Genomic DNA, 144,179 nt, shown 5'->3' with positions numbered 1-144,179 from the left:
CTCTTGTTTTTATTTTCAATGCAAATAAAAGTAACGCTGAGTGGAAAATCAAAATGGCTGCCAATATTCCGGACACTTGAATATTTCCAGTGTTTTACAGGCTGTGGAAATAAATGTATTTTCTTGCTCTCGGAGTCTTGTCGTGACTGCGACTCCTTTGTTTTCACTGAATCCGCTACATGAATAAGCAGATTTGGATTATAAACTAACTAAATGTTTGGATAAGTTAGCCAGCTCATCATGGGGTACGTTGACTATGTCACGTGACTTTGATTGACAATTTTGCATTTTAATAGTAACGCGTTGGTTGATCCGTGGTCATTTCTGTCATTACTTGATCGATATCTCAACGTACACGCTATTTGTGATCACAATCGTAACATCACACCAAGGCTAGTATATTCATAGTCACACCTATCTATTTTTGGTACGACATAGTGGCCGAAAGTACACCCAAAAACGCAATTTACTGAAAAATTACCGGAGCTGTGTACAGCAGCAGGACGCGTAACGAACTAATCCTTATTGTTTAGGGTTCCATTTATAGTCTACATGTGGGTTTAAACATGTCCAGAACCTCATCTCAGAGATGAACTGAGATATTTCATTCAAACGTATCATTTGTCAAATTGATGGCCATTTTATCTAAAAACCTGTAATCGGAGTTTATAAATATTTCCAGAACCATTTCTCAGAGTTGGCAGGGTTCACACTTTGTATCATGTTCATGTATATTACAGGTACACATTTTATTTAGACAAATTTTCGCTGATCAATAAATCTTTCTTGATGATCCTTTGCCTGTTGACTTTTTTTTTAATATTTAATTTTTGGAGACAATTTAAAGCTGAGATCAGAATATGTATACCCTTGAAAAGAATGACATGCTCAGAGTTAAGCATGACTATGGCATTAAAAAAGTTAGATTGTACTAGTATTTCCATCTGACAATATTTATAATAATATAAAATCTTGCTATAATTGTTTTACTGTCCCTAACAAGTGGGGGAATAAGTAAATGGTAATGGACATGTGCATAATTCTCTCTGCCAGTGATGCTGAAAAGGTCATTAATTTTCAATTTTTTAGCTAATGGTTAAAACATTGCCTATTTGTTAATCTACTGCCATTGCCTTTTCTTGACGTCAATAAAAAATAAACGTAGTGCAGAATGATGTTGTGAACTGTTTTATCTGCAATGTAGGTTCCAAATGCAGCTTAAAATCATTGCAAACACAACTTGAACTGAGACTGGATACTTAGAATAATCATACTCATTTCCACAGAGACCAAAGACATGGGAATATTTTTACGATGTGATTTTAATCTTCAAAAATGACTAAGTCAGTCTGATAATGTTTCGCTTTAAAAAAGTTGTTGTTGGTTGCTGGGCTTAATCTATGAAGCGAACTGGCTGCTATCCAAGTTTAACGTTGCTGCTGGCTGTGAGCCAAAGATGCAAATAATTTGAAATACGAATTACCAGGGTAAGTGCCACAGATTGACTGTTTATTTATGCAAATCAGCCCTAAACCGGCTTGTGATTGGCTGAGGTTGCCAAGCCCACTTCAGCCTTAAACTTGATTTGCTCATGGTTACAAGAAGAACGATTAGGAAACTCTATTGTTAGATATGCGAATTACCATTGTATTCACTTTGATGCATGTCAAACCACTGACATCTTCGCTTATATTGCTATCGCCGTTCGTTTTCTATGTGAGTCAACTAAATTGAAGAAATAGAGCTCATTAAGCCGAAAGATCGACATAGAAGCGTCACCGACTTCTGTTCGAATGTTGTGTGATGTTCAGGGTTTCGTTGTTTTCAGGAGGGGGGGGGATGAAAATACTGATAGCTTGTTTTGTTGACAGATTTGCCGTCTGAGAATCGAAATTGAACATGGCATTTTGTACCCAAAAAACTTTGTCTGGGAATGTTCTAAAATGTTAGTATTCATTACTACGTTATTGTTTGGGTATTCTAATGTTGTGTTACAAATAAATACTAGGTTGATGTGTACAATTTTTATGGCCGACAAAGATTTTTACCCCAAAAATGCATCTCTGAACGTTTCATAAGTTTATTTTGCACATTAAATTATAATCTGTGAGTTTTTTATGAGAACACTATGATAGTTTAAACAATGTTAATTTTATCAAAGTTGTAGACATTTTACTCCCATATAGCAATGTCGGCCATCTTTTTTTTCCTGACCGCTGCCAGTGGCAATGTAAGTGACACAGGAAGTTATATGGTTTCATAGTGCAGTTTTAATCTGAATATATATATTTTTATTTCAGTGTTCATATTCCTACTAAATCCTGACAATGCTGTATAAATTTGTTATGAAAAAAAACATTACAGAAAACCCCAATCGTTGGAATCATCTTCCACCGAACATGTAATTTTATGCAAATTACGATCACCACAACGTCGGCAGTATGCTAATTCCCCTTTTTTTAAATGTTTACCGAGACACATATCCTAACAAAAGAAGCAAGAGAGTTTCCTAACAGTTCTTCTAGTGATTGGTTTTGGTTAATTTGATTAATTTCTCTGCATTTAAAACATGTTTATAATCAACATAGCCTTAAAAAAAGTAGTGGTTGGTTGCTGGGTTCAATCTATGAAAGACATCACTGTAAAGAATAATCACACTCACAAACAATATTTGACATTAACAATGGCGTACACAAGCACTGGGACGTACTGTATGTTAAAGTAATTAATCAGGCTTCAGAGAAATACGAGATGTTGTAAGCAGACAAAATTTAATTGTAGCATAGACCTTAAAAGGAATAGTTTTGACCCAGCTGATTGATCAGTTGAATATTCTAAAAATTATATAATTATCGGACAGGCTACTTGTGTTCACCACTGCTTAAATCAAAAATGTAACTATGAATCAGTGAATACATGTACCTCTATGGTCTGAGTGAAAATTAATTAACCATCAAAAAACAGTAGCAAGTCAGATATTGAGCAAAATAAGTCCTGTATATTTTGCAAACTAAGATTGATAACAGCCTTGTTCAGGCTTAATAAACATGGTAACTGGAACATTATTATTTGCAATGCTCATACATACTGGATATCTGTTACATTGTTTTTGAGTTTGATCTTTTCAGTCAAACTACTATATATAAAGCTTGCATTAATTATTTTTATTTGAGATTTGAATTAATTTGGTTTGAAGTGTTTTGAGATTCTGCAATGCTTCATGCCAAAGGGTCTTGATACATACATTGATTGTATGAGCAATAGTGTGACTGGAAATTTACTAGTATGTCTGGAGTTGATATTTTATTAGTAGACACAATGTATACAAGGGTGTTTGACTACTTGGGAAGGAAGGGACTATGGAATGTAATTACTTGTTTTTGTTATTAGAGTCAGATTCATGTCAGATATTGGGAATACACTTAATTTCAAAACCCAAACTTATAGAAATGGTTTAGACTTATAGGAATATCAAGGAACTTTAGGAGATTGACCCTAATGGTCTCTCAGCACCCGTGTGATTTATTTGTTTCTTTTACCATATGTCTTTGATTATATTCTGTAGAAAGAAACTATGGTATAGTTTTCATCATGTTGGGATCACCATTTTAGCTCCACTGTCGTCTTTGTCAAGCGGAGCTTATCATACACTGTATGAGTGATTGTCCGTCGGCATCTGTCATCCGTGTCAACTTTTTACTTTTTTGACTTCTTCTTGAAAACTACAAGCCTGAATGCTTTAATTCTTGTCTTGTATGTTCCTTGGGTAGACCTCGCTTAGATTTGTTCATTTCATGATATCTTCAATTCTCTAATTTTGGTGAATATTTTTGTAATTTTTGGTAAAAAAGTGATATTTTCGACTTCTTTTTGAAAACTACAAGTCAGATTGCTTTGATATTATACATGTACATACTACATGTGGACTGCTTTCAGATTGTTCATTTTGTAATGATATCTTCAATTCTCTAATTTTGATGAATATTTTTGTCATGTTTGGTAAAAAGTGATATTTTCGACTTCTTGTTAAAAACCACAAGTCTGATTGCTTTGATATTATACATATAGGTACTACAGATGGTCTTCTCTCAAATTTGTTCATTTCATGATGATATCCTAAATTTTCTAATTCTAAAGAATATTTTTGGTAAAAAGTGATATTTTAGACTTCTTATTGAAAACTACAATTCCTGCCTAAAAGAAAAAAATATCTACTCACTTCTAATTTTGCTATTCTTTCTAGGAATAATTAAAGCTGTTGATGTTATTGATCAATTGAGCTTTTATAGGCTTCACAACAAAGTCGATCAGAGCTACGTATTGTATTTTTATTGTTCATTAGTGTCTTGACATTTTCTGCTAAAAAGCTTTCTTGACTGATGGTTTGCATGTTTATGTATTGTCAAGTTTCTAATTTTGTTCAATTAATTGGACTAAATTTATCAAAAAGCTGACCCATTTTAGACTCCCGTGTGCACAAATTTTATGCAAAACTGTAATAGCTCAAGCACTGTTGAAGATGGAGACATGTAATCAGTGCTATAACAAAGGTATTCAACAAGAGATGTGATATTATTTGACCATATTTGGTATAAAAATTTCAATGTTTAGAGATCTATTACAGATGGTACAAATATAAATAGTTATTGCCACAAATGGAAATGTACACCTGTATATTGTGCATTTTTTGATGAAAATTTTCTGTTGTGTAAGTGTGGAAAATCATATATGGTCTGTATTTACATATGAACCACCAGTACTAAAATTGTTTTATCTCTGTATGCATGCATTTCAGCCCTGAAATTTGAATACAAAATTTAAAACACTCTTTACACGACGGGTAAATTCTAAACATAGTCATTGTTAATTGTTTCAATTATATCACATGCATGTATAAACGCATGTCAGCAAACCATGTACCATATCATACATGTAGGTTGACCATCAGTCATATATTGTCCGTCAACCTCTATCATTCAAACGACATTTTCTCCAAAACCACCAGCTGGATTGCTTTATATATCAATTATACATATTATGCATTACATACACAAATACAAGATATGCCCTTCCAGTGACCATTGTCACAATTACTAAATTGTCATAGATTTCACTTCTCCTATTCACCTAGTAACTGCCACTGCCCTCTGCACTTGTCAATTACAGCAGAGCTCTACCGACCACAAGGTCGCTTGTTCTGTGAGGAATGAAATTTTAGGACCATCAAACTGGTATAATAGAGCAAATAGGTAGCCATTGATAAAAAAAAAAACTACCACAGTAAAAAAAGTGATCTCCAAACAGTCATGTTTGAATTTGTAAATAGGTTGTACATATGCTAATTAGAGGAGTATATAAACAAGAACTGAATTACATGTACTGTATATTTTTGTAAAGCATTTATTTTGTTTTTCACTTCCTCTTCATCATAGACTGATTGTTGGCAAACTGTTTGCCATAAAGACAAATAAATGATCATGAAGACAAATATAAAATGATGAGACTTGCCAAATCTACTACAAATTGATGTCACTGTATAATTAGGTAAAATGTACAGGAACTATTAGTGTTGAAAAGTGAATATTATGTAGAGAGTATATTACCGGTATGAATATTGCAGTTAAATCTGGTTTGTGTTCAAAATGACCGACTCAGTGTCTCAATCCAAGTGAAAGTGACTGACTCGGTGTCTCAACCTCAGTGCAAGTCGCTATGACTTAGTGTCTCAACCCCAGTGAAAGTCGCTGATACAGTGTATCAACCACATTCAAAGTCTTTTTTTTTTTTAAAATGTTCTTGTGCCAGGCGACATTTCCGGACATTGAATGTCATTGTTGTCTCTCCTGACTTTTTTTTGTAAGTGCAAATTGCAAGTGCTAGTGCTGACACATATTGCATTTTGCCACAGAAGTCATTTCCTGTTTGGGACTACATGACAGGGCTGTGTGGCCATCTCCCTATCAAATGGCAATTTTAATGCGCTATTCTGGCTTCAACCAGGCCCGGTCGAACACAAGCACCTGCGGACCTTAACCAAGGTTCCCCCAAAGTCGCATTCATTAGTGAATGAATCTCGGCCAGTGGAAATGACCTTCCCATTGAGTCTGTGGCACACTCACCCAGGGTAGGGGTGGACCCTTTGATGTTCAGCCTAAGGTAGGATTTGAACTGGGGTCTACCGATCATGAGTCTGATGCGACAACCACTATGCTAACAGTGACTGGTATCCACATTCAAAGTCACTAACCCAGTGTCTCGACCCCGATGAAAGTCAATGACTTGGTGTCTTAACCCCAGTGAAAGTCACTGACTTGGAATCTCAATCCCAGTGAAAGTCAATGACTTGCTGTCTCAACCCCAGTGAAAGTAACTGACTCAGTGTCTCAACCCCAATGAAAGTCAATGACTCGGTGTCTCAACCCCAATGAAAGTCAATGACTCGGTGTCTCAACCCCAGTGAAAATCACTGACTCGGTGTCTCAACCCCAGTGAAAGTAACTGATTCAGTGTTTCAACCCCAGTGAAAGTAACTGACTCGGTGTCTCAACCCCAATGAAAGTCAATGACTCGGTGTCTCAACCCCAGTGAAAGTAACTGACTCGGTGTCTCAACCCCAATGAAAGTCACTGACTTGGTGTCTCAACCCCAATGAAAGTCACTGACTTGGTGTCTCAACCCCAATGAAAGTCACTGACTTGGTGTCTCAACCCCAGTGAAAGTCACTGACTCGGTATCACAACCCCAGTGAAAGTCACTGACTCGATATCACAACCCCAGTGAAAGTTACTGACTCGGTATCACACCCCCAGTGAAAGTAACTGACTTGGTGTCTTAACCCCAGTGAAAGTAACTGACTCGGTGTCTCAACCCCAGTGAAAGTAACTGACTCGGTGTCTCAACCCCAGTGAAAGTCACTGACTCAGTGTCTTAACCTCAATGAAAGTCAATGACTCGGTGTCACAACCTCAATGAAAGTCAATGACTCGGTGTCACAACCCCAGTGAAAGTAACTGACTTGGTGTCTCAACCCCAGTGAAAGTAACTGACTCGGTGTCTCAACCCCAGTGAAAGTAACTGACTTGGTGTCTTAACCCCAGTGAAAGTCACTGACTCGGTGTCACAACCCCAGTGAAAGTAACTGACTCGGTGTCTCAACCCCGGTGAAAGTAACTGACTCGGTGTCTCAACCCCAGTGAAAGTAACTGACTCGGTGTCTCAACCCCAGTGAAAGTAACTGACTCGGTGTCTCAACCCCAGTGAAAGTAACTGACTCGGTGTCTCAACCCCAGTGAAAGTAACTGACTCGGTGTCTCAACCCCGGTGAAAGTAACTGACTCGGTGTCTCAACCCCAGTGAAAGTAACTGACTCGGTGTCTCAACCCCAGTGAAAGTAACTGACTCGGTGTCTCAACCCCAGTGAAAGTAACTGATTCAGTCTCTCAACCCCAATGAAATTCAATGACTTGGTGTCTCAACCCCAATGAAAGTCAATGACTCGGTGTCTCAACCCCAGTGAAAGTAACTGACTCGGTGTCTCAACCCCGGTGAAAGTAACTGACTCGGTGTCCCAACCCCAGTGAAAGTCACTGACTCAGTGTCTCAACCTCAATGAAAGTCACTGACTTGGTGTCTCAACCCCAGTGAAAGTCACTGACCCAGTGTCTTAACCCCAGTGAAAGTCACTGACTTGGTGTCTCAACCCCAATGAAAGTCAATGACTCGGTGTCTCAACCCCAGTGAAAGTAACTGACTCAGTGTCACAATCCCAGTGAAAGTAACTGACTCGGTGTCTCAACCCCAGTGAAAGTAACTGACTCGGTGTCTCAACCCCAGTGAAAGTAACTGACTCGGTGTCTCAACCCCAGTGAAAGTAACTGACTCGGTGTCTCAACCCCAGTGAAAGTAACTGACTCGGTGTCTCAACCCCAGTGAAAGTAACTGACTCTGTGTCTCAACCCCAGTGAAAGTAACAGATTCAGTCTTTCAACCCCAATGAAATTCAATGACTCGGTGTCCCAACCCCAGTGAAAGTCACTGACTCAGTGTCTCAACCTCAATGAAAGTCAATGACTCGGTGTCTTAACCCCAGTGAAAGTCACTGACTCGGTGTCCCAACCCCAGTGAAAGTAACTGACTCGGTGTCTCAACCCCAGTGAAAGTCACTGACCCAGTGTCTTAACCCCAGTGAAAGTCACTGACTTGGTGTCTCAACCTCAATGAAAGTCACTGACTCGGTGTCCCAACCCCAGTGAAAGTCACTGACTTGGTGTCTTAACCCCAGTGAAAGTCACTGACTTGGTGTCTTAACCCCAGTGAAAGTAACTGACCCAGTGTCTCAACCCCAGTGAAAGTCACTGACTCAGTGTCTCAACCCCAGTGAAAGTCACTGACCCAGTGTCTCAACCCCAGTGAAAGTCACTGACCCGGTGTCCCAACCCTAGTGAAAGACACTGACTCGGTGTCTCAACCCCAGTGAAAGTCACTGACCCAGTGTCCCAACCCCAGTGAAAGTCAATGACTCAGTGTCCCAACCCCAGTGAAAGTCACTGACTTGGTGTCTTAATCCCAATGAAAGTCACTGACTCGGTGTCCCAACCCCAGTGAAAGTCACTGACTCGATGTCTCAACCCCAGTGAAAGTAATTGATTCAGTCTCTCAACCTCAATGAAATTCAATGACTCGGTGTCCCAACCCCAGTGAAAGTCACTGACTCGGTGTCTCAACCCCAGTGAAAGTAACTGATTCAGTCTCTCAACCTCAATGAAATTCAATGACTCGGTGTCCCAACCCCAGTGAAAGTCACTGACTCGGTGTCTCAACCCCAATGAAAGTCACTGACTTGGTGTCTTAACCCCAGTGAAAGTAACTGACTAGGTGTCTTAACCCCAGTGAAAGTCGACAGTTCCATCACAGTCGTAATGTCAGAGGTCATATCATTTTTGTTTGTGCCTCAAGTCACCTATACAGTCAGTCACTTGAAGACCGACGTCCCTAGCAGACTTGATTTTCAGGAATTCGTTTTTGATTTATATATTTATATGTTACGCAAATACAGTTTATTCAGACATGAATTATCCTTTGTGTGTTTGTCTGTCAATGCGTGTAAATGTGCCCATCTCTATCTTGGACATGCCTGGACCAATCACATTCAAACTTTACAAACACATCATACATTCTGGGATACAGAAAAGCGGCCAATTTAATGTTAAAATTCATCAAAATCAAACATTTCTGACATTCTGGACCCAGAGTTCAGTTCATTTATTGCCTTCTTAATCCAAGTCTGTTGTCTGTTGTTTTTTTATTGCAGTGTATTTTCATCATCAAAGAACATATCAGATAGTAAGAAAAGTAATGACACGTCTGTAGAGGTAAAACCACTACCCATTGCCGTTTACCCAAACTGTACAATAAAGAAGTCACTAAGCAATATGAGGTTATTTACAAATAGGTAAGCTAATCTGTTCATGCGATTCACACCAATTACTATCAATATTTGTTTAAGTTAGATATTTTATAAAGGGGTCTTACTACTGCCAGCCAGTTGACCTCCCCTGAATTAAAAATAATGGTACCACCCACCAATACCAGTAGAATCTTCAGTTTTTCACTTTTCTGGTACGAGACACAGGCTGTAAATTTGGAAGTTGCTATTCAGTTTAGTTAACGCTTTCATTAGTGTATCATTAATTTAACTTTTGTCGTTTGTTTAATCTGCACTTGCACTCGAGTGTAGTAACCTTCATTGATGTTTTTGATTTCATGATTCGTTCGTAAAATTAAATTCATAAGTTATATTCAGTCAGCGATACAAGGAATGCTTATTTTTCTCTATTAATGTGATTTACCAGCATTCCATTGGAAAAGAAAACAATTAAATTCTTGTTTCCACTTTGGCCGTAACAAACAGACGACAAGCTTTGAAAAAAAATGGCTGCCAGGTCAGAGGTCAATGTCTAAATATACGTATTTTAGACGTGATTGCGAAAATAAAGTGCATATATTTTTTCACTTTTATCAAATCAGATTAATTTTACATTGAAATATTTAAAATGAAAGTTAAAAAAATTAAAGAAAATGAATATTAATTAGCTCATGAATATTAATGACCTCATGAATATTAATTAGCGACCGGCACTCAAATCAGGCTGGGCAGAACCCTGACATGCCTATTCATGTGTCACAGTCACCACATGCCTGTTCATGTATCACAGTCTCCACATGCCTGTTCATGTAGCACAGTCGCCACATGCCTATTCATGTATCACAGTCACCACATGGCTGTTCATGTATCACAGTCACCACATGGCTGTTCATGTATCACAGTCACCACATGCCTGTTCATGTGTTGCAGTCACCACATGCCTGTTCATGTGTTGCAGTCACCACATGCCTGTTCATGTGTTGCAGTCACCACATGCCTGTTCATGTGTTGCAGTCACCACATGCCTGTTCATGTGTTGCAGTCACCACATGCCTGTTCATGTATCACATTCGCCTCATGCCTATTCATGTATCACATTCACCACATGCCTATTCATGTATCAGTCACCACATGCCTATTCATGTATCAGTCACCTCATGCCTGTTCATGTATCACAGTCGCCACATGCCTGTTCATGTAGCACAGTCGCCACATGCCTATTCATGTATCATAGTCTCCACATGCCTATTCATGTATCATAGTCTCCACATGCCTATTCATGTATCACAGTCTCCACATGCCTATTCATGTATCACAGTCACCACATGCTTATTCATGCATCACAGTCACCACATGCCTGTTCATGTATCACAGTCACCACATGCTTATTCACGCATCGCAGTCACCACATGCTTATTCATGCATCACAGTCACCACATGCCTGTTCATGTATCACAGTCACCACTTGCTTATTCATGTATCACAGTCACCACATGCTTATTCATGCATCACAGTCACCACATGCTTATTCATGCATCACAGTCACCACATGCCTATTCATGCATCACAGTCACCACATGCCTATTCATGCATCACAATCACCACATGCCTATTCATGCATCACAGTCACCACATGCCTGTTCATGCATCACAGTCACCACATGCCTATTCATGCATCACAGTCACCACATGCCTATTCATGTATCACAGTCACCACATGCTTATTCATGCATCACAGTCACCACATGCCTGTTCATGTATCACAGTCACCACATGCTTATTCATGCATCGCAGTCACCACATGCTTATTCATGCATCGCAGTCACCACATGCCTATTCATGCATCACAGTCACCACATGCCTGTTCATGCATCACAGTCACCACTTGCTTATTCATGCATCACAGTCACCACATGCCTATTCATGCATCACAGTCACCACATGCCTGTTCATGTGTCACAGTCACCACATGCCTGTTCATGTGTCACAGTCACCACATGCCTATTCATGTATCACAGTCACCACATGCCTATTCATGTATCACAGTCACCACATGCATGTTCATGCATCACAGTCACCACATGCATGTTCATGTATCACAGTCACCACATGCCTATTCATGTATCACTGTCACCACATGCCTATTCATGTATCACTGTCACCACATGCTTATTCATGCATCACAGTCACCACATGCCTATTCATGTATCACAGTCACAGTTGAAACATGTCAGAATTTATTTTGTGATGTCATAAAGAGTGATAGTGATAAATGTGAAATTTATTTTTATTGTAGATTTAAAGAAGATTATCCACCTTTTCTGTCCCCTGGCTTTATGAAATGGGATGTTCAAATGAGTCAGTATCCCCCACCATTTGGTATGAAAACTGCAGGTATGGGAAATTTTCAAAATTGTTTAACATTCTGCAAACAGAAAACATTCTATTTTCGTTTTTTTTTAATGTAATGATATTGAAGTGGCAAGGTATAGTGGTTGTCAGTGTTTTCATCGTCATCACCAAAAGTGGCATGGTTGTCATTAACACTTGTGGCCAAAATAACTTAAGTAATTTTTGGTAAAATTTGTTTTTTAAACTATAAAGTATTATCAACCAATGTATAATCTTAATGTACTTCAAGTTTGGTATAGCTGGTTCATTTATAGAATAGAATAAAATAGAATACTTTATTATCACTGTACAGAAATATAAAAGCATGTAAATGAGACCCTAGAACACAGAAGTTTTCTTTCATCTGTGTAAAGTTTACATTGAGTGATAAAATGAACTTTATCCTCAAGTAAGATTCATCAAGGGCATTTTCTTTCATTGATTTTATGTTTTGGTATAGTGTGTCGCACAGTTTCAATGTGATATCTTCAAATCTCTAATTTTGATGAATATTTTTTTTGTCATTTTTGATGAAAAGTGATATTTTTGACTTCTTGTTAAAGACTGCAAGTCTGATTGCTTTGATATAATTATACATATAGGTACTACAGGTAGTCCTCTCTCAGATTTGTTCATTTCGTGATAATATATAGGTACTACAGGTAGATTTGTTCATTTCATGATGATATTTTCAATTCTTCAATTTTGATGAATATTTTTGTTAAAAAGTGATATTTTCGACTTCTTGTTAAACAACGCAAATTCGATTGTTTTGATGTTATACATGTAGGTACCTCAGATAGATCTCTTTAAGATTTGTTCATTTTCTAATGATACCTGGTATGTATGAAAATGTGTGAATGATTCGGGACGGCGAGATGGCATAAATAAGACATATACCATACAAAATATGTGTGTGTGTGTAAAAAGTTTTGTTTTGTGTCTGACGTACTTGGCTAGAAAAATAAAAAAAAGCGGTACGATCAGACAGCTACTTTTTAGCAACGCATTGATTGTTTGTTTACATATTTATCAACTTTTGGTTGAGTTGCTTGCCGTCTGTTCTGCTCTGTTTCCCTGTGATGTCTCTTGTTTAGCCACTGTCCCTAAACCACCCAAAGACACAAAATAACATCTTGATCACTATTAAATTGGTGAAAACAAGTTCAAATTAAACCAATCAAAATGTATCCTATTAATTCGCTCCTGAAAAAAATAATTTCCATTTGTATCCTATTAATTCGCTCACTCCAGATATAATTGTTTTTTACTACAGTTAGTTTTTACAGTATATGCAATGTTATTTTGTTCAAGTGATATCACAGTGTGTAGGTGTCTATAATAAGAGTATGCCTTGAATTGTTTAATAGGAAACATTCAGTGTCCATTCGTACACTAGTGTTACTGGGCAGTATTACTTACATTCAGTGTCCATTCATAGACTAGTGTTACTGGGCAGTATTACTTACATTCAGTGTCCATTCGTACACTAGTGTTACTGGGCAGTATTACTTACATTCAGTGTCCATTTGTACACTATTGTTACTATTGTTACATTCAGTGTCCATTCGTACACTAGTGTTACTGGGCAGTATTACTTACATTCAGTGTCCATTCGTACACTAGTGTTACTGGGCAGTATTACTTACATTCAGTGTCCATTCGTACACTAGTGTTACTGGGCAGTATTACTTACATTCAGTGTCCATTTGTACACTAGTGTTACTGGGCAGTATTACTTACATTCAGTGTCCATTCGTACACTAGTGTTACTGGGCAGTATTACTTACATTCAGCGTCCATTCGTACACTAGTGTTACTGGGCAGTATTACTTACATTCAGTGTCCATTCGTACACTTGTGTTACTGGGCAGTATTACTTACATTCAGTGTCCATTCGTACACTTGTGTTACTGGGCAGTATTACTTACATTCAGTGTCCATTTGTACACTAGTGTTACTGGGCAGTATTACTTACATTCAGTGTCCATTTGTACACTAGTGTTACTGGGCAGTATTACTTACATTCAGTGTCCATTCGTACACTAGTGTTACTGGGCAGTATTACTTACATTCAGTGTCCATTTGTACACTAGTGTTACTGGGCAGTATTACTTACATTCAGTGTCCATTCATACACTAATGTTACTGGGCAGTATTACTTACATTCAGTGTCCATTTGTACACTAGTGTTACTGGGCAGTATTACTTACATTCAGTGTCCATTTGTACACTAGTGTTACTGGGCAGTATTACTTACATTCAGTGTCCATTTGTACACTAGTGTTACTGGGCAGTATTACTTACATTCAGTGTCCATTTGTACACTAGTGTTACTGGGCAGTATTACTTACATTCAGTGTCCATTTGTACACTAGTGTTACTGGGCAGTATTACTTACATTCAGTGTCCATTCGTACACTAATGTTACTGGGCAGTATTACTTACATTCAGTGTCCATTTGTACACTAGTGTTACTGGGCAGTATTACTTACATTCAGTGTCTATTCGTACACTAGTGTTACTGGGCAGTATTACTTACATTCAATGTCCATTCATAGACTAGTGTTACTGGGCAGTATTACTTACATTCAGTGTCCATTTGTACACTAGTGTTACTGGGCAGTATTACTTACATTCAGTGTCCATTTGTACACTAGTGTTACTGGGCAGTATTACTTACATTCTGTGTCCATTTGTACACTAGTGTTACTGGGCAGTATTACTTACATTCAGTGTCCATTTGTACACTAGTGTTACTGGGCAGTATTACTTACATTCAGTGTCCATTTGTACACTAGTGTTACTGGGCAGTATTACTTACATTCAGTGTCTATTCGTACACTAGTGTTACTGGGCAGTATTACTTACATTCAGTGTCCATTTGTACACTAGTGTTACTGGGCAGTATTACTTACATTCAGTGTCCATTTGTACACTAGTGTTACTGGGCAGTATTACTTACATTCAGTGTCCATTTGTACACTAGTGTTACTGGGCAGTATTACTTACATTCAGTGTCCATTCGTACACTAGTGTTACTGGGCAGTATTACTTACATTCAGTGTCCATTTGTACACTAGTGTTACTGGGCAGTATTACTTACATTCAGTGTCCATTCGTACACTAATGTTACTGGGCAGTATTACTTACATTCAGTGTCCATTTGTACACTAGTGTTACTGGGCAGTATTACTTACATTCAGTGTCCATTTGTACACTAGTGTTACTGGGCAGTATTACTTATATTCAGTGTCCATTTGTACACTAGTGTTACTGGGCAGTATTACTTACATTCAGTGTCCATTTGTACACTAGTGTTACTGGGCAGTATTACTTACATTCAGTGTCCATTTGTACACTAGTGTTACTGGGCAGTATTACTTACATTCAGTGTCCATTCGTACACTATTGTTACTGGGCAGTATTACTTACATTCAGTGTCCATTTGTACACTAGTGTTACTGGGCAGTATTACTTACATTCAATGTCCATTCATAGACTAGTGTTACTGGGCAGTATTACTTACATTCAGTGTCCATTTGTACACTAGTGTTACTGGGCAGTATTACTTACATTCAGTGTCCATTTGTACACTAGTGTTACTGGGCAGTATTACTTACATTCAGTGTCTATTCGTACACTAATGTTACTGGGCAGTATTACTTACATTCAGTGTCCATTTGTACACTAGTGTTACTGGGCAGTATTACTTACATTCAATGTCCATTCATAGACTAGTGTTACTGGGCAGTATTACTTAAATTCAGTGTCCATTTGTACACTAGTGTTACTGGGCAGTATTACTTACATTCAGTGTCCATTTGTACACTAGTGTTACTGGGCAGTATTACTTACATTCAGTGTCTATTCGTACACTAATGTTACTGGGCAGTATTACTTACATTCAGTGTCCATTTGTACACTAGTGTTACTGGGCAGTATTACTTACATTCAGTGTCCATTTGTACACTAGTGTTACTGGGCAGTATTACTTACATTCAGTGTCCATTTGTACACTAGTGTTACTGGGCAGTATTACTTACATTCAGTGTCCATTTGTACACTAGTGTTACTGGGCAGTATTACTTACATTCAGTGTCCATTTGTACACTAGTGTTACTGGGCAGTATTACTTACATTCAGTGTCCATTTGTACACTAGTGTTACTGGGCAGTATTACTTACATTCAGTGTCCATTTGTACACTAGTGTTACTGGGCAGTATTACTTACATTCAGTGTCCATTTGTACAGTAGTGTTACTGGGCAGTATTACTTACATTCAGTGTTCATTTGTACACTAGTGTTACTGGGCAGTATTACTTACATTCAGTGTCCATTTGTACACTAGTGTTACTGGGCAGTATTACTTACATTCAGTGTCCATTTGTACACTAGTGTTACTGGGCAGTATTACTTACATTCAGTGTACATTCATTCACTAGTGTTACTGGGCAGTATTACTTACATTCAGTGTCCATTTGTACACTAGTGTTACTGGGCAGTATTACTTACATTCAGTGTCCATTCGTACACTTGTGTTACTGGGCAGTATTACTTACATTCAGTGTCCATTCGTACACTAATGTTACTGGGCAGTATTACTTACATTCAGTGTCCATTCGTACACTAGTGTTACTGGGCAGTATTACTTACATTCAGTGTCCATTTGTACACTAGTGTTACTGGGCAGTATTACTTACATTCAGTGTCCATTCGTACACTAGTGTTACTGGGCAGTATTACTTACATTCAGTGTCCATTCGTACACTAGTGTTACTGGGCAGTATTACTTACATTCAGTGTCCATTTGTACACTAGTGTTACTGGGCAGTATTACTTACATTCAGTGTCCATTTGTACACTAGTGTTACTGGGCAGTATTACTTACATTCAGTGTCCATTTGTACACTAGTGTTACTGGGCAGTATTACTTACATTCAGTGTCCATTCGTGCACTAGTGTTACTGGGCAGTATTACTTACATTCAGTGTCTATTCGTACACTAGTGTTACTGGGCAGTATTACTTACATTCAATGTCCATTTGTACACTAGTGTTACTGGGCAGTATTACTTACATTCAGTGTCCATTTGTACACTAGTGTTACTGGGCAGTATTACTTACATTCAGTGTCCATTTGTACACTAGTGTTACTGGGCAGTATTACTTACATTCAGTGTCCATTTGTACACTAGTGTTACTGGGCAGTATTACTTACATTCTGTGTCCATTTGTACACTAGTGTTACTGGGCAGTATTACTTACATTCAGTGTCCATTTGTACACTAGTGTTACTGGGCAGTATTACTTACATTCAGTGTCCATTTGTACACTAGTGTTACTGGGCAGTATTACTTACATTCAGTGTCTATTCGTACACTAATGTTACTGGGCAGTATTACTTACATTCAGTGTCCATTTGTACACTAGTGTTACTGGGCAGTATTACTTACATTCAGTGTCCATTTGTACACTAGTGTTACTGGGCAGTATTACTTACATTCAGTGTCCATTTGTACACTAGTGTTACTGCGCAGTATTACTTACATTCAGTGTCCATTTGTACACTAGTGTTACTGGGAAGTATTACTTACATTCAGTGTCCATTTGTACACTAGTGTTACTGGGCAGTATTACTTACATTCAGTGTCTATTCGTACACTAATGTTACTGGGCAGTATTACTTACATTCAGTGTCCATTTGTACACTAGCGTTACTGGGCAGTATTACTTACATTCAGTGTCCATTTGTACACTAGTGTTACTGGGCAGTATTACTTACATTCAGTGTCCATTTGTACACTAGTGTTACTGGGCAGTATTACTTACATTCAGTGTCCATTTGTACACTAGTGTTACTGGGCAGTATTACTTACAGTCAGTGTCCATTTGTACACTAGTGTTACTGGGCAGTATTACTTACATTCAGTGTCCATTTGTACACTAGTGTTACTGGGCAGTATTACTTACATTCAGTGTCCATTTGTACACTAGTGTTACTGGGCAGTATTACTTACATTCAGTGTCCATTTGTACACTAGTGTTACTGGGCAGTATTACTTACATTCAGTGTCCATTTGTACACTAGTGTTACTGGGCAGTATTACTTACATTCAGTGTCTATTCGTACACTAATGTTACTGGGCAGTATTACTTACATTCAGTGTCCATTTGTACACTAGTGTTACTGGGCAGTATTACTTACATTCAGTGTCCATTTGTACACTAGTGTTACTGGGCAGTATTACTTACATTCAGTGTCCATTTGTACACTAGTGTTACTGCGCAGTATTACTTACATTCAGTGTCCATTTGTACACTAGTGTTACTGGGAAGTATTACTTACATTCAGTGTCCATTTGTACACTAGTGTTACTGGGCAGTATTACTTACATTCAGTGTCTATTCGTACACTAATGTTACTGGGCAGTATTACTTACATTCAGTGTCCATTTGTACACTAGTGTTACTGGGCAGTATTACTTACATTCAGTGTCCATTTGTACACTAGTGTTACTGGGCAGTATTACTTACATTCAGTGTCTATTCGTACACTAGTGTTACTGGGCAGTATTACTTACATTCAGTGTCCATTTGTACACTAGTGTTACTGGGCAGTATTACTTACATTCAGTGTCCATTCGTACACTAGTGTTACTGGGCAGTATTACTTACATTCAGTGTCCATTCGTACACTAGTGTTACTGGGCAGTATTACTTACATTCAGTGTCCATTCATACACTAGTGTTACTGGGCAGTATTACTTACATTCAGTGTCCATTTGTACACTAGTGTTACTGGGCAGTATTACTTACATTCAGTGTCCATTTGTACACTAGTGTTACTGGGCAGTATTACTTACATTCAGTGTCCATTTGTACACTAGTGTTACTGGGCAGTATTACTTACATTCAGTGTCCATTCGTACACTAGTGTTACTGGGCAGTATTACTTACATTCAGTGTCCATTTGTACACTAGTGTTACTGGGCAGTATTACTTACATTCAGTGTCCATTCGTACACTAATGTTACTGGGCAGTATTACTTACATTCAGTGTCCATTTGTACACTAGTGTTACTGGGCAGTATTACTTACATTCAGTGTCCATTTGTACACTAGTGTTACTGGGCAGTATTACTTATATTCAGTGTCCATTTGTACACTAGTGTTACTGGGCAGTATTACTTACATTCAGTGTCCATTTGTACACTAGTGTTACTGGGCAGTATTACTTACATTCAGTGTCCATTTGTACACTAGTGTTACTGGGCAGTATTACTTACATTCAGTGTCCATTCGTACACTAATGTTACTGGGCAGTATTACTTACATTCAGTGTCCATTTGTACACTAGTGTTACTGGGCAGTATTACTTACATTCAATGTCCATTCATAGACTAGTGTTACTGGGCAGTATTACTTACATTCAGTGTCCATTTGTACACTAGTGTTACTGGGCAGTATTACTTACATTCTGTGTCCATTTGTACACTAGTGTTACTGGGCAGTATTACTTAAATTCAGTGTCCATTTGTACACTAGTGTTACTGGGCAGTATTACTTACATTCAGTGTCCATTTGTACACTAGTGTTACTGGGCAGTATTACTTACATTCAGTGTCTATTCGTACACTAATGTTACTGGGCAGTATTACTTACATTCAGTGTCCATTTGTACACTAGTGTTACTGGGCAGTATTACTTACATTCAGTGTCCATTTGTACACTAGTGTTACTGGGCAGTATTACTTACATTCAGTGTCCATTTGTACACTAGTGTTACTGGGCAGTATTACTTACATTCAGTGTCCATTTGTACACTAGTGTTACTGGGCAGTATTACTTACATTCAGTGTCCATTTGTACACTAGTGTTACTGGGCAGTATTACTTACATTCAGTGTCCATTTGTACACTAGTGTTACTGGGCAGTATTACTTACATTCAGTGTCCATTTGTACACTAGTGTTACTGGGCAGTATTACTTACATTCAGTGTCCATTTGTACAGTAGTGTTACTGGGCAGTATTACTTACATTCAGTGTTCATTTGTACACTAGTGTTACTGGGCAGTATTACTTACATTCAGTGTCCATTTGTACACTAGTGTTACTGGGCAGTATTACTTACATTCAGTGTCCATTTGTACACTAGTGTTACTGGGCAGTATTACTTACATTCAGTGTACATTCATTCACTAGTGTTACTGGGCAGTATTACTTACATTCAGTGTCCATTTGTACACTAGTGTTACTGGGCAGTATTACTTACATTCAGTGTCCATTCGTACACTTGTGTTACTGGGCAGTATTACTTACATTCAGTGTCCATTCGTACACTAATGTTACTGGGCAGTATTACTTACATTCAGTGTCCATTCGTACACTAGTGTTACTGGGCAGTATTACTTACATTCAGTGTCCATTTGTACACTAGTGTTACTGGGCAGTATTACTTACATTCAGTGTCCATTCGTACACTAGTGTTACTGGGCAGTATTACTTACATTCAGTGTCCATTCGTACACTAGTGTTACTGGGCAGTATTACTTACATTCAGTGTCCATTTGTACACTAGTGTTACTGGGCAGTATTACTTACATTCAGTGTCCATTTGTACACTAGTGTTACTGGGCAGTATTACTTACATTCAGTGTCCATTTGTACACTAGTGTTACTGGGCAGTATTACTTACATTCAGTGTCCATTCGTGCACTAGTGTTACTGGGCAGTATTACTTACATTCAGTGTCTATTCGTACACTAGTGTTACTGGGCAGTATTACTTACATTCAATGTCCATTTGTACACTAGTGTTACTGGGCAGTATTACTTACATTCAGTGTCCATTTGTACACTAGTGTTACTGGGCAGTATTACTTACATTCAGTGTCCATTTGTACACTAGTGTTACTGGGCAGTATTACTTACATTCAGTGTCCATTTGTACACTAGTGTTACTGGGCAGTATTACTTACATTCTGTGTCCATTTGTACACTAGTGTTACTGGGCAGTATTACTTACATTCAGTGTCCATTTGTACACTAGTGTTACTGGGCAGTATTACTTACATTCAGTGTCCATTTGTACACTAGTGTTACTGGGCAGTATTACTTACATTCAGTGTCTATTCGTACACTAATGTTACTGGGCAGTATTACTTACATTCAGTGTCCATTTGTACACTAGTGTTACTGGGCAGTATTACTTACATTCAGTGTCCATTTGTACACTAGTGTTACTGGGCAGTATTACTTACATTCAGTGTCCATTTGTACACTAGTGTTACTGCGCAGTATTACTTACATTCAGTGTCCATTTGTACACTAGTGTTACTGGGAAGTATTACTTACATTCAGTGTCCATTTGTACACTAGTGTTACTGGGCAGTATTACTTACATTCAGTGTCTATTCGTACACTAATGTTACTGGGCAGTATTACTTACATTCAGTGTCCATTTGTACACTAGCGTTACTGGGCAGTATTACTTACATTCAGTGTCCATTTGTACACTAGTGTTACTGGGCAGTATTACTTACATTCAGTGTCCATTTGTACACTAGTGTTACTGGGCAGTATTACTTACATTCAGTGTCCATTTGTACACTAGTGTTACTGGGCAGTATTACTTACAGTCAGTGTCCATTTGTACACTAGTGTTACTGGGCAGTATTACTTACATTCAGTGTCCATTTGTACACTAGTGTTACTGGGCAGTATTACTTACATTCAGTGTCCATTTGTACACTAGTGTTACTGGGCAGTATTACTTACATTCAGTGTCCATTTGTACAGTAGTGTTACTGGGCAGTATTACTTACATTCAGTGTCCATTTGTACACTAGTGTTACTGGGCAGTATTACTTACATTCAGTGTCCATTTGTACACTAGTGTTACTGGGCAGTATTACTTACATTCAGTGTCCATTCATTCACTAGTGTTACTGGGCAGTATTACTTACATTCAGTTTCCATTTGTACACTAGTGTTACTGGGCAGTATTACTTACATTCACTGTCTATTCGTATACTAGTGTTACTGGGCAGTATTACTTACATTCAGTGTCCATTCATACACTCGTGTTACTGGGCAGTATTACTTACATTCAGTGTCCATTCGTACACTAGTGTTACTGGGCAGTATTACTTACATTCACTGTCTATTCATACACTAGTGTTACTGGGCAGTGTTACTTACATTCAGTGTCCATTTGTACACTAGTGTTACTGGGCAGTATTACTTACATTCAGTGTCCATTCGTACACTAGTGTTACTGGGCAGTATTACTTACATTCACTGTCTATTCATACACTAGTGTTACTGGGCAGTATTACTTACATTCAGTGTCCATTTGTACACTAGTGTTACTGGGCAGTATTACTTACATTCAGTTTCCATTTGTACACTAGTGTTACTGGGCAGTATTACTTACATTCACTGTCTATTCGTACACTAGTGTTACTGGGCAGTATTACTTACATTCAGTGTCCATTCGTACACTAGTGTTACTGGGCAGTATTACTTACATTCAGTATCTATCGTACACTAGTGTTACTGGGCAGTATTACTTACATTCAGTGTCCATTCGTACACTAGTGTTACTGGGCAGTATTACTTACATTCAGTGTCCATTCGTACACTAGTGTTACTGGGCAGTATTACTTACATTCAGCGTCCATTCGTACACTAGTGTTACTGGGCAGTATTACTTACATTCAGTGTCCATTCATACACTAGTGTTACTGGGCAGTATTACTTACATTCAGCGTCCATTCATACACTAGTGTTACTGGGCAGTATTACTTACATTCAGTGTCTATTCGTACACTAATGTTACTGGGCAGTATTACTTACATTCAGTGTCCATTCGTACACTAGTGTTACTGGGCAGTATTACTTACATTCAGTGTCCATTTGTACACTAGTGTTACTGGGCAGTATTACTTACATTCAGTGTCCATTCGTACACTAGTTTTGCTGTTAGTCCCTGTTCGAACAATAATAATTTCTTCTCCGTCCGTCAGTCTGTCCGTTCGAAGTGTATTTCAGAACCCTGTGGAACAAATCTGTTTATTCTTTGCATGTGCCTAGTACTTCATCTGGGTCATATGCACGTGCAGTGGTTTACTGATTCAATCAAAGGTGGCGGATTGGCATCCATTTTGTTTTTTGAAAATGTGCTATCTTATGCATGCTTTGTCAGTTTTTGTTCAAAATTTGGTACATACATTGTACCTTTTAGATTACATGTCCCTGACAATTTTGTTTCATAATCAGATCAAAGGAACCAGAAAATAAGTATGGTAAGCAGGTCCTTTTGAGGTGACGTGTATGCTGACCATATACCAATCATTTAACGTGACAGTGTGTCAGCCTGTTGAGTAGTGAATTAAAGAGTATATACACCCTCTAAAGCATGTCTGTTTTTTACACAATGGTTTTCTATTTATTCTTCTAGTGGGTATCATTTTGTGAAATGGGATTATATGACATGACCTTTATGGTTTCCAGATTGTTGTAGGGGAACTAACAAATTCTAGTGTTTATTGGCATGGCAACACGTAACAAGATATGTTTTTGACTCCCGTGTGCGAAGCACAAAAGGGAGTCTTTGCAGTTACCCTGTCTGTATGTCTGTATGTATGTCACTTTTTTTGTTCCACCGTTATCTCAAGAACCACTAATCAAATTTTGGTGAAACTTGGTACATAGAACTGATGCTCTGGGATAATGCGCAGAGTTGATTAGGTTTTGGTAAAAATCTATTAATATTAATTACCTAATTTGCATGATAATTAGCTAATTTTTAGCTGTTCTATGACTGTTCCACTGATTTTTGAAGAACCACTCATTGGATTTCAATGAAACTTGGCACATGGATGCTCTGAACTAATGCGCAGATTTGATTAGTTTTGGGTAAAAATCTGTTAATATTATTAATTACCTAATTTACATAATGATTAATCAATTTTCGGCTTTTTCACTGATATCTCAAGTACTAATCATAACATTTCAATAAAACTTGGTACATAGATGTCATATGATACTGCACAGACCTGATAGTTTTTAGGGTAATTAATTACCTAAATTGCATAATTAATAAAATTTTCAGCTTTTGATATTTCGAGTAGTAATGATCACATTTCAATGAAACTTGGTACATTGTTACTTGAGGACTATGCAGAGACCTAATTAGTTTTTGGGTAAATATTTGTGCATATTAATCACCTTATTAGCATAATTAGTTAATTTTCAGCTTTTCACCTCTCTCAGATTTGTTCATTTCATGATGATATCTTTAATTCTCTAATTTTGGTGAATATTTTTGTAATTTTTGGTAAAAAGTGATATTTTTGACTTCTTGTTAAAAACCGTAAGTCCAATTGCTTTGATATTACATATTATATAGGTACTACATGTGTATCTTTCTCAGATTTGTTCATTTTGTAATGATATCTTCAATTCTCTAATTTTGGTGAATATTTTTGTCATTTTTGGTAAAAAGTGATATTTTTGACTTCTTGTTAAAAACAACAAGTTCAATTGCTTTGATATTACATATATAGATACTACATATGGACCACTCTCAAATTTGTTCATTTCATGATGATATCTTCAATTCTCTAATTTTGATGAATATTTTTGTCATTTTTGGTAAAAAGTGATATTTCCTTCTTGTTAAAAACCACAATCATTTATGGTTAAAAATTATATTTTTGAATTCTTGTTGAAAACAGCAAGTCCCATTGCATTGATACTATGCATATTGTTCATTTTCTAATGATATCTTCTGTTCTTTAATTGAAATGTGCATTACTAACAGCGGAGCTATCTCAGCTGAGAGGCTGCTTGTTCACTAGTGGAACAGCCCCTAACATTTAAAGATAAAATTTTAGTATCACCATTTCACAAATTATTTTCACAATGATTATTGCATATTATAATGCCCCAACCCAAGACCTGAACAACAAAACAACAAAAACAATATTTGACCATACACGAAACCGAAGTTACCAACAAATATTGGTTAAAACTCCAAAAAGAAAAGGATAAGAATGAAAAATAATCTAGGCGATGTCGTCAGATCAAAAAGAAAACAAATAGTAAGCGAATGCTTATCTAATGATCACATGTCACAGGGCACTTAGGTTGATAATTAACAAAATAAACCAAGTAGCATTTTTTTCACTACTAATTTACAGAAGGATATGTACCGAAAATATGTTCACCCTAATGAAGACTTGCTAAATTTACATGATAAAAGAAACGTTTTTATAAGAGACACTATGTGCAATAGTGAATAATTTGTGAAAATCAAAAACATTTTATTCAATCACTGTGGCTTGAAAAGTTCATAAAAATTACATACTTTGTGCCCATATTACACTTGCACTACTTGACAAAAAAACCATGTTTTTCCAAAAGAAAAAAAAAATGACAAGTTAAACGCACGTACATATCAGAGTACACAATAAACTAGTTACATCAACTCTGCAATGTTTTAACATGTGCATCTTCATGATATTTCAATACTGCTGGGTACGAAATGAAAGGATGGCTTCCAGGATTTTCATGCTTTAAATGTCGCAGCTTAGGAACAAGTTGTTTACGGGTCGCACATGTTGCATCACAAAAATCTTAAATATACTGTTCCCTTGAAAAGGTTTGGCCACCAAACACTACACCGCACTTTTTTGTACTTTTTTCTTGTGCTGGAAACGCAGAAATGCTACAGAGATTGGATGGGGCTGCTTCCTCCCTGGTATAAAATATGTTGGAACTCTATGCGCCCGTTCGATTTCTACGTCACAGTTTATTCTAGATTTTGTGAAAAACCACATGGACCACTCATTTCCGATTTTTCAGGGACATTATAAAATATTAAATTGTTACGACGCAATCTGTCTTACAAGTCATTTTGTCGCACTTTTAGATCCTTGACTTCAGTTTTACTAACCTTTTCGTTCAGCATGCGCAATTCCACCTGGTCTTCTTGTATCTTAATCAATTGGGACTCCATTTTTTCCATTCTCTCCAATCTTACTTCTATTTGTTGCAACCTACAGTACTAAGTATCAAATCTAATTTCTGAGACCTTGACCACGTTTGAATCTTCCAGTATTGAGTCATTCAATGGCGTCTTACTTCACAAAAAATAATCAATTGACTGGACCGACACTGGATGCGATGTTACCAAACCGGACACGTGCGTAACAAGATATGTAACCTTTATAGGTATTGCAGACTTGGCTTATGTACATCTGTGTCAAACCCTCAAAAGTATCAGGATATGTAACCTTTATAGGTATTGCAGACTTGGCTTGTGTACATCTGTGTTTAACCCATCAAAAGTATCATTATGTGTAACCTTTATAGGTATTGCAGACTTGGCTTGTGTACATCTGTGTTTAACCCTCAAAAGTACCAGGATGTGTAACCTTTATAGGTATTGCAGACTTGGCTTGTGTACATCTGTGTTTAACCCTAAAAAGTACCAGGATGTGTAACCTTTATAGGTATTGCTGATTTGGCTTATGTACATCTGTGTTTAACCCTCAAAAGTACCAGGATGTGTGACCTTTATAGGTACATGTATTGCAGACTTGGCTTGTGTACATCTGTGTTTAACCCTCAAAAGTACCAGGATGTGTAACCTTTATAGGTATTGCAGACTTGGCTTGTGTACATCTGTGTTTAACCCATCAAAAGTATCAGGATGTGTAACCTTTATAGGTATTGCAGACTTGGCTTGTGTACATCTGTGTTTAACCCATCAAAAGTACCAGGATGTGTAACCTTTATAGGTATTGCAGACTTGGCTTGTGTACATCTGTGTTAACCCTCAAAAGTACCAGGATGTGTAACCTTTATAGGTATTGCAGACTTGGCTTGTGTACATCTGTGTTTAACCCATCAAAAGTACCAGGATGTGTAACCTTTATAGGTATTGCAGACTTGGCTTGTGTACATCTGTGTTAACCCTCAAAAGTACCAGGATGTGTAACCTTTATAGGTATTGCAGACATGGCTTATGTACATCTGTGTTTAACCCTCAAAAGTACCAGGATGTGTAACCTTTATAGGTATTGCAGACTTGGCTTGTGTACATCTGTGTTTAACCCATCAAAAGTACCAGGATGTGTAACCTTTATAGGTATTGCAGACTTGGCTTGTGTACATCTGTGTTAACCCTCAAAAGTACCAGGATGTGTAACCTTTATAGGTATTGCAGACTTGGCTTGTGTACATCTGTGTCAAACCCTCAAAAGTACCAGGATGTGTAACCTTTATAGGTATTGCAGACATGGCTTATGTACATCTGTGTTTAACCCTCAAAAGTACCAGGATGTGTAACCTTTATAGGTATTGCAGACTTGGCTTATGTACATCTGTGTTTAACCCTCAAAAGTACCAGGATGTGTAACCTTTATAGGTATTGCAGACTTGGCTTGTGTACATCTGTGTTTAACCCTCAAAAGTACCAGGATGTGTAACCTTTATAGGTATTGCAGACTTGGCTTGTGTACATCTGTGTTTAACCCTCAAAAGTACCAGGATGTGTAACCTTTATAGGTATTGCAGACTTGGCTTATGTACATCTGTGTTAACCCTCAAAAGTACCAGGATGTGTGACCTTTATAGGTATTGCAGACTTGGCTTGTGTACATCTGTGTTAACCCTCAAAAGTACCAGGATGTGTGACCTTTATAGGTATTGCAGACTTGGCTTGTGTACATCTGTGTTAACCCTCAAAAGTACCAGGATGTGTGACCTTTATTTGTATAGATATTGAAGGTTTATGTTAATCTGTGTTAAAACGTGTGTCTTATTTGCAGGTGATATTGCTGAACGTATTTTAAAGGAAAACACAGATTTTGGTCTACCTATAGAAACGCAAAATAGGTAAGTGTTATTTATATTTCATGGTAGAAGGTGATATATACTGGATTCTGCCATAAATTCGCCCATCCGAAAAATCGTCCTGGGCGGTTACACAGCTGGTGGGCCCTTATTTGGGGTTCAACATTTCAAAAAATGAACATCAAATATTTTAGGGGGCTTATATTTTCATTGAAAAATCCACCTACGCCGATTTTCAACACCGGCAGTTGGACCACAGAAGCTAATCTAAAATCTTATAATTTTTTTTTTGCTGGATTAAAAAGTAGACCGTGCATCTTTCTCTAAAAAAATCACATTAATGAACTTCATGCGCCGAATACAATAATCTTGTTTCATTTTATTAGTAATGAAAGTAAAGTTTCAAATAAAAACGAACCCAACTGCATTGCTTAGTAACAAATGATCGCTGTAGCGCAATCCTGTCATGCTGCGTTTCACAATTGTTGATTATTACCTACTAATGATTATAATAACATGAAAAAATAAATTTGTTGAATTGTTATGAAAGGCAAATAAATTTTAACTTGTTTTATCGTAAGCGAATGATTCTGATCACATTTTCAACGCTCGATACTATGCTGTAGAAATGAATATCCACCATGTTTTGACCTGATAGGTCAAATTGCTAATTAACCAATGAAAATGATGGATGATGCCAACTTGTTCAAATTACCATAGCTGATTTAAATATGTTAATGTCATTGAACACAGCACAGACATTTGCCGATGTTGTTGTATGATCTTTTGGCTTGTATTTTGATGGAAAAGCAGCATGATTTGTTTTTAAATAAAAAAAGTAGTTGTTTTCAAAAGATAAACTGAGCATTTAAAGAAAAATTTAACATTTTTAGTCCCCGTTCGGACACAGTCCGAAAACAGGGACTTATGTTTTGACCTCCGTGTGTTCGTGCGTGTGTGTGTGTGCGTGCGTGCGTCTGTGCGTGCGGCTGGACCTGTATCTTAGAAATGCCTGGACCAATCACAATCAAATTTGACACATACATCATACATGATATTATACATATGCACGTCAATTTGTTTCATGTTCTGATTCAAGATGGCCGAATGGCGGCCATTTTTGTGCTAAAAAACATCAAAATCAAGCATTTCTTGGCTGTTTACAGATGAATTTTGTTCAAACTTGGTATATACATTAGACATTCTAGGACCTTGATGCACATCATTTGGTTTTACGATCTGATTCAAGATGGCCGAATGGCGGCCATTTTTGTGGTAAAAAATCCTAAAAATCAACCATTTCTCGGTTGTTTACAGATGGATTTTGTTCAAACTTGGTATGTATATACATTAGACATTATGGGACCTTGATGCAAATAATTTTGTTTTTCAGATAAGATTCAAAGATTCATTTTGTATTAATGAATGTAGTTCTCGTGCCATATCTCTGACTTGCTTTCACTGATTATGTTCAAATTTTAAATATTCATGTCCTATGCATCATGTCCTAGATAGACAGATATATTGGTTTGACGATCCTATTCAAAATGGCCAAATGGTGGCCTTTTTTGTGCTAATTAATCATCAAATATCAAGCATTTCTGGCATTTATGAGTGGATTTCGTTCAAACTTGGTACATACATTAGACATTACGGGTTCCTGATGCTCATCATTTTATTTTTCAGATTGGATTCAAAAATGGCTGACTGGCGGCCATTTTGTTTTAATGATTGGGCTTCTAGAGCCATATCTTTTAAATGCTTTGTCTTATTATATTTAAATTTTATATATTCGTTATACATCATGTTATATATATACATGTATTCAAAATGGCTGATTTTGAATGCTGTTCCTGAACAATATCTCTCAATATGGACAAGTACTTGTTTGACGATATGATACAATCAATCATTTTAATGTTAAAAAAATCATATTCCTGACATGGTTATATTCCAGTTATATTACTATAAACAAAACTATATATCTTAAATTTGATAACTAACGGGGACTGTGCCATGCATGGCTTGTTTACAGTGATAACAGCTCATTGTCGAAACGAAGCTTCCCCATTCACGCTAGTCGCAATAAACATCATACTCTTGAATAGGCGCCAATGTGAAACTTTAAGGCATCAGAAAAGATTAAGATGACACCTTAAAAAACTGCTGAAAAATTGATTTCTTGGTTTCATTTTATTTTCTAAAAAAAACAGAACTGCCGCTTAACAGCCCAGGGTGAATTGACGGCAGAATCCGGTACATAATAATCTTTATTGTGTTCGTTTCCCTATTAGAATTTTTATTAAAATGCAATACAGATGTGAAGAAAGACAAACATGCATAATAAGAATTAAGAAAAAAAACAACAAAACTGAAAAGCAAATTAAAGTTGAAAAAATAATGAAATATGTATGTTAGCTTGTAATATCTATACTATATGGCTCAGAAATTTGGGGTTTTCATTCATCAAATCATGTCTATAATAAAATGATGAGTTTCATGCTGTACAGTTACCTCGCTGTACAATTACCTCGCTGCACAGTTACCTTGCTGTACAGTTACCTCGCTGTACAGTTACCTCGCTGTACAGTTACCTCGCTGCAGTTATCTCGCTGTACAGTTACCTCGCTGGATAGTTACCTCGCTGTACAGTTACCTCGCTGTACAGTTACCTTGCTGTACAGTTACCTCGCTGTACAGTTACCTCGCTGTACAGTTACCTCGCTGTACAGTTACCTCGCTGTACAGTTACCTCGCTGCACAGTTACCTCGCTGTACAGTTACCTCGCTGCACAGTTACCTCGCTGTACAGTTACCTCGCTGTAGTTACCTCGCTGCAGTTATCTCGCTGTACAGTTACCTCGCTGTACAGTTACCTCGCTGTACAGTTACCTCGCTGTACAGTTACCTCGCTGCAGTTACCTCGATGCACAGTTACCTCGCTGTACAGTTACCTCGCTGTACAGTTACCTCGCTGTACAATTACCTCGCTGTACAATTACCTCGCTGTACAGTTACCTCGCTGTAGTTACCTCGCTGTACAGTTACCTCGCTGTACAATTACCTCGCTGTACAGTTACGTCGCTGCACAGTTACCTCGCTGCACAGTTACCTCGATGCACAGTTACCTCGATGCACAGTTACCTCGCTGTACAGTTATCTCGCTGTACAGTTATCTCGCTGTACAGTTACCTCGCTGTAGTTACCTCGCTGTACACTTACCTCGCTGTACAGTTACCTCGCTGTACACTTACCTCGCTGTACAGTTACCTCGCTGTACAGTTACCTCGCTGCACAGTTATCTCGCTGTACAGTTACCTCGCTGTAGTTACCTTGCTGTACAGTTACCTCGCTGTACAGTTACCTCGCTGCACAGTTATCTCGCTGTACAGTTACCTCGCTGTACAGTTACCTCGCTGTACAGTTACCTCGCTGCACAGTTACCTCGCTGTACAGTTACCTCGCTGTACAGTTACCTCACTGTACAGTTACCTCGCTGTACAATTACCTCGCTGTACAGTTACCTCGCTGTACAGTTACCTCGCTGTACAGTTACCTCACTGCACAGTTACCTTGATGCACAGTTATCTCGCTGTACAGTTATCTCGCTGTACAGTTACCTCGCTGTACAGTTATCTCGCTGTACAGTTACCTCGCTGTACAGTTATCTCGCTGTACAGTTACCTCGCTGTACAGTTATCTCGCTGTACAGTTATCTCGTTGTACAGTTACCTCGCTGCACAGTTATCTCGCTGTACAGTTACCTCGCTGTACAGTTACCTCGCTGCACAGTTACCTCGATGCACAGTTACCTCGCTGTACAGTTACCTCGCTGTACAGTTACCTCGCTGTACAGTTACCTCGCTGTACAATTACCTCGCTGCAGTTATCTCGCTGTACAATTATCTCGCTGTACAGTTACCTCGCTGTACAGTTACCTCGCTGCACAGTTACCTCGCTGCAGTTACCTCGCTGTACAGTTACCTCGCTGTAGTTACCTCGCTGTAGTTACCTCGCTGTACAGTTACCTCGCTGTACAGTTACCTCACTGTACAGTTACCTCGCTGTACAGTTACCTCGCTGTACAGTTACCTCGCTGTACAGTTACCTCGCTGTACAGTTACCTCACTGCACAGTTACCTCGATGCACAGTTATCTCGCTGCACAGTTACCTCGCTGTAAGTTATCTCGCTGTACAGTTACCTCGCTGTACAGTTATCTCGCTGTACAGTTACCTCGCTGTACAGTTACCTCGCTGTACAGTTACCTCGCTGTACAGTTATCTCGTTGTACAGTTACCTCGCTGCACAGTTATCTCGCTGTACAGTTACCTCGCTGTACAGTTACCTCGCTGTACAGTTACCTCGCTGTACAGTTACCTCGCTGCACAGTTACCTCGATGCACAGTTACCTCGATGCACAGTTACCTCGCTGTACAGTTACCTCGCTGTACAGTTACCTCGCTGTACAGTTACCTCGCTGTACAATTACCTCGCTGCAGTTATCTCGCTGTACAATTACCTCGCTGTACAGTTACCTCGCTGCACAGTTACCTCGCTGCACAGTTACCTCGCTGTACAGTTACCTCGCTGTAGTTACCTCGCTGTAGTTACCTCGCTGTACAGTTACCTCGCTGTACAGTTACCTCGCTGTACAGTTACCTCGCTGTACAGTTACCTCGCTGTACAGTTACCTCGCTGTACAGTTACCTCGCTGTACAGTTACCTCGCTGTACAGTTACCTCGCTGCACAGTTACCTCGCTGCAGTTTTCTCGCTGTACAGTTTTCTCGCTGTACAGTTACCTCGCTGTACAGTTATCTCGCTGTACAGTTATCTCGCTGTACAGTTATCTCGCTGTAGTTACCTCGCTGTAGTTACCTTGCTGTACAGTTACCTCGCTGTACAGTTACCTCGCTGTACAGTTACCTCGCTGTACAGTTACCTCGCTGCACAGTTACCTCGCTGCACAGTTACCTCGCTGTACAGTTACCTCGCTGTACAGTTACCTCGCTGTACAGTTACCTCGCTGCACAGTTACCTCGCTGCACAGTTACCTCGCTGCACAGTTACCTCGCTACAGTTATCTCGCTGTACAGTTACCTCGCTGTACAGTTACCTCGCTGCACAGTTACCTCGCTGCACAGTTACCTCGCTGCACAGTTACCTCGCTGCACAGTTACCTCGCTGCACAGTTACCTCGCTGCACAGTTACCTCGCTACAGTTATCTCGCTGTACAGTTATCTCGCTGTACAGTTATCTCGCTGTACAGTTATCTCGCTGTACAGTTATCTCGCTGTACAGTTACCTCGCTGTAGTTACCTCGCTGTACAGTTACCTCGCTGTACAGTTACCTCGCTGTACAGTTACCTCGATGCACAGTTACCTCGCTGTACAGTTATCTCGCTGTACAGTTACCTCGCTGTAGTTACCTCGCTGTACAGTTACCTCGCTGTACAGTTACCTCGCTGTACAGTTACCTCGCTGTACAGTTACCTCGCTGCACAGTTACCTCGCTGTACAGTTACCTCGCTGTACAGTTACCTCGCTGTACAGTTACCTCGCTGTACAGTTACCTCGCTGTACAGTTACCTCGCTGTACAGTTACCTCGCTGTACAGTTACCTCGCTGTACAGTTACCTCGCTGTACAGTTATCTCGCTGTACAGTTACCTCGCTGTACAGTTACCTCGCTGTACAGTTATCTCGCTGCACAGTTACCTCGCTGCACAGTTACCTCGCTGCACAGTTACCTCGCTGTACAGTTACCTCGCTGTACAGTTACCTCGCTGTACAGTTACCTCGCTGCACAGTTACCTCGCTGCACAGTTATCACGCTGTACAGTTACCTCGCTGTACAGTTACCTCGCTGCACAGTTACCTCGCCGCACAGTTACCTCGCTGCAGTTATCACGCTGTACAGTTACCTCGCTGTACAGTTACCTCGCTGTACAGTTACCTCGCTGTACAGTTACCTCGCTGTAGTTACCTCGCTGTAGTTACCTCGCTGTACAGTTACCTCGCTGTACAGTTACCTCGCTGCACAGTTATCTCGCTGTACAGTTACCTCGCTGTACAGTTACCTCGCTGTACAGTTACCTCGCTGTACAGTTACCTCGCTGTACAGTTACCTCGCTGTACAGTTACCTCGCTGTACAGTTACCTCGCTGTACAGTTACCTCGCTGCAGTTATCTCGCTGTACAGTTATCTCGCTGTACAGTTATCTCGCTGTACAGTTATCTCGCTGTACAGTTATCTCGCTGTACAGTTACCTCGCTGTACAGTTACCTCGCTGCACAGTTACCTCGCTGTACAGTTACCTCGCTGTACAGTTACCTCGCTGTACAGTTACCTCGCTGTACAGTTACCTCGCTGTACAGTTACCTCGCTGTACAGTTACCTCGCTGTACAGTTACCTCACTGCACAGTTACCTCGCTGCAGTTACCTCGCTGCAGTTACCTCGCTGCAGTTACCTCGCTGCAGTTACCTCGCTGTACAGTTACCTCGCTGTACAGTTACCTCGCTGTACAGTTACCTCGCTGTACAGTTACCTCGCTGTACAGTTACCTCGCTGTACAGTTACCTCGCTGCACAGTTACCTCGCTGCACAGTTACCTCGCTGTACAGTTACCTCGCTGTACAGTTACCTCGCTGTACAGTTACCTCGCTGCACAGTTACCTCGCTGTACAGTTACCTCGCTGTACAGTTACCTCGCTGTACAGTTACCTCGCTGTACAGTTACCTCGCTGTACAGTTACCTCGCTGTACAGTTACCTCGCTGTACAGTTACCTCGCTGTACAGTTACCTCGCTGCACAGTTACCTCGCTGCACAGTTACCTCGCTGCACAGTTACCTCGCTGTACAGTTACCTCGCTGTACAGTTACCTCGCTGCACAGTTACCTCGCTGCACAGTTATCACGCTGCACAGTTACCTCGCTGTACAGTTACCTCGCTGTACAGTTACCTCGCTGCACAGTTACCTCGCCGCACAGTTACCTCGCTGCAGTTATCACGCTGTACAGTTACCTCGCTGTACAGTTACCTCGCTGCAGTTATCTCGCTGTACAGTTACCTCGCTGCAGTTATCTCGCTGTACAGTTACCTCGCTGTACAGTTACCTCGCTGTACAGTTACCTCGATGCACAGTTACCTCGCTGTACAGTTATCTCGCTGTACAGTTATCTCGCTGTACAGTTATCTCGCTGTACAGTTATCTCGCTGTACAGTTACCTCGCTGTACAGTTACCTCGCTGCACAGTTATCTCGCTGCACAGTTACCTCGCTGCACAGTTATCTCGCTGTACAGTTACCTCGCTGTAGTTACCTCGCTGTAGTTACCTCGCTGTACAGTTACCTCGCTGTAGTTACCTCGCTGTACAGTTACCTCGCTGTACAGTTGCCTCGCTGCACAGTTATCTCGCTGCACAGTTACCTCGCTGTACAGTTACCTCGCTGTACAGTTACCTCGCTGTACAGTTACCTCGCTGCACAGTTACCTCGCTGTACAGTTACCTCGCTGTACAGTTACCTCGCTGCAGTTACCTCGCTGTACAGTTACCTCGCTGTACAGTTACCTCGCTGTACAGTTACCTCGCTGTACAGTTACCTCGCTGTACAGTTACCTCGCTGTACAGTTACCTCGCTGTACAGTTACCTCGCTGTACAGTTACCTCGCTGTACAGTTACCTCGCTGCACAGTTACCTCGCTGTACAGTTACCTCGCTGCACAGTTACCTCGCTGTACAGTTACCTCGCTGTACAGTTACCTCGCTGTACAGTTACCTCGCTGTACAGTTACCTCGCTGCACAGTTACCTCGCTGTACAGTTACCTCGCTGCACAGTTACCTCGCTGCAGTTTTCTCGCTGTACAGTTACCTCGCTGTACAGTTACCTCGCTGTACAGTTACCTCGCTGTAGTTACCTCGCTGTACAGTTACCTCGCTGTACAGTTACCTCGCTGTACAGTTACCTCGCTGTACAGTTACCTCGCTGCACAGTTACCTCGCTGTACAGTTACCTCGCTGTACAGTTACCTCGCTGCACAGTTACCTCGCTGCAGTTTTCTCGCTGTACAGTTACCTCGCTGTACAGTTACCTCGCTGTACAGTTACCTCGCTGTACAGTTACCTCTCTGTACAGTTACCTAGCTGTACAGTTACCTCGCTGCACAGTTACCTCGCTGCACAGTTACCTCGCTGTACAGTTACCTCGCTGTACAGTTACCTCGCTGTACAGTTACCTCGCTGTACAGTTACCTCGCTGTACAGTTACCTCGCTGTACAGTTACTTCGCTGTAGTTACTTCGCTGTACAGTTACCTCGCTGCAGTTACCTCGCTGTACAGTTACCTCGCTGTACAGTTACCTCGCTGCACAGTTACCTCGCTGCAGTTATCTCGCTGTACAGTTACCTCGCTGTACAGTTACTTCGCTGTACAGTTACCTCGCTGTACAGTTACCTCGCTGTACAGTTACCTCGCTGTACAGTTATCTCGCTGTACATTACCTCGCTGTACAGTTACCTCGCTGTAGTTACCTCGCTGTAGTTACCTCGCTGTAGTTACCTCGCTGTACAGTTACCTCGCTGTACAGTTACCTCGCTGTACAGTTACCTCGCTGTACAGTTACCTCGCTGTACAGTTACCTCGCTGTACAGTTACCTCGCTGTACAGTTACCTCGCTGTACAGTTACCTCGCTGCAGTTATCTCGCTGTACAGTTATCTCGCTGTACAGTTACCTCGCTGTACAGTTACCTCGCTGCAGTTACCTCGCTGCAGTTATCTCGCTGTACAGTTACCTCGCTGTACAGTTACCTCGCTGTACAGTTACCTCGCTGTACAGTTACCTCGCTGTACAGTTACCTCGCTGTACAGTTACCTCGCTGTACAGTTACCTCGCTGTACAGTTACCTCGCTGCAGTTATCTCGCTGTACAGTTATCTCGCTGTACAGTTATCTCGCTGTACAGTTACCTCGCTGCAGTTACCTCGCTGTACAGTTACCTCGCTGTACAGTTACCTCGCTGTAGTTACCTCGCTGTACAGTTACCTCGCTGCACAGTTACCTCGCTGCACAGTTATCTCGCTGCACAGTTATCTCGCTGCACAGTTATCTCGCTGCACAGTTATCTCGCTGTACAGTTACCTCGCTGTACAGTTATCTCGCTGTACAGTTACCTCGCTGTACAGTTATCTCGCTGTACAGTTACCTCGCTGTACAGTTATCTCGCTGTACAGTTACCTCGCTGTACAGTTATCTCGCTGTACAGTTACCTCGCTGTACAGTTATCTCGCTGCACAGTTATCTCGCTGCACAGTTATCTCGCTGTACAGTTACCTCGCTGTACAGTTACCTCGCTGTACAGTTATCTCGCTGTACAGTTATCTCGCTGCACAGTTATCTCGCTGCACAGTTATCTCGCTGTACAGTTACCTCGCTGTACAGTTATCTCGCTGTACAGTTACCTCGCTGTACAGTTACCTCGCTGTACAGTTACCTCGCTGTACAGTTATCTCGCTGTACAGTTATCTCGCTGTACAGTTACCTCGCTGCACAGTTACCTCGCTGCACAGTTACCTCGCTGTACAGTTACCTCGCTGTACAGTTACCTCGCTGTACAGTTACCTCGCTGTACAGTTACCTCGCTGTACAGTTATCTCGCTGTACAGTTACCTCGCTGCACAGTTACCTCGCTGCACAGTTACCTCGCTGCACAGTTACCTCGCTGTAGTTACCTCGCTGTACAGTTACCTCGCTGTACAGTTATCTCGCTGTACAGTTACCTCGCTGTACAGTTATCTCGCTGTACAGTTACCTCGCTGCACAGTTACCTCGCTGCACAGTTATCTCGCTGCACAGTTATCTCGCTGCACAGTTATCTCGCTGTACAGTTACCTCGCTGTACAGTTATCTCGCTGTACAGTTATCTCGCTGTACAGTTACCTCGCTGTACAGTTACCTCGCTGTACAGTTACCTCGCTGTACAGTTACCTCGCTGTACAGTTACCTCGCTGTACAGTTACCTCGCTGTACAGTTACCTCGCTGTACAGTTACCTCGCTGCACAGTTACCTCGCTGCACAGTTATCTCGCTGTACAGTTACCTCGCTGTACAATTACCTCGCTGCAGATATCTCGCTGTACAGTTACCTCGCTGTTCAGTTACCTCGCTGTTCAGTTACCTCGCTGTACAATTACCTTGCCGACAGTTTTTGTTTTGTTTAATGCCTTGCTGTACAGTTAGGTTTAATTGAAGCATGCAAAATAAATACCATCATGTCTGAGTATCATTTAGGCGCTTGGTATGTTAATCTTGACAGTCATTTTAATGGTTGTTGGTTTGAGTGATTGAATTAATACTCAGAAACATAAAATTCAATAAAATGTACAAAAAAAGATTTTTGACTAGAAAAATCCTAAATTTCAGTGTTCTTTTTCTGATTGAACGTTGGCAGATTATACAACTCTAGTAACACAGATGGAGGTCGCAGTACTAGTCTCTGAAAATAAATAATAGCTATATTTGAGTCACCATAAAATGCTGTTTATTTCAACAACTAGCAATAGATGTATATTTCTAGTAACACAACAATTGTTTGTTTTTTAGAGATGGCTGTCGACGGTGTATAATTGTTGGCAGTGGAGGAATTCTTAAAAATAAAGGTCATGGTAGAGTTATTGATGAGTATGATGTTGTTATCAGGTAAGTGGAGTTCTCATTTTGATCTATGTTGGTGCTATGCTTACCTTTGAAGACCTCCCAATTGGATTCTCTGTTCTAATTTGCACCCACTTTCAAATCAAATTCCATGCAGTCTCAGTCATTACATCATGTTTGCCATTATGGGTACTATGCAATATGTAACATGCTACACAACGTCCGTAGTGCCTTAACCTGACTTTTGACAAGCTTTACACTCCTTATATTCTTGCAGGATGAACGTTTCACCTGTCAAAGGTTACGAAAAAGATGTTGGCACTAAAACAACTATCAGAATCACATATCCAGAAGGTGCTCCACGTAAAAACAATTTATATGATGTAGATGCCTTATTAGGAATTGTAGTGTTCAAACTTGCTGATCTCAACTGGTTAGACAGTGTTTTACATAGAAAAACACCAGTAAGTCAAATAATATTGAGTGTGTGACTATGTGCTATGCTTTCTTAAAAATCAGTGTTCAAACTGACTGATCTTGAAGTATGTGTAGGTACTTTGTGCCACCTGAACGCGCTGGCAGATTCTCTAAATAAGCATTGTGCCCTCGTGTGCCATCATTCTGTGCCCTTCACTCGTGCCACATTCTGGGCCCTTCACTCACGCCACATTCTGTGCCCTTCACTCGCGCCACATTCTGTGCCCTTCACTCACGCCACATTCTGGGCCCTTCACTCGCGCCACATTCTGGGCCCTTCACTCACGCCACATTCTGGGCCCTTCACTCATGTCACATTCTGTGCCCTTCACTCGCGCCACATTCTGTGCCCTTCACTCGCGCCACATTCTGTGCCCTTCACTCGCGCCACATTCTGTGCCCTTCACTCGCGCCACATTCTGGGCCATCCAGCTACAAAATAGTTTGGTTACTGGATGGTCCAAGATCTAGGCCAATCATTGTGAAGTTTAAACATTTTATTTCTTGATCTATTATTTTTACAGCCTTATTTTCATTGAAATTTTTCACTAGTTGGGTTATCATTTTGCGTCATCAAAAAACAATGCAATGTTGTTTTATAAGACCCAAACTCTGTTGACTGTTACTTAGTTGAAACACAGTCCCTCTACACCCGGTTAGGAAATGCTCCGAGTTCTATTGTCACAATGCGTGTTTCGCATTCGTAAAATTAGTTTACCCGGTACTGGTAATCCCCACACTGTTTACATTAACATAAAATTAGCATATAGTATGACATCATTTTCACCCAGAATACCTCTCAATTCATTTCTGTGCAGGCGTACCCAACTTTATTTTCATGTTTCACTACTTATTTTAATGAAATGTGGAAAAAACACGAAGATTTCGTCGACAGTGATATTCATTGAGATGACATAATGGAAGAAGGATCCCAGTATTTAGATGCAGAATATATTCATCGTCACCACCACCGTCGTCGCCTATGGCTTCAAGTTGACACCTTACCACAAACAGGACTGAATTTTTAACTAAAAAAAACAAATGAAAAAATAAGAGAACAGCAATGGAAATAATATTTGCCATTTTTTGGGATATCTAGCCTCAATATTGTACTAACTATATGATAGTTTAAGCCGAAATTTGCATATACGAAGGTCGATACAATTAGATACTCTCGGCATAATGGCGACAATAGTAGGTATCGCCATCTTGAAAACAAAATTCTGTAGAGCACATGTACCGAGTAACGCGACATACTGTTATTAAATATGAATAGAATGGGTAATATGGCAACATAAACGGTTTGGTTATCTAAAAGCTACAATTAATTCCATCTTTTAAGTTTCGGTAGTTACTATTTCTCACGGAATAACATTTTCTGTTAGCGACACCAAACAGCCATCTTGATTCACACACCTACGGCAAAATCAAATGGAAAATGAATGAATGACTGAAATGAACACTTTCCCGGCACTTGTGCACAAAGTAAAACATATTGTCCGAAAATTAAAGTATCAAATCACAAATTGATAATGACTGATTGTTTTGGGGGTGGTAACGTAACACTGAACGGATGTGCTTCGAACGAGCTCCAAGATACTATGACATCACCTCTCGCTGGGGGCAAGCGAAACACGCACTGTACACGGGACTCGAATTCACACCTTAGAACAATAGTGTTTCCTAACCGGGTATTGAGGAACTGTGGTTGAAATTATGTTTCACTTCAATTGTACTCATTAAGACCATGCACTTCATGCGATTTCATGAAGTTTTGATACCGACACAGTCTATGGAGTGTACTATAAACTTTCAAATGCTGAAGTCAAAAGAACATTGAATATCATGTAAATTGATTAAAATGCATATCAACCTAAGTTTAATCTGTGTGCATTCAAGTTTCAAAGATTAACTCAAGACAATGGAATGTTTATTCTTCACAATGGTAATGTTGATATTTGTATCTCTTTTTGTTTGAGTGACTGCATATGTCAAACAAAGCGTGATAGCTTAATAATTTAAAAGTAAGTTGTCTCCTATATGCAGATGATGTTGTCATTTTATCTAAATCTGCTAAGGGGCTACATCTTTTTTACAAAGAGGGCGCCCTTGTGGATTTTGTCAGTCATCAAGGCAAAACCAAAACAAGACCAAATTTTTTCAAATTATTTGACATCTATCATTCACTTTGTTGTTGTGTGCTGCCAGTCAGAAAAAAACTTTACGGTTTTCTGAGCAAAACTTTGGTGGCACTGAATTTCCATTGTAATTTTGTTTTTGTCAATTTGTTTATATTAACATAACATTGACAGGGATTTCATGAATTTTTTTACCAATGATGTGATCTGTTTCTAACCACAGAGCCTGTAAGACCACATCTTGTTCCTGTCGAGTTGTATCAATGTCAACATTACAATGTTGATTGTCCCATTGCTATAATATCAATCTAAACTCTGAAATTATACAAATCAAAGGTATTAACTTAAATGTTCATATTGTATTATTATTTTGTTCATAATCAGATATTTGAAACAGATCGCATCTCACAATGTGTGTAACGTAGATTCTTCCAAAGCAAAGAGTAGTTATGTGCATACTGAGCCATATCCTGATAACTGAAAAATGGTCTTCCACTTGTACGACCAACCTATTGTTAGACAATCTATTTGCTTTTGGTGTAATAGCATAATGTACAATGTATTATTTTAAAATAATTCAATAAAACAAAATTTAACAAATTGAAGTTCAATTTTGATTTTATGTACTAGTATTCATTATGAGACAAGGGATTACATAGCGCTGGGTATGTGCCAGTTTCTATAACTTTCTATAACACATATCTATTGTGCACATCATGCACCCTAAGATGCCACATAACATGTTAGTCCAACTAACGGGGTCGGAAATTCTAAAAATATAATCCCTTTTGTTTCATAATAAATACATAGATTCTAAATCAAACTTCAACTTTTTGGATTCTTGGTAATAGTCGTATATTGTATGTAACAGAATCCAATGTGTGAGTAAAAGTTAGATGTTTTGAAAGGTGATCTTTTACAAAATAAACCTGCATAATTGTTCCATATTTTTGCTATATTTCAAAAATAATATACAAGTACAAAATAAACAAAAAAAATGATAAAAAATGCACAAAAACTATGAGCTAATGCAGTTTACCGTCTAATGTCCTATGTTCACCAATCTTTGGGAAAAACATATGATCAGAAGAAGAAAATCCGAATAAAAATTAGGTAATTGAATTTCACTATGTTTTCATTTCAGTCGACTAAAGGTTTTTGGAGCAAGATTGCGATGAGTGTTCCAAAGAACCCTCGTCAAACTCGTATCATCAACCCGCTTATCATAAGAGAAGCCAGCTTTGATCTTCTTGGATACCCCACCAATCTTGGGAAAATGAACAAGGTAAGGGTTTTTAGCATGAACAGAAATTTAATTATGATGTAGAGAGTCATTTATGTAAATTTTCTTGATATGAACCAGGGTCTAGAATGCAGTCGCAGTGACTTTGGCCAAGGGTCTTGACAGACAGCCATAGTGACTTTGGCCAAGGTCTTGACAGACAGTCGTACTGACTTTGCCCGAGGGTCTTTACAGACAGTTGTACTGACTTTTAAAAAGAAATTGCCACTCATCTGTCTATCACAGTGACTTGTATGGCTTATATACAAGATGGCTTAAATAGTTGAATGTATATATAAATTATTTTTTGTGTTGAATATGAATACTGAATGTCTTTTAAAACTTTGATCACTGAAGTCAACTTAACCTGGATTAGTTTTGATGAAGACCTGCAGCCAGTCACAAAAATTATTGTTATTTGTTTGCAATTAATAGCAATGAAAGGGTTAATGCATGTTTTGTTCTTGCAGAATGTACCAACCAGTGGAACCATATCAATTATGCTGGCACTGCGTTTATGTGACGAGGTGGACGTCGTTGGATTTGGTTATAATACAAAAGAACCAGAGGCTTTAATACATTATTATGAAAAAGTGAAAATGAAAATCATCACATCACTTTTTACTCATGATATTAATCATGAAACTGCTTTTCTGAAAAAATTGGTTGAGTTTGGTGTGATCAGGGATTTAACTGGTGGTTTGTCGTGATATCTTTGCTCTTTTCGTTTGGTTCACAGTTGCCTATTACCGGGAACTTAGATTGCTGTAGTTCATATCAACAAACTGCACACCTTGTGTTGGGAGAACACTGTCTAATGTACTGAAATGAGATTTTTGGTATATATGTATCACACAATACTTGGATATTATTGAATGCCTTGAGTTCACATTGAATGTCATCATTTACATCTATATCCATCGACGACTTTAGTTAGGTGTTCTATTTTCGGGTTTAAATTCTTTCTTTTAAATGAACAGTTAGATACAGTGACAACAAAATATTATCTGCTGTTATTGGTGATTTTTAGCACAAAATGTGTTTTATTCATGTTCACTACTTATGACTAGAGGTAAGGATGCTGGTAATATACCTGGATGTGTGGGACCTTTTATGGTCTTGTCTTGTTCCTGCATGTACACGCATCTACCACCGACAGATATAATTTATTATTTCTGACATTAAATTCATGAATGATATGTTTAATTAAATTATGCAATAGTAAAAATTTAATTAAAAATTTTTATTTTTTAAATTTAATCAAAGAATTTTTACACATCACCCCAGAACACTTACATCTATAACAAAAGATGTTTTTAATTTTAGCATGGTGCATTGAATGAAATATTTGTATCTTTAATGTATGCCAAGGTGTACATATTCTGTTGCTGGTTTGCACTAGGCTGACATATTCTGTTGCTGGTTTGCACTAGGCTGACATATTCTGTTGCTGGTTTGCACTAGGCTGACATATTCTGTTGCTGGTTTGCACTAGGATGACATATTCTGTTGCTGGTTTGCACTAGGCTGACATATTCTGTTGCTGGTTTGCACTAGGCTGACATATTCTGTTGCTGGTTTGCACTAGGCTGGCATTCTGTTGCTGGTTTGCACTAGGATGACATATTCTGTTGCTGGTTTGCACTAGACTGACATTCTGTTGCTGGTTTGCACTAGGATGACATATTCTGTTGCTGGTTTGCACTAGGCTGACATATTCTGTTGCTGGTTTGCACTAGGCTGACATATTCTGTTGCTGGTTTGCACTAGGATGACATATTCTGTTGCTGGTTTGCACTAGGCTGACATTCTGTTGCTGGTTTGCACTAGGCTGACATATTCTGTTGCTGGTTTGCACTAGACTGGCATTCTGTTGCTGGTTTGCACTAGGATGACATATTCTGTTGCTGGTTTGCACTAGACTGACATTCTGTTGCTGGTTTGCACTAGGATGACATATTCTGTTGCTGGTTTGCACTAGGCTGACATATTCTGTTGCTGGTTTGCACTAGGCTGACATATTCTGTTGCTGGTTTGCACTAGACTGGCATTCTGTTGCTGGTTTGCACTAGGATGACATATTCTGTTGCTGGTTTGCACTAGACTGACATTCTGTTGCTGGTTTGCACTAGGATGACATATTCTGTTGCTGGTTTGCACTAGGCTGACATATTCTGTTGCTGGTTTGCACTAGGCTGACATTCTGTTGCTGGTTTGCACTAGGATGACATATTCTGTTGCTGGTTTGCACTAGGCTGACATATTCTGTTGCTGGTTTGCACTAGGCTGACATATTCTGTTGCTGGTTTGCACTAGGATGACATATTCTGTTGCTGGTTTGCACTAGGATGACATATTCTGTTGCTGGTTTGCACTAGGATGACATATTCTGTTGCTGGTTTGCACTAGGCTGACATATTCTGTTGCTGGTTTGCACTAGGATGACATATTCTGTTGCTGGTTTGCACTAGGCTGACATATTCTGTTGCTGGTTTGCACTAGGATGACATTCTGTTGCTGGTTTGCACTAGGCTGACATATTCTGTTGCTGGTTTTCAGAGGCTGACATATTCTGTTGCTGGTTTGCACTAGGCTGACATATTCTGTTGCTGGTTTGCACTAGGATGACATTCTGTTGCTGGTTTGCACTAGGATGACATATTCTGTTGCTGGTTTGCATTAGGCTGACATATTCTGTTGCTGGTTTGCACTAGGATGACATTCTGTTGCTGGTTTGCACTAGGCTGACATATTCTGTTGCTGGTTTTCAGAGGCTGACATATTCTGTTGCTGGTTTGCACTAGGCTGACATATTCTGTCGCTGGTTTGCACTAGGCTGACATATTCTGTCGCTGGTTTGCACTAGACTGGCATTCTGTTGCTGGTTTGCACTAGGCTGACATATTCTGTTGCTGGTTTGCACTAGGCTGACATATTCTGTTGCTGGTTTGCACTAGGCTGACATATTCTGTTGCTGGTTTGCACTAGGCTGACATATTCTGTTGCTGGTTTGCACTAGGATGACATATTCTGTTGCTGGTTTGCACTAGGCTGACATATTCTGTTGCTGGTTTGCACTAGGCTGGCATTCTGTTGCTGGTTTGCACTAGACTGGCATTCTGTTGCTGGTTTGCACTAGGCTGACATATTCTGTCGCTGGTTTGCACTAGGCTGACATATTCTGTTGCTGGTTTGCACTAGGCTGACATATTCTGTCGCTGGTTTGCACTAGACTGGCATTCTGTTGCTGGTTTGCACTAGGCTGACATATTCTGTTGCTGGTTTGCACTAGGCTGACATATTCTGTTGCTGGTTTGCACTAGGCTGACATATTCTGTTGCTGGTTTGCACTAGGCTGACATATTCTGTTGCTGGTTTGCACTAGGATGACATATTCTGTTGCTGGTTTGCACTAGGCTGACATATTCTGTTGCTGGTTTGCACTAGGCTGACATTCTGTTGCTGGTTTTCAGAGGCTGACATATTCTGTTGCTGGTTTGCACTAGGCTGACATATTCTGTTGCTGGTTTGCACTAGACTGACATTCTGTTGCTGGTTTGCACTAGGATGACATATTCTGTTGCTGGTTTGCACTAGGCTGACATATTCTGTTGCTGGTTTGCACTAGGCTGACATATTCTGTTGCTGGTTTGCACTAGGATGACATATTCTGTTGCTGGTTTGCACTAGGCTGACATTCTGTTGCTGGTTTGCACTAGGATGACATATTCTGTTGCTGGTTTGCACTAGGCTGACATATTCTGTTGCTGGTTTGCACTAGACTGGCATTCTGTTGCTGGTTTGCACTAGGATGACATATTCTGTTGCTGGTTTGCACTAGACTGACATTCTGTTGCTGGTTTGCACTAGGATGACATATTCTGTTGCTGGTTTGCACTAGGCTGACATATTCTGTTGCTGGTTTGCACTAGGCTGACATATTCTGTTGCTGGTTTGCACTAGACTGGCATTCTGTTGCTGGTTTGCACTAGGATGACATATTCTGTTGCTGGTTTGCACTAGACTGACATTCTGTTGCTGGTTTGCACTAGGCTGACATATTCTGTTGCTGGTTTGCACTAGGCTGACATATTCTGTTGCTGGTTTGCACTAGGCTGACATATTCTGTTGCTGGTTTGCACTAGGATGACATATTCTGTTGCTGGTTTGCACTAGGCTGACATATTCTGTTGCTGGTTTGCACTAGGCTGACATATTCTGTTGCTGGTTTGCACTAGGCTGGCATTCTGTTGCTGGTTTGCACTAGGATGACATATTCTGTTGCTGGTTTGCACTAGACTGACATTCTGTTGCTGGTTTGCACTAGGATGACATATTCTGTTGCTGGTTTGCACTAGGCTGACATATTCTGTTGCTGGTTTGCACTAGGCTGACATATTCTGTTGCTGGTTTGCACTAGGATGACATATTCTGTTGCTGGTTTGCACTAGGCTGACATTCTGTTGCTGGTTTGCACTAGGCTGACATATTCTGTTGCTGGTTTGCACTAGACTGGCATTCTGTTGCTGGTTTGCACTAGGATGACATATTCTGTTGCTGGTTTGCACTAGACTGACATTCTGTTGCTGGTTTGCACTAGGATGACATATTCTGTTGCTGGTTTGCACTAGGCTGACATATTCTGTTGCTGGTTTGCACTAGACTGGCATTCTGTTGCTGGTTTGCACTAGGATGACATATTCTGTTGCTGGTTTGCACTAGACTGACATTCTGTTGCTGGTTTGCACTAGGATGACATATTCTGTTGCTGGTTTGCACTAGGCTGACATATTCTGTTGCTGGTTTGCACTAGGCTGACATTCTGTTGCTGGTTTGCACTAGGATGACATATTCTGTTGCTGGTTTGCACTAGGCTGACATATTCTGTTGCTGGTTTGCACTAGGCTGACATATTCTGTTGCTGGTTTGCACTAGGATGACATATTCTGTTGCTGGTTTGCACTAGGATGACATATTCTGTTGCTGGTTTGCACTAGGATGACATATTCTGTTGCTGGTTTGCACTAGGCTGACATATTCTGTTGCTGGTTTGCACTAGGATGACATATTCTGTTGCTGGTTTGCACTAGGCTGACATATTCTGTTGCTGGTTTGCACTAGGATGACATTCTGTTGCTGGTTTGCACTAGGCTGACATATTCTGTTGCTGGTTTTCAGAGGCTGACATATTCTGTTGCTGGTTTGCACTAGGCTGACATATTCTGTTGCTGGTTTGCACTAGGATGACATTCTGTTGCTGGTTTGCACTAGGATGACATATTCTGTTGCTGGTTTGCATTAGGCTGACATATTCTGTTGCTGGTTTGCACTAGGATGACATTCTGTTGCTGGTTTGCACTAGGCTGACATATTCTGTTGCTGGTTTTCAGAGGCTGACATATTCTGTTGCTGGTTTGCACTAGGCTGACATATTCTGTTGCTGGTTTGCACTAGGCTGACATATTCTGTCGCTGGTTTGCACTAGACTGGCATTCTGTTGCTGGTTTGCACTAGGCTGACATATTCTGTTGCTGGTTTGCACTAGGCTGACATATTCTGTTGCTGGTTTGCACTAGGCTGACATATTCTGTTGCTGGTTTGCACTAGGCTGACATATTCTGTTGCTGGTTTGCACTAGGATGACATATTCTGTTGCTGGTTTGCACTAGGCTGACATATTCTGTTGCTGGTTTGCACTAGGCTGGCATTCTGTTGCTGGTTTGCACTAGACTGGCATTCTGTTGCTGGTTTGCACTAGGCTGACATATTCTGTCGCTGGTTTGCACTAGGCTGACATATTCTGTTGCTGGTTTGCACTAGGCTGACATATTCTGTCGCTGGTTTGCACTAGACTGGCATTCTGTTGCTGGTTTGCACTAGGCTGACATATTCTGTTGCTGGTTTGCACTAGGCTGACATATTCTGTTGCTGGTTTGCACTAGGCTGACATATTCTGTTGCTGGTTTGCACTAGGCTGACATATTCTGTTGCTGGTTTGCACTAGGATGACATATTCTGTTGCTGGTTTGCACTAGGCTGACATATTCTGTTGCTGGTTTGCACTAGGCTGACATTCTGTTGCTGGTTTTCAGAGGCTGACATATTCTGTTGCTGGTTTGCACTAGGCTGACATATTCTGTTGCTGGTTTGCACTAGACTGACATTCTGTTGCTGGTTTGCACTAGGATGACATATTCTGTTGCTGGTTTGCACTAGGCTGACATATTCTGTTGCTGGTTTGCACTAGGCTGACATATTCTGTTGCTGGTTTGCACTAGGATGACATATTCTGTTGCTGGTTTGCACTAGGCTGACATTCTGTTGCTGGTTTGCACTAGGATGACATATTCTGTTGCTGGTTTGCACTAGGCTGACATATTCTGTTGCTGGTTTGCACTAGACTGGCATTCTGTTGCTGGTTTGCACTAGGATGACATATTCTGTTGCTGGTTTGCACTAGACTGACATTCTGTTGCTGGTTTGCACTAGGATGACATATTCTGTTGCTGGTTTGCACTAGGCTGACATATTCTGTTGCTGGTTTGCACTAGGCTGACATATTCTGTTGCTGGTTTGCACTAGACTGGCATTCTGTTGCTGGTTTGCACTAGGATGACATATTCTGTTGCTGGTTTGCACTAGACTGACATTCTGTTGCTGGTTTGCACTAGGATGACATATTCTGTTGCTGGTTTGCACTAGGCTGACATATTCTGTTGCTGGTTTGCACTAGGCTGACATATTCTGTTGCTGGTTTGCACTAGGATGACATATTCTGTTGCTGGTTTGCACTAGGCTGACATTCTGTTGCTGGTTTGCACTAGGATGACATATTCTGTTGCTGGTTTGCACTAGGCTGACATATTCTGTTGCTGGTTTGCACTAGGCTGACATATTCTGTTGCTGGTTTGCACTAGGCTGACATATTCTGTTGCTGGTTTGCACTAGGATGACATATTCTGTTGCTGGTTTGCACTAGGATGACATATTCTGTTGCTGGTTTGCACTAGGATGACATATTCTGTTGCTGGTTTGCACTAGGCTGACATATTCTGTTGCTGGTTTGCACTAGGATGACATATTCTGTTGCTGGTTTGCACTAGGCTGACATATTCTGTTGCTGGTTTGCACTAGGATGACATTCTGTTGCTGGTTTGCACTAGGCTGACATATTCTGTTGCTGGTTTTCAGAGGCTGACATATTCTGTTGCTGGTTTGCACTAGGCTGACATATTCTGTTGCTGGTTTGCACTAGGATGACATATTCTGTTGCTGGTTTGCACTAGGATGACATATTCTGTTGCTGGTTTGCATTAGGCTGACATATTCTGTTGCTGGTTTGCACTAGGATGACATTCTGTTGCTGGTTTGCACTAGGCTGACATATTCTGTTGCTGGTTTTCAGAGGCTGACATATTCTGTTGCTGGTTTGCACTAGGCTGACATATTCTGTTGCTGGTTTGCACTAGGCTGACATATTCTGTCGCTGGTTTGCACTAGACTGGCATTCTGTTGCTGGTTTGCACTAGGCTGACATATTCTGTTGCTGGTTTGCACTAGGCTGACATATTCTGTTGCTGGTTTGCACTAGGCTGACATATTCTGTTGCTGGTTTGCACTAGGCTGACATATTCTGTTGCTGGTTTGCACTAGGATGACATATTCTGTTGCTGGTTTGCACTAGGCTGACATATTCTGTTGCTGGTTTGCACTAGGCTGGCATTCTGTTGCTGGTTTGCACTAGACTGGCATTCTGTTGCTGGTTTGCACTAGGCTGACATATTCTGTCGCTGGTTTGCACTAGGCTGACATATTCTGTCGCTGGTTTGCACTAGACTGGCATTCTGTTGCTGGTTTGCACTAGGCTGACATATTCTGTTGCTGGTTTGCACTAGGCTGACATATTCTGTTGCTGGTTTGCACTAGGCTGACATATTCTGTTGCTGGTTTGCACTAGGCTGACATATTCTGTTGCTGGTTTGCACTAGGATGACATATTCTGTTGCTGGTTTGCACTAGGCTGACATATTCTGTTGCTGGTTTGCACTAGGCTGACATTCTGTTGCTGGTTTTCAGAGGCTGACATATTCTGTTGCTGGTTTGCACTAGGCTGACATATTCTGTTGCTGGTTTGCACTAGGCTGACATATTCTGTTGCTGGTTTGCACTAGGATGACATATTCTGTTGCTGGTTTGCACTAGGATGACATATTCTGTTGCTGGTTTGCACTAGGATGACATATTCTGTTGCTGGTTTGCACTAGGCTGACATATTCTGTTGCTGGTTTGCACTAGGATGACATATTCTGTTGCTGGTTTGCACCAGGATGACATATTCTGTTGCTGGTTTGCACTAGGATGACATATTCTGTTGCTGGTTTGCACTAGGATGACATATTCTGTTGCTGGTTTGCACTAGGCTGACATATTCTGTTGCTGGTTTGCACTAGGATGACATATTCTGTTGCTGGTTTGCACTAGGATGACATATTCTGTTGCTGGTTTGCACTAGGCTGACATATTCTGTTGCTGGTTTGCACTAGGCTGACATATTCTGTTGCTGGTTTGCACTAGGCTGACATATTCTGTTGCTGGTTTGCACTAGGCTGGCATTCTGTTGTTGGTTTGCACTAGGCTGACATATTCTGTTGCTGGTTTGCATTAGGATGACATTCTGTTGTTGGTTTGCACTAGGCTGACATATTCTGTTGCTGGTTTGCACTTGGCTGACATATTCTGTTGCTGGTTTGCACTAGGCTGGCATTCTGTTGCTGGTTTGCACTAGGCTGACATATTCTGTTGCTGGTTTGCACTAGGATGACATTCTGTTGTTGGTTTGCACAAGGATGACATTCTGTTGCTGGTTTGCACTAGGCTGACATATTCTGTTGCTGGTTTGCACTAGGCTGGCATATTCTGTTGCTGGTTTGCACTAGGCTGGCATATTATGTTGCTGGTTTGCACTAGGCTGGCATTCTGTTGCTGGTTTGCACTAGGATGACATATTCTGTTGCTGGTTTGCACTAGGATGACATATTCTGTTGCTGGTTTGCACAAGGATGACATATTCTGTTGCTGGTTTGCACTAGGATGACATTCTGTTGCTGGTTTGCACTAGGCTGACATTCTGTTGCTCGTTTTTACTAGGATGACATATTTTGTTGCTCGTTTTTACTAGGATGACATATTTTGTTGCTGGTTTGCACTAGGCTGACATTCTGTTGCTGGTTTGCACTAGGATGACATATTCTGTTGCTGGTTTGCACTAGGATGACATATTCTGTTGCTGGTTTGCACTAGGATGACATATTCTGTTGCTGGTTTGCACTAGGATGACATAGCCTAGTGAAAACCAGCAACAGAATAACATATTCTGTTGCTGGTTTGCACTAGGCTGGCATTCTGTTGCTGGTTTGCACTAGGCTGACATATTCTGTTGCTGGTTTGCACTAGGATGACATATTCTGTTGCTGGTTTGCACTAGGATGACATATTCTGTTGCTGGTTTGCACTAGGATGACATATTCTGTTGCTGGTTTGCACTAGGATGACATAGCCTAGTGAAAACCAGCAACAGAATAACATATTCTGTTGCTGGTTTGCACTAGGCTGGCATTCTGTTGCTGGTTTGTACTAGGCTGACATATTCTGTTGCTGGTTTGCACTAGGATGACATATTCTGTTGCTGGTTTGCACTCGACTGACATATTCTGTTGCTGGTTTGCACTAGGATGACATATTCTGTTGCTGGTTTGCATTAGGCTGACATATTCTGTTGCTGGTTTGCATTAGGCTGACATATTCTGTTGCTGGTTTGCACTCGGCTGACATATTCTGTTGCTGGTTTGCACTCGGCTGACATATTCTGTTGCTGGTTTGCACTAGGATGACATATTCTGTTGCTGGTTTGCACTAGGATGACATATTCTGTTGCTGGTTTGCACTAGGCTGACATATTTTGTTGCTGGTTTGCATTAGGCTGACATATTCTGTTGCTGGTTTGCACTCGGCTGATATATTCTGTTGCTGGTTTGCACTCGGCTGACATATTCTGTTGCTGGTTTGCACTCGGCTGACATATTCTGTTGCTGGTTTGCATTAGGCTGACATATTCTGTTGCTGGTTTGCATTAGGCTGACATATTCTGTTGCTGGTTTGCACTCGGCTGACATACTCTGTTGCTGGTTTGCACTCGGCTGACATATTCTGTTGCTGGTTTGCACTCGGCTGACATATTCTGTTGCTGGTTTGCATTAGGCTGACATATTCTGTTGCTGGTTTGCACTAGGCTGACATATTCTGTTGCTGGTTTGCACTAGGATGACATATTCTGTTGCTGGTTTGCACTAGGATGACATATTCTGTTGCTGGTTTGCACTAGGATGACATATTCTGTTGCTGGTTTGCACTAGGCTGACATATTCTGTTGCTGGTTTGCACTCGGCTGACATATTCTGTTGCTGGTTTGCACTCGGCTGACATATTCTGTTGCTGGTTTGCACTCGGCTGACATATTCTGTTGCTGGTTTGCATTAGGCTGACATATTCTGTTGCTGGTTTGCACTAGGATGACATTCTGTTGCTGGTTTGCACTAGGCTGACATATTCTGTTGCTGGTTTGCACTAGGATGACATATTCTGTTGCTGGTTTGCACTAGGATGACATATTCTGTTGCTGGTTTGCACTAGGCTGACATATTCTGTTGCTGGTTTGCACTAGGATGACATTCTGTTGCTGGTTTGCACTAGGATGACATATTCTGTTGCTGATTTGCACTAGGATGACATATTCTGTTGCTGGTTTGCACTAGGATGACATATTCTGTTGCTGGTTTGCACTAGGCTGACATATTCTGTCTCATTCTGTAGTATGCATGGAAGTGTTTTGTGCAATCATTACTTATTATTATACAAACTTCATAATCATTGGTTTATTGAATTAAATACTGAAAGCTTTCTTGAAATTAACAAGTCAAGAAATTAATAACCGTATCATAACAAAGTGCTGAAAAATTTATTTTATTGTATGTATGATGTCAACTCTAGTTTCCTGTACTAGTTTTAGTGAATTATGTTTTCGTATTGCAATAATTTACAGTCCCTATTATAGACTGGTCTGGAAGTGAACTGAATTGCTTTACGACAGTATTTCACACCTTTTTGACAATAGCCATACATTGCAGTGAAATAAATGTTTGAGTTTACAAATACAAATTGTAATAAGCCTTAAACTAGCCCACCGTATCAAGCTTGTACCATTAATAATAAATTTGAAATGTTTTCTAGCTAACACTCATCACACAATTTGAGCATTTTATTGAGAAACAGTTGCTGTGTTGATCCAGACCGGTCTATTGAGGGAAAATCCCATTTTATATGCTTCAATTACCCTGAATTACACACTAATTACTTCAGAGGAACATTGACATTGTGTGACAACCCAAACTTGTCTGTTCAAGCTAATTCTTGGTGAATATTTGCAATATATCTAGCATTATCATTTATTGATATATTTTGCCATACTTTTAAATAACAATTTCATTAAGTATTTAGCCGTAGTTGAATATAGTCTTATCAAACTTAAGTGCCAACATGATTTATTTAGGCAGATGTTTTATTTAATAATCGGATATATTATTTTAAATTTGACAATGGCTGCCACTCATTTGTATGGTTACATTAAGAATACAGTTGACCCAGAGTACAGCACTTTTCATTACACTTACATTCTGGATATTTTAGTAATGTATAAATTTCAGAATGTTGTATTTTTTCCAAATCTGAATCTTTCTCATTAAAGTTATTCTTAAAATAAGTTTCTGACTTATTTTTTTCCCCATGACACATGACAGATTCCATAAAGCAGCAATTTATTTACAAAATACAATACATTGAAGGAATAATTTAAATTTCTAAGTCTTGTTTTATTTATAGTTAATAGATACAGTATTGCATGATTGTGTAATTTATTAATGATTGAAAAAACATTCTTTTGGTACATATACTGAAAATTAATTGTACAACAAAAGTAGTTTCTGTTCATTCCAAGTATATCTTACTATACTGAATAATTTATTAGCATCTGACTAAGCAATATGGATGAAAAATAATAATAATGGAATTCAAAAAGTGAATGAACTATGTGATAGGACTTTATTAAATATCCATATTGTCAAGTGTTGACATAATAGAGCAATGTAAACACTGACATATGTAAATGAAATTGTTGGAGATGCAACAATAAAGGCATACAAATGAACAAATTACATCCCATACAGAGCTAGACAATAGTGTCTGATATCCTTGCAAAAAATTGATTGATTCACAGGTAATTCATGATAGACTTTTCTCGTCCTGTTACCAAAAAGTCATTCATTTAAAGTCTTCTCGACCATTATGAACACTCCAAATTTTCCATTATATTGTTTTCAAACAGTTATCACAGTACTACATGATCTAGTTGTAGTAGTAAAAAATTAATTTAATGTCTAGTCGATGTGTTAACAGATCACATTCATTTTGAAACTAAGCCTAGAAATATCTATTTATCATTGATTGTTATCAGTTTTGCAACACTGGACTTTGTGTCGCCAAAATGAACAACACCAACACGCATTCAGATCATTGCATCACCGTAGTGAAATGAGCACACATACTTGGATCTTTTGCATCACCAAGTTACAAAATGTACAACACTGGCATGCACACACCCAAATGCCATTGAAATTTACTATGGTGAAAAAAAAAGCCTCATACCTAGTTGGTTTCTCATGCCTAGCAAGTTAAACTAGGTTAACCATATTATACATTAATGATGTCCGCTTCAGTAACTCAACATAAACGTTAGTTTGTCAGACTCTCCACGAAAAGAGGATTATTGTAGTCTTAGAATTAAAATATTCCCCAGTTTTCAGGACATCAATTACTGGTACTATTTTTATCTATTCTCTTTCTGTATTGTCAAGTTTACAAGGTTACAAAACTGATAACAATCTGTCCAGTAATCAAATGAATTACAAATTTGTGATAACAATTTCATTCAAAGTTCTGCTGTAACGAAAATAATTAACTAAAAATAAAATAATTTATTTGCAGTAAACACATTCCTCAGAAGATGATTTGGAAATAGTAAAGGATGTGATAATATCTCTATTATTAAAACTATATGATACTTAGTGTTCAGAAGCTGGCTGTTTTTATACAACACTTTTGGTTCAGAGATGTTGAGTGTTTTTAGAATCAACGAATCTTTCTGTAAATGAGCTAGATTTTCAAAAAAAAACATGACAGGGAAGAACATAAGGTGTACCTTAGCTTATACAGTTATTTATTAAAAAAATGTAAATACTGATCATCAGCTCTCATTCAAATTATAAGCCAAACCTTGTCAATACACCTTCACATGACATTGCAACTGTGACCATCCACCTATTCAAAATAAGGTGCTTGCTGATTTGATAATGTTGAACTAACTCATGAATATTAATTAGAACTAACAATGACATCCCAATACCATTTCTGAATTGGTCAATTTAAAATCTTTCATCAATTTTGATATATAAAGCAAGTGTCAACTGTCGTACATTAGGCTGAGTTTGGCAAGGCATACTGGGAATATCACATTGTACGGTACGGGGTAAGCAAGCGTCAACTGTCGTACATTGTGCTGAGTTTAGCAATGCACACTGGAAATATCACATTGTATGGTACGGGGTAAGCAAGCGTCAACTGTCGTACATTGTGCTGAGTTTAGCAATGCACACTGGGAATATTGTATGGTATGGGGTAAGCAAGCGTCAACTGTCGTACATTGTGCTGAGTTTAGCAATGCACACGGAATATCATTGTATGGTACGGAGAAAACAAGCGTCAACTGTCTTACATTGTGCTGAGTTTAGCAATGCACAGTGGGAATATCATTGTATGGTATGGGGTAAGCAAGCGTCAACTGTCATACATTGTGCTGAGTTTAGCAATGCACACTGGGAATATCACATTGTATGGTACGGGGTAAGCAAGCGTCAAATGTCTTACATTGCGCTGAATTTGGCAACGCATACTGGGAATATCACATTGTATGGTTCCTGGGTAAGCAAGCGTCAACTGTCGTACATTGGGCTGAGTTTGGCAATGCACACTGGGAATATCACATTGTATGGTACGTGGTAAGCAAGCGTCAACTGTCGTACATTGCGCTGAGTTTGGCAATGCACACTGGGAATATCACATTGTATGGTACGTGGTAAGCAAGCGTCAACTGTCGTACATTGGGCTGAATTTGGCAACGCATACTGGGAATATCACATTGTATGGTACGGGGTAAGCAAGCGTCAAATGTCTGACATTGCGCTGAATTTGGCAACGCATACTGGGAATATCACATTGTATGGTACGTGGTAAGCAAGCGTCAACTGTCGTACATTGGGCTGAGTTTGGCAATGCACACTGGGAATATCACATTGTATGGTACGTGGTAAGCAAGCGTCAACTGTCGTACATTGCGCTGAGTTTGGCAATGCACACTGGGAATATCACATTGTATGGTACGTGGTAAGCAAGCGTCAACTGTCGTACATTGGGCTGAGTTTGGCAATGCACACTGGGAATATCACATTGTATGGTACGTGGTAAGCAAGCGTCAACTGTCGTACATTGCGCTGAGTTTGGCAATGCACACTGGGAATATCACATTGTATGGTACGTGGTAAGCAAGCGTCAACTGTCGTACATTGCGCTGAGTTTGGCAATGCACACTGGGAATATCACATTGTATGGTACGTGGTAAGCAAGCGTCAACTGTTATACATTAGGCTGAGTTTGGCAATGCATACTGGGAACATTGTATGGTACGTGGTAAGCAAGATATTGATTAATTAATTAAAGCATTGTATTAATGTTTAACAATTCATTTCATCCATGCTGTTCACTCATAGCAATACAACAACATTGTCTGCTATAATAACCACACTCAGCTAGAAAACACAACATATGCTCATATCAATCAAAAATACATTCTGTATTAAATAGATGAATAATCATTGTTCTGGAAACAACTGTGTACAACCAGAAGTAACCAACTTTTATTGCAAGCGCACAACGTCTTCTATTGAGTTGATCACGGACTGCCCTCTAGAGCTGATGACCAACATTTTCTAGCATGACTGGACTATAGAGGGCAGTCTCAACATGTTCCATACCAGCTGAATGTATGTTGAATGTTTCTTGGCCAAGTGAGTAGATTTGTGGCAATACCATATATTTACATCTCACTGTTCATACTGTACATAGACATCTTAGGTTCACAACCACAGTTATCAGCATTGAAATGTGAATTACTGTACAATAGGCGTGTCAATATTGTTGGTTACCAGAAATAATCTTCAAGATTCATATATATATATCTACATATTTTGGAAATCAGTACGGTGGTGTACTCCTTACACGCTGTCCAACTCTTCTAAGAGGTGCTGGTATCCTGAAATGCAGAACAACTTAAAACATTGCATGTTCTGATTGTAGAGGCATGCCTTCTTTGTACAGCAAATAATAGGCTTCAGGTGTCATAATGTAATTCACTCTACATTATTACAATCCAAAAATCCTGACTAATTTGAATAAATGCATTTTAAATGAAGTATCCACATGTCTGGTCTGTCTGTACAGGTGTCCACATGTCTGGTCTGTCTGTACAGGTGTCCACATGTCTGGTCTGTCTGTACAGGTGTCCACATGTTTGGTCTGTCTGTACAGGTGTCCACATGTCTGGTCTGTCTGTACAGGTGTCCACATGTTTGGTCTGTCTGTACAGGTGTCCACATGTCTGGTCTGTTCATACATGAAGTGTCCACATGTCTGGTATGTTCATACATGAGGTGTCCACATGTCCGGTCTGTTCATACATGAAGTGTTCACATGTCTTGTCCATTCATACATGAGGTGTCCACATGTCTGGTCTGTTTGTACATGAGGTGTCCAAATGTCTGGTCTGTTCATACATGGTGTCCACATGTCTGGTCCATTCATACATGAGGTGTCCACATGTCTAGTCTGTTCATACATGAAGTGTCCACATGTCTGGTCTGTTCATACATGAAGTGTCCACATGTCTGGTCTGTTTGTACATGAGGTGTCCACATGTCTGTTCTGTTTGTAAAGGTGTCCACATGTCTGGTCTGTTTGTACATGAGGTTTCCACATGTCTGGTCTGTTTGTACATGAGGTGTCCACATGTCTGGTCTGTTTGTACATGAGGTGTCCACATGTCTGTTCTGTTTGTACATGAGGTGTCCACATGTCTGTTCTGTTTGTACATGAGGTGTCCACATGTCTGTTCTGTTTGTACATGAGGTGTCCACATGTCTGTTCTGTTTGTAAAGGTGTCCACATGTCTGGTATGCTTGTACATGAGGTGTCCACATGTCTGGTCTGTTTGTACATGAGGTGTCCACATGTCTGGTCTGTTTGTACATGAGGTGTCCACATGTCTAGTCTGTTTGTACATGAGGTGTCCACATGTCTGGTCTGGTCTGTTTACACATGAGGTGTCCACATATCAGGTATGTTTGTACATGAGGTGTCCACATGTCTGGTCTGTTTGTACATGAGGTGTCCACATGTCTGGTCTGTTTATGCAGGTGTCCACATGTCTGGTATGCTTGTACATGAGGTGTCCACATGTCTGGTCTGTTTGTACATGAGGTGTCCACATGTCTGGTCTGTTTGTGCAGGTGTCCACATGTCTGGTCTGTTTGTACATGAGGTGTCCACATGTCTGGTCTGTTTGTACATGAGGTGTCCACATGTCTGGTCTGGTCTGTTTACACATGAGGTGTCCACATATCAGGTATGTTTGTACATGAGGTGTTCACATGTCAGGTATGTTTGTACTTGAGGTTTCCACATGTCTGGTATGTTTGTACATGAGGTGTCCAAATGTTTGATCTGTTTGTACATGTGTCCACATGTCAGGTATGTTTGTACTTGAGGTATCCACATGTCAGGTATGTTTGTACACGAGGTGTCCAAATGTCTGTTCTGTTTGTACTTGAGGTGTCCACATGTCTGGTCTGTTCGTCTGTTATTAAATATGAAAGCATGGTTGCTGTGACATGATTGATTATTTGAGTAAGCACAGAGGCGAAAGTAGCAGGCATGATATAAGAAGATGACCACCACCACCATGACCATATCATGCATCAAGTACAGATCTGTGGTTGTTGTAAAGACGAGACATTCTTTGACTGACTGGACTCATAGTTGTTTGATGTGATAATGATGAGTAAGTAGATGATGATAAACTGCTGGGTCTGTTTGGACGTATTGACATAGCTCTGTAAAGTAATCAAATAAACCATATCCTAGAGGTCAGAGTTCAAGGGTCAAATCTGTGACATACATTTACCCATGGCCAAGTTAAAACATTTCATATTCCTATAAAGTTAGAGCTTTCAGCTCAGATTGCAGCAAGTCATGTTGAGAAAGTGCAATGTATCATGACAAATATGACCCCCTTCTTGCCCTACAATGCGAGTACCTCGCTGTCATCCATCGGATCAAATGTAACTAACTTGACATGTTAGGTTATAAGGAAAAGCTGCTGGGTCAGCTATTGGCCAAAGATCAAAAGAGAGTTTCACAGAACTGATGACTGTTATCCTTTAAGAGAGCAACAGGATTAAAAAGTGTTAAAAATGATTTGTGATTCAGACACAAAAAATTACTCGGCATGCTACGATAACAACCTATACATTTTCTGAAAGCTTAGATATAGATGAACACAGTAATGCATATGCTGTTCCAATGTTGCCTGAGGGCCAATTTTAATATAGTTTTGACTATTTAAAACATAATTTGTTAACACTTTCTGTTAGGTGAATGACCTGTGAATTGCACATGACTTTGAAAGCATTGTAGGCTAGAAGATCTCACCATGGTTTCCTTTAAATGACTTTATTTTCTAGCTATAACGAAATAACTACAGACATGCTACCAGGGACGTATTATCACATTATTAATACAATTCACCCCTGCTGCTACCTTAATGAAATAATAGAGAAGTTACGAACCGACTAGGTGACGGTCCATCACTCTGAGTGACAGCCGAATTCTTGGCTTCTGATGCAAACTGGTAAACAATAAGAAGACAGTCACGACACAACTGGACGATCCGTCGACAACAGCTCATCTCAGAAGATGATATCACGTCAGTACTTTTACTGAAGATAGTCTCCCAGGAGTTTCTATCAAGAAAGTATACAAAGTTTCAGCTAAACTATAAAAACAATAATAATTTGGTTTAGTGCTTTGGTCAATTTGTTTTTTAAAATTGAAATGTGTTCAATTATCATAACAAATTTTGCTTTTATTTGGATTTTTCATCAAAATTTAATTAAATACGTAGCGACAATTGACTTTTTTCATAAGACATGACTATCTGGATAGAAGGAATAAATATTCATAAATTTTAACCTGCTTCAACAAATATTTATTCATAATTTCATAATAATGCCAAAGTCAACTTTTTTTCATTCGTGTTCACAAATTTTAATCAAGACCGTTCACTAATGGGAAATTACATGTGCATGTCCAAAATAAACAAATGTGGAGAATTCATAATTAGACAGTGATAATTACCCTGAGGTTGAAAAACAATTCCATAACCCTTGACCATGGCTCCACAGCAAACGATTAAATACACGGTTGAAAATACGATAAAGTCGTAATCCATCCACATCACTGGATCTCCATGTACGTTGTAGTACAGCTCTAACATTGGATCGGACGATGTCGACCACTTTTCTTCTTTTTATTGAATCAAGTTTTACCAGCCAGTAAGATGCAATTCTTGGCTTGTGAAACTTCCAGTTGTCTTGTAACTATGAAAATGAGGAATAAAAATTAGATTCGTTTTATGATTTCAAAATCAGATTGGGTGTCACTTTTATCACCATCCAAAACATTTCATTTCCATGTTATGGGTTTATACTATGTCTATTTCCGTAAATGCATTTGTTACCTGTTGTAAAATTAATTCAGCTTCTTCATCAGTTTTTCCTGGAAATTTAATTCTCATATCGCTGAGAGCAATTAAGGTTCTCTTTGTCATCTCTTCTTCTCTCTCTTTCACGGCTGCAGTAATAAAAGCCTCATCCTAAAAATAAATACAAGAAACATTTCACCATACATGAGATACTCCATACAATCTAGTTTAACAATGATTGAACTAAATTTTGACAACTTATGTCCCTGTAGTTGAATATTAAACCATTTTGAATTTGATCTGAAAAAACATCTGGTCCCAATATAAATAAATATGTTCATTGCATGTACAAAGATGGACAATAGTGTCCATTTATAACCAAGATTGGGGTTCAGGAATGGCTGGATTGTGATGAATTTTAAGCATAAATAGAATCTTGAAATTAACAGATGTGCGCATATATCCCAAAATGTATGAAGTTGAATGTGATCGACACAGGCATGCTCAAGATAAACTAACATACACAACATGACGATTGTAATAGCTCCACTGTTTCTGACGAGCACAGTCATGATGAAGTCAATAAACATAATAGTAGAGAAACAAATAACCATGTCTTTGTTTACATTTTATTTAATAGTTTTGGATTCATCATTTCGATGTATCTGAATTAGTATCTAAAACTTATCTAATCTAATAGAGGTGCAACCAAGATACATACACCAAATATCAAATCATTGAGCTAGCAAGAAGTCAAATAGCATTTTGACCAAAAATGACAAAAACATTTGTTGAAATTACAAAATTTATGATATCATCACAAAATATATTAAAATCAAATTGAGGTCCACCCAAAATACACATATACCAAGTATAAAAGCAATTGGAGTAGTGGCCAGCCAGCATTTTCACCCAAAATGACAAAAATATTCACTTAAATTGAAGAATTCAAAAGATTTTTAGAAAATGTTCAAATCTAATAGAGATCCACCCAAGGTACATGTACATATATATACCAAGTATCAAACTAATCTGAGTAAAGGTTTTTGAGAAGAAGTTGATAAGAACATTTTAAACAAAAATTACAAATATATTCGTTAAAAATATCACCACAAAATGATCAAATCTTTTAGAGGTCCACCCAAGGAGCATATGTAACAAGTAAAAAAGCAAATAGAGTTAGCTGTTTTCAAGTAGAAGTTGTTTAAGGTAGAAGCCTACTCATAAATGCAAATACCCAAAATATATTCATTTGGCAATAAATCATACTCCCAGGCAATATTATTGATTTAAAGAAAAGTGGGGTCACCAGCCTAAGTTTCGAGAAAATGATGATTCAATTTCAGTGGATAGTATCCATTTTGTCAGTATTATAACGCTTTTATCGTAGGCTCTTATGGCAGAGATATTATCACATATTTCAAATTATATGGTTAAATAGGCTGAAAAATCATGGGGTACTTTTTGTTGTCCTGAATTATTTAAAAAATTCAGGTTTTAAAAAAGTGTCAAGAAATGTAATTCTTCCTTGTATTCTATGGAATTGTTCTAAGTTTTTTCAATATAGGTTACCGTAACACACGCAAGAATGCTATTACATGGTGCCATGGGGCAAAAGTCATGTGATTTATTATTAAATTCTCAAATATTTTGAATAGGCTTAATAGACAAGCAGCCTGTCGGCTGAGATAGCTCCGCTGTTAGCAATGCACATGGCAATTAAAGAACAGAAGATATCATTAGAAAATGAACAAATCTGAGAGAGGTTCACATGTAGTACCTACATTGTATATGTATAATATATCAAAGCAATTGGACTTGCGGTTTTTAACAAGAAGTTGAAAATATCACTTTTTACCAAAAATGACAAAAATATTCACCAAAATTAGAGAATTGAAGATATCATCATGAAATGAACAAATCTGAGAGGGGTCTACCCAAGGTACATATACACCAAGTATCAAAGCATTCACGCTTGTAGTCGAAAAAGTAAAACATTGACACAGACGACGACGGACAATCACTCATATGATAAGCTCCACTCGACAATGTCGACAGCGGAGCTAAAAAGATGATGTGGGACAATGACAACGACAATCACATATACCAACAGCTCCAACTGCCTGACAACAGAACTAAAAGAATTCCATAATTTCAGTATTAAAAAGTTCATTTTCACCCAAACTTATTCAGAACAGACTTTTTATCAAAGTAGCCAATCACAGAATGTATAACGTACCACAACAGGATTGAGAGATCCAACAGATGTTATGTGATTTGTGGATGACAACGGCCTGGTAAGTGACCTTGATCTTGGACCTGAATAAGGCCTTGTTGATGGTCTCTGTGCAGAGAGTGGTCGTGTATGTCTACTCATAGCTCCATGTGAGCGAGACGGTGTTCTGCCATTACGCAAATCATCAACAGGTGACTCTGGTGGTGTTAGTTCAGACATTTCATTGTTCATGGAATCTGCCGCACTTGGCATGGAAGAGAGAGGCTTGGGTCCCCGTGGTACTAATTTGCCGTCTCGGTAGTCTGTGCCGTCCAGCTCACATTGCTGTAACATATCCAGGATTTCATCCTCCTGTCAAAGATCAGTAAAGGTCATGTTGTCATATGTCCATATTAGGGTATTACTGCTTTCTATTATATAGAATATGCATCATTTGGTGATGGTACTGTTGACCAAGCATTACTGTAAACACATCATTTTGCATTTATTTTTTACATGTCAGTGAAAATGACAGTTATTATGATTAATATTGGCCGTTGTCTAAAGTTGACATCCTATATACATTCTATGTAGTATTTGCTGTATTAGTAACACATGTGCTACATAAAGTAAAAGTGTGCCTATGGTCAAAATAACTATTTTAATGATTGTGTATACAGCCCAATACAATGTTTGATTTATCTGCACTTCTATTGGAGATGCGCCTTTAATAATGCAAATTAGGTATGCATTATTGACAAATCAAACTATGATTAGACAACACACAATTAGTTTGCACTTGTTTGTTTGTGAACACATGTGAATATTGAATTGTTCTACAGTATTGGATGTACTCAGATGTGTTCAATAATGATAAACTCCCCACAAGAAGTAAGATACCATACTCACCCGGAGTTGACGAAAAGCTCTTGTAACTTCTTTCTGCAATGAAGCCGCTCTACCAGAGAGAAACAGCTGAAAAGCGTCTGCTAATAACCCAGTATATCGCTCAATAGTAAATTTATCTGTGGGTGGAAAAACTCGTCGAAATCTTCCCATATTGCGATTTTCGTACTCCTCACGAGCATTCTCTCGTCTTACTTGCGCAAGCCTCTCTTTCAATTCATCTCGCCGTTTTTCTACTATCACTCTTTTCTTATCAAGGTCCTGTTTAAACATGAGATGACAGACCAAGAGAAAAGGTCATTTACTAGAAGTGTCTTTTGGATTATTGAAGCCAAACTAGGGAGTTTTAGTATAAAAGTGACCACCTATATGTTCCTACCAGAACAGTTCAATCACATTATTATTATAAACAAATTAGCTATTGTACTTGGAATAATACTGACCATATTTTAAATATTTAGGTTACACAATTCATTTTGTATGTCTCTTTCAAACTCTCATCTACAAATATGATACTTGAAATTTCATATTAATTTGGGCTGATTAAACCTCACATCGTTTGCATGGAACCAATACAAAAAATAATAAAGTGTGATTATTGTTACAACAACTTACTGTCAACTCTGTTTCTGATCGCCGTGTTGGCCTTAGCAACCGTTTTTGTGATTCTAGTTTCTGTGCAGCCAATCCTCTCCGTCTATCTGATGGTTTGATATTGAGTAACCGTAACGTGTCTTCCAACAAACCGCCTTTGATCTCTTGGTCTATCTTCTGATCCGTACCAAAACTTGGAGATCGATTGATCTGTTAAATACAGTGTTGGTATCACATGGCAATGTTATCACATGACCAGGGATTATTTTTGCAGATAACGGGAAAAAAACAACAAATTCAAATCATAAAACCATGACTTGATATCCACAAATCATACTTGAAAAGCTGATGTTTTACAATATCTCTGTATACCACTTAATGTTTATACTTGCCTCTAGCAGCCATGGTTTAAGTTTACGATCCAACAATATATCAAACCCTAATATTTCAAAACAGACACTGTCACTGCCGGGAGGCTGACCAGGACGACACATACGATATGCATGAAGTACATGTGGTTCTGCTACAACCATCGTTTTTATAATAACATCCTGTCAGCAATAAGGAATAAATGGTGTGAAAAGTTAATCTATTCATTGTCAAATTTGATAAAATTACAGTAAAAACAAGCAAGATTATCCATGAGATTGCTATGGATGTAGATTACAACAGCTGATTACCTACTTGGCTTCAAAATATTTCAGTTGACTTTGTCTACAGTCCTGACATAGAAATAATAATATATCTAGACTGTAGACAAAGTCTGCAGGTAATGGACAATATTTTAGATAATCAGTTATTTTAATCATAAAACATCCAGAGCAATCTTGGTGGTTTTGACTGTAATGGTTTGTTCACACAACCTTGGAATGAGACATTCTAGTGCAATTTTACTTCAAACTAAATCTCAAAAACTAACTCTTCAAAGCACGGTTTGTCAAAGAATTGGTGACAACACCTTTTTAAATAATAACAAAAATTTCCAGGCAGAGAATAAAATAAGATAAATTTACTCCTCACAGCAATACTTTTCCAAAGTGCTGCTACATCAAAGTCATTCTTTCTCAGAAAGTCATTCAGAAATTTGATGGATCTTTTGCTTCCGCTGTCGACATCATCTGTTTTTTCAAAATTGTCACTCTTCTTATTGACTGAGTAGTTGGTTAAATGCATGAAAAGTTGGTCCTGAAAATGAACAATTATAGAGTTATTGTAAGAATATTGCCCTCTACAGTCCAGTTTTCAGATTACCGGTTTCAGAACAAATCTCAGTCTACCTGAGCTATTTGAACTTAAAAAACAAATGCATGTTAATATGTGTGAAATGATGTAGATATGAAACAGCATCCTTTGATACAAAATGTACGTCAGCCGGTCATTTTAAATTTGATCTGAAGAACAAAATGACTTTCATCAGGGTCTCATAATGACAATGTCCAGGATCTGGTTTTGGAATGTCAGAAATGGTTGATTTTGATGAATTTTTAACAATTAGCCATCTACAATCAAAATAATACATGTATATGTGTGTGATATTCAAACTTGATATATACATCGTATTTCATATCAGTCAAGGTACATGTATGTCAGAGATATCATGGCTCCAGAACAGCATTCAGTAAAACAAAATACAGCCACCAGTTGACCATTAAAATCTTATGGATTTATGCTATGAGTTTTTAATATTCTTTTTATTATTGGTTGTTATTTTTTCAGTTTCTTTAAGTATTATTACATACATTTTATTTTGTATTATTTTAACTATTGCCCCATGCTTTCATGATTAACAACACTTTTAAAAAACTGTCAGCAAATGAATAATAAAATATAATTAAGTACAAAAATGGACACCATTCGGCCATCTTGAATCAGATTGTGAAATGAATAGATGTGCATATATATCCCAAGATGTATGATGTATGTGTGAAGTTTGAAAGTGATTGGGCCAGACACAACATCAAAACAGTTGATGAAACAAATGACAATGTAACATATTTGCTCAATTATAGATGCTCTTTCAGTAGAGCTGATACAATTGCTTAGTTGATAAGATAAGTCTGTAGTCTGAATACTGCACTGCAGTGTTGTCTAAAGCAATGCAGTAATATATAATGAATATATTCAATTATGAATCTACTTAAATCCACATTTACATTAACTCTTTAATTAATACACTGAGGTGGAAGATATTCACTAGGTTTACATCCATGTTTACATTGACTCTTTAATTAATACACTGAGGTGGAAGATATTCACTAGGTTTACATCCATGTTTACATTAACTCTTTAATTAATACACTGAGGTGGAAGATATTCACTAGGTTTACATCCATGTTTACATTAACTCTTTAATTAATACACTGAGGTGGAAGATATTCACTAGGTTTACATCCATGTTTACATTAACTCTTTAATTAATACACTGAGGTGGAAGATATTCACTAGGTTTACATCCATGTTTACATTAACTCTTTAATTAATACACTGAGGTGGAAGATATTCACTAGGTTTACATCCATGTTTACATTGACTCTTTAATTAATACACTGAGGTGGAAGATATTCACTAGGTTTACATCCATGTTTACATTAACTCTTTAATTAATACACTGAGGTGGAAGACATTCACTAGGTTTACATCCATGTTTACATTGACTCTTTAATTAATACACTGAGGTGGAAGATATTCACTAGGTTTACATCCATGTTTACATTGACTCTTTAATTAATACACTGAGGTGGAAGATATTCACTAGGTTTACATCTGCGTTTACATTGACTCTTTAATTAATACACTGAGGTGGAAGTCATTCACTAGGTTTACATCCATGTTTACATTAACTCTTTAATTAATACACTGAGGTGGAAGACATTCACTAGGTTTACATCCATGTTTACATTGACTCTTTAATTAATACACTGAGGTGGAAGATATTCACTAGGTTTGCATCCATGTTTACATTGACTCTTTAATTAATACACTGAGGTGGAAGACATTCACTAGGTTTACATCTGAGTTTACATTGACTCTTTAATTAATACACTGAGGTGGAAGTCATTCACTAGGTTTACATCCATGTTTACATTAACTCTTTAATTAATACACTGAGGTGGAAGACATTCACTAGGTTTACATCCATGTTTACATTGACTCTAATTAATACACTGAGGTGGAAGATATTCACTAGGTTTGCATCCATGTTTACATTGACTCTTTAATTAATACACTGAGGTGGAAGACATTCACTAGGTTTACATCCATGTTTACATTGACTCTAATTAATACACTGAGGTGGAAGATATTCACTAGGTTTGCATCCATGTTTACATTGACTCTTTAATTAATACACTGAGGTGGAAGACATTCACTAGATTTACATCCATGTTTACATTGACTCTTTAATTAATACACTGAGGTGGAAGACATTCACTAGGTTTACATCCATGTTTACATTGACTCTAATTAATACACTGAGGTGGAAGATATTCACTAGGTTTGCATCCATGTTTACATTGACTCTTTAATTAATACACTGAGGTGGAAGACATTCACTAGGTTTACATCTGCGTTTACATTGTCTCTTTAATTAATACACTGAGGTGGAAGATATTCACTAGGTTTACATCCATGTTTACATTAACTCTTTAATTAATACACTGAGGTGGAAGATATTCACTAGGTTTACATCCATGTTTACATTGACTCTTTAATTAATACACTGAGGTGGAAGATATTCACTAGGTTTACATCCATGTTTACATTAACTCTTTAATTAATACACTGAGGTGGAAGACATTCACTAGGTTTACATCCATGTTTACATTGACTCTTTAATTAATACACTGAGGTGGAAGATATTCACTAGGTTTACATCCATGTTTACATTGACTCTTTAATTAATACACTGAGGTGGAAGATATTCACTAGGTTTACATCTGCGTTTACATTGACTCTTTAATTAATACACTGAGGTGGAAGTCATTCACTAGGTTTACATCCATGTTTACATTAACTCTTTAATTAATACACTGAGGTGGAAGACATTCACTAGGTTTACATCCATGTTTACATTGACTCTTTAATTAATACACTGAGGTGGAAGATATTCACTAGGTTTGCATCCATGTTTACATTGACTCTTTAATTAATACACTGAGGTGGAAGACATTCACTAGGTTTACATCTGAGTTTACATTGACTCTTTAATTAATACACTGAGGTGGAAGTCATTCACTAGGTTTACATCCATGTTTACATTAACTCTTTAATTAATACACTGAGGTGGAAGACATTCACTAGGTTTACATCCATGTTTACATTGACTCTAATTAATACACTGAGGTGGAAGATATTCACTAGGTTTGCATCCATGTTTACATTGACTCTTTAATTAATACACTGAGGTGGAAGACATTCACTAGGTTTACATCCATGTTTACATTGACTCTAATTAATACACTGAGGTGGAAGATATTCACTAGGTTTGCATCCATGTTTACATTGACTCTTTAATTAATACACTGAGGTGGAAGACATTCACTAGATTTACATCCATGTTTACATTGACTCTTTAATTAATACACTGAGGTGGAAGACATTCACTAGGTTTACATCCATGTTTACATTGACTCTAATTAATACACTGAGGTGGAAGATATTCACTAGGTTTGCATCCATGTTTACATTGACTCTTTAATTAATACACTGAGGTGGAAGACATTCACTAGGTTTACATCTGCGTTTACATTGTCTCTTTAATTAATACACTGAGGTGGAAGTCATTCACTAGGTTTACATCCATGTTTACATTAACTCTTTAATTAATACACTGAGGTGGAAGACATTCACTAGGTTTACATCCATGTTTACATTGACTCTTTAATTAATACACTGAGGTGGAAGATATTCACTAGGTTTGCATCCATGTTTACATTGACTCTTTAATTAATACACTGAGGTGGAAGACATTCACTAGGTTTACATCTGCGTTTACATTGACTCTTTAATTAATACACTGAGGTGGAAGTCATTCACTAGGTTTACATCCATGTTTACATTGACTCTTTAATTAATACACTGAGGTGGAAGACATTCACTAGGTTTACATCCATGTTTACATTGACTCTTTAATTAATACACTGAGGTGGAAGACATTCACTAGGTTTACATCCATGTTTACATTGACTCTTTAATTAATACACTGAGGTGGAAGACATTCACTAGGTTTACATCCGCGTTTACATTGACTCTTTAATTAATACACTGAGGTGGAAGTCATTCACTAGGTTTACAACCATGTTTACATTGACTCTTTAATTAATACACAGAAGTGGAAGATATTCACTAGGTTTACATCCATGTTTACATTAACTCTTTAATTAATACACTGAGGTGGAAGACATTCACTAGGTTTGCATCCATGTTTACATTAACTCTTTAATTAATACACTGAGGTGGAAGACATTCACTAGGTTTACATCCATGTTTACATTGACTCTTTAATTAATACACTGAGGTGGAAGATATTCACTAGGTTTACATCCATGTTTACATTGACTCTTTAATTAATACACTGAGGTGGAAGATATTCACTAGGTTTACACAGCAGCATTTTATCGGATTGAATCTCCAACTTATTAAATTATCTCGTGTACATTTATCTGCAGTGGGTAAACTCAGTTCTCATTAAACTCAGTTCGTTGAGAGTCGAACAGAAAAGCTCCCTCAATCACTTGATAACCAATATATTCTCAATATCCAGGAATTTGTTTTGAATCTAGATGGCAACACCTTCCGAATACCGTCCCGATTCTTGGATTTATTGTCACGTTTTTTTGTTTTTAAGCTTAGACATGTCACTATTTGCTTTTCTTATCTGTTTTTTGTGTACATTGTATTTATTATCATCCATTCTAATGGATATTACTGATTAAATAAATAAACTCAGTGAGCTTGTCATTCAAGAATACGATTGCGAGTGATGATTTTGCTGTCTGGTACATATTCTTGTTTCTGTACACACATATGTTAGGGCGACAGAGAAGACGAGACAGGATGGGTACATTCAGAGAAGACGAGACAGGATGGGTACATTCAGAGAAGACGAGACAGGATGGGTACATTCAGAGAAGACGAGACAGGATGGGTACATTCGGAGAAGAGGAGACAGGATGGGTACATTCAGAGAAGACGAGACAGGATGGGTACATTCAGAGAAGACGAGACAGGATGGGTACATTCGGAGAAGACGAGACAGGATGGGTACATTCAGAGAAGACGAGACAGGATGGGTACATTCAGAGAAGACGAGACAGGATGGGTACATTCAGAGAAGACGAGACAGGATGGGTACATTCGGAGAAGACGAGACAGGATGGGTACATTCGGAGAAGACGAGACAGGATGGGTACATTCAGAGAAGATGAGACATGATGGGTACATTCAGAGAAGACGAGACAGGATGGGTACATTCAGAGAAGACGAGACAGGATGGGTACATTTGGAGAAGACGAGACAGGATGGGTACATTCGGAGAAGACGAGACAGGATGGGTACATTCGGAGAAGACAAGTAAGAATACAGCAAACAATTTGTCCCAAACAACAATTTTTGTGATGATAGGTACTGCAATTCATTCATCTGCAGTTCTCGCACAGATATTACAAATGATATCAAGTCCTGAGATGCCGTGATTTGATTGTAATTTGAGTAAGGCAATAAAATGCGTGATTTCAATCAGATCTGAGCTTAAACCCAAGATTTATTTGGGCACAATGGCTCTGACAAAAAGTGGCTGTGTTGTGTATTGTGAGTTTTTTCAAAAAAACACCTCCCACAGAGATTAAGAACGCCATTATACATCAAACATTGTGATTTCCGAAGAGACATAAATCAATCAATGCTTCTAAGTGTCACAAGCAACTAAAGAAGGTAACCCTGTCATGGCAATCTGCTATTTTTACACTTGTTGACTTTTAACAGACTGATTTGTGAGAAAATACACGATTTGATCAATGGTGTAATCCTTGCCTGGGTGTTGCTGGGAATGGGGCTGGGGGTAGTCCAAATTATTTTCCCTTCTACTAGGTGAAGACTAACTCACCACATTTGACTCGGTCGGGTGACAATATTTCTCTGTACTCAACCTCACCAATCCATCATTGTATAAGAATATCCTAAGTGGGTCACATGACGTAACAAGTACATACACACGTAGATCAAACTTATAACCGTCAATTAGAAAAGGTTTGTCTAAATACTCCTGTATTATCATATGGTCATGTTGTGGTATCTTCTCACCATTCCTGAAAATTGAAATTCTAGAAGAAAAAATAAAAATAAATTAATTTTTGTATTTTCAAGGTTGATCAAATTATGCACAAGACAAGAACACAAAGTAGTGCAGTGCAGCTAAACAGAACACAAAAGATGTAGTGCAGTGCAGCTAAACAAAACACAAAAGATGTAGTGCAGTGCAGCTAAACAGAACACAAAAGGTGTAGTGCAGTGCAGCTAAACAGAACACAAAAGGTGTAGTGCAGTGCAGCTAAACAGAACACAAAAGGTGTAGTGCAGTGCAGCTAAACTGAACACAAAAGGTGTAGTGCAGTGCAGCTAAACAGAACACAAAAGGTGTAGTGCAGTGCAGCTAAACAGAACACAAAAGGTGTAGTGCAGTGCAGCTAAACAGAACACAACAGGTGTAGTGCAGTGCAGCTAAACAGAACACAAAAGGTGTAGTGCAGTGCAGCTAAACAGAACACAAAAGGTGTAGTGCAGTGCAGCTAAACAGAACACAAAAGATGTAGTGCAGTGCAGCTAAACAGAACACAAAAGGTGTAGTGCAGTGCAGCTAAACTGAACACAAAAGGTGTAGTGCAGTGCAGCTAAACAGAACACAAAAGGTGTAGTGCAGTGCAGCTAAACAGAACACAAAAGGTGTAGTGCAGTGCAGCTAAACAGAACACAAAAGGTGTAGTGCAGTGCAGCTAAACAGAACACAACAGGTGTAGTGCAGTGCAGCTAAGCAGAACACAAAAGGTGTAGAGCAGTGCAGCTAAACAGAACACAAAAGGTGTAGTGCAGTGCAGCTAAACAGAACACAAAAGGTGTAGTGCAGTGCAGCTAAACAGAACACAAAAGGTGTAGTGCAGTGCAGCTAAACAGAACACAACAGGTGTAGTGCAGTGCAGCTAAACAGAACACAAAAGGTGTAGTGCAGTGCAGCTAAACAGAACACAAAAGGTGTAGTGCAGTGCAGCTAAACAGAACACAAAAGGTGTAGTGCAGTGCAGCTAAACAGAACACAAAAGGTGTAGTGCAGTGCAGCTAAACAGAACACAACAGGTGTAGTGCAGTGCAGCTAAACAGAACACAAAAGGTGTAGTGCAGTGCAGCTAAACAGAACACAAAAGGTGTAGTGCAGTGCAGCTAAACAGAACACAAAAGGTGTAGTGCAGTGCAGCTAAACAGAACACAAAAGGTGTAGTGCAGTGCAGCTAAGTAGAACACAAAAGGAGTAGTGCAGTGCAGCTAAACAGAACACAAAAGGTGTAGTGCAGTGCAGCTAAACAGAACACAAAAGGTGTAGTGCAGTGCAGCTAAACAGAACACAAAAGGTGTAGTGCAGTGCAGCTAAACAGAACACAAAAGGTGTAGTGCAGTGCAGCTAAACAGAACACAAAAGGAGTAGTGCAGTGCAGCTAAACAGAACACAAAAGGTGTAGTGCAGTGCAGCTAAACAGAACACAACAGGTGTAGTGCAGTGCAGCTAAGCAGAACACAAAAGGTGTAGAGCAGTGCAGCTAAACAGAACACAAAAGGTGTAGTGCAGTGCAGCTAAACAGAACACAAAAGGTGTAGTGCAGTGCAGCTAAACAGAACACAACAGGTGTAGTGCAGTGCAGCTAAACAGAACACAAAAGGTGTAGTGCAGTGCAGCTAAGTAGAACACAAAAGGTGCAGTGCAGCTAAGCAGAGCACAAAAGGTGTAGTGCAGTGCAGCTAAACAGAACACAAAAGGTGTAGTGCAGTGCAGCTAAACAGAACACAAAAGGTGTAGTGCAGTGCAGCTAAGTAGAACACAAAAGGAGTAGTGCAGTGCAGCTAAACAGAACACAAAAGGTGTAGTGCAGTGCAGCTAAACAGAACACAAAAGGTGTAGTGCAGTGCAGCTAAACAGAACACAAAAGGTATAGTGCAGTGCAGCTAAGCTGAACACAAAAGGAGTAGTGCAGTGCAGCTAAGTAGAACACAAAAGGAGTAGTGCAGTGCAGCTAAACAGAACACAAAAGGTGTAGTGCAGTGCAGCTAAGTAGAACACAAAAGGAGTAGTGCAGTGCAGCTAAACAGAACACAAAAGGTGTAGTGCAGTGCAGCTAAACAGAACACAAAAGGTATAGTGCAGTGCAGCTAAGCTGAACACAAAAGGAGTAGTGCAGTGCAGCTAAACAAAACACAAAAGATGTAGTGCAGTGCAGCTAAGCAGAACACAAAAGGTGTAGTGCAGTGCAGCTAAACAGAACACAAAAGGTGTAGTGCAGTGCAGCTAAGCAGAACACAAAAGGTGTAGTGCAGTGCAGCTAAACAGAACACAAAAGGTGTAGTGCAGTGCAGCTAAACAGAACACAAAAGGTGTAGTGCAGTGCAGCTAAACAGAACACAAAAGGTGTAGTGCAGTGCAGCTAAGTAGAACACAAAAGGAGTAGTGCAGTGCAGCTAAACAGAACACAAAAGGTGTAGTGCAGTGCAGCTAAACAGAACACAAAAGGTGTAGTGCAGTGCAGCTAAACAGAACACAAAAGGTGTAGTGCAGTGCAGCTAAACAGAACACAAAAGGTATAGTGCAGTGCAGCTAAGCTGAACACAAAAGGTGTAGTGCAGTGCAGCTAAGTAGAACACAAAAGGAGTAGTGCAGTGCAGCTAAACAGAACACAAAAGGTGTAGTGCAGTGCAGCTAAGTAGAACACAAAAGGAGTAGTGCAGTGCAGCTAAACAGAACACAAAAGGTGTAGTGCAGTGCAGCTAAACAGAACACAAAAGGTATAGTGCAGTGCAGCTAAGCTGAACACAAAAGGAGTAGTGCAGTGCAGCTAAACAGAACACAAAAGGTGTAATGCAGTGCAGCTAAACAGAACACAAAAGGTGTAGTGCAGTGCAGCTAAACAGAACACAAAAGGTGTAATGCAGTGCAGCTAAACAGAACACAAAAGGTGTAGTGCAGTGCAGCTAAACAGAACACAAAAGGTGTAATGCAGTGCAGCTAAGCAGAACACAAAAGGTGTAGTGCAGTTAAGCAGAGCACAAAAGGTGTAGTGCAGTGCAGCTAAACAGAACACAAAAGGTGTAATGCAGTGCAGCTAAACAGAACACAAAAGGTGTAGTGCAGTGCAGCTAAACAGAACACAAAAGGTGTAGTGCAGTGCAGCTAAACAGAACACAAAAGGTGTAGTGCAGTGCAGCTAAACAGAACACAACAGGTGTAGTGCAGTGCAGCTAAGCTGAACACAAAAGGAGTAGTGCAGTGCAGCTAAACAGAACACAAAAGGTGTAGTGCAGTGCAGCTAAACAGAACACAAAAGGTGTAGTGCAGTGCAGCTAAACAGAACACAAAAGGTGTAGAGCAGTGCAGCTAAGCAGAACACAAAAGGTGAAGTGCAGTGCAGTGCAGCTAAACAGAACACAAAAGGTGTAGTGCAGTGCAGCTAAACAGAACACAAAAGGTGTAGTGCAGTGCAGCTAAACAGAACACAAAAGGTGTAGTGCAGTGCAGCTAAACAGAACACAAAAGGTGTAGTGCAGTGCAGCTAAACAGAACACAACAGGTGTAGTGCAGTGCAGCTAAACAGAACACAAAAGGTGTAGTGCAGTGCAGCTAAACAGAACACAAAAGGTGTAGTGCAGTGCAGCTAAACAGAACACAAAAGGTGTAGTGCAGTGCAGCTAAACAGAACACAAAAGGTGTAGTGCAGTGCAGCTAAGTAGAACACAAAAGGAGTAGTGCAGTGCAGCTAAACAGAACACAAAAGGTGTAGTGCAGTGCAGCTAAATAGAACACAAAAGGTGTAGTGCAGTGCAGCTAAACAGAACACAAAAGGTGTAGTGCAGTGCAGCTAAACAGAACACAAAAGGTGTAGTGCAGTGCAGCTAAACAGAACACAAAAGGAGTAGTGCAGTGCAGCTAAACAGAACACAAAAGGTGTAGTGCAGTGCAGCTAAACAGAACACAACAGGTGTAGTGCAGTGCAGCTAAGCAGAACACAAAAGGTGTAGAGCAGTGCAGCTAAACAGAACACAAAAGGTGTAGTGCAGTGCAGCTAAACAGAACACAAAAGGTGTAGTGCAGTGCAGCTAAACAGAACACAACAGGTGTAGTGCAGTGCAGCTAAACAGAACACAAAAGGTGTAGTGCAGTGCAGCTAAGTAGAACACAAAAGGTGCAGTGCAGCTAAGCAGAGCACAAAAGGTGTAGTGCAGTGCAGCTAAACAGAACACAAAAGGTGTAGTGCAGTGCAGCTAAACAGAACACAAAAGGTGTAGTGCAGTGCAGCTAAGTAGAACACAAAAGGAGTAGTGCAGTGCAGCTAAACAGAACACAAAAGGTGTAGTGCAGTGCAGCTAAACAGAACACAAAAGGTGTAGTGCAGTGCAGCTAAACAGAACACAAAAGGTATAGTGCAGTGCAGCTAAGCTGAACACAAAAGGAGTAGTGCAGTGCAGCTAAGTAGAACACAAAAGGAGTAGTGCAGTGCAGCTAAACAGAACACAAAAGGTGTAGTGCAGTGCAGCTAAGTAGAACACAAAAGGAGTAGTGCAGTGCAGCTAAACAGAACACAAAAGGTGTAGTGCAGTGCAGCTAAACAGAACACAAAAGGTATAGTGCAGTGCAGCTAAGCTGAACACAAAAGGAGTAGTGCAGTGCAGCTAAACAAAACACAAAAGATGTAGTGCAGTGCAGCTAAGCAGAACACAAAAGGTGTAGTGCAGTGCAGCTAAACAGAACACAAAAGGTGTAGTGCAGTGCAGCTAAGCAGAACACAAAAGGTGTAGTGCAGTGCAGCTAAACAGAACACAAAAGGTGTAGTGCAGTGCAGCTAAACAGAACACAAAAGGTGTAGTGCAGTGCAGCTAAACAGAACACAAAAGGTGTAGTGCAGTGCAGCTAAGTAGAACACAAAAGGAGTAGTGCAGTGCAGCTAAACAGAACACAAAAGGTGTAGTGCAGTGCAGCTAAACAGAACACAAAAGGTGTAGTGCAGTGCAGCTAAACAGAACACAAAAGGTGTAGTGCAGTGCAGCTAAACAGAACACAAAAGGTATAGTGCAGTGCAGCTAAGCTGAACACAAAAGGTGTAGTGCAGTGCAGCTAAGTAGAACACAAAAGGAGTAGTGCAGTGCAGCTAAACAGAACACAAAAGGTGTAGTGCAGTGCAGCTAAGTAGAACACAAAAGGAGTAGTGCAGTGCAGCTAAACAGAACACAAAAGGTGTAGTGCAGTGCAGCTAAACAGAACACAAAAGGTATAGTGCAGTGCAGCTAAGCTGAACACAAAAGGAGTAGTGCAGTGCAGCTAAACAGAACACAAAAGGTGTAATGCAGTGCAGCTAAACAGAACACAAAAGGTGTAGTGCAGTGCAGCTAAACAGAACACAAAAGGTGTAATGCAGTGCAGCTAAACAGAACACAAAAGGTGTAGTGCAGTGCAGCTAAACAGAACACAAAAGGTGTAATGCAGTGCAGCTAAGCAGAACACAAAAGGTGTAGTGCAGTTAAGCAGAGCACAAAAGGTGTAGTGCAGTGCAGCTAAACAGAACACAAAAGGTGTAATGCAGTGCAGCTAAACAGAACACAAAAGGTGTAGTGCAGTGCAGCTAAACAGAACACAAAAGGTGTAGTGCAGTGCAGCTAAACAGAACACAAAAGGTGTAGTGCAGTGCAGCTAAACAGAACACAACAGGTGTAGTGCAGTGCAGCTAAGCTGAACACAAAAGGAGTAGTGCAGTGCAGCTAAACAGAACACAAAAGGTGTAGTGCAGTGCAGCTAAACAGAACACAAAAGGTGTAGTGCAGTGCAGCTAAACAGAACACAAAAGGTGTAGAGCAGTGCAGCTAAGCAGAACACAAAAGGTGAAGTGCAGTGCAGTGCAGCTAAACAGAACACAAAAGGTGTAGTGCAGTGCAGCTAAACAGAACACAAAAGGTGTAGTGCAGTGCAGCTAAACAGAACACAAAAGGTGTAGTGCAGTGCAGCTAAACAGAACACAAAAGGTGTAGTGCAGGTGCAGCTAAACAGAACACAAAAGGTGCAGTGCAGTTAAGCAGAACACAAAAGGTGCAGTGCAGTTAAGCAGAGCACAAAAGGTGTGGTGCAGTTAAGCAGAGCACAAAAGGTGTAGTGCAGTTAAGCAGAGCACAAAAGGTGTAGTGCAGTGCAGCTAAGCAGAACACAAAAGGTGTAGTGCAGTACAGCTAAGCAGAACACAAAAGGTGTAGTGCAGTGCAGCTAAGCAGAACACGAAAGGTGTAGTGCAGTGCAGCTAAACAGAACACAAAAGGTGTAGTGCAGTGCAGCTAAGCAGAACACAAAAGGTGTAGTGCAGTGCAGCTAAACAGAACACAAAAGGTGTAGTGCAGTGCAGCTAAACAGAACACAAAAGGTGTAGTGCAGTGCAACTAAACAGAACACAACAGGTGTAGTGCAGTGCAGCTAAGCAGAACACAAAAGGTGTAGTGCAGTGCAGCTAAGCAGAAAACAAAAGGTGTAGTGCAGTGCAGCTAAACAGAACACAAAAGGTGCAGTGCAGTTAAACAGAACACAAAAGGTGCAGTGCAGTTAAGCAGAGCACAAAAGGTGCAGTGCAGTGCAGCTAAACAGAACACAAAAGGTGTAGTGCAGTGCAGCTAAGCAGAACACAAAAGGTGTAGTGCAGTACAGCTAAGCAGAACACAAAAGGTGTAGTGCAGTGCAGCTAAACAGAACACAAAAGGTGTAGTGCAGTGCAGCTAAGCAGAACACAAAAGGTGTAGTGCAGTACAGCTAAGCAGAACACAAAAGGTGTAGTGCAGTGCAGCTAAACAGAACACAAAAGGTATAGTGCAGTGCAGCTAAGCAGAACACAAAAGGTGTGGTGTAGTGCAGTGCAGCTAAGCTGAAAACAAAAGGTGTAGTGCAGTGCAGCTAAACAGAACACAAAAGGTGCAGTGCAGCTAAGCAGAACACAAAAGGTGTAGTGCAGTGCAGCTAAACAGAACACAAAGGGTGTAGTGCAGTGCAGCTAAACAGAACACAAAGGGTGTAGTGCAGTGCAGCTAAACAGAACACAAAAGGTGTAGTGCAGTGCAGCTAAGCAGAACACAAAAGGTGCAGTGCAGCTAAGCAGAACACAAAAGGTGCAGTGCAGCTAAACAGAACACAAAGGGTGTAGTGCAGTGCAGCTAAACAGAACACAAAAGGTGTAGTGCAGTGCAGCTAAGCAGAACACAAAAGGTGCAGTGCAGCTAAGCAGAGCACAAAAGGTGAAGTGCAGTGCAGCTAAACAGAACACAAAAGGTGTAATGCAGTGCAGCTAAGCAGAACACAAAAGGTGTAGTGCAGTGCAGCTAAGCAGAACACAAAAGGAGTAGTGCAGTGCAGCTAAGCAGAACACAAAAGAAGTAGTGCAGTGCAGTTAAGCAGAACACAAAAGAAGTAGTGCAGTGCAGCTAAGCAGAACACAAAAGAAGTAGTGCAGTGCAGCTAAGCAGAACACAAAGGAAGTAGTGCAGTGCAGCTAAGCAGAACACAAAAGGTGTAGTGCAGTGCAGCTAAGCAGAACACAAAAGAAGTAGTGCAGTGCAGCTAAGTAGAACACAAAAGGTGTAGTGCAGTGCAGCTACGTAGAACACAAAAGGTGTAGTGCAGTGCAGCTAAACAGAACACAAAAGGTGTAGTGCAGTGCAGTTAAGTAGAACACAAAAGGTGTTGTGCAGTGCAGCTAAGCAGAGCACAAAAGGTGTAGTGCAGTGCAGCTAAGTAGAACACAAAAGGTGTAGTGCAGTGCAGCTAAGCAGAACACAAAAGGTGTAGTGCAGCTAAGCAGAGCACAAAAGGTGTAGTGCAGTGCAGCTAAGCAGAACACAAAAGGAGTAGTGAAGTGCAGCTAAGCAGAACACAAAAGGTGTAGTGCAGTGCAACTAAGCAGAACACAAAAGGTGTAGTGCAGTGCAGCTAAGCAGAACACAAAAGGTGTAGTGCAGTGCAGCTAAGCAGAACACAAAAGGTGTAGTGCAGTGCAGCTAAGCAGAACACAAAAGGTGTAGTGCAGTGCAGCTAAGCAGAACACAAAAGGTGTAGTGCAGTGCAGCTAAGCAGAACACAAAAGGTGTAGTGCAGTGCAGCTAAGCAGAACACAAAAGGTGTAGTGCAGTGCAGCTAAGCAGAACACAAAAGGTGTAGTGCAGTGCAGCTAAGCAGAACACAAAAGGAGTAGTGCAGTGCAGCTAAACAGAACACAAAAGGTGTAGTGCAGTGCAGCTAAGCAGAACACAAAAGGTGTAGTGCAGTGCAGCTAAGCAGAACACAAAAGGTGTAGTGCAGTGCAGCTAAGCAGAACACAAAAGGAGTAGTGCAGTGCAGCTAAACAGAACACAAAAGGTGTAGTGCAGTGCAGCTAAGCAGAACACAAAAGGAGTAGTGCAGTGCAGCTAAACAGAACACAAAAGGTGTAGTGCAGTGCAGCTAAGCAGAACAAAAAAGGTGTAGTGCAGTGCAGCTAAGCAGAACACAAAAGGTGTAGTGCAGTGCAGCTAAGCAGAACACAAAAGGAGTAGTGCAGTGCAGCTAAACAGAACACAAAAGGAGTAGTGCAGTGCAGCTAAGCAGACTGCAAGATTTACATATATATGGTATTGGTATCTTACCCATTTCCCATGGCACCATTGGCAGGTTTACATATAAATGTTTTGTGTTTCTTCTTTTTCTTAAGATCCCTGACATAACACTGGAATGTGTTGTATTCTGACGGCAAGATCCATGTACGAGGAGAGAAGTTATACTCCTCGGGGTGCGCTTTACCAATTCTGAGAAAGAACAAGACTTATTAAAGTTATTATCACCGTTCATTTGGTCCAAATACCATAAGTCCGGCAGTAAATATATTAAGTTTTCTTACTTTGTAATATTCCTTGCTAGACAGTCTTTCCGACATATTTCCCCCATTCCTGGAAAGTGGTTAATTCTCTGTGAACAGAATAAATACAATTATATTATACCAGCAGTGCCTGAATAGGTAGTTCTGTTTGGTCAAGAGTGTGTTTTCAATGGTTGGAGATGATTAACAGCAACATTCATTTGTTACTAACAGATACATATGAATACCATATAATCTCTAATTTAGGCATCACTTTTTGAACATTTCAATCTTTCTTGACGCAAAAATTTAGTCTAATTTAGGTTTTCCGTAGTCAATGACACCTATTCAAAAGTACGATATTTATTGTTGGTAGCGTGAATGGGTAAACTGCGTTTTGACAAAATTAAATTCTTCTTCAATGCTCAGTTTATTTGAAAACAAATAATTTTTTGATCTAAATAAAATCATCGAAATCAAAGCCAAACAATCGCACTACAACAACGGTAAATCTCTTTTGTGTTGCGTTCACCATGAAGTTGCTGAACTGTCATTAACATGTTTAAATGAGCTATGGTAATTCAGCACCATCCAGCATTTTGATTAGTTAATTAGCGACTTGACCTATCACGTCAAAGAACAGTTACAGATCACTTGTATGCATGAAACAACATGGCAGATATCATATCGCATCAAGCGTTTACATGTGGCCAAAATCATTCCTTTACAGTGAAACTAAGTTGAATTTTATTTGCAAGGAATTTATTATTTGTACGTCATTATAATCACTACTGAGTAATAATCAACAATTTCAACACTTCAAAAACAAGTAAGTTATTCACTAGTGAAATGAAGCAAGTGATTGCGCTACTGTACCGAGAAATTTTGCTACTAAAGCAATGCATTCGTGTTTGTTTTTATTTGAAACTTCTTTTAGAATAACATTTTTGTTACCAAAAAAAATATAACAAATAAATGCATATTACAGTTTTTTTGAATGACTAATTTTTCAAAATTTCATGATGCCTGTTTTAGAAGCAAATTAAGGCCTTTCACTCATTCCTGAAGTCTAAATTAGAGTGACACCTATTCAAGAGATTATATGGTACATCTTGAATAGTTGAATTAGTATTCACTTTTACATGAGTTAACATGATGTATGTAACATACCACATCAATATTCACTATTTTTAATTATTTCTGTCAGTAATAATAATTATCATGTACCATTCCCAGATGACCCTGACTTTGTTGTTTGTATGTAAGTGATTTAATTCCTCACCTGATAAGGTTTTAAATCTACAATTCTTTCTGACGAAACAAAACTATCACTCCAATATAGAAAACTGAAAATAAAACAAGAAATGTTACTCTTCATCATAGGATAGGGTTTTACTGTTTGTTCTGTACTACTCTAGTGTGACATTCCCAGATCATTCTCATTGTTTAATCAGGGTTTTATTACTACTGTAAAAACTATTAATTCACAGAGAAATACATCTATGTGTGTTCAATTTCCAATGAATTACGCAGAGCCCAAGAATGGTAGTTATTGTACAGCAGCCTGATGTAATTCAGTACACAGGTGAATCCAGGGAATATCCCAAAGATTCGCCTCCATTCCTAATTACTGCAGCCTGATGTAATTCAGTACACAGGTGAATCCAGGGAATATCCCAAAGATTCGCCTCCATTCCTAATTACTGCAGCCTGATGTAATTCAGTACACAGGTGAATCCAGGGAATATCCCAAAGATTCACCTCCATTCCTAATTACTGCAGCCTGATGTAATTCAGTACACAGGTGAATCCAGGGAATATCCCAAAGATTCGCCTCCATTCCTAATTACTGCAGCCTGATGTAATTCAGTACACAGGTGAATCCAGGGAATATCCCAAAGATTCGCCTCCATTCCTAATTACTGCAGCTTGATGTAATTCAGTACACAGGTGAATCCAGGGAATATCCCAAAGATTCACCTCCATTCCTAATTACTGCAGCCTGATGTAATTCAGTACACAGGTGAATCCAGGGAATATCCCAAAGATTCCCCTCCATTCCTAATTACTGCAGCCTGATGTAATTCAGTACACAGGTGAATCCAGGGAATATCCCAAAGATTCGTCTCCATTCCTAATTACTGCAGCCTGATGTAATTCAGTACACAGGTGAATCCAGGGAATATCCCAAAGATTCGCCTCCATTCCTAATTACTGCAGCCTGATGTAATTCAGTACACAGGTGAATCCAGGGAATATCCCAAAGATTCGCCTCCATTCCTAATTACTGCAGCTTGATGTAATTCAGTACACAGGTGAATCCAGGGAATATCCCAAAGATTCGCCTTCATTCCTAATTACTGCAGCTTGATGTAATTCAGTACACAGGTGAATCCAGGGAATATCCCAAAGATTCACCTCCATTCCTAATTACTGCAGCCTGATGTAATTCAGTACACAGGTGAATCCAGGGAATATCCCAAAGATTCACCTCCATTCCTAATTACTGCAGCCTGATGTAATTCAGTACACAGGTGAATCCAGGGAATATCCCAAAGATTCGCCTCCATTCCTAATTACTGCAGCTTGATGTAATTCAGTACACAGGTGAATCCAGGGAATATCCCAAAGATTCGCCTTCATTCCTAATTACTGCAGCTTGATGTAATTCAGTACACAGGTGAATCCAGGGAATATCCCAAAGATTCGTCTCCATTCCTAATTACTGCAGCCTGATGTAATTCAGTACACAGGTGAATCCAGGGAATATCCCAAAGATTCACCTCCATTCCTAATTACTGCAGCCTGATGTAAGTCAGTACACAGGTGAATCCAGGGAATATTCCAAAGATTCCCCTCCATTCCTAATTACTGCAGCCTGATGTAATTCAATACACAGGTGAATCCAGGGAATATCCCAAAGATTCGCCTCCATTCCTAATTACTGCAGCCTGATGTAATTCAGTACACAGGTGAATCCAGGGAATATCCCAAAGATTCGCCTCCATTCCTAATTACTGCAGCCTGATGTAATTCAGTACACAGGTGAATCCAGGAAATATCCCAAAGATTCGCCTCCATTCCTAATTACTGCAGCCTGATGTAATTCAGTACACAGGTGAATCCAGGGAATATCCCAAAGATTCACCTCCATTCCTAATTACTGCAGCCTGATGTAATTCAGTACACAGGTGAATCCAGGGAATATCCCAAAGATTCACCTCCATTCCTAATTACTGCAGCCTGATGTAATTCAGTACACAGGTGAATCCAGGGAATATCCCAAAGATTCGCCTCCATTCCTAATTACTGCAGCCTGATGTAATTCAGTACACAGGTGAATCCAGGGAATATCCCAAAGATTCGCCTCCATTCCTAATTACTGCAGCCTGATGTAATTCAGTACACAGGTGAATCCAGGGAATATCCCAAAGATTCGCCTCCATTCCTAATTACTGCAGCTTGATGTAATTCAGTACACAGGTGAATCCAGGGAATATCCCAAAGATTCGCCTCCATTCCTAATTACTGCAGCTTGATGTAATTCAGTACACAGGTGAATCCAGGGAATATCCCAAAGATTCACCTCCATTCCTAATTACTGCAGCCTGATGTAATTCAGTACACAGGTGAATTCAGGGAATATCCCAAAGATTCGCCTCCATTCCTAATTACTGCAGCCTGATGTAATTCAGTACACAGGTGAATCCAGGGAATATCCCAAAGATTCGCCTCCATTCCTAATTACTGCAGCTTGATGTAATTCAGTACACAGGTGAATCCAGGGAATATCCCAAAGATTCACCTCCATTTCTAATTACTGCAGCCTGATGTAATTCAGTACACAGGTGAATCCAGGGAATATCCCAAAGATTCGCCTCCATTCCTAATTACTGCAGCCTGATGTAATTCAGTACACAGGTGAATCCAGGGAATATCTCAAAGATTCGCCTCCATTCCTAATTACTGCAGCCTGATGTAATTCAGTACACAGGTGAATCCAGGGAATATCCCAAAGATTCACCTCCATTCCTAATTACTGCAGCCTGATGTAATTCAGTACACAGGTGAATCCAGGGAATATCCCAAAGATTCGCCTCCATTCCTAATTACTGCAGCCTGATGTAATTCAGTACACAGGTGAATCCCGGGAATATCCCAAAGATTCACCTCCATTCCTAATTACTGCAGCCTGATGTAATTCAGTACACAGGTGAATCCAGGGAATATCCCAAAGATTCGCCTCCATTCCTAATTACTGCAGCTTGATGTAATTCAGTACACAGGTGAATCCAGGGAATATCCCAAAGATTCCCCTCCATTCCTAATTACTGCAGCCTGATGTAATTCAGTACACAGGTGAATCCAGGGAATATCCCAAAGATTCGCCTTCATTCCTAATTACTGCAGCTTGATGTAATTCAGTACACAGGTGAATCCAGGGAATATCCCAAAGATTCACCTCCATTCCTAATTACTGCAGCTTGATGTAATTCAGTACACAGGTGAATCCAGGGAATATCCCAAAGATTCACCTCCATTCCTAATTATTGCAGCCTGATGTAATTCAGTACACAGGTGAATCCAGGGAATATCCCAAAGATTCACCTCCATTCCTAATTACTGCAGCCTGATGTAATTCAGTACACAGGTGAATCCAGGGAATATCCCAAAGATTCACCTCCATTCCTAATTACTGCAGCCTGATGTAATTCAGTACACAGGTGAATCCAGGGAATATCCCAAAGATTCACCTCCATTCCTAATTACTGCAGCTTGATGTAATTCAGTACACAGGTGAATCCAGGGAATATCCCAAAGATTCACCTCCATTCCTAATTACTGCAGCCTGATGTAATTCAGTACACAGGTGAATCCAGGGAATATCCCAAAGATTCACCTCCATTCCTAATTACTGCAGCCTGATGTAATTCAGTACACAGGTGAATCCAGGGAATATCCCAAAGATTCACCTCCATTCCTAATTACTGCAGCCTGATGTAATTCAGTACACAGGTGAATCCAGGGAATATTCCAAAGATTCCCCTCCATTCCTAATTACTGCAGCCTGATGTAATTCAGTACACAGGTGAATCCAGGGAATATCCCAAAGATTCCCCTCCATTCCTAATTACTGCAGCCTGATGTAATTCAGTACACAGGTGAATCCAGGGAATATCCCAAAGATTCACCTCCATTCCTAATTACTGCAGCCTGATGTAATTCAGTACACAGGTGAATCCAGGGAATATCCCAAAGATTCACCTCCATTCCTAATTACTGCAGCCTGATGTAATTCAGTACACAGGTGAATCCAGGGAATATCCCAAAGATTCGCCTCCATTCCTAATTACTGCAGCCTGATGTAATTCAGTACACAGGTGAATCCAGGGAATATCCCAAAGATTCGCCTCCATTCCTAATTACTGCAGCCTGATGTAATTCAGTACACAGGTGAATCCAGGGAATATCCCAAAGATTCGCCTCCATTCCTAATTACTGCAGCTTGATGTAATTCAGTACACAGGTGAATCCAGGGAATATCCCAAAGATTCGCCTCCATTCCTAATTACTGCAGCTTGATGTAATTCAGTACACAGGTGAATCCAGGGAATATCCCAAAGATTCACCTCCATTCCTAATTACTGCAGCCTGATGTAATTCAGTACACAGGTGAATTCAGGGAATATCCCAAAGATTCGCCTCCATTCCTAATTACTGCAGCCTGATGTAATTCAGTACACAGGTGAATCCAGGGAATATCCCAAAGATTCGCCTCCATTCCTAATTACTGCAGCTTGATGTAATTCAGTACACAGGTGAATCCAGGGAATATCCCAAAGATTCACCTCCATTTCTAATTACTGCAGCCTGATGTAATTCAGTACACAGGTGAATCCAGGGAATATCCCAAAGATTCGCCTCCATTCCTAATTACTGCAGCCTGATGTAATTCAGTACACAGGTGAATCCAGGGAATATCTCAAAGATTCGCCTCCATTCCTAATTACTGCAGCCTGATGTAATTCAGTACACAGGTGAATCCAGGGAATATCCCAAAGATTCACCTCCATTCCTAATTACTGCAGCCTGATGTAATTCAGTACACAGGTGAATCCAGGGAATATCCCAAAGATTCGCCTCCATTCCTAATTACTGCAGCCTGATGTAATTCAGTACACAGGTGAATCCCGGGAATATCCCAAAGATTCACCTCCATTCCTAATTACTGCAGCCTGATGTAATTCAGTACACAGGTGAATCCAGGGAATATCCCAAAGATTCGCCTCCATTCCTAATTACTGCAGCTTGATGTAATTCAGTACACAGGTGAATCCAGGGAATATCCCAAAGATTCCCCTCCATTCCTAATTACTGCAGCCTGATGTAATTCAGTACACAGGTGAATCCAGGGAATATCCCAAAGATTCGCCTTCATTCCTAATTACTGCAGCTTGATGTAATTCAGTACACAGGTGAATCCAGGGAATATCCCAAAGATTCACCTCCATTCCTAATTACTGCAGCTTGATGTAATTCAGTACACAGGTGAATCCAGGGAATATCCCAAAGATTCACCTCCATTCCTAATTATTGCAGCCTGATGTAATTCAGTACACAGGTGAATCCAGGGAATATCCCAAAGATTCACCTCCATTCCTAATTACTGCAGCCTGATGTAATTCAGTACACAGGTGAATCCAGGGAATATCCCAAAGATTCACCTCCATTCCTAATTACTGCAGCCTGATGTAATTCAGTACACAGGTGAATCCAGGGAATATCCCAAAGATTCACCTCCATTCCTAATTACTGCAGCTTGATGTAATTCAGTACACAGGTGAATCCAGGGAATATCCCAAAGATTCACCTCCATTCCTAATTACTGCAGCCTGATGTAATTCAGTACACAGGTGAATCCAGGGAATATCCCAAAGATTCACCTCCATTCCTAATTACTGCAGCCTGATGTAATTCAGTACACAGGTGAATCCAGGGAATATCCCAAAGATTCACCTCCATTCCTAATTACTGCAGCCTGATGTAATTCAGTACACAGGTGAATCCAGGGAATATTCCAAAGATTCCCCTCCATTCCTAATTACTGCAGCCTGATGTAATTCAGTACACAGGTGAATCCAGGGAATATCCCAAAGATTCCCCTCCATTCCTAATTACTGCAGCCTGATGTAATTCAGTACACAGGTGAATCCAGGGAATATCCCAAAGATTCACCTCCATTCCTAATTACTGCAGCCTGATGTAATTCAGTACACAGGTGAATCCAGGGAATATCCCAAAGATTCACCTCCATTCCTAATTACTGCAGCCTGATGTAATTCAGTACACAGGTGAATCCAGGGAATATCCCAAAGATTCGCCTCCATTCCTAATTACTGCAGCCTGATGTAATTCAGTACACAGGTGAATCCAGGGAATATCCCAAAGATTCACCTCCATTCCTAATTACTGCAGCCTGATGTAATTCAGTACACAGGTGAATCCAGGGAATATTCCAAAGATTCCCCTCCATTCCTAATTACTGCAGCCTGATGTAATTCAGTACACAGGTGAATCCAGGGAATATCCCAAAGATTCCCCTCCATTCCTAATTACTGCAGCCTGATGTAATTCAGTACACAGGTGAATCCAGGGAATATCCCAAAGATTCACCTCCATTCCTAATTACTGCAGCCTGATGTAATTCAGTACACAGGTGAATCCAGGGAATATCCCAAAGATTCACCTCCATTCCTAATTACTGCAGCCTGATGTAATTCAGTACACAGGTGAATCCAGGGAATATCCCAAAGATTCGCCTCCATTCCTAATTACTGCAGCCTGATGTAATTCAGTACACAGGTGAATCCAGGGAATATCCCAAAGATTCGCCTCCATTACTAATTACTGCAGCCTGATGTAATTCAGTACACAGGTGAATCCAGGGAATATCCCAAAGATTCACCTCCATTCCTAATTACTGCAGCCTGATGTAATTCAGTACACAGGTGAATCCAGGGAATATCCCAAAGATTCGCCTCCATTCCTAATTACTGCAGCCTGATGTAATTCAGTACACAGGTGAATCCAGGGAATATCCCAAAGATTCACCTCCATTCCTAATTACTGCAGCCTGATGTAATTCAGTACACAGGTGAATCCAGGGAATATCCCAAAGATTCGCCTCCATTCCTAATTACTGCAGCCTGATGTAATTCAGTACACAGGTGAATCCAGGGAATATCCCAAAGATTCGCCTCCATTCCTAATTACTGCAGCCTGATGTAATTCAGTACACAGGTGAATCCAGGGAATATCCCAAAGATTCACCTCCATTCCTAATTACTGCAGCCTGATGTAATTCAGTACACAGGTGAATCCAGGGAATATCCCAAAGATTCGCCTCCATTCCTAATTACTGCAGCCTGATGTAATTCAGTACACAGGTGAATCCAGGGAATATCCCAAAGATTCGCCTCCATTCCTAATTACTGCAGCCTGATGTAATTCAGTACACAGGTGAATCCAGGGAATATCCCAAAGATTCGCCTCCATTCCTAATTACTGTAGCCTGATGTAATTCAGTACACAGGTGAATCCAGGGAATATCCCAAAGATTCACCTCCATTCCTAATTACTGCAGCCTGATGTAATTCAGTACACAGGTGAATCCAGGCTTATATTTCCAATCCTTCCAACTTACCATCTCACTTTCAACTTGCTCTACCTTAAAAATAAGCTTGGGAGATCAGTTTAGAAATTAACATGAAAATGTCAACATGTCTAGATCTGCTTTAGACATGCTACCATTTCTTCTTTATTTCCAACCAAATGTGGTGAATAGATTTACTGGATTGATAGAATACAACAGAAATGGAACAAAATGTCTTTATATGTCAACTTCCTGTTCATGTGAACTGTCATGCAAAAACAATTCAAGCTATGAATATATTATCTACCTGTTTTGATCATCTTCTTTGGAAGTTATAATACCAAATTGTTCTGAAACAGTCCTCACTGAAAGTACAATAGATAAGTTAGTAAGCATATTCAAAGATCCGCTGCATCTTGGTCATCTTAGTTCATTGTCCTAAAGATGTTTCTCTTTACACATAGAGTGATATCAAAAAGACATATCTCTGATTATCACAGTGTGACTTTCATATTGATAATAATAATTATTTTTTATTCAATACGAAAATCTACTACAGAGAGTAATTTTATGATTGTAAAACAAAAACAGAAATAATACTTCACACAACTAATATCACAAATAGATTAAATTAAATACATTAATTATAGAACGAGGAAAAAACATAAGCTAATGTTATTGTTTAGGACAAGCAAAACTAGTACAGTTCACTCCACCAAAATCACGAATAAAACATTGAATAAATGTAACTAAGAATGGAAGAAAAAATACATGAAAATTAGTATAACAATAAAACTACTAAGCTACTAAATATGCCATTACATTAAAACTACCTGCAGACTAATTTGATGGAGTGGCTATGTTTCATCTCTTAAGTTCATATTTGTATTTATGAATTTTGGAGTTTCTATTCCTGCAAAGCTTGTCATAATTAATCAAAATTTTTCTTCTTCATTCATTTTCAAGAAGTCAGATTTTAAACATATGCAGACCTTAAACATGGCACTAATCAACAATCAGGACTTAAAAGAAATGCAGTTAAACATCATTGGGCAGCAATATCCAAAGATATCAGTGTATTCTCAGTGGAGTGGACTTGATTTGTCTTCCATTGAAATGGTATCACACTCACAAACATAAACAAGTGGTATTTTGTAATCAAATTTAATCCTTTATATTTTTAAACTTACCAATTTCATATTTAGTACCAGATAGGTTAATCATGATGGGAAGTTTCTTTCGTTTTGTTTTTTTTTGTCTTTGATTTGAAGAGGAGGATGAAGTCCTCGTCTGTCTTTCATCATCATCATCAAGGCCATTCTCCATCACAGTTGCCGACCTACTTCCACTAATTTTGGCAGATTGTTCACCTGAAGAAAAAGACAACTATTACATAATATTTAATTTATTTTAATAAATTCCCTGTTATGCACAGAATGCAGGTAGGTTTTGGTGACTTGAATTAAAGCCAATATTTTTAGACATCACTTGGTGAAAGCCTCAATGATGTGAATGTCAGCAGGCAATGTGTTAACAAGTATATTTGAATGAGAAATGTACAATGAAACAAGTTTCTGTAATCATAGACCTTAGAAAGAGAAGGTGTATGCTGTAATCAAGGTCACAGTAATCCTTTGTTGTTAGAAGGAGTGGCTGCTATGTATATTCTGTTACTGTCATATGCACTTAGTAAGGTAAACTAGGCAAATAAAAACTTGTCTATTATAACAGGAGCCAAGAACATACAGTTGCACACTGAGATTCATGAAGCTGAAATATCCTTATGCTTAATTCAAATCAAGAGATGTTTTTATTGGTTGTAGCAGCCATTTGGTAACATTTATCACCCATGAGTCATTTGCAAGGTTTCTTCATTCAGAACAGTAAATTATGAAAGCAATCCAGTGTCAAAATAGAGATTAAAGGCTAAATGAATGCAGTTCAGTTTTAGATAGGAGGTATTCATCTGCTACGGCTTGTGATTGGTCAGTTCAGTTTTAGATAGGAGGTATTCATCTACTAAGGTTTGTGATTGGTCAGTTGAGTTTCGGATAGGAGGTATTCATCTGCTATGACTTTTTATTGGTCAATTGAGTTTTAGATAGGAGGTATTCATCTGCTAAGGCTTGTGATTGGCCAGTTCAGTTTTAGAAGGGAGATATTCATCTGCTAAGGCTTGTGATCGTCAGTTCAGTTTTAGAAGGGAGATAATCATCTGGTAAGGCTTGTGATTGGTCAGTTCAGTTTTAGATGGGAGGTATTTAACTGCTAAGGCTTGTGATTGGTCAATTCAGTTTTAGATGGGAGGTATTCATCTGCTAAGGCTTGTGATTGGTCAATTCAGTTTTATTATTTATTTTTTTTCACCAGAATGACCATTATAACAGAACATATAAACAAAATACAATAGTAGTAATTTCGGTGTGGACCATGGAAATAGCCTTTATGGACTAGTCCAGTCCATGGCCCAGACTGTCAAGTAGAAATTTACAATTTACTAGTAAAGAAAAGGAAAACTATTGGTGATTAGTCAATTCAGTTTTAGATAGGAGGTATTCATCTTCTAAGGCATGTGATTGGTCAGGTTGGTTACAATCACCTTTTGAAATTTGTAAATATTTTATATAAAACAATTCATGCCTTCATGAAATTTTTAAAAATCTGCATGAATTTGAGCAAATATCATGAACCAGTAGAATCGTCATACAGCATATGCAAGGCACATAAAATAGTAAATAGAAAAAATAGAACACTGTGGTGTCAACAAAATTACCATACAAGGTACACACAATATCTATTTGTATTTGGTGTTATTTCAGGAATAGTTTCATTGTCAACACTCCTTCGGTTTCATTATTTATTTATTTATTTTTATTTATTTTTTATTAGACGCATAAAATCCTTAGGAAAGGATAAAAAGGGTCTTACAGAAAGAAATTAAAAAAAAACAAAAAAAACTACAATCTAAAAAAGAAAACAAAAAATAAAAACTTTTCTAAAAAAAAACAAAAAAAAAACAAGTCAAAAACAAAAAAATACAATTTGCAGCCAATGGTGAATACAGAATATAGAATGAACACAAAATGTGGCCTAATACACTGATAGTTGTTGCTGTTTTGTTCCATGGCTGTTTTTTAGGAAGACAGCTAAGGCTGGTGCTAGAGTATGGTTTGCCATAATCAAAATGAATTTATTCTGACTATTTTCTTTATCAAAATTTGGAATTTTATTTTGTGCAGTCAGGAATAATTTGTCCCTATGGTGACTGTAAACTGGACATTTCATTACAAAATGTTGCTCATCCTTAACTATATTTTGGCTGCACATATCACATGTTCTTTTATCCAGCGGCACATTATTATGTCTGCCTTTCTCAATTTTAAGGGTCATGGTTGCTTGTCCTGAATTTTGCAATTAACCTTCTAAGACCATGGTTCTGCATATTAATTAGGTAATTTTCAATTTTTAAATCTTGTTTGAAAAGTCTGTATGTTCTTAGTTTGTTTTTAGCCAAGGTTTGTTTTCTATTATCATTATGCATGTCTAAGATCCATTGGTTCTCAAATGATTTGTTTATTTTTTTATGAATAAAGTCTAAATTTTTCTTAATTATGTTTTCACTTGAGTTTACAATGGTGACAACATCTAAATCTTGCATGAGGGTTTCTACACTTGTAAACCATTTACTTTTTACATTCTTGTTTACTAAGTAGGCTTCTCTTAGTAATGTGTTATCAGAGTTTGTTACCCGGTTGAAATATTTAAGTTGTTGTTTCTTGATAAAACAGTCAATAAGGTACCTTCCTAGCTCACCATAAACAGCCATTTTTGGTGTGAATTTTGAGAGACCAAGAATGAACCGACAAAATGAAAGATGGACATCCTCAATTGCAGACTTAGTTGTGCTTTCATCACCCCAAACATCACTACCATATACAATAATTGATCTTAATGTTGGACAGAATACCATGGGATTATATATAATAATCAAGTACAGCAAGCAACTTAATAAATTAAAACATGCGGCATACAGATTATCATAGAGAATACCAGCTGCAGCATTTTTATTGAGTCATTCTTTTCTTTCCCTAATATCCGAGTACTTCCTGTAACTCGGTATATATAGTATAATATTAATTTACACAAAAAATACAATGGATTCAATTTACTGAACTATTGCTACAGACTACAGTTGGAACCAGTAATAAACAAAAACTGGAACTGTTTTTTTGGGGGGTTGGGGGGTTGGGGGGTTGGAGAGGTATTAATGACTCATTGTTTTTTTCCGAATATTCGACTACTGGGGTGGAGACCTTCAACATCAAAGCAGTCAATATAAATACAAAGATGAATATTTAGAAAATATAATTAAACAGTTTTAATGATTACATTTTACAAAATGTATAAGCAATGTGATATGGAAGTTAAGAAAATTTGGAAAACTGCTGTTGAAAAAAAAAATTAAGGAAAATGAACATTGATTTTGCAAATTATCAACAATATTTTTTGAATTAGTCAAAACAAAATTGGGAACCATCAATTAGTTTTCAAGTCGAACTTTCACACAAGTCAAAACATTTCATTAGTATTCAAAATGGCTGAAATTTCAGGCTTGAATGATGGTAACAATTGGAACAGGAATTACCTCAAATACCCACTAGTTTTATGTTATTTTAGGATACCTGAAATATTTGAAATAACTGTCAAAGTAGGGTTAAAATGCTATAATTGTCTATAGGTAAATCACCAAGACACTGTTTTCCTGATTTGTATTTACTTTTTGTCATTCATTTTATGAAACCTTTTACTAGTTAGCTGAATTCATTCTAAACATTATGAAAATAAAATAAAAATACAAACGAAAAAGTGTCTTCTTATTCTATTTTGACCCAAATACTGTAGTAAGGGGCAATCATGAACAAAACAGTTAAAACTTATGAAATTTATGATACCAGTAATCATACTCTAGCATTTGTTCACTGACCTGCATTGCAGCAGTTAACTAACATTTCTGAAATCTTAATCTAAATCTATAAGCATTGAGACATGTGTGTTCCAACATGAATAAAGAAACAACACAAAATAGTTAATTTGATTGGAATATAAGAATATGCTAGGTAGCTTACCTGTAAATCGAGAAAATTACACCAGTATAGAGCAAACTGCATGTTGTGTTTGTTTTACTGATAGTTGTCAGGAAACTAAATCATTTTACTTACTACAAAAAGCATTGTTGAGTTCCTCAATGGTACATCAATTATGGATGATGTCGCCTTTCATTATATTATCTAATTTAAATATTAAATCACGAACTCAGAGAATAGCGGTTAACTTATGCAGCTGGATATTGCAGTTATTATTTGTTGTTGTGCTGGACTATCATCAGCGTTTTTTGGGAATATTTTGAGCCAGGCAATAGTTGTTTCAGTTTATTTTATTTTTTATTAGTATTAAGCATACATCTTTTAACTAGAAGGTAGAAGGTTGGAAGGGTATCCTGACAGGTAGAGGATTGGATGGGTATCATGACAGGTAGAGGGTTGGATGGGTATCATGACAGGTAGAGGGTTGGATGGGTATTGTGACAGGTAGAAGGTTGGATGGGTATCCTGACAGGTAGAGGGTTGGATGGGTATCCTGACAGGTAGAGGGTTGGATGGGTATCCTGACAGGTAGAGGGTTGGATGGGTATTGTGACAGGTAGAGGGTTGAATGGGTATCCTGACAGGTAGAGGGTTGGATGGGTATTGTGACAGGTAGAGGGTTGGATGGGTATTGTGACAGGTAGAGGGTTGGATGGGTATCCTGACAGGTAGAGGGTTGGATGGGTATCATGACAGGTAGAGGGTTGGATGGGTATTGTGACAGGTAGAGGGTTGAATGAGTATTGTGACAGGTAGAGGGTTGGATGAGTATCATGACAGGTAGAGGGTTGGATGGGTATTGTGACAGGTAGAGGGTTGAATGGGTATTGTGACAGGTAGAGGGTTGGATGAGTATCCTGACAGGTAGAAGGTTGGATGGGTATCCTGACAGGTAGAAGGTTGGATGGGTATCCTGACAGGTAGAAGGGTATCATGACAGGTAGAAGGTTGGATGGGTATCCTGACAGGTAGAAGGTTGGATGGGTATCCTGACAGGTAGAAGGTTGGATGGGTATCCTGACAGGTAGAAGGTTGGATGTGTATTGTGACAGGTAGAGGGTTGAATGGCTATTGTGACAGGTAGAGGGTTGGATGAGTATCCTGACAGGTAGAAGGGTATCATGACAGGTAGAAGGTTGGATGGGTATCCTGACAGGTAGAAGGTTATCCTGACAGGTAGAAGGTTGGATGGGTATCCTGACAGGTAGAAGGTTGGATGGGTATCCTGACAGGTAGAAGGTTGGATGGGTATTGTGACAGGTAGAGGGTTGAATGGGTATTGTGACAGGTAGAGGGTTGGATGAGTATCCTGACAGGTAGAAGGGTATCATGACAGGTAGAAGGTTGGATGGGTATCCTGACAGGTAGAAGGTTGGATGGGTATCCTGACAGGTAGAAGGTTGGATGGGTATTGTGACAGGTATAGGGTTGGATGGGTATCCTCACAGGTAGAAGGTTGGATGGGTATCCTCACAGGTAGAAGGGTATCATGACAGGTAGAAGGTTGGATGGGTATTGTGACAGGTAGAAGGTTGGATGGGTATTGTGACAGGTAGAGGGTTGGATGGGTATTGTGACAGGTAGAGGGTTGGATGGGTATCCTCACAGATAGAAGGTTGGATGTGTATCATGACAGGTAGAAGGTTGGATAGGTATTGTGACAGGTAGGTTGGATGGGTATTGTGACAGGTAGAAGGTTGGATGTGTATCCTGACAGGGAGAGGGTTGGATGGGTATTGTGACAGGTAGAGGCTTGGATGAGTATCCTGACAGGTAGAAGGTTGGATGGGTATTGTGACAGGTAGAGGGTTGGATGAGTATCCTGACAGGTAGAGGGTTGGATGGGTATCCTCACAAGTAGAAAGGTATCCTGACAGGTAGAAGGTTGGATGGGTATTGTGACAGGTAGAGGGTTGAATGGGTATTGTGACAGGTAGAGGGTTGGATGAGTATCCTGACAGGTAGAAGGTTGGATGTGTATCATGACAGGTAGACATGTTTACTGTCATGAATCAACATAAAAGACATAACATAAACCACATAATTTGAAAGGCCAGCAATGTTCAATTGGCAATATTCATAAAACTGATACTGATAGACAGTTTGCTTTTGATAACAATCTACATCAACAGCTTCTTGAATGTCTTACTCTCACAATGCCAGATTGGCCTCAATGACAAATCAAATTGAAAAAAAAATATATATTCTTAAACTTGCACTGCATCAATAGATTTTGTGTAGAAAACACCACACTTCAAATAAAAAGTTGTCACCATGGTAATTTCCTTTGTTATTTCGGAGTACTTACCTTTATCATACGAGGACAATGATGAGATAGATGCACTACTTGTCACTGACATTTTATACACAGGTAATGAAGAAGCTGACGGCATCCTGGCCATATGCATTTAGTTACTGCTCTCACATTGTAATCTGATTTAATCACAGATGTGCAATTGGAATTTGATGCACACTGGGACGAGAGACGAAGAAGACTTGATTGAGAGTTTGTGAAAGTTTTCAAGTATGCTTCCTTGGGTTAATGTACTTGAATATGTCACAGTCTTGATAAACAGTACATAGCTGGTGACTAGGCTACCTGACACATGTGTTTAGATATGCCATCAATGCCCCACATCAAAAGATATGTAAAACAGGGGAATTTGCTTTAGTGGTGGCTTCCATTCACTGGTACATGCACCATACACTTTAAAACACGACTGGATAAAGTCAAAAAAATGATCAACTGGTTGGTTTTCTTCTGGCTTGCTTGATGCAGTGAAACACACAAAGTAAATGTCTCAGCAGATTACAGAGCGGGACCCTGAGAAATAACAAGAAACACCTGTTTCATTATTAAAGAAATTCACAATTGTCAAAACGCGGCCAACCTATTGTGCCATTAAACACAAATTAGGAATAGCGGTGACTTGGAAACACGAATAACAAAAAAATCACATTCATCCGTCAATACCGTAAACTTTATACACAGGCTATGATTAGTAATTCCACTCTCTATGATTAGTAATGCCACTCTGATGATTTACACACAAAAGATGTTCATCAAAAACACACAAGCTTTAATGCAATCTACCATAACCATAATCAAAACTTCTATTCTTGCTGTAAAATAACCATTCTTTTTTTTTTTATTGGAATCTTGTTTTAGAACTGCCTGTAAAAATTATACTTCATTTTCAGACTCACCGACTTTGGCACAAATTAAAAACCAAATTCAATCTAGATAGATTGATACATAATTCTGATAACCAACTCAATGGGTATTTAAAACTGACGATAGTGTAATTCGGGGCCTGCTCGTGGCACTAACATTAACAGTATGTATTAGAGCAGGCATATTTGACCTTGCCAATTTGTATGTTAGACTGGATAATATCAGGTTCTGTGTATTCACTAGTGCATTTGATTTTTTTTGATGTTTTTTGAATATTTGTTCGATATGGAATACACGTTGTGATGAGCAGCCATTTTAGAATTTTACATATTGTCTTGTGCTCATCCTCACATGTGACATTTGCATTTTTTTCTCTCAAAACTTGTTTTTTGTGTGATTTTGCAAGGCTAGTTGAAAAAATGTTCAGAAACAGTTTTTTATTATATAGTACCATGAGGGTAACCGCAACCAGGCTATTTTGTTGGGTTTTACTATTTTTAGCTTTACCAATCACGATATTATGTTATTTATATACATACATGTATGTATATGTCAAATATTAAGAGATATTGAGATTAAGTTCTCAAACCATGGTACTTCGCATTATGGCAGAGAAATTATTTAACAGTTAATGATTATTTTTTTCAAATATTATAATAAACATTTTTTTAAATAAACATTATCTAGCACTGAAAACAATAGAATTTACTGTTCTGTAAACAATAGTATACGCATTCATTTAAGAAGTATTTGCACTTATTCCAGCATTTGAAATTTTCCTTATTTTTGGATAAAGTATTTTAGAAAAACTGAACATGTTTACATGTTTAATATGTATAGTGAATAACAGAAAATACAATCACTGAACACAAACTATGATACGACCATTCAGACACACCTTTTGGCTCATGCCCACATGCTACAATCTCCATCATGGATACCAATAATGATAATTGTGCAAGAAAAACAAGACTGTATTTTGAATAATCCAGAGTGACAGCTGATTTGACTTAATTATATAGATCCTGTATTTTTACACCATTTCAACATATTTACACTGACCATATGTTTATAAATACAACAATGTATATTTCAGTGCCTTGTACGAATTGTTGATGAAGGAACTACGCTCCCCAAGGTTTGTAGAGAAAACAACATTTTCCATTCCCAACTGGACTACCATTCCCAACTAGACTACCATTCCCAACTGGACTACCATTCCCAACTAGACTACCATTCCCAACTAGACTACCATTCCCAACTGGACTACCATTTCCAACTAGACTACCATTCCCAACTGGACTACCATTCCCAACTGGACTACCATTTCCAACTGGACTACCATTCCCAACTAGACTACCACTCCCAACTAGACTACCACTCCCAACTAGACTACCACTCCCAACTAGACTACCACTCCCAACTAGACTACCACTCCCAACTAGACTACCACTCCCAACTAGACTACCACTCCCAACTAGACTACCACTCCCAACTAGACTACCACTCCCAACTAGACTACCACTCCCAACTAGACTACCACTCCCAACTAGACTACCACTCCCAACTAGACTACCACTCCCAACTAGACTACCATTCCCAACTAGACTACCATTCCCAACTAGACTACCATTCCAAACTAGACTACCACTCTCAACTAGACTACCATTCCCAACTAGACTACCATTCCCAACTAGACTACCACTCCCAATTAGACTACCACTCCCAATTAGACTACCATTCCCAACTAGACTACCATTTCCAACTAGACTACCATTCCCAACTAGACTACCATTCCCAACTAGACTACCATTCCCAACTAGACTACTATTCCCAACTAGACTACATGTACCATTTCCAACTAGACTACCATTCCCAACTAGACTACCATTCCCAACTAGACTACAATTTCTAACTAGACTACCATTCCCAACTAGACTACCATTCCCAACTAGACTACCATTCCCAACTAGACTACCATTCCCAACTAGACTACCATTCCCAACTAGACCACCATTCCAAACTAGACTACCATTTCAAACTGGATGACCATTCCCAACTGAACTACCATTCCAAACTAGACTACCATTCCAAACTTGACTACCATAGGTTGTCCTACACTAAAATAACAAAGTATAGGTTGTCCAACACAACAAATATTAGTTTGAGTGCTACAGGAATTTGAGGCACAGATCCTGTTATAAAATATTACAGATATGCTAATTTGATGCGGTTTCTTGAGGTTGTCGTGAACAATAGCTCATTGTATGTAAAATTACTATGAATACAAAAGAGTGATTATCCCCTGTACCTTAGAAACGAACCATACACTGTTGCCAGAATTGAAACTGTCAATACTTTAATAGATTTAATTTGATAACAAACATCAGCTGCACTTTGACCTTTTTAAAGTCTACTTTTGTCACCTTTCAAAAAATAGAACTACAGAAAATTTTCTAATAAGACAGTCCACAAATTTGGACCAAAATCAACAGAAAAATTATAGAAGAATACATAAGCAGAGCTGAGAGAATTGAAGATATCATCATGAAATAAACAAATCTGAAAGTGGCCCACCTGTAGTACCTATATGTATAATACCAAAGCAATCAGACTTGTAGTTATTAACAAGTCAAAAATATTACTTTTTACCAAAAATAACAAAAATTAGAGAATTGAAAATATCATCATGAAATGAACAAATTTAAAAGAGGTCTACCCAAAGTACATACACACCAAGTATCAGTGCATTCAGGCTTGTAGCTTTCAAGAAGAAGTCGAAAAAATAACAAGCAGCCTGTCGGCTAAGGTGTAGCTCCGCTGTTAGTAATGCATATTTCAATTAAGAACTGTTGATGTCATTAGAAAATGAACAATAAGTATAGTATCAAAGCAATCTGTTTGATTGAGAAGTCGAAAATATCACTTTTTACCAAAACTGACAACAAATATTCATCAAAATTAGAGAATTAAAGATATCATCACGAAATGAACAAATCAAAGAGAGGTTTGCCCAAAGTATATATACACCAAATACAGTATCAAAGCAATAAGAATTGTAGTTTTCAAGAAGAAGTAGAAAAAGTAAAAAGTTGACACTGACGACACCGGACAATCAGTCATATGATAAGCTCCGCTTTACAAAGTGGACAGCAGAGCTAAAAATTAAAGCAGGGCAGTCGTAACCTGCGCATGTGTTGCCATTGCTTGTCATTGTTTACTAACAAACGTCTACCCATGAGCCTTTGCATTTTTAGCGTGTGTTGTTATTGTCGCTTGGGACTCAATTCCTGCGCCTGCGCAGATGACGACCGTCCTGCTTTCAACATATTGCCACAAAATGAACAAATTTGTCAAAAGGTCCACCTAGAAGTTAACACAATAATCGAAGCAATTGAGTATAAAAAATTCGTCACAAACTGAACAAATCTAACAGTGGTCCACCAGAGGTATCTATACATGTACATATATATACAATATCAAAGCAATCTGTCGTGCAGTTGTCAAGTCAAAAATATCACATTTTACATAAAATAACAAAAATATTCATTCATCATGAAAAGAACAAATCTAAGAGAGGTCCACCCAAAATACATAGATACACCAACTATCAATCAAAGCAATCAGACTTTCGGTTTTTAAGAAATCAAAAATGTAAAAGTTGATGTAGTCAATGATGGACAATCAATAACATCAACACAGTCATCATCAGAGCTAATAAAAGCTTTGGCATATGTGAATAGTATACAATGTAAGAGAAAATTCAAGGTACAATGTATTTTACAATCAACGCAATATACAGTTACATTATTTTTCACTGATAAACACTGTAACCACATGTTCATGTAATGTCTATTTGCACAGATTCTTATTCTCCCTGAATTTTATTTTTGCTGATTTCTTCCCGCAAACAAAATAAATCACAAGACATTAGTGAAAACATGTGGTTCCAGGCAACAAAACCCAAACAACCTTTTTAACGAGGGCATTATCAGCATATCAACACAAAATGAACCAAGCATTTAAGTCACTCCTGAAGGACATAATATGAACCATTCCTAAGACTAAGGACAGTGAGTTTTATTTGTTAAAAGTAATGCCAGAAGTGGTCCTTATCTGCACGTTAACTCTGATGATGAAAGAAATTAGGTGGGCCATTGTGGTGCTGAGTCTTTGTGGTAAAGCATTGATGATTATTTGAATAACCTTCATAAATGCAACAGAACAGTTAACACAGACTGATGTCACACAATACTGTCTTGGTCATCGTCTTGACACACAGTGATACTGACAATACATGTACTACACATTCATCAACAGTGTTATATTCCTAAAATACTAGACTATTTCCTATCGTGCATCTGTTGCTGTGGCAACCAAGTGGCAACACCATGCTACGCCATCACCTGTGTTTAGTAAACAATGTTTTTTAAACTGATGGTTTTCCAGGGCTAGTTGTTTATATAGCATTGTTAACGCTGACCATTCATATACATTTTTGTACAAAAGTATAGTTAAACTTAGCAGTTGACAAAACAATAAACATATCTAATTAGCATATCTGTTCATAAACTAATGACCACCTTAAGTGTCTTGAAGGTGGTGTAAAGATTTAACTGAGTATTCAAAACATTATACAGTTTTCTTGCTCATTTGCATAAAAGATGCCTTTCATGATTTAATTGCAATTAAAAAATATAGTTATTGTGTGGCCATCACAGAATTTATGTGTTTTGGAATGCATTGGTGACATGAGTATTACTTTTGAAGTCAATTCAAACCATGGCGACACTGACTGTAGTCGCATTTCACAAACAGCTTTTTAACACGGACTAAGAGATCAAAAATATTAATCTGTACTGAGAATACAGGGTTTCTGAAAAAGTATATACATGTCTTTTTTTAAGCAAACCCCTACTAAAAAAGAAAAGTTGTTATCAAGTTTCAGTAAAATACAATTTTTAACAAGACTGAAAATACAAGCTTTTAAAGACTGTGCTGAAAATTAGTGCATTAAACCAATTATCTGACATCCAAGTGATGCCAACTACTTATTGATCAGTACATGTCAGGACAAACAAACTCTGCAAACAACATTTTTTATTCTGAAAATTGTTCTTAAACTTTTTCTAAAATTATGACAAAAATTCTTTAAAAAAACACTTTACTGAAATGTGTGGTGAACAAATTTGTTGTTATTTTTTTTCTGGTCTTTGTACAGTGTGATCTCAAATAGCTAATAGTTTACGTAATTGTCAAGTATCGCTTATCAATCTAAGTACAGTCATACATGTATAAAACACAATTAATTTTCATTCAACCGACCTTCAATGAATACAAGGTTCACCTCAAGATTGCATCAACTAATTGGTCCTAAAAGTCAGGACAACATAGGCGTGTATAATCCCAAGAGGAGATTCAAAAGTTGACCTTTTCTCTCCAAACATGTACAGTATGTATAAAAGGTTATCAACACTAGACTGCATGTATGACTGGACAATGGCACCGCTCAGTAACGCATGTATGACTGGACAATGGCACCGCTCAGTAACGCATGTATGACTGGACAATGGCACCGCTCAGTAACGCATGTATGACTGGACAATGGCACCGCTCAGTAACGCATGTATGACTGGACAATGGCACCGCTCAGTAACGCATGTATGACTGGACAATGGCACCGCTCAGTAACGCATGTATGACTGGACAATGGCACCGCTCAGTAACGCATGTATGACTGGACAATGGCACCGCTCAGTAACGCATGTATGACTGGACAATGGCACCGCTCAGTAACGCATGTATGACTGGACAATGGCACCGCTCAGTAACGCATGTATGACTGGACAATGGCACCGCTCAGTAACGCATGTATGACTGGACAATGGCACCGCTCAGTAACGCATGTATGACTGGACAATGGCACCGCTCAGTAACGCATGTATGACTGGACAATGGCACCGCTCAGTAACGCATGTATGACTGGACAATGGCACCGCTCAGTAACGCATGTATGACTGGACAATGGCACCGCTCAGTAACGCATGTATGACTGGACAATGGCACCGCTCAGTAACGCATGTATGACTGGACAATGGCACCGCTCAGTAACGCATGTATGACTGGACAATGGCACCGCTCAGTAACGCATGTATGACTGGACAATGGCACCGCTCAGTAACGCATGTATGACTGGACAATGGCACCGCTCAGTAACGCATGTATGACTGGACAATGGCACCGCTCAGTAACGCATGTATGACTGGACAATGGCACCGCTCAGTAACGCATGTATGACTGGACAATGGCACCGCTCAGTAACGCATGTATGACTGGACAATGGCACCGCTCAGTAACGCATGTATGACTGGACAATGGCACCGCTCAGTAACGCATGTATGACTGGACAATGGCACCGCTCAGTAACGCATGTATGACTGGACAATGGCACCGCTCAGTAACGCATGTATGACTGGACAATGGCACCGCTCAGTAACGCATGTATGACTGGACAATGGCACCGCTCAGTAACGCATGTATGACTGGACAATGGCACCGCTCAGTAACGCATGTATGACTGGACAATGGCACCGCTCAGTAACGCATGTATGACTGGACAATGGCACCGCTCAGTAACGCATGTATGACTGGACAATGGCACCGCTCAGTAACGCATGTATGACTGGACAATGGCACCGCTCAGTAACGCATGTATGACTGGACAATGGCACCGCTCAGTAACGCATGTATGACTGGACAATGGCACCGCTCAGTAACGCATGTATGACTGGACAATGGCACCGCTCAGTAACGCATGTATGACTGGACAATGGCACCGCTCAGTAACGCATGTATGACTGGACAATGGCACCGCTCAGTAACGCATGTATGACTGGACAATGGCACCGCTCAGTAACGCATGTATGACTGGACAATGGCACCGCTCAGTAACGCATGTATGACTGGACAATGGCACCGCTCAGTAACGCATGTATGACTGGACAATGGCACCGCTCAGTAACGCATGTATGACTGGACAATGGCACCGCTCAGTAACGCATGTATGACTGGACAATGGCACCGCTCAGTAACGCATGTATGACTGGACAATGGCACCGCTCAGTAACGCATGTATGACTGGACAATGGCACCGCTCAGTAACGCATGTATGACTGGACAATGGCACCGCTCAGTAACGCATGTATGACTGGACAATGGCACCGCTCAGTAACGCATGTATGACTGGACAATGGCACCGCTCAGTAACGCATGTATGACTGGACAATGGCACCGCTCAGTAACGCATGTATGACTGGACAATGGCACCGCTCAGTAACGCATGTATGACTGGACAATGGCACCGCTCAGTAACGCATGTATGACTGGACAATGGCACCGCTCAGTAACGCATGTATGACTGGACAATGGCACCGCTCAGTAACGCATGTATGACTGGACAATGGCACCGCTCAGTAACGCATGTATGACTGGACAATGGCACCGCTCAGTAACGCATGTATGACTGGACAATGGCACCGCTCAGTAACGCATGTATGACTGGACAATGGCACCGCTCAGTAACGCATGTATGACTGGACAATGGCACCGCTCAGTAACGCATGTATGACTGGACAATGGCACCGCTCAGTAACGCATGTATGACTGGACAATGGCACCGCTCAGTAACGCATGTATGACTGGACAATGGCACCGCTCAGTAACGCATGTATGACTGGACAATGGCACCGCTCAGTAACGCATGTATGACTGGACAATGGCACCGCTCAGTAACGCATGTATGACTGGACAATGGCACCGCTCAGTAACGCATGTATGACTGGACAATGGCACCGCTCAGTAACGCATGTATGACTGGACAATGGCACCGCTCAGTAACGCATGTATGACTGGACAATGGCACCGCTCAGTAACGCATGTATGACTGGACAATGGCACCGCTCAGTAACGCATGTATGACTGGACAATGGCACCGCTCAGTAACGCATGTATGACTGGACAATGGCACCGCTCAGTAACGCATGTATGACTGGACAATGGCACCGCTCAGTAACGCATGTATGACTGGACAATGGCACCGCTCAGTAACGCATGTATGACTGGACAATGGCACCGCTCAGTAACGCATGTATGACTGGACAATGGCACCGCTCAGTAACGCATGTATGACTGGACAATGGCACCGCTCAGTAACGCATGTATGACTGGACAATGGCACCGCTCAGTAACGCATGTATGACTGGACAATGGCACCGCTCAGTAACGCATGTATGACTGGACAATGGCACCGCTCAGTAACGCATGTATGACTGGACAATGGCACCGCTCAGTAACGCATGTATGACTGGACAATGGCACCGCTCAGTAACGCATGTATGACTGGACAATGGCACCGCTCAGTAACGCATGTATGACTGGACAATGGCACCGCTCAGTAACGCATGTATGACTGGACAATGGCACCGCTCAGTAACGCATGTATGACTGGACAATGGCACCGCTCAGTAACGCATGTATGACTGGACAATGGCACCGCTCAGTAACGCATGTATGACTGGACAATGGCACCGCTCAGTAACGCATGTATGACTGGACAATGGCACCGCTCAGTAACGCATGTATGACTGGACAATGGCACCGCTCAGTAACGCATGTATGACTGGACAATGGCACCGCTCAGTAACGCATGTATGACTGGACAATGGCACCGCTCAGTAACGCATGTATGACTGGACAATGGCACCGCTCAGTAACGCATGTATGACTGGACAATGGCACCGCTCAGTAACGCATGTATGACTGGACAATGGCACCGCTCAGTAACGCATGTATGACTGGACAATGGCACCGCTCAGTAACGCATGTATGACTGGACAATGGCACCGCTCAGTAACGCATGTATGACTGGACAATGGCACCGCTCAGTAACGCATGTATGACTGGACAATGGCACCGCTCAGTAACGCATGTATGACTGGACAATGGCACCGCTCAGTAACGCATGTATGACTGGACAATGGCACCGCTCAGTAACGCATGTATGACTGGACAATGGCACCGCTCAGTAACGCATGTATGACTGGACAATGGCACCGCTCAGTAACGCATGTATGACTGGACAATGGCACCGCTCAGTAACGCATGTATGACTGGACAATGGCACCGCTCAGTAACGCATGTATGACTGGACAATGGCACCGCTCAGTAACGCATGTATGACTGGACAATGGCACCGCTCAGTAACGCATGTATGACTGGACAATGGCACCGCTCAGTAACGCATGTATGACTGGACAATGGCACCGCTCAGTAACGCATGTATGACTGGACAATGGCACCGCTCAGTAACGCATGTATGACTGGACAATGGCACCGCTCAGTAACGCATGTATGACTGGACAATGGCACCGCTCAGTAACGCATGTATGACTGGACAATGGCACCGCTCAGTAACGCATGTATGACTGGACAATGGCACCGCTCAGTAACGCATGTATGACTGGACAATGGCACCGCTCAGTAACGCATGTATGACTGGACAATGGCACCGCTCAGTAACGCATGTATGACTGGACAATGGCACCGCTCAGTAACGCATGTATGACTGGACAATGGCACCGCTCAGTAACGCATGTATGACTGGACAATGGCACCGCTCAGTAACGCATGTATGACTGGACAATGGCACCGCTCAGTAACGCATGTATGACTGGACAATGGCACCGCTCAGTAACGCATGTATGACTGGACAATGGCACCGCTCAGTAACGCATGTATGACTGGACAATGGCACCGCTCAGTAACGCATGTATGACTGGACAATGGCACCGCTCAGTAACGCATGTATGACTGGACAATGGCACCGCTCAGTAACGCATGTATGACTGGACAATGGCACCGCTCAGTAACGCATGTATGACTGGACAATGGCACCGCTCAGTAACGCATGTATGACTGGACAATGGCACCGCTCAGTAACGCATGTATGACTGGACAATGGCACCGCTCAGTAACGCATGTATGACTGGACAATGGCACCGCTCAGTAACGCATGTATGACTGGACAATGGCACCGCTCAGTAACGCATGTATGACTGGACAATGGCACCGCTCAGTAACGCATGTATGACTGGACAATGGCACCGCTCAGTAACGCATGTATGACTGGACAATGGCACCGCTCAGTAACGCATGTATGACTGGACAATGGCACCGCTCAGTAACGCATGTATGACTGGACAATGGCACCGCTCAGTAACGCATGTATGACTGGACAATGGCACCGCTCAGTAACGCATGTATGACTGGACAATGGCACCGCTCAGTAACGCATGTATGACTGGACAATGGCACCGCTCAGTAACGCATGTATGACTGGACAATGGCACCGCTCAGTAACGCATGTATGACTGGACAATGGCACCGCTCAGTAACGCATGTATGACTGGACAATGGCACCGCTCAGTAACGCATGTATGACTGGACAATGGCACCGCTCAGTAACGCATGTATGACTGGACAATGGCACCGCTCAGTAACGCATGTATGACTGGACAATGGCACCGCTCAGTAACGCATGTATGACTGGACAATGGCACCGCTCAGTAACGCATGTATGACTGGACAATGGCACCGCTCAGTAACGCATGTATGACTGGACAATGGCACCGCTCAGTAACGCATGTATGACTGGACAATGGCACCGCTCAGTAACGCATGTATGACTGGACAATGGCACCGCTCAGTAACGCATGTATGACTGGACAATGGCACCGCTCAGTAACGCATGTATGACTGGACAATGGCACCGCTCAGTAACGCATGTATGACTGGACAATGGCACCGCTCAGTAACGCATGTATGACTGGACAATGGCACCGCTCAGTAACGCATGTATGACTGGACAATGGCACCGCTCAGTAACGCATGTATGACTGGACAATGGCACCGCTCAGTAACGCATGTATGACTGGACAATGGCACCGCTCAGTAACGCATGTATGACTGGACAATGGCACCGCTCAGTAACGCATGTATGACTGGACAATGGCACCGCTCAGTAACGCATGTATGACTGGACAATGGCACCGCTCAGTAACGCATGTATGACTGGACAATGGCACCGCTCAGTAACGCATGTATGACTGGACAATGGCACCGCTCAGTAACGCATGTATGACTGGACAATGGCACCGCTCAGTAACGCATGTATGACTGGACAATGGCACCGCTCAGTAACGCATGTATGACTGGACAATGGCACCGCTCAGTAACGCATGTATGACTGGACAATGGCACCGCTCAGTAACGCATGTATGACTGGACAATGGCACCGCTCAGTAACGCATGTATGACTGGACAATGGCACCGCTCAGTAACGCATGTATGACTGGACAATGGCACCGCTCAGTAACGCATGTATGACTGGACAATGGCACCGCTCAGTAACGCATGTATGACTGGACAATGGCACCGCTCAGTAACGCATGTATGACTGGACAATGGCACCGCTCAGTAACGCATGTATGACTGGACAATGGCACCGCTCAGTAACGCATGTATGACTGGACAATGGCACCGCTCAGTAACGCATGTATGACTGGACAATGGCACCGCTCAGTAACGCATGTATGACTGGACAATGGCACCGCTCAGTAACGCATGTATGACTGGACAATGGCACCGCTCAGTAACGCATGTATGACTGGACAATGGCACCGCTCAGTAACGCATGTATGACTGGACAATGGCACCGCTCAGTAACGCATGTATGACTGGACAATGGCACCGCTCAGTAACGCATGTATGACTGGACAATGGCACCGCTCAGTAACGCATGTATGACTGGACAATGGCACCGCTCAGTAACGCATGTATGACTGGACAATGGCACCGCTCAGTAACGCATGTATGACTGGACAATGGCACCGCTCAGTAACGCATGTATGACTGGACAATGGCACCGCTCAGTAACGCATGTATGACTGGACAATGGCACCGCTCAGTAACGCATGTATGACTGGACAATGGCACCGCTCAGTAACGCATGTATGACTGGACAATGGCACCGCTCAGTAACGCATGTATGACTGGACAATGGCACCGCTCAGTAACGCATGTATGACTGGACAATGGCACCGCTCAGTAACGCATGTATGACTGGACAATGGCACCGCTCAGTAACGCATGTATGACTGGACAATGGCACCGCTCAGTAACGCATGTATGACTGGACAATGGCACCGCTCAGTAACGCATGTATGACTGGACAATGGCACCGCTCAGTAACGCATGTATGACTGGACAATGGCACCGCTCAGTAACGCATGTATGACTGGACAATGGCACCGCTCAGTAACGCATGTATGACTGGACAATGGCACCGCTCAGTAACGCATGTATGACTGGACAATGGCACCGCTCAGTAACGCATGTATGACTGGACAATGGCACCGCTCAGTAACGCATGTATGACTGGACAATGGCACCGCTCAGTAACGCATGTATGACTGGACAATGGCACCGCTCAGTAACGCATGTATGACTGGACAATGGCACCGCTCAGTAACGCATGTATGACTGGACAATGGCACCGCTCAGTAACGCATGTATGACTGGACAATGGCACCGCTCAGTAACGCATGTATGACTGGACAATGGCACCGCTCAGTAACGCATGTATGACTGGACAATGGCACCGCTCAGTAACGCATGTATGACTGGACAATGGCACCGCTCAGTAACGCATGTATGACTGGACAATGGCACCGCTCAGTAACGCATGTATGACTGGACAATGGCACCGCTCAGTAACGCATGTATGACTGGACAATGGCACCGCTCAGTAACGCATGTATGACTGGACAATGGCACCGCTCAGTAACGCATGTATGACTGGACAATGGCACCGCTCAGTAACGCATGTATGACTGGACAATGGCACCGCTCAGTAACGCATGTATGACTGGACAATGGCACCGCTCAGTAACGCATGTATGACTGGACAATGGCACCGCTCAGTAACGCATGTATGACTGGACAATGGCACCGCTCAGTAACGCATGTATGACTGGACAATGGTTACCAGTATGCTATAGTCACACCATCTTTAAACAGACAATGGCATTCAATGATGGGAGGAACTAGAAGGTCATTTTACAGTCATATTTTCACATAATTCAATGATGGGAGGAACTAGAAGGTCATTTTACAGTCATATTTTCACATAATTCAATGATGGGAGGAACTAGAAGGTCATATTACAGTCATATTTTCACATAATTCAATGATGGGAGGAACTAGAAGGTCATTTTACAGTCATATTTTCACATAATTCAATGATGGGAGGAACTAGAAGGTCATTTTACAGTCATATTTTCACATAATTCAATGATGGGAGGAACTAGAAGGTCATTTTACAGTCATATTTTCACATAATTCAATGATGGGAAGAACTAGAAGGTCATTTTACAGTCATATTTTCACATAATTCAATGATGGGAGGAACTAGAAGGTCATTTTACAGTCATATTTTCACATAATTCATAGCTAGGGTAATAAAATTGTCACAAATTCTGCATACATGTAAATGATATATAACAATTTTGATTTAGAAAATTATGTCCATTTTACATTTGGTCCAAAATCAACGAAGAAAAAATTGAAAATATTGGGGAGAAAACTTACAGTGCATTTTGTTTAATTGTTGTTTGTGTGCGATCTCCACTGCAACAGTAAAGAATACTTGTTTCTATTTATATTGATACCAGTCATTTTTACTGCATTTAGATTTATCACTCAAAATATTTAGAATATAGTTTAATGTATGCACGGATTCCCATATATTTCTTTTTCTGTTCACATTTCCTGATTACTTGTAGCTAATAACCTGTGACTATAATGTTCAGTCAGTCATTCGATATAACACCAGTCTTATAAACATTTACAATAAGTCAACTCATGGTCTATCTAACCACAATGCACACCAACAGTGATAATAAATAGTGCAAGATAACACGAGTATCAGAGATGAAGAAAGTTCACAATTGTGTTGAACAGACATCATCGATGATTAATGTTTAATTTACCGGGACTGAACAGGGTTTTATAAAGTTGCTGATTGCTGGGCCAAGCAAAGAAACAGAAAACTCAGTATTTCTGCAGGACATTTGCAATACTAAACATGCAGTGCAATAATTGTATACAGATTGTACATAAAATAAATAGAAAAAAAGGAAAAAAACTGGTTTTGTTTTATTTACCCATATGACAAACAATATGTTAATTTATGCTAATTTATGCTAATTATTATGCAAATTAGCTGCGACTCTATGAAAAATTTCTGGGGAGAACACTGGATATGTACTACATCAGGTGATAAGTACTACTACGAGTGATATGTACTACTTCAGGTAATATGTACTACTTCAGGTAATATGTACTACTGCAGGTGATACGTACTACTGCAGGTGATACGTACTACTGCAGGTGATATGTACTACTGCAGGTGATATGTACTACTGCAGGTGATATGTACTACTGCAGGTGATATGTACTACCACAGGTGATATGTACTACTTCAGGTGATATGTACTACTGCAGGTGATATGTACTACTGCAGGTGATATGTACTACTTCAGGTGATATGTACTACTTCAGGTGATATGTACTACTGCAGGTGATATGTACTACTGCAGGTGATATGTACTACCTCAGGTGATACGTACTACTGTAGATGATATGTGCTACTTCAGGTGATATGTACTACTGCAGGTGATATGTACTACTGCAGGTGATATGTATGACTGCAGGTGATATGTACTACTTCAGGTAATATGTACTACTTCAGGTGATATGTACTACCTCAGGTGATACGTACTACTGTAGATGACATGTACTACTTCAGGTGATATGTACTACTTCAGGTGATATGTACTACTGCAGGTGATATGTATGACTGCAGGTGATATGTACTACTGCAGGTGATATGTACTACTGTAGATGATATGTACTACTGTAGATGATATGTACTACTGCAGGTGATATGTACTACTGCATGTGATATGTACTACCTCAGGTGATATGTACTACTGCATGTGATATGTACTACTGCATGTGATATGTACTACCTCAGGTGATATGTACTACTGCATGTGATATGTACTACTGCAGGTGATATGTACTACTTCAGGTGATATGTACTACTGCAGGTGATATGTACTACTGCAGGTGATATGTACTACTGCAGGTGATATGTACTACAGTAGGTGATTTGTACTACTGCATGTGATATGTACTACTGCATGTGATATGTACTACTGCAGGTGATATGTACTACTGCAGGTGATATGTACTACTGCAGGTGATATGTATGACTGCAGGTGATATGTACTACTTCAGGTAATATGTACTACTTCAGGTAATATGTACTACTTCAGGTGATATGTACTACTGCATGTGATATGTACTACTGCATGTGATATGTACTACCTCAGGTGATATGTACTACTGCATGTGATATGTACTACTTCAGGTGATATGTACTACTACAGGTGATATGTACTACTGCAGGTGATATGTACTACTGCAAGTGATATGTACTACCTCAGGTGATATGTACTACTACAAGTGATATGTACTACCTCAGGTGATATGTACTACTGCAGGTGATATATACTACTACAGGTGATATATACTACTACAGGTGATATATACTACTACAGGTGATATGTACTACCTCAGGTGATATGTACTACCTCAGGTGATATGTACTACTTCTGGTGATATGTACTACTTCTGGTGACATATACTACTGCATGTGATATGTACTACTGCATGTGATATGTATTACTTCAGGTGATATATACTACTGTAGAGGATATGTACTACTTCAGGTGATATATATTACTGTAGATGATATGTACTACTGTAGATGATATGTATTACTTCAGGTGATATGTACTCCTTCAGGTGATATGTACTACTGCAGGTAATATGTACTACTTCAGGTGATATGCACTACTGCAGTTGATATGTACTACTTCAGGTGATATGTACTACTGCAGGTGATATGTACTACTTCAGGTGATATGTACTACTGCAGGTGATATGTATTACTTCAGGTGATAGGTATTCAGGTGATATGTACTACTGCACGTGATATGTACTGCTGTAAATGATATGTACTGCTGCAGGTGATATGTACTACTTCAGGTGATATGTACTACTGCACGTGATATATACTACTGCAGGTGATATGTACTACTTCAGGTGATATGTATTACTTCAGGTGATATGTACTACTGCAGGTGATATGTACTACTGTAGATGATATGTACTACTTCAGGTGATATGTACTACCTCAGGTGATATATACTACTTCAGGTGATATGTACTCCTGCAGGTGATATGTACTACTGCAGGTGATATGTACTACTGCAGATGATATGTACTACTGCAGGTGATATGTACTACTGTAGGTGATATGTACTATCGCAGGTGATATGTACTACCGCAGGTGATATGTACTACTGCAGGTGATATGTACTACTGCAGGTGATATGTACTACCTCAGGTGATATGTACTACTGCAGGTGATATGTACTACTTCAGGTGATATGTACTACCTAAGGTGATACGTACTACTGTAGATGATATGTACTACTTCAGGTGATATGTACTACTGCAGGTGATATGTACTACTGCAGATGATATGTACTACTGCATGTGATATGTACTACTGCATGTGATATGTACTACTGCATGTGATATGTACTACCTCAGGTGATATGTACTACTTCTGGTGACATATACTACTGCATGTGATATGTACTACTGCATGTGATATGTACTACTGCATGTGATATGTATTACTTCAGGTGATATATACTACTGTAGAGGATATGTACTACTACAGGTGATATATACTACTTCAGGTGATATGTACTACTGCAGATGATATGTACTACTGCATGTGATATGTACTACTGCATGTGATATGTACTACTGCATGTGATATGTACTACCTCAGGTGATATGTACTACTTCTGGTGACATATACTACTGCATGTGATATGTACTACTGCATGTGATATGTACTACTGCATGTGATATGTACTACCTCAGGTGATATGTACTACTTCAGGTGATATATACTACTGTAGATGATACGTACTACTGTAGATGATATGTACTACTTCAGGTGATATGTACTACTTCATGTGATATGTACTACTTCAGGTGATATGTACTACTTCAGGTGATATGTACTACTGCAGGTAATATGTACTACTTCAGGTGATATGTACTACTGCAGGTAATATGTACTACTTCAGGTGATATGTACTACTGCAGGTAATATGTACTACTTCAGGTGATATGCACTACTGCAGGTGATATGTATTACTTCAGGTGATAGGTATTCAGGTGATATGTACTACTGCACGTGATATGTACTGCTGTAAATGATATGTACTGCTGCAGGTGATATGTACTACTTCAGGTGATATGTACTACTGCACGTGATATATACTACTGCAGGTGATATGTACTACTTCAGGTGATATGTATTACTTCAGGTGATATGTACTACTGCATGTGATATGTACTACCTCAGGTGATATGTACTACTGCATGTGATATGTACTACTTCAGGTGATATGTACTACTACAGGTGATATGTACTACTGCAGGTGATATGTACTACTGCAAGTGATATGTACTACCTCAGGTGATATGTACTACTACAAGTGATATGTACTACCTCAGGTGATATGTACTACTGCAGGTGATATATACTACTACAGGTGATATATACTACTACAGGTGATATATACTACTACAGGTGATATGTACTACCTCAGGTGATATGTACTACCTCAGGTGATATGTACTACTTCTGGTGATATGTACTACTTCTGGTGACATATACTACTGCATGTGATATGTACTACTGCATGTGATATGTATTACTTCAGGTGATATATACTACTGTAGAGGATATGTACTACTTCAGGTGATATATATTACTGTAGATGATATGTACTACTGTAGATGATATGTATTACTTCAGGTGATATGTACTCCTTCAGGTGATATGTACTACTGCAGGTAATATGTACTACTTCAGGTGATATGCACTACTGCAGTTGATATGTACTACTTCAGGTGATATGTACTACTGCAGGTGATATGTACTACTTCAGGTGATATGTACTACTGCAGGTGATATGTATTACTTCAGGTGATAGGTATTCAGGTGATATGTACTACTGCACGTGATATGTACTGCTGTAAATGATATGTACTGCTGCAGGTGATATGTACTACTTCAGGTGATATGTACTACTGCACGTGATATATACTACTGCAGGTGATATGTACTACTTCAGGTGATATGTATTACTTCAGGTGATATGTACTACTGCAGGTGATATGTACTACTGTAGATGATATGTACTACTTCAGGTGATATGTACTACCTCAGGTGATATATACTACTTCAGGTGATATGTACTCCTGCAGGTGATATGTACTACTGCAGGTGATATGTACTACTGCAGATGATATGTACTACTGCAGGTGATATGTACTACTGTAGGTGATATGTACTATCGCAGGTGATATGTACTACCGCAGGTGATATGTACTACTGCAGGTGATATGTACTACTGCAGGTGATATGTACTACCTCAGGTGATATGTACTACTGCAGGTGATATGTACTACTTCAGGTGATATGTACTACCTAAGGTGATACGTACTACTGTAGATGATATGTACTACTTCAGGTGATATGTACTACTGCAGGTGATATGTACTACTGCAGATGATATGTACTACTGCATGTGATATGTACTACTGCATGTGATATGTACTACTGCATGTGATATGTACTACCTCAGGTGATATGTACTACTTCTGGTGACATATACTACTGCATGTGATATGTACTACTGCATGTGATATGTACTACTGCATGTGATATGTATTACTTCAGGTGATATATACTACTGTAGAGGATATGTACTACTACAGGTGATATATACTACTTCAGGTGATATGTACTACTGCAGATGATATGTACTACTGCATGTGATATGTACTACTGCATGTGATATGTACTACTGCATGTGATATGTACTACCTCAGGTGATATGTACTACTTCTGGTGACATATACTACTGCATGTGATATGTACTACTGCATGTGATATGTACTACTGCATGTGATATGTACTACCTCAGGTGATATGTACTACTTCAGGTGATATATACTACTGTAGATGATACGTACTACTGTAGATGATATGTACTACTTCAGGTGATATGTACTACTTCATGTGATATGTACTACTTCAGGTGATATGTACTACTTCAGGTGATATGTACTACTGCAGGTAATATGTACTACTTCAGGTGATATGTACTACTGCAGGTAATATGTACTACTTCAGGTGATATGTACTACTGCAGGTAATATGTACTACTTCAGGTGATATGCACTACTGCAGTTGATATGTACTACTTCAGGTGATATGTACTACTGCAGGTGATATGTACTACTTCAGGTGATATGTACTACTGCAGGTGATATGTATTACTTCAGGTGATATGTACTCCTTCAGGTGATATGTACTACTGCAGGTAATATGTACTACTTCAGGTGATATGCACTACTGCAGTTGATATGTACTACTTCAGGTGATATGTACTACTGCAGGTGATATGTACTACTTCAGGTGATATGTACTACTGCAGGTGATATGTATTACTTCAGGTGATAGGTATTCAGGTGATATGTACTACTGCACGTGATATGTACTGCTGTAAATGATATGTACTGCTGCAGGTGATATGTACTACTTCAGGTGATATGTACTACTGCACGTGATATATACTACTGCAGGTGATATGTACTACTTCAGGTGATATGTATTACTTCAGGTGATATGTACTACTGCAGGTGATATGTACTACTGCAGGTGATATGTACTACTGTAGATGATATGTACTACTTCAGGTGATATGTACTACCTCAGGTGATATATACTACTTCAGGTGATATGTACTACTTCAGGTGATATGTACTATTGTAGATGATATGTACTACTGCAGTGTTCTCCCCAGGATGTAAACAGCGTGGCGGTCCCGCCACAGTGCTTCGATTTGCCGCCACACTGGTCTGACACCGCCACGGTGATTAGCAAGACCGCCACAGTGCTTTTTTCATTGGGGATCTCGTCACGCTGGTCGGCCCGACCGACACTCAAAATTAGCGATCACAACGGAAACGCTTCCCACCAGGACTATTGCCATATTGTTATAATAATTACGTACCAATAGACACGCATCCTGCCAGTCGTGGATAATAATTTGTAAAGAATAGACATAGTCCCACGATTGAACAATACAAGTCAATTTTGTAAAATTAGCACCTCTTTGTTTGTAAGTAAATACTTTCTGATGATAGACGCAGTCTTTAGATTGAAAGCTAAAATTCTTTCAAAATCAATTCCACCCGATGTAACATGGGCAAAGCGGAGTTCACGATCAGTTTACGCTACTCAAGAAAAAACAACGTGTTTATTGCGTGATTGGGTAAAATACATTTGAACTGTTATCATCGTGAATCATGTAAAAACTCTTCTTTCAAGACTTCTTTTACCTTTTAAAAATTTCTAATCACCTTTTTCGAAAACCATCATGCAGTTTTCATCTGAAATTCATACCAACACATCGTGCTACGACAACGCTTTACTTCCGCAATGTAATTTTTATGATCACGATCATTCGGAAAACTTCGGGTTCTACCGGCATTACCATGCGGCATTCTGATTCGTTAATGACGTTTTTGACCCACCGCGTCAACTAACACGTCACAGCTATCATGGCGGGTCTGTGTCATTGACGCTGCAGTTCGGTGTCTTCTACTGGGACAGCGCTTCTGGTGACGACACAACGGGGTCTGTGTTTTTCACCGCAGTGATCGAGTGATCAAAAATAATTTCTCCCGATAAAACTAGCTCAAATTTTACGTTTTTTTCATATAAAAAAAAGAAGTATTTAATTTTTGCATGGCATCATGACCGAGTAAGAGGAATTATTGGTATAACCGGTGTATAACATCGCGAAGTAAGTTATGTCACGTCGTAACTTTGATGATTGTTTGGAAGTGTTATTTGTTCGTTCATTTACTGTAAATGTAAACGTTGTAGAAGCTGATGGTCGGAATAATAAACAACAATCCGCCAAATAATTACGTGGTTGATTTTTTGAAGGAGAATTTTGTAGTAAATAAAATCATGAAAGTCGTGAACATAATCCTGGCTCAAACGTTTCAATTTAGTTTCATTTAACCTTTTACAATTTATTTGTTTCTTTTTAGTCTGCAGCATTTGCATTTCGAGAATGTTAAATTTTTAAATTCAAACTCTTTTAAATTGTGAAACGTAATATTTTGACTCCAAAAAAAAAATATATATTTGCACTGTGACGGAGCTCATTAATATTACAAAAGTGCCCAAAATAAAAATGTTTATAACACTGTGTGAAGCAAATAAATATCTGCCACTTTGTTTTTGAAAATATATGTTGTTTATTGTGTGAGTGTAAATGTGCTTTGATCAATTTCTATTATTATGTAAATGATATGCAAATTATATGCAAATTAGGCCGCCACAGTGGTTTAAATTCCTGGGGAGAACACTGTACTGCAGGTGATATGTACTACTGCAGGTGATATGTACTACTGCAGGTGATATGTACTACTGTAGGTGATATGTACTACCGCAGGTGATATGTACTACTGCAGGTGATATGTACTACTGCAGGTGATATGTACTACCTCAGGTGATATGTACTACTTCAGGTGATATGTACTACTTCAGGTGATATGTACTACTGCAGGTGATATGTACTACTGCAGGTGATATGATATGTACTGTACTACTTCAGGTGATATATACTACTGCAGGTGATATGTACTACTGCATGTGATATGTACTACTGCAGGTGATATGTACTACTGTAGATGATATGTACTACTTCAGGTGATATGTACTACCTCAGGTGATATATACTACTTCAGGTGATATGTACTACTTCAGGTGATATGTACTACTGTAGAGGATATGTACTACTGCAGGTGATATATACTACTACAGGTGATATGTACTACTACAGGTGATATGTACTACTTCAGGTGATATGTACTACTTCAGGTGATATATACTACTGTACATGATGCGTACTACTGTAGATGATTTGTACTACTTCAGGTGATATGTACTACTGCAGGTGATATGTACTACTGTAGATGATGTGTACTACTGCATGTGATATGTACTACTTCAGGTGATAGGTATTCAGGTGATATGTACTACTGCACGTGATATGTACTGCTGTAGATGATATGTACTACTGTAGATGACTACTGCAGGTTGAGAGGTAACAATTTTTTTAGTGATTTTAGCAGGTATGTACACAAGTTGACCTTTTATTGTTGCATCCCTTTTAGTTACACTAGTTACTGGTACTATCAACTGATTCAAAATAACTATGTGCACTAGAGGATAATCTCTATATGGTATCAACATTCATGTTGGGAGGTCATTTCATATCATTTTTGGTGCCATGGGAAAAGCTTGGGAAATTGATTGGGAAATATTGAAATATCATAGAACATTGAAGTTTAAATTTGTAACCGAGAGTATTTGATAGAGCAACCCAGCTACAATGAAATTTGGTGAAGTAAACTTAATCCTACTCATGGTAAGTAACAAATCTCTTGGAATCCAAAATACTGAAATAAACAATCCACCAGGCTTTCATTTCACTTTTTTTTTTCTAATCTCCTGGTTCAAAGGCAGGTCAGACTGGCATGATAGAACAGTTGAACAATGTACGCAAACTGCCAGTCCTAAATTTAGCATAACATTCTTATTCAGTCAGCCTCAAATGTTTGTGACAGATTTAAGTGGAAGCGATGGGAACAGTGTTACTTGGGGTTACTAGTAAACACCTGTATTTACAATATTTGATACACATTGCACATTTAGTAAAATTCCTTTTCCTATGATAATTGGGACACCAATTGCTGGCAGATAATAGAAAGGTGGAGTCATTTGTTGGTGAATATTTAAACATAATTAAATCTGAACAACTTGCACATGGACTACCTGATCATTATTTCATTAAGGTAGGAATAGTATCCAACCAGTGTAATTCAATACATCCTGGCAACACAGAGCTAAGCACTGTTTTGCATGATTAAACCTGCACCTGAATAATGTTCACTTGAATTTAGAACTACATTAAATATAAGTACAAACCATTAATAATAACATCAATCGAAATAAAATCGAATTATTTATTGCAAAAATTAAAAACACTGTTCACAAGTTATTAAAAGTATGATATGACAGCACATTTGGAAGTTCATGATATTTTTTGTATTTTTACTAGTCATAATTTATTACTATTATTATTTATTGGTGGTTATAGATAACATCTAGAGGTAACTGTGAAACTGCAAATAGCGCACACCGTGATTTGTTTACATAACACTTTTAAAATCAAAACAATACATGTGTACTATGAATGTATAGTTTATCGTGTATTTTGGTTTGTGGTGAAGACAGTCATTTAATATAAATTATTTGTTGATAAATATTACCAATGTTAGATGAATATAAATTATAGATTTCGGAGTACATTCACAATAAATATAATAGTTATATCAGACAGGTTTCTCAGATCAAATGAAAGTGAAAAGAACACAGGAAGTTGGGCCTTTAATGCCCGTCACGACGACTGTAGATGTAAGGCCGAAATGAAGATTGCCTGATATTTATACAAAAATAATACACTAACAAGTACCCGGTAAATAAGGAAACCCTTTGGTCATTCGTTACTCGACCCACCGTCCCCGGGCACTGTCCCCACTTGTGTTGCAAACGCTAAGCGCCATTTTTGATTAAGAGTTTGTCGGTCGTTCATGATTTCAATATCAACAGTAAATTACGGAATATCAGCTATCGTGGATGATATAGGGTGTTTATATCGCCACACTTACCTCGATTACTCTCATGAGTTTGATGAATTTAGATTTAGATGGTCGATTTCCGTAGACAGAATAGCGGTAACCCTTCCACTTGTATCAGGTTTTCACGCAACGGGTTCTATGACAGTCTCACGTCAAACCGATATGCAAATGAGGTGTCACGTGTCAATGTCGACTCGACCTTGCTGACAGCAAGCGTCGTTTGTGCACATAGCAACAGCCGACGAACTTTCTGGTATGAAAAATTGTTTAGATAGTACGTAGGGTCTGTCATGGTTAACAAGGCTCTTTTCACCGATTTGGAGATTATCTCCAAATCGGGAGACAATTGTAGGTCTCGATCAGGGCCATTCACTGTTTACTACCCGAGGATGTGTATATGAGGTCCGTTCGCACTCAGAACAAACCATGGACGTACTAGCATTCAGGGTGTCCATGAACAAACCAACATCACACACTATGTTCATTTTGACGGTGGGTAACCAGTGTTTAAAAGAAAAAAATAATAAGGTGGGAAGCGGGGCCAAGGGTTCCTGATTGGGAGACATTTCCCTGATACTTTCACATAAACCTACAAGAATAATGATAATAGTCTTTATTGAAGTCGTATCCTAAAAATGGACATAGATCTAAGTACAAGAAAGCATGCTAATAATAATAATAATAATAATAATAATAATAAGAATAATAAGAATAATAATAATAATAATAATAATAATAATAATAACTTTATTACGCAACTTAACCATCTGTGGGTTTAGTTAGGTAAAAAAAATGAATACAAAAGACAAATAAAATAAGACACACTAAAATTAAAATACACTGAAATTCAACATAGAAAGAAATACAAATTAGAAAATCTCTGAAAAAAATGATTAAACAGCAGCAAGGTTCTCCCAGACCACAGTTACATATTTATCTTTTAGAAAATTGTATTTTTTAAATAATATGACAAAGCCATATTATTTCCCATTATTTTCACAAAGCTTTCCATTCTGGACAAGTCATTAATTTTTATTTTAAAATACTCCAAGACATGTTTTCTCTCTACTTCATAGAAATTGCAATCTAAGATGAAATGCATTTCATCTTCAATTTGAGCTGAATTGCATTTTTTGCAAGTTCTTTATAATAATAATAATAATAATAATAATAATAATAATAATTTCATTTATTACACCATAATGAAAGTTAACAAATCATTTTAGGCCGTTATGTAATACATTTTAAAAAACAGTAATAAAATGTTACATGTTAGGGACATTCAGAATAAAAAGATACACCAGTAGTAAAAATCTATAATGTTTTGGGCCGGGGGGGGGGGCAGTTGATACATAGCGTGACAATTTTTATAGCTGGATAGTGGCAAAATCTATACCCATAATTATACCAAAGTACCATTTCCTTCATCACTGTGTATTCCAAATAAAACAGTTACCGTATTTACTCTATTAGAAGAGCATCTCCAGTATAAGCACATGCAAGCCAACAGTTGCATTGTATATTGATTTATTAAAATATGCATTTTGGCCATAGAAACACCTCTGTCACTTACATAAGAGCATATATTTAACGCAATGTTCATGTTAAATGAGAAATAACAGTTCGCTTTCTATTTGATCTCCTTATGGGTCCGATATCAGAAACTGGGGGTTGAACAACAGTGCACACAGAGTCCATGTTCTGATCCCGATTCTGGGCTTGTCGGTGATTCCTTGTTAAATCTCCGTTTAAATGTTGATTGCCTTGTATAATTTCCGGGGTTGATGTATATATGGATCTGATGTGGAGATACTCGCTCATATACGGACCCATAAGTATACCAAATCGGACAAATATTACCGATATTTATACTTATGTTGACCAGAAATAATTATACCGATTTGGAGAAAATATCCATTTCGGTGGAAAAAGTGCTTTTCTGATTGCTTGAAACTATGTTATGTTTTGATAATATTAGGATTTTGTCTAAAACTCTAAATCATCTCCATGAAATATGTGCATACAATGCAATCTGATCTATACAATGTTACAAGTAAAACAGTGATAACTGATCAGAGTTTACCTCTGTGGGGCGCTGTTTCAGATTATTAAACTGTTCATATATCCACAATCCCTCTATCCGGATAGAGGAACTGTGATATATCGCACCGAAGTGTTTTCAATAATGATATTCACTCCAAAGTATTCTCACGTGTTCGTAGCCGATTCAGTTATAGGCACTTGACAGTTATCAGCTAATTTATGTGATGACGATTTTTCACAAATAGTCACTGAATGAATAGAAAGTGCGAACACATTCCAATTTTCATTACTGACATTATTTGAAGTTGCCCTAAGACAGCGATAACTTGATTGACCAAGTCAACTTTGTTTGATTTATTTGACCATTGAAAATATTCATGGTCAGTCCGACGTGAATTTATTTTAAACTGCGTGGTTAGATTATTAGAGACGCCCGGGAAACCAACGTATCCCTGGTTGGGATATACGCGTATCCTGGTTGGGATATGCGCGTATCCTGGTTGGGATATACGCGTATGTTGGTTGGGATTTACGCGTATCCTGGTTGGGATATACGCGTATCCTGGTTGGGATATACGCGTATCCTGGTTGGGATATACGCGTATCCTAGTTGGGATATACGCGTATGTTGGTTGGGATTTACGCGTATGTTGGTTGGGATTTACGCGTATCCTGGCAGGAATGTACGCGTATGTTGGTTGGGATATACGCGTATCCTGGTTGGGATATACGCGTATCCTGGTTGGGATATACACGTATCCTGGTTTGGATATACGCGTATCCTGGTTGGGATATACGCGTATCCCGGTTGGGATATACACGTATCCTGGTTGGGATATACGCGTATCCTGGTTGGGATAAGCACGTATCCTGGTTGGGATATACGCGTATCCTGGTTGGGATATACACGTATCCTGGTTAGGATATATGCGTATCCTGGTTGGGATATACGCGTATCCTGGTTGGGATATACGCGTATCCTGGTTGGGATAAGCACGTATCCTGGTTGGGATATACACGTATCCTGGTTGGGATATACGCGTATCCTGGTTGGGATATACGCGTATCCTGGTTGGGATATACACGTATCCTGGTTGGGATATACGCGCATCCTGGTTGGGATATACGCGCATGTTGGTTGGGATATGCGCGTATCCTGGTTGGGATATACGCGTATCCTGGTTGGGATATACGCGTATGTTGGTTGGGATTTACGCGTATCCTGGTTGGGATATACGCGTATCCTGGTTGGGATATACGCGTATCCTGGTTGGGATATACGCGTATCCTGGTTGGGATATACACGTATGTTGGTTGGGATTTACGCGTATGTTGGTTGGGATTTACGCGTATCCTGGCAGGAATGTACGCGTATGTTGGTTGGGATATACGCGTATCCTGGTTGGGATATACGCGTATCCTGGTTGGGATATACGCGTATCCTGGTTGGGATAAGCACGTATCCTGGTTGGGATATACGCGTATCCTGGTTGGGATATACGCGTATCCTGGTTGGGATATACACGTATCCTGGTTGGGATATACACGTATTCTGGTTGGGATATACACGTATCCGGTTTGGATATACACGTATCCTGGTTTGGATATACACGTATCCCGGTTGGGATATACACGTATCCCGGTTTGGATATACGCGTATCCTGGTTGGGATATACGCGTATCCTGGTTGGGATATACGCGTATCCTGGTTGGGATATACGCGTATCCTGGTTGGGATTTACGCGTATCCTGATTGGAATATACGCGTAACCCGGTAGGAATATACGCGTACCCTGATTGGGAAATATTCTCAGAAGATCTACAAAAAGCCAGGGGTCGAACATTGGTTGTCCAGGACAAGTTTGTTCTCCTTGTTAAAAAATAATATCTCGATCGAGAGGACGTTTTTCTCCCGGTTGGTATATTTATTTCAGTCATGGGGGTCAGTTCCGACTGATTCTTCGTTTAGTACGAATATCCCGACCGGGATATATTTATCCTGCTCGCGATGCACTTGTGGGGAAATATGTCCCCATATCTCGTTCGACGATTAGTCCAGACTGACCATGGCAGACGAGCGCAAACGAACAAATGTGATTCGACAATCCTTTGCACATAGCGAAACACATGTGAACTTTGAACTGCAAGTTATCATGGTGTCCAAATGCACTTTGAAATACGAGGGGAACGTCACTATCCTGTTGATGGATAACGGTGAAAATAGAATAAACCCAATGCTATTAACAGCTGTGAATAAAACACTGGATCAAGTTGAACGGTATGCATTTCATCGAACTGATTTCACTTCAGTTGGTCGGCTATTGATTTTAGTTTCAACTTATTGATTTGACACTAACCTTTACACATTTATATATTCATGAACAAATATTCGTACATTTGACGATTTAAAGAAATATTTCTAAACAAAGTCGATATCATTTATTTGATTGATCACCGTGACGGAGAAACCTAGCTCATTTCGTTGCGAGGGTGTTCATCACTGTATTTCTATGTTTACTGATCTTAGTGAATATTTAACTAATCAATTCATATTACACTAAAACAAACTATATATTCAAATATTAAATTCTTACAAATTAGATTGTTCATCTTATTGTGGTAGCTCAGACGCACTGGCATTGATCACTATTGGTATTGGCAAATTTTACTGCAATGGTTTTGATTTAGACTGGATGTCAAAACAAGATAAGAAGACAGTTTCAATATTCATGAAACAATGGAAGCAATTCCTACAAAGGTTACTAATATTTCCCATGCATACATACAACGGTATGTCAATTATTTTGCATTAGGAACCAACCTGTCAATTATCTTGCATTAGGGACCAACCAGTCAATTATCTTGCATTAGGAACCAACCAGTCAATTATCTTGCATTAGGAACCAACCAGTCAATTATCTTGCATTAGGGACCAACCAGTCAATTATCTTGCATTAGGAACCAACCAGTCAATTATCTTGCATTAGGGACCAACCAGTCAATTATCTTGCATTAGCAACAAACCAGTCAATTATCTTGCATTAGGAACAAACCAGTCAATTATCTTGCATTAGGGACCAACCAGTCAATTATCTTGCATTAGGAACCAACCAGTCAATTATCTTGCATTAGGGACCAACCAGTCAATTATCTTGCATTAGGAACCAACCAGTCAATTATCTTGCATTAGGGACCAACCAGTCAATTATCTTGCATTAGGAACAAACCAGTCAATTATCTTGCATTAGGAACAAACCAGTCAATTATCTTGCATTAGGGATCAACCAGTCTATTATCTTGCATTAGAAATCAACCAGTCAATTATCTTGCATTAGGGATCAACCAGTCAATTATCTTGCATTAGAAACCAACCAGTCAATTATGTTGCATTAGGGACCAACCAGTCAATTATCTTTCCTTAGGAACCAACCAGTCAATTATCTTGCATTAGGAGCCAACCAGTCAATTATCTTGCATTAGGGACCAACCAGTCAATTATTTTGCATTAGGAACCAACCAGTCAATTATCTTGCATTAGGGACCAACCAGTCAATTATCTTGCATTAGGAACCAACCAGTCAATTATCTTGCATTAGGGACCAACCAGTCAATTATCTTGCATTAGGAACAAACCAGTCAATTATCTTGCATTAGGAACAAACCAGTCAATTATCTTGCATTAGGGATCAACCAGTCAATTATCTTGCATTAGAAATCAACCAGTCAATTATCTTGCATTAGGGATCAACCAGTCAATTATCTTGCATTAGAAACCAACCAGTCAATTATGTTGCATTAGGGACCAACCAGTCAATTATCTTTCCTTAGGAACCAACCAGTCAATTATCTTGCATTAGGAGCCAACCAGTCAATTATCTTGCATTAGGGACCAACCAGTCAATTATCTTGCATTAGGGATCAACCAGTCAATTATCTTGCATTAGGGATCAACCAGTCAATTATCTTGCATTAGGGATCAACCAGTCAATTATCTTGCATTAGGGAACAACCAGTCAATTATCTTACATTAGGGATCAACCAGTCAATAATCTTGCATTATGGATCAACCAGTCAATTATCTTGCATTAGGGACCAACCAGTCAATAATCTTGCATTAGGGACCAACCAGTCAATAATCTTGCATTAGGGATCAACCAGTCAATTATCTTACATTATGGATCAATCAGTCAATTATCTTACATTAGGGATCAACTAGTCAATTACCATGCATTAGGGACCAACCAGTCAATAATCTTGCTTAGGGACCAACCAGTCAATTATCTTGCATTAGGGATCAACTAGTCAATTATCTTGCATTAGGGACCAACCAGTCAATAATCTTACATTATGGATCAATCAGTCAATTATCTTACATTAGGGATCAACTAGTCAATTACCATGCATTAGGGACCAACCAGTCAATAATCTTGCTTAGGGACCAACCAGTCAAATATCTTGCATTAGGGACCAACCAGTCAATTATCTTGCATTAGGGATCAACCAGTCAATTATCTTGCATTAGGGATCAACCAGTCAATTATCTTGCATTAGGGACCAACCAGTCAATTATCTTGCATTAGGGATCAACCAGTCAATAATCTTGCATTATGGATCAACCAGTCAATTATCTTGCATTAGGGACCAACCAGTCAATAATCTTGCATTAGGGACCAACCAGTCAATAATCTTGCATTAGGGATCAACCAGTCAATTATCTTACATTATGGATCAATCAGTCAATTATCTTACATTAGGGATCAACTAGTCAATTACCATGCATTAGGGACCAACCAGTCAATAATCTTGCTTAGGGACCAACCAGTCAATTATCTTGCATTAGGGATCAACTAGTCAATTATCTTGCATTAGGGACCAACCAGTCAATAATCTTACATTATGGATCAATCAGTCAATTATCTTACATTAGGGATCAACTAGTCAATTACCATGCATTAGGGACCAACCAGTCAATAATCTTGCTTAGGGACCAACCAGTCAAATATCTTGCATTAGGGACCAACCAGTCAATTATCTTGCATTAGGGATCAACCAGTCAATTATCTTGCATTAGGGATCAACCAGTCAATTATCTTGCATTAGGGACCAACCAGTCAATTATCTTGCATTAGGGATCAACCAGTCAATTATCTTGCATTAGGGACCAACCAGTCAATAATCTTGCATTAGGGATCAACCAGTCAATTATCTTACATTAGGGATCAACCAGTCAATTATCTTGCATTAGGGATCAACCAGTCAATAATCTTGCATTAGGGATCAACCAGTCAATTATCTTGCATTAGGGATCAACCAGTCAATTATCTTGCATTAGGGACCAACCAGTCAATTATCTTGCATTAGGGATCAACCAGTCAATTATCTTGCATTAGGGATCAACCAGTCAATTATCTTGCATTAGGGATCAACCAGTCAATTATCTTGCATTAGGGACCAACCAGTCAATTATCTTGCATTAGGGATCAACCAGTCAATTATCTTGCATTAGGGATCAACCAGTCAAATATCTTGCATTAGGGACCAACCAGTCAATTATCTTGCATTAGGGATCAACCAGTCAATTATCTTGCATTAGGGATCAACCAGTCAATTATCTTGCATTAGCGACCAACCAGTCAATTATCTTGCATTAGGGATCAACCAGTCAATTATCTTGCATTAGGGACCAACCAGTCAATAATCTTGCATTAGGGATCAACCAGTCAATTATCTTGCATTAGGGATCAACTAGTCAATTATCTTGCATTAGGGACCAACCAGTCAATTATCTTGCATTAGGGATCAACCAGTCAATTATCTTGCATTAGGGATCAACCAGTCAATTATCTTGCATTAGGGATCAACCAGTCAAATATCTTGCATTAGGGACCAACCAGTCAATTATCTTGCATTAGGGATCAACCAGTCAATTATCTTGCATTAGGGATCAACCAGTCAATTATCTTGCATTAGGGACCAACCAGTCAATTATCTTGCATTATGGATCAACCAGTCAATTATCTTGCATTAGGGACCAACCAGTCAATAATCTTGCATTAGGGATCAACCAGTCAATTATCTTACATTAGGGATCAACCAGTCAATTATCTTGCATTAGGGATCAACCAGTCAATAATCTTGCATTAGGGATCAACCAGTCAATTATCTTGCATTAGGGATCAACCAGTCAATTATCTTGCATTAGGGACCAACCAGTCAATTATCTTGCATTAGGGATCAACCAGTCAATTATCTTGCATTAGGGATCAACCAGTCAAATATCTTGCATTAGGGACCAACCAGTCAATTATCTTGCATTAGGGATCAACCAGTCAATTATCTTGCATTAGGGATCAACCAGTCAATTATCTTGCATTAGCGACCAACCAGTCAATTATCTTGCATTAGGGATCAACCAGTCAATTATCTTGCATTAGGGACCAACCAGTCAATAATCTTGCATTAGGGATCAACCAGTCAATTATCTTGCATTAGGAACCAACCAGTCAATTATCTTGCATTAGGGATCAACTAGTCAATTATCTTGCATTAGGGATCAACCAGTCAATTATCTTGCATTAGGGACCAACCAGTCAATTATCTTGCATTAGGGATCAACTAGTCAATTATCTTGCATTAGGGACCAACCAGTCAATTATCTTGCATTAGGGATCAACCAGTCAATTATCTTGCATTAGGGATCAACCAGTCAATTATCTTGCATTAGGGACCAACCAGTCAATTATCTTGCATTAGGGATCAACCAGTCAATTATCTTGCATTAGGGACCAACCAGTCAATAATCTTGCATTAGGGATCAACCAGTCAATTATCTTACATTAGGGATCAACTAGTCAATTATCTTGCATTAGGGACCAACCAGTCAATAATCTTGCATTAGGGATCAACCAGTCAATTATCTTACATTAGGGATCAACTAGTCAATTATCTTGCATTAGGGACCAACCAGTCAATAATCTTACATGAGGGATCAACCAGTCAATTATCTTACATTAGGGATCAACTAGTCAATTATCTTGCATTAGGGATCAACCAGTCAATTATCTTACATTAGGGATCAACTAGTCAATTATCTTGCATTAGGGACCAACCAGTCAATTATCTTACATTAGGGATCAACTAGTCAATTACCATGCATTAGGGACCAACCAGTCAATAATCTTGCTTAGGGACTAACCAGTCAAATATCTTGCATTAGGGACCAACCAGTCAATTATCTTGCATTAGGGATCAACCAGTCAATTATCTTACATTAGGGATCAACTAGTCAATTATCTTACATTAGGGATCAACTAGTCAATTATCTTACATTAGGGATCAACCAGTCAATTATCTTACATTAGGGATCAACTAGTCAATTATCTTACATTAGGGATCAACTAGTCAATTATCTTACATTAGGGATCAACCAGTCAATTATCTTACATTAGGGATCAACTAGTCAATTATCTTGCATTAGGGATCAACCAGTCAATTATCTTACATTAGGGATCAACTAGTCAATTATCTTGCATTAGGGACCAACCAGTCAATTATCTTACATTAGGGATCAACTAGTCAATTACCATGCATTAGGGACCAACCAGTCAATAATCTTACATGAGGGATCAACCAGTCAATTATCTTACATTAGGGATCAACTAGTCAATTATCTTACATTAGGGATCAACCAGTCAATTATCTTACATTAGGGATCAACTAGTCAATTATCTTGCATTAGGGACCAACCAGTCAATTATCTTACATTAGGGATCAACTAGTCAATTACCATGCATTAGGGACCAACCAGTCAATAATCTTGCTTAGGGACTAACCAGTCAAATATCTTGCATTAGGGACCAACCAGTCAATTATCTTGCATTAGGGATCAACCAGTCAATTATCTTGCATTAGGGATCAACCAGTCAATAATCTTGCATTAGGGACCAACCAGTGAAATATCTTGCATTAGGAACCAACCAGTCAATTATCTTGCATTAGGAACCAACCAGTCATTTATCTTGCATTAGGGATCAACCAGTCAATAATCTTACATTACGGATCAACTTGTCAATTATCTTGCATTAGGAACCAACCAGTCAATTATCTTGCATTAGGAACCAACCAGTCAATTATCTTGCATTAGGGATCAACTTGTCAATTATCTTGCATTAGGGATCAACCAGTCAATTATCTTGCATTAGGAACCAACCAGTCAATTATCTTGCATTAGGGACCAACCAGTCAATAATCTTACATTACGGATCAACTTGTCAATTATCTTGCATTAGGAACCAACCAGTCAATTATCTTGCATTAGGAACCAACCAGTCAATTATCTTGCATTAGGGACCAACCAGTCAATAATCTTACATTACGGATCAACTTGTCAATTATCTTGCATTAGGGATCAACCAGTCAATTATCTTGCATTAGGGATCAACCAGTCAATTATCTTGCTTTAGAAACCAACCAGTCAATTATCTTGCCTTAGGGATCAACCAGTCAATTATCTTGCATTAGAAACCAACCAGTCAATTATCTTGCATTTGGGACCAACCAGTCAATTATCTTGCATTAGGAACCAACCAGTCAATTATCTTGCATTAGGGACCAACCAGTCAATTATCTTGCATTAGGAACCAACCAGTCAATTATCTTTCATTAGGAACCAACCAGTCAATTATCTTGCATTAGGAACCAACCAGTCAATTATCTTGCATTAGGGACCAACCAGTCAACTATTTTGCATTAGGAACCAACCAGGCAATTATCTTGCATTCGGGACCAACCAGTCAATTATCTTGCATTAGGGATCAACCAGTCAATTATCTTGCATTAGGGATCAACCAGTCAATTATCTTGCATTAGGGATTAACCAGTCAATTATCTTGCATTAGGGATCAACCAGTCAATTATCTTGCATTAGGGACCAACCAGTCAATTATCTTGCATTAGGAACCAACCAGTCAACTATTTTGCATTAGGAACCAACCAGTCAATTATCTTACATTAGAAACCAACCAGTCAATTATCTTGCATTAGGAACCAACCAGTCAATTATCTTGCATTAGGGATCAACCAGTCAATAATCTTGCATTTGGGATCAACCAGTCAATTATCTTGCATTGGGGATCAACCAGTCAATTATCTTGCATTGGGGATCAACCAGTCAATTATCTTGCATTAGGGACCAACCAGTCAATAATCTTACATTATGGATCAACCAGTCAATTATCTTACATTAGGGATCAACTAGTCAATTACCATGCATTAGGGACCAACCAGTCAAATATCTTGCATTAGGGACCAACCAGTCAATAATCTTGCATTTGGGATCAACCAGTCAATTATCTTGCCTTGGGGATCAACCAGTCAATTATCTTGCATTGGGGATCAACCAGTCAATTATCTTGCATTAGGGACCAACCAGTCAATAATCTTACATTACGGATCAACTTGTCAATTATCTTGCATTAGGAACCAACCAGTCAATTATCTTGCATTAGGAACCAACCAGTCAACTATTTTGCATTAGGAACCAACCAGTCAATTATCTCGCATTAGGGACCAACCAGTCAATTATCTTGCATTAGAGACCAACCAGTCAATTATCTTACATTAGAAACCAACCAGTCAATTATCTTGCATTAGGAACCAACCAGTCAATTATCTTGCATTAGGAACCAACCAGTCAACTATTTTGCATTAGGAACCAACCAGTCAATTATCATGCATTAGGGACCAACCAGTCAATTATCTTGCATTAGGGACCAACCAGTCAATTATCTTGCATTAGGGACCAACCAGTCAATTATCTTACATAAGAAACCAACCAGTCAATTATCTTGCATTAGGAACCAACCAGTCAATTATCTTGCATTAGGAACCAACCAGTCAATTATCTTGCATTAGGAACCAACCAGTCAACTATTTTGCATTAGGAACCAACCAGTCAACTATTTTGCATTAGGGACCAACCAGTCAATTATCTTGCATTAGGAACCAACCAGTCAATTATCTTGCATTAGGAACCAACCAGTCAACTATTTTGCATTAGGAACCAACCAGTCAATAATCTTACATTAGAAACCAACCAGTCAATTATCTTGCATTAGGGACCAACCAGTCAATTATCTTGCATTAGGAACCAACCAGTCAATTATCTTGCATTAGGGACCAACCAGTCAATTATCTTGCATTAGGAACCAACCAGTCAATTATCTTGCATTAGGAACCAACCAGTCAATTATCTTGCATTAGGAACCAACCAGTCAATTATCTTGCATTAGGAACCAACCAGTCAATTATCTTACATTAGGAACCAACCAGTCAATTATCTTACATTAGAAACCAACCAGTCAATTATCTTGCATTAGGAACCAACCAGTCAATTATCTTGCATTAGGGATCAACCAGTCAATAATCTTGCATTTGGGATCAACCAGTCAATTATCTTGCATTGGGGATCAACCAGTCAATTATCTTGCATTGGGGATCAACCAGTCAATTATCTTGCATTAGGGACCAACCAGTCAATAATCTTACATTATGGATCAACCAGTCAATTATCTTACATTAGGGATCAACTAGTCAATTACCATGCATTAGGGACCAACCAGTCAAATATCTTGCATTAGGGACCAACCAGTCAATTATCTTGCATTAGGGACCAACCAGTCAATTATCTTACATTAGAAACCAACCAGTCAATTATCTTGCATTAGGAACCAACCAGTCAATTATCTTGCATTAGGAACCAACCAGTCAACTATTTTGCATTAGGAACCAACCAGTCAATTATCATGCATTAGGGACCAACCAGTCAATTATCTTGCATTAGGGACCAACCAGTCAATTATCTTGCATTAGGGACCAACCAGTCAATTATCTTACATAAGAAACCAACCAGTCAATTATCTTGCATTAGGAACCAACCAGTCAATTATCTTGCATTAGGAACCAACCAGTCAATTATCTTGCATTAGGAACCAACCAGTCAACTATTTTGCATTAGGAACCAACCAGTCAATAATCTTACATTAGAAACCAACCAGTCAATTATCTTGCATTAGGGACCAACCAGTCAATTATCTTGCATTAGGAACCAACCAGTCAATTATCTTGCATTAGGGACCAACCAGTCAATTATCTTGCATTAGGAACCAACCAGTCAATTATCTTGCATTAGGAACCAACCAGTCAATTATCTTACATTAGGAACCAACCAGTCAATTATCTTGCATTAGGGACCAACCAGTCAATTATCTTGCATTAGGGATCAACCAGTCAACTATTTTGCATTAGGAACCAACCAGTCAATTATCTTACATTAGAAACCAACCAGTCAATTATCTTGCATTAGGAACCAACCAGTCAATTATCTTGCATTAGGAACCAACCAGTCAATTATCTTGCATTAGGAACTAACCAGTCAATTATCTTGCATTAGGGACCATCCAGTCAATTATCTTGCATTAGGAACCAACCAGTCAATTATGTTGCATTATGAACCAACCAGTCAATTATCTTGCATTAGGAACCAACCAGTCAACTATTTTGCATTAGGAACCAACCAGTCAATAATCTTACATTAGAAACCAACCAGTCAATTATCTTGCATTAGGAACCAACCAGTCAATTATCTTGCATTAGGAACCAACCAGTCAATTATCTTGCATTAGGGACCAACCAGTCAATTATCTTGCATTAGGGACCAACCAGTCAATTATCTTGCATTAGGGATCAACCAGTCAATTATCTTGCATTAGGAACCAACCAGTCAATTATCTTGCATTAGGGACCAACCAGTCAATTATCTTGCATTAGAAACCAACCAGTCAATCATCTTGCATTAGGGACCAACCAGTCAATTATCTTGCATTAGGAACCAACCAGTCAATTATCTTGCATTAGGGACCAACCAGTCAATTATTTTGCATTAGGAACCAACCAGTCAATAATCTTACATTAGAAACCAACCAGTCAATTATCTTGCATTAGGAACCAACCAGTCATTTATCTTGCATTAGGAACCAACCAGTCAATTATCTTGCATTAGGAACCAACCAGTCAATTATCTTGCATTAGGAACCAACCAGTCAATTATCTTGCATTAGGAACCAACCAGTCAATTATCTTGCATTAGGAACCAACCAGTCAATTATCATGCATTATGAACCAACCAGTCAATTACCTTGCATTAGAAACCAACCAGTCAACTATTTTGCATTAGGAACCAACCAGTCAATTATCTTGCATAAGGAACCAACCAGTCAATTATCTTGCATTAGGAACCAACCAGTCAATTATCTTGCATTAGGAACCAACCAGTCAATTATTTTGCATTAGGGATCAACCAGTCAACTATTTTGCATTAGGAACCAACCAGTCAATTATCTTGCATTGGGAACCAACCAGTCAATTATTTTGCATTAGGAACCAACTAGTCAATTATCTTGCATTAGAAACCAACCAGTCAATTATCTTGCATTAGGAACCAACCAGTCAATAATCTTGCATTAGGAACCAACCAGTCAATTATTTTGCATTAGGAACCAACCAGTCAATTATCTTGCATTAGAAACCAACCAGTCAATTATCTTGCATTAGGAACCAACCAGTCAATAATCTTGCATTAGGAACCAACCAGTCAATTATTTTGCATTAGGAACCAACCAGTCAACTATTTTGCATTAGGGACCAACCAGTCAATTATCTTGCATTAGGGACCAACCAGTCAATTATCTTACATTAGGGATCAACCAGTCAATTATCTTGCATTAGGGACCAACCAGTCAATTATCTCGCATTAGGAACCAACCAGTCAATTATTTTGCATTAGGGACCAACCAGTCAATTATTTTGCATTAGGAACCAACCAGTCAATTATCTTGCATTAGAAACCAACCAGTCAATTATCTTGCATTAGGAACCAACCAGTCAATAATCTTGCATTAGGAACCAACCAGTCAATTATCTTGCATTAGGAACCAACCAGTCAATTATCTTGCATTAGGAACCAACCAGTCAATTATCTTGCATTAGGAACCAACCAGTCAATAATCTTGCATTAGGGACCAACCAGTCAATTATCTTGCATTAGGAACCAACCAGTCAATTATCTTGCATTAGGGATCAACCAGTCAATTATTTTGCATTAGGAACCAACCAGTCAATTATCTTGCATTAGGAACCAACCAGTCAATAATCTTACATTAGGAACCAACCAGTCAATTATCTTGCATTAGGAACCAACCAGTCAATTATCTTGCATTAGGAACCAACCTGTCAATTATCTTGCATTAGGGACCAACCAGTCAATAATCTTACATTACGGATCAACTTGTCAATTATCTTGCATTAGGGATCAACCAGTCAATTATCTTGCATTAGGGATCAACCAGTCAATTATCTTGCTTTAGAAACCAACCAGTCAATTATCTTGCCTTAGGGATCAACCAGTCAATTATCTTGCATTAGAAACCAACCAGTCAATAATCTTGCATTAGGGACCAACCAGTCAATTATCTTGCATTAGGGACCAACCAGTCAATTATCTTGCATTAGGGACCAACCAGTCAATTATCTTGCATTAGGAACCAACCAGTCAATTATCTTGCATTAGGAACCAACCAGTCAATTATCTTTCATTAGGAACCAACCAGTCAATTATCTTGCATTAGGAACCAACCAGTCAATTATCTTGCATTAGGGACCAACCAGTCAACTATTTTGCATTAGGAACCAACCAGGCAATTATCTTGCATTAGGGATCAACCAGTCAATTATTTTGCATTAGAAACCAACCAGTCAATTATCTTGCATTAGGAACCAACCAGTCAATTATCTTGCATTAGGAACCAACCTGTCAATTATCTTGCATTAGGGACCAACCAGTCAATAATCTTACATTACGGATCAACTTGTCAATTATCTTGCATTAGGGATCAACCAGTCAATTATCTTGCATTAGGGATCAACCAGTCAATTATCTTGCTTTAGAAACCAACCAGTCAATTATCTTGCCTTAGGGATCAACCAGTCAATTATCTTGCATTAGAAACCAACCAGTCAATAATCTTGCATTAGGGACCAACCAGTCAATTATCTTGCATTAGGGACCAACCAGTCAATTATCTTGCATTAGGGACCAACCAGTCAATTATCTTGCATTAGGAACCAACCAGTCAATTATCTTGCATTAGGAACCAACCAGTCAATTATCTTTCATTAGGAACCAACCAGTCAATTATCTTGCATTAGGAACCAACCAGTCAATTATCTTGCATTAGGGACCAACCAGTCAACTATTTTGCATTAGGAACCAACCAGGCAATTATCTTGCATTAGGGACCAACCAGTCAATTATCTTGCATTAGGGATCAACCAGTCAATTATCTTGCATTAGGGATCAACCAGTCAATTATCTTGCATTAGGGATTAACCAGTCAATTATCTTGCTTTAGGGATCAACCAGTCAATTATCTTGCATTAGGGACCAACCAGTCAATTATCTTGCATTAGGGACCAACCAGTCAATTATCTTACATTAGAAACCAACCAGTCAATTATCTTGCATTAGGAACCAACCAGTCAATTATCTTGCATTAGGAACCAACCAGTCAACTATTTTGCATTAGGAACCAACCAGTCAATTATCATGCATTAGGGACCAACCAGTCAATTATCTTGCATTAGGGACCAACCAGTCAATTATCTTGCATTAGGGACCAACCAGTCAATTATCTTACATAAGAAACCAACCAGTCAATTATCTTGCATTAGGAACCAACCAGTCAATTATCTTGCATTAGGAACCAACCAGTCAATTATCTTGCATTAGGAACCAACCAGTCAACTATTTTGCATTAAGAACCAACCAGTCAATAATCTTACATTAGAAACCAACCAGTCAATTATCTTGCATTAGGGACCAACCAGTCAATTATCTTGCATTAGGAACCAACCAGTCAATTATCTTGCATTAGGGACCAACCAGTCAATTATCTTGCATTAGGAACCAACCAGTCAATTATCTTGCATTAGGAACCAACCAGTCAATTATCTTGCATTAGGAACCAACCAGTCAATTATCTTGCATTAGGGACCAACCAGTCAATTATCTTGCATTAGGGATCAACCAGTCAACTATTTTGCATTAGGAACCAACCAGTCAATTATCTTACATTAGAAACCAACCAGTCAATTATCTTGCATTAAGAACCAACCAGTCAATTATCTTGCATTAGGAACCAACCAGTCAATTATCTTGCATTAGGAACCAACCAGTCAATTATCTTGCATTAGGGACCAACCAGTCAATTATCTTGCATTAGGAACCAACCAGTCAATTATCTTGCATTAGGAACCAACCAGTCAATTATCTTGCATTAGGAACCAACCAGTCAACTATTTTGCATTAGGAACCAACCAGTCAATAATCTTACATTAGAAACCAACCAGTCAATTATCTTGCATTAGGAACCAACCAGTCAATTATCTTGCATTAGGAACCAACCAGTCAATTATCTTGCATTAGGGACCAACCAGTCAATTATCTTGCATTAGGGACCAACCAGTCAATTATCTTGCATTAGGGATCAACCAGTCAATTATCTTGCATTAGGAACCAACCAGTCAATTATCTTGCATTAGGGATCAACCAGTCAATTATCTTGCATTAGGAACCAACCAGTCAATTATCTTGCATTAGGGACCAACCAGTCAATTATCTTGCATTAGGAACCAACCAGTCAATTATCTTGCATTAGGGACCAACCAGTCAATTATCTTGCATTAGGGATCAACCAGTCAATTATCTTGCATTAGGGACCAACCAGTCAATTATCTTGCATTAGGGACCAACCAGTCAATTATCTTGCATTAGGGATCAACCAGTCAATTATCTTGCATTAGGAACCAACCAGTCAATTATCTTGCATTAGGAACCAACCAGTCAATTATCTTGCATTAGGGATCAACCAGTCAATAATCTTACATTAGAAACCAACCAGTCAATTATCTTGCATTAGGAACCAACCAGTCAATAATCTTGCATTAGGGATCAACCAGTCAATTATCTTGCATTAGGGACCAACCAGTCAATTATCTTGCATTAGGGACCAACCAGTCAATTATCTTGCATTAGGGATCAACCAGTCAATTATCTTGCATTAGGAACCAACCAGTCAATTATCTTGCATTAGGGACCAACCAGTCAATTATCTTGCATTAGGGATCAACCAGTCAATTATCTTGCATTAGGAACCAACCAGTCAATAATCTTGCATTAGGGATCAACCAGTCAATTATCTTGCATTAGGGACCAACCAGTCAATTATCTTGCATTAGGGACCAACCAGTCAATTATCTTGCATTAGGGATCAACCAGTCAATTATCTTGCATTAGGAACCAACCAGTCAATTATCTTGCATTAGGGACCAACCAGTCAATTATCTTGCATTAGGGATCAACCAGTCAATAATCTTACATTAGAAACCAACCAGTCAATTATCTTGCATTAGGAACCAACCAGTCAATTATCTTGCATTAGGAACCAACCAGTCAATTATCTTGCATTAGGGACCAACCAGTCAATTATCTTGCATTAGGGACCAACCAGTCAATTATCTTGCATTAGGGATCAACCAGTCAATTATCTTGCATTAGGAACCAACCAGTCAATTATCTTGCATTAGGGATCAACCAGTCAATTATCTTGCATTAGGAACCAACCAGTCAATTATCTTGCATTAGGGACCAACCAGTCAATTATCTTGCATTAGGGACCAACCAGTCAATTATCTTGCATTAGGGATCAACCAGTCAATTATCTTGCATTAGGAACCAACCAGTCAATTATCTTGCATTAGGGATCAACCAGTCAATTATCTTGCATTAGGAACCAACCAGTCAATTATCTTGCATTAGGGATCAACCAGTCAATTATCTTGCATTAGGGACCAACCAGTCAATTATCTTGCATTAGAAACCAACCAGTCAATTATCTTGCATTAGGGACCAACCAGTCAATTATCTTGCATTAGGAACCAACCAGTCAATTATCTTGCATTAGGGACCAACCAGTCAATTATCTTGCATTAGGAACCAACCAGTCAATAATCTTACATTAGAAACCAACCAGTCAATTATCTTGCATTAGGAACCAACCAGTCAATTATCTTGCATTAGGAACCAACAAGTCAATTATCTTGCATTAGGAACCAACCAGTCAATTATCTTGCATTAGGAACCAACCAGTCAATTATCTTGCATTAGGAACCAACCAGTCAATTATCTTGCATTAGGAACCAACCAGTCAGATATCTTGCATTAGAAACCAACCAGTCAATTATCATGCATTAGGAACCAACCAGTCAATTATCTTGCATTAGAAACCAACCAGTCAACTATTTTGCATTAGGAACCAACCAGTCAATTATCTTGCATTAGGAACCAACCAGTCAATTATCTTGCATTAGGAACCAACCAGTCAATTATCTTGCATTAGGAACCAACCAGTCAATTATTTTGCACTAGGGATCAACCAGTCAACTATTTTGCATTAGGAACCAACCAGTCAATTATCTTGCATTAGGAACCAACCAGTCAATTATTTTGCATTTGGAACCAACTAGTCAATTATCTTGCATTAGAAACCAACCAGTCAATTATCTTGCATTAGGAACCAACCAGTCAATAATCTTGCATTAGGAACCAACCAGTCAATTATTTTGCATTAGGAACCAACCAGTCAATTATCTTGCATTAGAAACCAACCAGTCAATTATCTTGCATTAGGAACCAACCAGTCAATAATCTTGCATTAGGAACCAACCAGTCAATTATTTTGCATTAGGAACCAACCAGTCAACTATTTTGCATTAGGGACCAACCAGTCAATTATCTTGCATTAGGGACCAACCAGTCAATTATCTTACATTAGGGATCAACCAGTCAATTATCTTGCATTAGGGACCAACCAGTCAATTATCTTGCATTAGGAACCAACCAGTCAATTATTTTGCATTAGGAACCAACCAGTCAATAATCTTGCATTAGGGATCAACCAGTCAATTATCTTGCATTAGGGACCAACCAGTGAATTATCTTGCATTAGGAACCAACCAGTCAATTATTTTGCATTAGGAACCAACCAGTCAATAATCTTGCATTAGGGATCAACCAGTCAATTATCTTGCATTAGGAACCAACCAGTCAATTATCTTGCATTAGGAACCAACCAGTCAATAATCTTGCATTAGGAACCAACCAGTCAATTATTTTGCATTAGGAACCAACCAGTCAATTATCTTGCATTAGGGATCAACCAGTCAATTATCTTGCATTAGGAACCAACCAGTCAATTATCTTGCATTAGGGATCAACCAGTCAATAATCTTGCATTAGGGATCAACCAGTCAATAATCTTGCATTAGGAACCAACCAGTCAATTATCTTGCATTAGGAACCAACCAGTCAATAATCTTGCATTAGGGATCAACCAGTCAAATATCTTACATTAGGGACCAACCAGTCAATTATCTTGCATTAGGGATCAACCAGTCAATAATCTTGCATTAGGAACCAACCAGTCAATTATCTTGCATTAGGGATCAACCAGTCAATAATCTTGCATTAGGGATCAACCAGTCAATTATTTTGCATTAGGAACCAACCAGTCAATTATTTTGCATTAGGAACCAACCAGTCAATAATCTTGCATTAGGAACCAACCAGTCAACTATTTTGCATTAGGAACCAACCAGTCAATTATCTTGCATTAGGAACCAACCAGTCAATTATCTTGCATTAGGAACCAACCAGTCAATAATCTTGCATTAGGAACCAACCAGTCAATTATCTTGCATTAGGAACCAACCAGTCAACTATTTTGCATTAGGAACCAACCAGTCAATTATCTTGCATTAGGGACCAACCAGTCAATTATCTTGCATTAGGAACCAACCAGTCAACTATTTTGCATTAGGGATCAACCAGTCAACTATTTTGCATTAGGAACCAACCAGTCAATTATCTTGCATTAGAAACCAACCAGTCAATTATCTTGCATTAGGAACCAACCAGTCAATTATCTTGCATTAGGGACCAACCAGTCAACTATTTTGCATTAGGAACCAACCAGTCAATTATCTTGCATTAGGAACCAACCAGTCAATTATCTTGCATTAGAAACCAACCAGTCAATTATCTTGCATTAGGGACCAACCAGTCAACTATTTTGCATTAGGAACCAACCAGTCAATTATCTTGCATTAGGAACCAACCAGTCAATTATCTTGCATTAGAAACCAACCAGTCAATTATCTTGCATTAGGGACCAACCAGTCAATTATCTTGCATTAGGAACCAACCAGTCAATTATCTTGCATTAGGGATCAACCAGTCAATTATCTTGCATTAGGAACCAACCAGTCAATTATTTTGCATTAGGAACCAACCAGTCAATTATCTTGCATTAGGAACCAACCAGTCAATTATCTTGCATTAGGAACCAACCAGTCAATTATCTTGCATTAGAAACCAACCAGTCAATTATCTTGCATTAGGGACCAACCAGTCAACTATTTTGCATTAGGAACCAACCAGTCAATTATCTTGCATTAGGAACCAACCAGTCAATTATCTTGCATTAGGAACCAACCAGTCAATTATCTTACATTAGGGATCAACCAGTCAATTATCTTGCATTAGGGATCAACCAGTCAATTATCTTGCATTAGGGATCAACCAGTCAATAATCTTGCATTAGGGATCAAGCAGTCAATTATCTTGCATTAGGAACCAAGCAGTCAATTATCTTGCATTATGGACCAACCAGTCAATTATCTTACATTAGGGATCAACCAGTCAATTATCTTGCATTAGGGATCAACCAGTCAATTATCTTGCATTAGGGACCAACCAGTCAATTATCTTGCATTAGGGATCAACCAGTCAATTATCTTGCATTAGGAACCAACCAGTCAATAATCTTGCATTAGGGATCAACCAGTCAATTATCTTGCATTAGGAACCAACCAGTCAATAATCTTGCATTAGGGATC

General features: G+C 39.3%; 2 protein-coding genes across 3 annotated transcripts in view; one reads left to right on the top strand and one right to left on the bottom strand.

Annotated features, from left to right (window-relative positions):
- LOC102808665 (CMP-N-acetylneuraminate-beta-1,4-galactoside alpha-2,3-sialyltransferase-like) overlaps positions 1 to 44,645 on the top strand; it is a 63,688-nt gene extending 19,043 nt beyond the window's left edge. The window contains exons 4-10 of the mRNA XM_085503511.1: positions 9,311 to 9,451; positions 11,721 to 11,818; positions 27,658 to 27,724; positions 38,290 to 38,385; positions 38,618 to 38,804; positions 42,100 to 42,240; positions 42,708 to 44,645. Coding sequence (XP_085359637.1) covers positions 9,311 to 9,451; positions 11,721 to 11,818; positions 27,658 to 27,724; positions 38,290 to 38,385; positions 38,618 to 38,804; positions 42,100 to 42,240; positions 42,708 to 42,947 — 970 coding nt within the window. The 3' untranslated portion in view covers positions 42,948 to 44,645. The remainder of the gene's footprint in view (positions 1 to 9,310; positions 9,452 to 11,720; positions 11,819 to 27,657; positions 27,725 to 38,289; positions 38,386 to 38,617; positions 38,805 to 42,099; positions 42,241 to 42,707) is intronic.
- A 9,445-nt stretch (positions 44,646 to 54,090) lies between these two features.
- On the bottom strand, positions 54,091 to 122,221 carry LOC100378590 (tubulin polyglutamylase TTLL7-like). 2 transcript variants are annotated; one of them, XM_085503509.1, is made up of 17 exons: positions 122,100 to 122,221; positions 97,143 to 97,658; positions 90,881 to 91,060; positions 89,998 to 90,055; positions 82,320 to 82,383; positions 81,080 to 81,147; positions 80,829 to 80,987; positions 72,034 to 72,250; positions 65,952 to 66,116; positions 65,324 to 65,482; positions 64,953 to 65,141; positions 64,341 to 64,598; positions 63,456 to 63,803; positions 61,253 to 61,387; positions 60,871 to 61,112; positions 60,303 to 60,476; positions 54,091 to 59,567 (listed from the first exon to the last, which is right to left on the bottom strand). In XM_085503509.1, the coding sequence occupies exons 2-17, from the start codon at positions 97,240 to 97,242 to the stop codon at positions 59,426 to 59,428; spliced, it is 2,658 nt and encodes an 885-aa protein (XP_085359635.1). In that variant the 5' UTR covers positions 97,243 to 97,658; positions 122,100 to 122,221; the 3' UTR covers positions 54,091 to 59,425. The 2 variants fall into 2 exon arrangements, with proteins under 2 accessions (XP_085359635.1, XP_085359636.1); XM_085503510.1 differs by having other exon boundaries at positions 54,091 to 57,712.
- Positions 122,222 to 144,179: the final 21,958 nt, after the last annotated feature.

Source organism: Saccoglossus kowalevskii, chromosome 9 (genome assembly GCF_978046115.1).
Source record: "Saccoglossus kowalevskii chromosome 9, keSacKowa6.1, whole genome shotgun sequence".
Lineage (NCBI taxonomy): Eukaryota > Metazoa > Hemichordata > Enteropneusta > Harrimaniidae > Saccoglossus > Saccoglossus kowalevskii.
This window is presented reverse-complemented; position numbering and strand designations above follow the sequence as displayed.

Excerpts from the sequence above, each read along its gene's own strand:
- LOC100378590 (XM_085503509.1), bottom strand. The coding sequence starts at position 97,242 with ATGCATATGGCCAGGATGCCGTCAGCTTCTTCATTACCTGTGTATAAA. Across the intron at positions 61,113-61,252 it reads CTGAATTAATTTTACAACAG|TTACAAGACAACTGGAAGTT; the intron begins GTAACAAATGCA and ends TCATTTTCATAG. Across the intron at positions 60,477-60,870 it reads AATTGTTTTTCAACCTCAGG|AAACTCCTGGGAGACTATCT; the intron begins GTAATTATCACT and ends CTTTCTTGATAG.